This window comes from Tasmannia lanceolata, unplaced genomic scaffold (genome assembly GCF_043159265.1).
Source record: "Tasmannia lanceolata isolate RefF3 unplaced genomic scaffold, GAP_Taslan_0.1 ptg000023l, whole genome shotgun sequence".
NCBI classification, from domain to species: domain Eukaryota; kingdom Viridiplantae; phylum Streptophyta; class Magnoliopsida; order Canellales; family Winteraceae; genus Tasmannia; species Tasmannia lanceolata.
This window is the reverse complement of record NW_027518700.1, coordinates 4,651,601-4,776,396: the sequence shown is the minus strand read 5'-3', so window position 1 is coordinate 4,776,396 and position 124,796 is coordinate 4,651,601. Positions and strand designations below refer to the sequence as shown.

The 124,796-nt window shown below is 39.0% G+C and overlaps 3 protein-coding genes, 1 long non-coding RNA gene and 1 pseudogene across 4 annotated transcripts; 3 read left to right on the top strand and 2 right to left on the bottom strand.

Moving 5' to 3' along the window:
* The first annotated feature begins 38,341 nt into the window (after positions 1 to 38,341).
* Positions 38,342 to 39,238, top strand: LOC143856650 (uncharacterized). The gene is made up of 2 exons (XM_077366915.1): positions 38,342 to 38,450; positions 38,538 to 39,238. Exons 1-2 carry the CDS (start codon positions 38,342 to 38,344, stop codon positions 39,236 to 39,238), a joined length of 810 nt encoding a protein of 269 aa, XP_077223030.1.
* A 417-nt stretch (positions 39,239 to 39,655) lies between these two features.
* LOC143856302 (uncharacterized) lies at positions 39,656 to 40,444 on the top strand. Its single transcript, XR_013238154.1, has 3 exons — positions 39,656 to 39,852; positions 40,159 to 40,295; positions 40,377 to 40,444. It is a non-coding gene; the product is annotated as an uncharacterized LOC143856302 (long non-coding RNA).
* Positions 40,445 to 44,212: 3,768 nt separating this feature from the next.
* Positions 44,213 to 115,262, bottom strand: HAF01 (HAC13 protein (HAC13)). Its single transcript, XM_077366792.1, has 22 exons — positions 115,189 to 115,262; positions 110,709 to 110,777; positions 102,923 to 103,029; positions 92,393 to 92,455; positions 92,206 to 92,251; positions 87,628 to 87,885; positions 87,222 to 87,397; positions 85,585 to 85,756; positions 83,358 to 84,474; positions 82,256 to 82,458; positions 81,814 to 82,051; positions 74,496 to 74,832; positions 72,481 to 72,690; positions 72,200 to 72,292; positions 66,068 to 66,274; positions 58,393 to 58,596; positions 52,110 to 52,596; positions 47,473 to 47,675; positions 47,191 to 47,316; positions 46,622 to 46,690; positions 45,537 to 46,538; positions 44,213 to 44,709 (listed from the first exon to the last, which is right to left on the bottom strand). The coding sequence occupies exons 2-22, from the start codon at positions 110,749 to 110,751 to the stop codon at positions 44,347 to 44,349; spliced, it is 5,724 nt and encodes a 1,907-aa protein (XP_077222907.1). The 5' UTR covers positions 110,752 to 110,777; positions 115,189 to 115,262; the 3' UTR covers positions 44,213 to 44,346.
* Positions 89,918 to 90,839, bottom strand: LOC143856596 (uncharacterized; annotated as a pseudogene).
* A 6,958-nt stretch (positions 115,263 to 122,220) lies between the features above and the next one.
* LOC143856832 (ubiquitin-like-specific protease 1A) lies at positions 122,221 to 123,353 on the top strand. Its single transcript, XM_077367130.1, has 4 exons — positions 122,221 to 122,271; positions 122,355 to 122,597; positions 122,692 to 122,786; positions 122,866 to 123,353. The coding sequence occupies exons 1-4, from the start codon at positions 122,236 to 122,238 to the stop codon at positions 123,029 to 123,031; spliced, it is 540 nt and encodes a 179-aa protein (XP_077223245.1). The 5' UTR covers positions 122,221 to 122,235; the 3' UTR covers positions 123,032 to 123,353.
* The last annotated feature ends 1,443 nt before the right edge of the window (positions 123,354 to 124,796 follow it).

Genomic DNA, 124,796 nt, shown 5'->3' with positions numbered 1-124,796 from the left:
ACCTGAATATGGTTTGCTAATTCGAACCATTCTCTTCCCTTTCTTTCTCGTTGAACGGATTCAATACGAGATTGCGAGGTTCCATGAAAAGATGGCCGGATTTAGAAGAGGATGTACGGATCCAGCTCTTTCCAAGTCTTCATCTCCTCCATCTCCTTGCAGCCCTTGATTTTTCTGTTGCTCTTTTCTCTATGCAGGGATCCGGTAATGGGGGGTGAGCAGAGGAAGCAGAGGTTGCGGCACGGCCGGATTTGGGTTTGGGATTACCGGAGAGTACAAAGGTCGTTAGAAAAATGGGTTAGCAGGGAGGAGAAATGGACGATGTGGCTGATGGTGTGATGGCTGGGAATGGTCGGATTCCGGGCCGGAATCTACGAATTTTGTTGGTAGAAAAGGAGTTGGGGTTGGAGGAGATGGATACGGTTTTGATGGAAATGGGTTTAATGGGGGTTAGTGGGAATGAGGATGAGTGGCTTGTAGTAATGGAGATGGAAAAAAGCCACCGGTGGCGAAGAACCCACCGGATTCCGAAGAGGCTTGCCGGAGGTGGAGGTGACAATGAATATGGGTTGTATGAAAGGGGTTTTATAAAAGTTGAGTTAGGAGCTTAAAGAAGGAGATAATGGGGGTGGTGTAGCTGAGATAGAGTTAGTGGTGGAAATCGAGATGGGATGCGGTGGCTGGTCGGTGACAAAGGGATGGTTGGTCGGAAAAAATGGTGGGTATGGGTTTTGGGTAAATGAGAAAAGGGTTTGAAGGAAATGGAGAGTAAGGTGGATGATGATGGAGCTCGGATGGGGTAGAGATGGAGGTGGTTGGGGATAGAGGTTTCGGTCGATGGTGGTCGGAGAAGGTGACTTGGTGGGGACGATGGCTCCCCTTTTTTCTCTCCTCCTCTCTCTGCCAAAAACGAGGCTCCCTGTTGGGAGAAGAAAATGAAGAGACCTCTCTTAGCCCTAATTCGATGGGTTTTTGTAGACGAAAAATACCAAAAATTCGACCCCCCCTTTTCCTCTGAGACAGCCACCTTCAGCGCATTTTTAATACCCTTTAACACAGAGGGGGGCCTCGGGTAAGACAAGCCCTAAGAAAAAATAAGATATAATTGCTCCCCTCCTCTTCCATGGACAGCCCATTTCTAATGCATTTATAACTACGCCTTTGCACAAGGGGGGGCGGCTGGGCAAAACAGACCCAAAGGGAAATGATATACTTGACTCCCCCTTTCCTTGCTCTGGACAGCCCTCCCCGATCCATTTACAAACATCTTTATATTCTAGCAGGGGGGGTCCTAAGCAGAAAACATGGGGAAATATTTTTGAGAAAATATCTTCTTCTCCCTTTTGATCTTAGCCCTTCAAATCAGCTTTTTGTTTAAGGGCTAGGATCAAAGGAAGCCTAACCACCCAGGAAGCTTCCAAAAATTCTCCCCTAACCAATTTTGTTACACACTAATCAGTATACCCCCTATATCTCCCTGGACAACCCAAAATGACAAATTTGAACTGGTTTTTCAGCTTCCAGCACAACCTTTTTTCTGGCTAAATCGCCACCCTTCTGAACTTGCACCACGACATCGTCTGAACTCGTTCGCTAGGCAAACAGGCTCGGATCGTGACGAAATTTTACAGGGACCTCGGTGGGATCCTAACCTAGCTTGGTAAGAAATTTGGGGTCCTATCTCATTCATTTGATGGGGTTCTGCTCAAACAGGGAGGGATTAGGGTACGGTCAAAATGTGGTGTCTACATTTACCCTCAAATAATTTCTCATAGAGATAAATGTTAGATATCAGCAAAGGGGTTAATGGTAAAAGAGTAATGCTAACGTGTAAATCCCAGATAAAAAGAAAAGAAATTTCTTTTTCCTCCCGCTATATTGTAGTACTAACAAAAAACCCCGTGCGATGCACGGGCCGACAAAGAACTGTACAGCCCACATCATAGGTTGATCTAAACCTTCCATGTGATGGAACACAACATAAATAGGTTGTGCCCGTAAAATAATTTCCATAGGTTGCTCCTAGCCCTCCAATCTATAGGGGTTTCCATAATTGTTGTTCCTCTTAAGGTGCCCAGAATTCGTCAATATTTTTACAGGTGACCTGCATTCGTAATATCAACCTTTCCATAATTTGACCCGCACATAGTGAATAAGGAAAAGTAGTTTTTTCCTCGTACAAAATTACAACCCGAGGAACCCATATTTTCCAACCCAACCCAACCCGATTTCCAATTTCCCCAACCCGATTTCCAATTCGAGTTGGGTTGGGTCGGGTTGGGCCAGGTTGACACGATTTGATATGGTACCAATTGTTGACAACCTCAACTCAAGGCGGGTTGTTTTGGATTTTGAGAACCAATAGTGAGTCACCAATAATCAGTTTTTAACTCACAATCGGTTCTCAAAATCCAAACCAAACAGGGACTAACAATTAACAAAGGGAAATGTTATCTGCACTACTATATTTTGATGATCACACTCCTCACTTTATTAAAGTACGGTATGGCCCGCACCATAGGATTATCCAAACCGTCCACTGTGGACTGTGGAGACTATTTCAATGTTGAAAAAGAAAAACACATATACATAACTTCTTCAGATGGAACCCAAATTCAGGTTTCAAGTCGGGTCGGGTTGCCCGACAGCCCAACCCGACCCAACCCGATTTCCAATTCGGGTTTATTTTTCCCAACCCAACCCAACCCGATTTGGAAAAAGCTTAACCCGACCCAACCCAAATTCAGGTTGAACCCGTCAGGTTCAGGTTGAACCCGACCCGCGTGGGAACATCCAAGTAACAACGATGGTTTCAAATTATATATAGTGTCAATGTCCTCACTACCATATTCTATAATGGCACTACTCACCGTAATTTGATGATCGCACTCCTCACTTTATTAAAATGTACGGTATGGCCCATACGATAGGATGATCCAAATCGTCCATTAGATTGGCCACTGCCTACATAGGTTGTGCCCCAAAAATAATTTTCATAGGTTGATCCGAACCCTCCGATCTATAAAGGGTTATAGGTTGATCCAAACCGTCCATGTGATGAACACAACATCAATCGGCTGTGCCCGTAAAATCATTTTCATAGGTTGATCCTAGCCCTCCAATCGATATAAGTTGATCCTAGCCCTCCAATCGATAGAGATTTCCACAATTGTTGTTCCTCTTCAGGTGCTTGGAATCCGTCAATATTTTGCAAGTGTCCTGCATGAGTAATATAAAGTAGTTCTTTCGTCATTGTCATGTCTTTACCTCTTCTTGGTAGTTTTTTTCCATAATTGCCACAGACAGGTACCCTGTGTCGGTACTTTTCGTATGTAGATTACGATTTTAGCCTCAAATAATTTCTCATAAAGATAGATGTTTGAAATCCAAGGTGTGGCTGGGTTTGGCAACCTAGAGGGAGTGAATAGGATGTTTATAAAACCTTTGCCTTTAAAAACTTTTCCTAAGATTTCACCCAAGACTTATCCCTTGTTAAATTAAGTTTAAAATAGTTGAACTTAAACAATATTATAAATTTATATAAGTTCAAAAATCCTTTGATTAGCAAACTTAATTGGGTGATTTATAGCCTAGTTAGTAAGGTATAATTATTCAATTAAAACCAAAATGCTAACTACTCACTCAATTCTAAATATATAAAAAATGCAAGCACGAATAATAGAGTGAGAGGGTGAGAGAGAAAGGGAAATACCAACACAAGTGACACAAGGATTTATAGTGGTTTGGTAAACGGCCTACTCCACTCTTCTCAAGGTCGCACTTGAGGATTTCCACTATTGAGACCTCCACAACACCCGGCTCTGTGCCTTTTACAACCCAAGGGAATTAAACGAGGATGCCCTTGACACCTTTACAATGTCTCTCGTACACGGCCGAGAACTAAGCCCTTCACCCAAGGGAATTATCACAGGATGCCCTTCCACCTTTCTTGTCTCTCCTGCACCGCCGAGATCTAAGCACTTTCCGAAGAAGAAGATAGCTTTGCCTCTAAGTAGGCTACAATGCTATTCACAAGGTTCTCTCAAAAATACTTTCAAATCAAAGCCTAAACCAATCTCAAATGATTTTCTCAAATCAAGGCACATGAGGTTGGTGAGAGAAAATTAACCCAAAATAGTTGCAAGTTATTTTTAGGGTTTAATTAGAGTTGGAAGTGTTCTCCTTTTTGTTTTGAAACCATACAACATGTATATATAGGTTCCCAGCTCAATATTACCGTTTCAGGAGCAAATTGGTAATTTTCGGGTCAAACAGTTTCTCGGAGTTCCGAGAAATATCCTCGGAGTTCTGAGAAAACAGCCATATAGTGGAATTTCACTCCCTGGACCATTTCTCGGAGTTCCGAGAAAATGGACAGAGTATGACATTATACTCCTGGACCATTTCTCGGAGTTCCGAGCTCGGAGCTCCGAGAATAATTCTCGGAGTTCTGAGAAGCCTATGAATCAGCAGATTTTTTCTGTTTTTGTTCCTGATTTCTTTTGGGCTTTTAGAACTCATTTTCTATGTGTATTGGAATGTCATGAGGGTCCCACAATGATGGAACACCACATGGTCATTCACTAATCCATTTAGGCTCTAAGGGTGAGTTGTAGTCTCTTTGGAAAACATTATTTTTCACTAGTTTTAAGGGTTTAAACAATGTGCCTTGACAAGAGAAAATACAAGAGAGATAGGAATACATTCTACCCTTTCTATCACTCTCTTGAACTCTTATCTTGAGCTAGAATCTTCTGTGGTTGAGCTTCCATGCTTGACATCTTCAAGTTGAGGTACAAGCTCCTTGGTCCTTTGCATTGGTTCTTGATCTTCCAGCTTTGGCCTTCATGATCTTCTCTGTATGTTCAATGCTTTGAGATGATTGTTGAGCTTCTCTTTGGTAGATCCTCCAAGGTGCGGTTTATCAGTATGCTCTAGCTCCTTTGTCCATTGGTTGGTTCATCTTCAAGCATAGGCCAACAAGGTGTGTGCTAGTATGATTTGACTTGTGTAAGACCTGTCTAAAGCACAACACTCAAGGCAAATGATCAGTCCATAAACGACTAATCAATTTGTGTTTGTTAATCATCAAAACAAGGTGCTTGAATGAACCCATGGGGAACCCTTGGGCTTACAATGTTAGATATCGGCAAAGGGGTTAATGGTAAAAGAGTAATACTGACGAGTAAATCCCAGATAAAAAGAAAAGAAATTTTTTTTCCTCCCGCTATATTGTAGTAGATATATATATATATATATATATATATATATATATATATATATATATATATATATATATGCAGGAACCGATACTAACGATATCTGGTTTAAAAACGTTTCGATTTTGTAAGCGTAGACAACTGTACTTTCATGTAAAAAGGGTACGATGGAAGCAAGTCAACAATTTTGGAAGACAGGTTTCTCCTTAGTTGAGAAGTCTTTTCTACCCTTAAGGCTATTAAAGTCTTTTCCCCCCTTAATGCTATTAAATACGTCTAGGTCTTGACAACTGTAGTTTAACGTAAAAAAGGTACATGGAAGCACGTGAAGAATTTCGAAAGACACCTTTCTCCTTAGTTGAGAAGTCTTTTTTACCCTTAAGGCTATTAAATATTAATGTGTCCACCTATCAGAATTCGACGGACAAAGTAAGGAATGGTTGGGTACGTGTACAAGTGTGAATGGGATAAGGGGACGGTGGAGAGACGCGTGGGAGAAGCAATTTAATATCTTCAAAGGGTTGACTTAATAGGAAAGATAACCCACAGTAGTAGAAAATCCAGGAATTAAAATAAACGGGAAACGACTGGTAAATCCTCCTTCTCCACTTTGCCTGATAATCCAACCGTTGAAGCGGGTAAAAGGGGGAGAAATTATGAAATCTTCGGTAACGAAGCCTACATAGAGGTAAAAAAAAATTTATTTTACATATTTTTCACTTCTTACAGAAATATTAGGTTTAAATAAGGTTTAAAAGAAGCTAAATAATTTCTTCTCTCATAAAAATCTTCTAGGTCGTTCTAACTGACTCCAATTCTACCGCCGCCAACAAACTCCGTTTTCGATATGTGTATCTGGCGGTGGGATACAGATCAGACGCCCCGTGTTATTTGTACGATGTGCCACCGTTATTTGAAGAAGCGTTCGACTCTTCTTGAAGATAAGTTGAAATATATGCTTTAATTATTATTTTTACTTCTGTTACATATCTTTCTTATCTTTGGGTTTGTAGGAAGGAGAAAAAAAATGTTGTTTCCCTTTTTGTTTGGACTGGTTTTTTTTATTCCAACTTTAGTTGTAGGTTTTTCCCCTTATTTCTATTGTTTTCCCCGTCTTTTAATCTGTTTTCTTAGGTCGTATAATTGGTGTAGGTATTTCCGAGTACAGAAAATATGGATGACATATGTTTTTATTCTCTTAGCATGACATGTAAAGTTCTAATTCTTCTATTACAGTTTCTTTTGTTGGTTTTGCTGGTTGGCTGTTTTTTTTTCTTTAATCATTAGGGATATTTGTTGTTCCCCTCGCTATCGTTTTAAAGGAAATAAACTATTTTCTTATCCAACTTTAGAAAGTAGGTTCAACAAATACAAAAAAAATATTTCAAACCGAGTGAGTAGAAAAAACGTTTTCTGCCTATTGGTTTCCATTCGTCTACGATAGACAGAATTTGCGGCCAATTAGCTTTCAAGCTATTGGACACCTGCTGCATGAATGTCTAACCTTTCTTTCTACAGGTACTTGTAGACACCTCATTTTGACCGTGCCCTAAATCCCTCAATAATTCTTCAAAACCTTTTCAAAACGATCTTCCTCTAGAGTTAGGAGGTTGTCCTAGTTAGAGAGTTTTTGAGTCGGAAGTTGCTCCCTCGTTCGTTGTTTGTTTGTTGTGTGTTTTATTTGTTTGTGCTAGAGTTAGGAGTGAGTCCTAGCTAGGAGTTTTACGCCTCCGTCCGGTCAGTTGGCGATCCACATCGCCAATTGATGACTAGGTCTAAGATGCGATAGATCCTACTGTTTTTCTTATGATATACAGCCTAGCTACACATAGATTATAGGAACCACCTGCATTAGCTTAGGGCTAACCTGCATTTAGTTAGGACATATAGGGTGTCCTAAAATCCACAATCCATTGGAATTTAAATAATCACACAAGAAGCTTTAAGAACTAGTCCGGTCTTTTAGATCGAGTCTAGGATAGAGGTCTAGATGTCTTAGGCATCATAGCTTAGAATAGGTGCGAAGAACTACGTTGCCTTGATTCTCGTGTAGGCGGGGATACGTAGGCTTCTTTGGATGAACATCAGATCATCTAAAGACTCGGGCCTAGGTATAGATTAGAGTCTTAGGGTTGTATGGTATCGAGTCATTTTCTATGTTTTGCAGTGTTTTCTTACTTTATTGCGCAGACCTTATGCTTTTAGCTGTAGCATGCATGTGTTTGCACACCAGAACTTAGACACCAATTTAGGTTTGACATTCATAACCTAGTTATTCTCAGGTGACACTTTTATTTCTTTTATGTGTGTTTATTATTCCTCCGAGACATGCATGATTAGATAGACGTCTTCTCGGAGATTTGTGTTCCCATTTCATATGATTTTCGCCCAAAACTCTTCAAAATTATTAAGTAAATGGCATAAGAGACCAGGTGTTTGCACTTGGGCGGATGAGGTGCTCTTTAGACCTTCCGAATTCGTAATCAGGCACGAACCTTTTTTTATAATCTCTGGTTATCCGTTGCAACAGAGCATAGTGTGGGATCCAGGGCCTACTTCCCTGGATGGCGACTCTTCTTTGTATAAGGTACGCCTCGAATCTGGGCTAGTCCCCGAATCGAGAGGTATCTCACCTTTGTATCGCCACTCATGCTGTGAGAGGCATTTCTTCTTTCGAGAGTTCCTTGGTAGAGCTCTCCATTCATGTGGATGATCCTGAGACTGTAGCGTGGGGCACGCTCCCCGCCGCCTCTCTCGGATCGGGGTCCACAGGCTGGCGACTCTGCTGGGGATATCTTTCGAGATATTGCCTAACTCTGTTAAAATGCCATTTGTTATTAATTTTGAAAAATTTTGGGCTAAAATCATTATAAATGGGAATTTAATCGCTTAGAATCCAGGGGCACCAGATAGGTGTTTAAAACAAGGGATTCACACACTGCACAGCATACATCATTTTGATTTTATTTTTTCTTTTATTGATTTTCTTATTATTAGCTCCATGGGATAGATATAATGCGTGCCTCATGGGATATCACTATCCAGATGGTGCTGTTGTATCTATTACCAAGCTATGCGCCAGTGCTGCAGTCGTAAACACTCGGTGTACTTGTGTTTACAGCAGCCGGTGAGCAATGAAGCATACTGTATATAACACTCGGTGTACTTGTGTTATATACTTAAAGTATGGATCATATGCATAGTACCCGATATATTGAGTCCGGAGCTCTACTTTCATTTTAAATATATTATGTACTTGGATATATTTGCTGACTTAGTGAAACCCAATTAGGATCTGCATGTGCTTATATATATATATATATATATATATATATATATATATATATTGTATTCATATAGGGTCGAGCATGTGTTGCTTGCACATGTTGGAGCCTAGATTTAGGAGCCATATCCTATCCATAGATTATTGTAGCTCACCCTATGTGGCTACAGCGCGGTCCTAGTGCACTCACATGTCTGTCATAAGTCGAGACTCTCTCGACTCCACTAGATTAGAATTAGGGCTGGTGCCCCTGGTTAGGGTGTATATATGTATATACACCTATTTATTGATTATTAGATTATGGCTTACTCCTTTGTAATGTTTCCTATCTAATCCAATCAGTCATTTTCTTTGAGATTTAGATTTGGTCGGTGACTTCTATTTGTCATCGTTATGACCATGGTCTTTGTTCTGATCTTTCGATCATAGATCTGGTTCATACCTTGTATCATTGATCCATATTCCATATATTTAGATTAGGGCCTACCTCTTAGTTAGGTTCTCCCTCGTAATCTAATCAATTATTTCTAGTTATCCATTCTGTGGATTATCATTAGATTATTGGTTCTTTATCCATGATCTATTCCTTGATCTATTTGTGTTAAAATTGATCCGTGTTGTTCATTATTAGATTAGGGTTTACCTCTTAGTTAGGTTTTCATTCCTAATCTAATCAATTATCCCTATCTATTCATTCTTTTAGATTATGATCAGATCGATGGCTTCTAATTATCATTCTTATGGTCACGATCTATCCTTAGATCTTTTGGTTGCAAATTCAACCCATCTCTAAATGTCGTCATTCATGGTCAGTCCCTCACATCCCTCCGATGACCATATTCTGTTTTTCACTCATGAGCCTATCTTGCCACCATCATTTGAGTGCAAGTATCCTTGCTGGGAGTTCTATACTACAGAGATTATTCATATACCCTTGAGATGACTTGTGGGGTCCCTTTGTGTGGCCGTCATGCTGCCAATTTTTACCCAACACATTTTCAGTGTGATCGCCATCTTTTGTGATTGTTGATGAGTCATGTGTTTATCTTACCATAATCATTCTTCCAATTGTTATGCTGTTGGTTCTTACCCAAGGGAGAGATGTGTTTGTATTATCTCTTGTTTCAACTTGTGTACAACATTCAACGAGATTGCCTCATACTAAAGTTAGTGTTTGTCATTTCCATGACAGGAGTCAGACCTAACTGACTTCACCCATTTGTTGAACCAGTTTCCTTTCATTTTACCCAGCCAGGTCAACAGAACCTATACCAGGATTGGACTCTCCAGTCATACGTCATAGAGGAAGGGGTGCTACCCATAAACTTTCAGTGCCAGTGCATTACTGACGAAGAAGTGTCATTTTTTGTTAGGTTTGTCTTTCATAGAGTGTACACCAACTTTCTTCTCTCAAAGTTGGTAAGCCTCATTGTGTCGATGTAAAAAAAAAAGAAGGAAGAGAGCAAAGAGTCATGTTTGTCAGTCTTGTTCATTCAAAGTCAATGTGTTGTCTTTTGTCAAGTCCAATGTAGAGCCCATTGAGGTGCGTCGAAAAAAAAGAAGAAGAAAGAAAGAGTGTTACCATTGTACATCCAGTTTTCAATTCAATAAAGTTGTTAATTTCATATCTTTGATATTCTATGATTCACTCTTAGATCTAATGTTTAAAATAACTAAAGACACCCTTCTCGGATGAGAATGTAGACGAAATTCCCCTCGAGATCTGAAAGATGGTCAAACGAGAGGAAGAGCGTCGACCATAGCCACTCAAAGAAAAAATCAAAGCTGTTGATAGTGGTATTGAAATCCGAAACTCGGGAAAGATGGATTGGCAAAACTTTATCTCCCGAGGAGAGCGAGGAATTAATAAACCTGTTTATAGGGGTTTGAGGTAGTCTTGCTTGATCCTATAAGGATAAACCAAGTGAACGCCCTGTTGTTCTGAAAAGCAAGACTCCTTCCGCTTTAGACATCAAGTCAGAAACTAAAATGCTCGAGAAATGAGCATCAGACATCCAGTCGAGCTGATGAGAAGACATTGAGAGATGACTTTCAAAAAAGAAAGTCATAGACTTGATCCCCATGAAGAGCATTTGTGTTGTAAATCTTGGTGGGATTTGAAGTCATTGTATTCAGAGAGTGGGACAGTTCTTATATCCAAAGAAAGAAAATATTCAAGAGAAAGGAAGAGCACATCTAAAAGAAACAAGAGCCTGAGAAAGACAAGAAGGAGAAGGGAATGTGTCCCTTAGACAACTCCTTAGAAAAATCAAAGACCCAAGTGATAGAGTCTATAAGATAGATTGAATATCAGAATTGTCTCCGACATTTGGAGATTATCGAGAGCAGTATAATCTTGAGCATAAATTCAAGATATTCGAGAAGCGCATCAGTTTAAGTAGAGCACCGTGGTTGAAGTCTTGCTTGCAAATACCGCCAGATTCTCGAAAAAAAAAAAATTTCAAAGTCTTGAACCTTAAACATTAAAAAGCTTGTACATCAAAACACCAGGAGGCCATCCTTGGACGTTTGAGCCTTTATAACCAAAATCCCAACGTTAAAAAAAAATCCTTTTGTGAGCCCTTTGAGCCAACATTTTAAAACCAAACAATTCTTTCAACCATTTTATAAACCAGGGGCATTTATGCACCCGAACTACGTGGACCTGATCCCCACCTCTTCGGGGGTACGTAGGCAACCTGATCAACTCAGGTTCGGTCAAATCCTTGGGGATAAAAGCCAAATCATCCCCCTTTCAAAATTTTGAAGCTAAAAAGCTAAACCATTCTTTGTTAAACCCAAAGCGAACTACGCGGATCTGATCCTCCATTTTTGGGGTACGTAGGTAGTCTGGCAAGACCAGATTCGATCCAAATCGTTTGAACTTCCGATATCCAACCCTTTTGAACCCGAGCCTACCTATAAAGTTCTTCTGGTGAAACGAGCAAAGGTTCAAGGCAATTGAAAAACAAAAAACAGAAAGAAATAAAAGGAATGAGAGTCTGAAGACCCACTAGGTTGAAAACCCGAAAGGCGGCCTAGATAAAGTCATGTATTTGCTAAGTCGATAACTAAAGAAGCCGGCTCATGCAAAATGAGGGTAGCGATCTACTGGATTGAAAAATTGAAGCGGCAATCCAGTCAGGGGTAAAGACTTTACAAAAAGTGAGCTAATAAGCATGGAAGGATTTTCCTCGGTTATGAAGAACTTTGACGTTTGAATAGTATGAGAATTCCAGGCAAAAGCTGAGGCAAATGGTTTGTTAGACCAAAAACCTGGAATGCAATAATCATGAGTTCCCACCAGAGGAGACTCGAAGAGATGAAGAAGCAATCACTACACAGGGCAGGATCTTGGAATCCGAGTAGTGTCAGTAAGATTTACTTTGACACCTTTCTAAACTAGGGGCATTGAAACTGAGCAATCCAAAGGGGTAATAACCATGACGGAAATCCCGTTGGAGGAAATTAGTGCCTCTTGACATGGTTTTCAAAATTATTTTGGGAGCGGCTAGCCTTACCATTTAAAAATACACATCAGGTCTAAGGGTGAATAAAAAATGAGTGAAGTCCCTTGAATAAAGTACATCTTCTTTGATAGAGTCTTGGAAGTCTATTCCTCATTCTTATCAATTTCCCTTTCAAGGTCCAAAGTTGTCTGGCACTGGGAGAATGGGTGTATACCTTCCAAAATGAAAAAAAAACTCTCAGAATAGACCTTGGTTTAGGTACCAGAAAAAGCAAGAAATATCCTATTCAGACATGGAGACGATGTCAAGTTTCAAGCAGTGAGTGGTGGAAAGAACCTCAAATAATGGTCAATGAAAAGAGAAGTTTTCGGGCTTAGCCATCATCCTATTTTGATTCCAAAGAAAAAACACATGCAAACCCAAATTTTCTTACCTATCCTGGTTCTACTTTCCTTAGGACTCTTGTCAAGGAAGTATAATACATTAGGGGCATCTTTTATGACTTGCGTCATAAAAGATATCAAGCGCACAAAGGCAATCAGTGCCAATGTTTATAACAAGTTGAGATAAGAGAGATACGAGCACGTCTTAAGCCAAATCTCTGAACTCCTCAAATGAACCCTCTTTCTAAAAGAGTCAACTTTCAAAGAAAATCAATTTCTCCAATAGAGTCTAGAATTTGCTCCCACAACCTTCAAACCTCAGCAGAATGCTTTTCACCTGTCAAAGAAGGGCTAATATCCAAATCCCTGCAAGTTATCTGAGTCCAATTCTCAGCAAGGAACTCATACTCCCAATTTCCTCGGCAAGAGGCGATCAGTCTAAAAAAGAAATCATCATTCAAAATCAATCAATTCTCAGCAATATCCTTGTCCTTCCAAGGCTCTTCGTGGTCTACATTCAGGTATACCATGGACCCTTACTTCCTGAGTGACTCTTTGTGATATATCATTTCAGATATATTATGGATCTACTATTCATAGTCATTCCATTCATATCTTTTACATGTCATTGTTTCTGCATGCTGGGCTCTTCGTGGCTTATTGCCATGAACCCCAGATTCAATGCTTGGCTCTTCATGGAGTATTGCCGTGGGCCCTTGATTCTTTTCTGCTAGGCTCTTCATGGTTTATTACCATGGACCCTAGATTCATTGTGTGGCTCTTCACGGCTTGTCACCGTGGACCCTCGATTACTTCTTGGCTCTTCATAGCTTATGGCTATGGACCCTTGATTCCTAGTTTCCTAACCTACCAACCACCTCAATATCTTTCTCGTGAGGCTCTTCGTGGTTCATTACCATGGACCCTCGATTCCCGTTTACCATTTTCTCCCTGAGAGCATCCACCCCGAGTGAAAATACCAATATTCTCCCTGAGAGCATCCACCCCGAGTGAAAATACCATTTTCTCCCTGAGAGCATCCACCCCGAGTGAAAATACCATATTCTCCCTGAGAGCATCCACCCCGAGTGAAAATACCAAATATTCTCCCTGAGAGCATCCACCCCGAGTGAAGAAACCATATTCTCCCAGAGAGCATCCACCCCGAGTGAAGAAACCATATTCTCCCTGAGAGCATCCACCCCGAGTGAAAATACCAAATATTCTCCCTGAGAGCATCCACCCCGAGTGAAAATACCAAATTTTCTCCCTGAGAGCATCCATCCCGAGTGAAGAAACCGAATTATCCCGAAATCATTCGCTCTAAGCGTCAAACCCATTTTCTTCCTAAAAGCATTCGCTCCAAGCGTAAAATCAATTTATTTCTTCCTGAAAGCATTCGCTCCAAGCGTAAAATCAATTTGTCTCCTGAAAGTATTCGCTCCAAGCATAGAACCAAAGATTCTTTCTGAAAGCATTCGCTCCAAGCGTAGAACCCAATTTCTTCTTGAAAGCATTCGCTCTAAGCGTAGAACCAAAAATTCTTTCTGAAAACATTCGCTCCAAGCGTAAAATCAATTTGTCTCTTTGAAAAGCATTCGCTCCAAGCGTAGAATCAAATTTTCCTTGAAAGTATTCGCCCCGAGCGTAGAACTAAATTTTTCTTGAAAGTATTCGCCCCGAGCGTAGAACTAAATTCCTCTTGATAGTATTCGCCCCGAGCGTAGAAAGAACCAAAGTCTCTCTGAGAGCATCAAGCAAATAATCAAAAACCCATTCCATTCAAGACCCCTGAGGCATCACTTCTTTCCAAAAATTCAATATTTCCAAAATCACTTTCTTCATTCTTTTTCTCTTCAATTCATTTTGGGCCAGTCAAAATGTGTTGTCTGTTCAGCTTTGACATTCGCGTGACAAGCACGCTCTGCCAAAGAGGGGCATCTGTAGACACCTCATTTTGACCGTGCCCTAAATCCCTCCATGATTGTTCAAAACCATATCAAATCAGTGAGGTAGGACTCCAAACTTCACTCTAAGCTAGGGTAGGGTCCCAGCTAGCTACCTAGCGAACGAGTCGAGCAAAGTCGTAGTGCAAGTTCATATAGGGGGGGTGGATTATCCGAAAGGTGGTTGTTCAAATAAGAAAAAGAGGTCGAATTTATCATTTCAATATAAAAAGAATCCATCGTAAAAAAAAAAAAAAAATGGATTATTCTCAGATCTGAAAAATAGCAGAGAGGGAAAGAGAGGGAGAAAACCAAACCCCAAACCCTTTTCTCTTCTTCTCCGATCATAACTCCGGCCAGATTCCGGCAAATTTCTTGCCGGATCCCAGCCATTTATCATTTATCTTTATCATTGCTTCCATGGATTCCGATCCTTACTAGTCATCTCTGCATCTAGATCCCCAATTTTTCTTCTTCTTCTTTAATTTCTATCACCACAAGCTCCATTGATTCCGAGGAAAAAAGAAGAAAATCAAGAGTAGAGGAGTACAGAGAAAGAGAGAGCCGATCGAAATCCTAGTGTCCTCCGATCATCTTCTCCGGCGAGGTTGCCGGAGCTCCGGCCTCATTTTGTTATTGTACTCCATCACAGTTTTGTTAGATCTACTATTTGTCATCTTTTCTTTGCTAGATTTTAGTTAGAAACCCTAGATCTAAAACTCTAGAAACCTTTTTTATTTTTATTTTTATCTTCTCTGTGATGCTCGTCGGAATCCGGCAAAACCCCATGGAATCCGGTCAAATTACGGTCGGTTCATCTTCTTCTAGCGATCCTCTATTCACCTTTGCTAATTTCTGCATTTTGATACTATTCAAACCCTAAGCTTCTTGCTGTTCTTCTCCGATCATGTTTTTCCGGTAGATCTCCGGCCGGCCAGCTCCAGTTTTCCGGCAAAGCTTTGTTTCATCTTGTTTTCCTTCTCCTTTGCCGACCTTTACATTCCTCAAAACCATAGATCCATACACTAGAACCCTAAACCAAACCCTAACTCTTCATTTTTCTCGGAATGTTTGCCAGAATCCGACCACCTTCCATGAAATCCGGCGAGTTTTGTCAAGGTTTGACTATTCCTTATAAGATTCAGTCCATTACTACCATTCCTACTCACTGTAAACCCTCAGATCTGTTTTTGAGATGAGCAAAGGGAGGCTCAGCCTTCATTTTCCTGTTAAAGGGAGTTGCAGAGAGAATAACGAGAGAGAGAAAGAGAGTTTCGGTTTCTTCCTTCAACAATTTTGCTGAAGGGAATTTCTCCTAGCAGTTGTCTTCTCCGGCAGAAATTCCGCCGGAATCCAGATATTCCACCAAATCAGAGCAACCTCCATCGTCGATTTTGTTGAAAATTCTCAGATTCACCAAGACAAAGAGCTCAGCTGGCGTGATTTCTATCAATTTGGGAGCCATTACTTGAGCTCGAATTATATAACCATTTACCTTCTGGACATCTCTTTGGAATGTGATAATCCGGTGACCTTGCCAACAAGCACAGATTCAACATGAATTCAGCCATTTTTGCTGGAATTTCCGCCAACTCTAGTTCAGCCCTTATGGCCTTGTAATGGCAACCCCTATGGCCTTGTATTGGCAGCTATCTCCTCCAATTTAGGTAAGCCTTTTACCCCCTGTTCTATATTTCAACCTGAATTTTATGTTAATAGTGTAGTGTGATGGTTGTGCTTTATTGTTTGTGATTTAAAAATAAAGATCAAATAATGATTTGAGGAAAGCAATTGCATTATTGCTAAAAATTTGATTGTTATACATGTCAGTTGAGGTTACTCTGAGTTTATTTTCGAGAAAACTTGAATGAAATTTGTGCAAAGTATTGAAGCTAGAAAAGTCTGTATGTTTTAACAAGTATTATGGAAATACAGATTCTAATTGTCTGGAACGGAAAAATAGAGAACATTAATGAGAACACAAGAATGCATGCATTGTTTCATTTCTTTTTAATGCTATAATGCCATGAATAGATAACCAGATGATTGAACTGTAGCTGAAATGCTATTATGATGGCACTAGTCGGAGTCTAGTAGCACTCCCCTCTTTCGTTAGAAGTCTTCTCTAGTATTTTATACATAAACCTTGAATCATAAAATCCCTTCGTCATTTGAAAGGGCGATGAAGGCGTTAGCCTAAGCCCATCTTTAGAGGAATTCACTAGGTCATAGTAGTACCTCATTCCCTTTTCCTTCCCCTTCTTAAAGTAGGGATCTCTTAGCCTTTTAGGTATCTATAAACATCAGTAGCCCTTGGTCATCGTAGGGCGATGAAGGAGTTATCCCAAGCCCATCTTTTAGGGTGATGTAAATATCATTTAATGTATTTCTATAATCTGTTGGAAATTTAATATTTTTCTTTCATCTTATAGTTTTGAGTTAGATTCTGAAGATAAATGGATTATTCAGGTGTGATTATCTCAAAGTTTCTTATACTCATTCCTATTTATTTAAATAAATTGTTAATAGGAAGAAGGAAATCAGATGACTACTCTGTTCGATATTATCGACATGAGTACTGTCTGATCTCAAGGCGGGATTAGAAATATTATCATGTGTATTTGATATCAGATGATTACTTTGGCATCATCTGATTTCATTGGAGTCCCCGTATTGGGGTTTGTGGTTGGTTTTGAAGTGTTTGATATTGTTTTTACTTTATTAGGCTATCCAGCGGCTGGTCTGGACTAATTAATGTTGTTTATCATTTTATAATTGCTATAGATCGTGTATTGTTTTATTGAAAATTTTTCTTTGTTTAGTACTTGATTTATTTTTATAAGAATAGAATGGAATTTGTGATTATCTGGTAGACTTTCCTTTTCTCTTTGATAGACTAACACAGTCTTTTAGATTTTTGTTAAATTCTTTAGATATTAGAATTCCCTCTCGTTGCAAGGGCGATGAAAGTGATAGCTCAAGCCCATCCTAGGAGACTTGCTCAGTCTTGTTAGCATTTTTCTTTATCCTACCTCTATGTCTAAGAGACTTATCCAATCTCATTCTCTTACTAAACCTCCTCTTTGTGCATCATTTGGTTTTGGGAGAACATCCTACTCGGCTTGGCATCATACCCTTACCCTTATGGGTATTGGGTTGCACATTTGTTGCACCTTAGAGCTAGGTAGTTGTCCGGCCCGGCTGGTTGTTTTACCTTTGCCAAATATGCACAAGGTCTCTTTTTCCTTATTACTTGTTGAGCTTTATCTTAGTTTGATAGTCCACTAGCATAGGAATCCATCCTTAGTCTAGAGAGTCAGTCCTCTTGTTCAGGAATCGAATTCTATCATCATAGGGGTTAGGATTTTATCCAACCTTTTATCAGATCATGTTCTTCTATCCGCTCTTGCAAGGTATAGGATGATGTCCAACCCTTGCAGAGTCGTGTTTCTGTCTTTTTCCCCTGCAAAGCATAGGATGCTGTCCAACCTTTGCGGGATATCGGGAGCCTGTCCTCCCCTTATGATGATAGGATTTGTCCCCCTTGAGTCAAAAACATTTAAAAACAACAAAAACATCTGAAAAACCAAAAAAAATCTCAAAAATCTTGATTCATTAGGAGTAGTTAGGAAATCTGGTCCGAACTACGTTGGCTTGATCCTCTTCCACGAGGTACTGTGGACCCCGACCCGAGATAGGCGGCGAGGGAGCGGGTCCCTAACACCATCCGGATCATCCACGTGTGAAGGAGAGCTCTACCAAGGAACTCTCAAAACGGATGCCACCCTCATAGCATAGCACGAGTGGCGATATAAAAGAAAGAGATATGTCTCGATCCGGAACCGAGGTTCGAAACCGAGACATACCTGAAATAAACTCAGAGTCGCCATCCATGGATATGCCATGGAACCCTAAAATCAAATCCTCTGTACAATGGATAACCAAAAATATATATGGGTTCGTGCCTGGTTACGAATGGGGAAGGTCTGAGAGCACCCCCGATTCGTCCGAGTGCAAGCACTTGGTCTCTTATGCCATTTATTATTAACTCCAAAGAAGTTTGGGTAAAAATCATCTGAAATGGGAACAATCCTCAAGAATCGTCTACCTAAGCATGCATTTCCTGAGGATAAAGATAATAAACACATATAAAATAAAATGAACGATGTGCCATCTAAGCATAGCTAGGTTATGAGTGACAAACCTAATGGGTGTCTAAGTTCTGATGTGCAAACACATGCAAGCTACAGCAAAAGGTATAGGATCAGTACGAGAAAGTAAGAAAACACATCAAAACATATAATAACAACATAATAAATCCTAAGACTCTAAATTATTAGCCCGAGTCCTCGGATGGTCTGGTATTCATCCAAAGAAGCCTACGTATCCCCGCCTCCACGAGAATCAAGGCAACGTAGTTCTTCGCGCCTATTCTAAGCTATGATGCCTAAGACACCTAGCCCTCTATCCTAAACTCGATCTAAAAGACTGGACCAATTATTAAAGTTTATTGTACGATTATTTAAATTCCAGTGAATTGTGAATCTTAGGACACCCTATATGCCCTAACTAAATGCAGATTAGCCCTAAGCTAATGCAGGTGGTTCCTACAACTTATGTGTAACTAGGCTGTATTTCCTAAAGAAAACCAAAGGTGGACTAGCGTATCTTACTCTAGTCGTCACTCGGCGATGTGGATCGCCGACTGACCGGACGGAGGCGCTCCTATAACTCTAGGACAGACCCCTAACTCTAAAACAAGCACACAGCAAACAAACAATCAAACAACCTATCAAAAGAAAACCCTAACTCTAAAACTCTCTATCTAGGAGAAACTCCTAACTCTAGAGGAAGATCTTTTGAAAACAAGATTTTAAAGGTTTTTGAAGAAAGTTTAAAACATTTATTTACAAAAAAAGTTTGGCTGGACTTGGGATGTAAATCCCAAGCTGCACTACGTACCTTGGAAGAGGATCAAGCCAACGTAGTTCGAAACGAACTCTCCTAACTAATACTTCTAAAACACTCAACACTTTAGGCTTTTTTAAGATTTTTCGAATGTTTTTTTTTTGTTTTAAAATATTTAATGTTTTGGGATTTTTAAATGCTTTAATATGTTTTTGGATTTTAATTGTTTTCACCCTTTTAGTCAAAGACTTAAGGGAAATACACAAAGCAAAACCCTAGGGCTAAACCTTAGGGCAAATAGGGGAAACCCCTAAACAAATAACACTATCAAAAGCAAAGGTAAACGAATCAAAGATTCTCTAATAACACTCTTAAAAGGACAAATGAGTCAAAGACTCTCTAATAACACCGCTAAGAAAGACAAGAGTCGAAGACATTCTAATAAAACTACTAAAAGGACGAATGAGTCAAAGACTCTCTAATAAAATCACCCAAAGGACGAATGAGTCAAAGACTCCCCGACAAGATCAATAAAGACAACTAGGTCAAAGACTCTAATAACACTATCTAAAGGACGAGCGAGTCAAAGACTCTCCAGCAAAATCAACCAAAGGACGAATGAGTCAAAGATTCTCTGAAAGAAACGGAAACACGATTCAAAGACGCTCTAAGAGAGAAAACATGAGTGAAAGACTCCACTGACAACAACTAAAGGATATACGAGTCAAAGACTCTCTAAAAGATGGAAACACGAGCCAAAGACTCCAAAAAACACCGACTAAAGGATATACGAGTCAAAGACTCTCTAAGAGATAGAATCACGAGTCAAAGACTCCAAAAACACCGACTAAAGGATAAATGAGTCAAAGACTCTCTAAAAGAGAAAGATTGAGTCAGAACTCTTTAATAACAACACCTGAAAGACAAATGAATCCAAGACTCTCCTACAACACTACTGAAAAGACAAATGAATCAAAGACTCTCTAATAACGCCACCTAAAAGGCGAATGAGTCAAAGACTCTCTAATAACACTATCTAAAGGATGAATGAGTCAAAGACTCTCTAATCAAGGCTGACTCCTATGCGAATGGACTATCGACTAAGGAGAAGCTTACAAGCAAAAGGAATAAGAGACCTCATGCATATTTGGCAAAGGTAAAAACATCCAGCCGGGCCGGACAGCTACCTAGCCCTCAGGGTGCAACAAATGTGCAACCCAATACCCATAAGGGTAGGGGTATGAAGCCAAGCCGAGTAGGGTGTTCTTCCAAAACCAAACGGCGCACAAAGAGGAGGTTTAGCAAGAGAATGAGACCGGGCGGGTCTAAAAGGAAATAAGAGACTTTGTGCATATTTGGCAAAGGTAAAAACATCCAGCCGGGCCGGACAGCTACCTAGCCCTCAGGGTGCAACAAATGTGCAACCCAATACCCATAAGGGTAGGGGTATGAAGCCAAGCCGAGTAGGGTGTTCTCCCAAAATCAAAAAGCACACAAAGAGGATTAACGAGAGAATGAGACCGGACGGGTCTCCCAAACACACAAAGATGGGCTCTAAGCAACCTTATCATTGCCCTTGCAAAGGGGGAAGCAAGGCTAAGACAACTAATTGACCAAATTGGTCTCTAATTAACAAATGAACAAACTGAGGTGTAATCTCAGAGAGGATTCTACAAATGAGGCTTGCCTCCAAAGGAGGTTGCCTAACGAGACAGAGTATGTCTCCTAGTACAGGTTATAGTATCTAAAGAAATCTAACAGAAATCTAAAAGACTGTGCTAGTCTAAACAAAGAGAGAGGAAAATGCTACCAGATAATCGTAAATTCCAATCAATTATTATAAAAACAAATCAAATATCAGCAAAATATGATCTACAACTAAAGAGTGCACAATCTGTAATAATAGCAATCATACAATGATAAACAACATTAATTAGTCCAGACCAGCCGCTGGATAGCCTAATAAAGCAAGAAACAACATTAAACACTTCTATGCCCAACCACAAGTACCACTGCCCCGATATGGGGGTGAAATCAGATGATGCTAAAGTAATCATCTGATATCACAAATACACAGGATAATATTTCTAAGCCCGCCTTGAGATCAGACAGTACTCATGTCGATAATATCGAATAGAGTAGTCATCTGATCTCCTTCTTTCCTAAAACAAATTATTTAAATAAAAGACAAGTTTATGAACCTCAAGAGAGTCTCACCTGAACAGTCCATTCATCTTCAGAACCTAACTCCAAACTTAACATGAAAGAATAATCTTAAATTTTCATCAAATTATACAAATGCATGTAATGATATTTCTGATTTTTGTGAATTTTGGTGCATAACAGGGGGCATCAACTTGTGCAGATTCAAGTGCAAAAATGGTGAGCCACAAAACACAAAAATGGGCTCCAATATGAGGCTAAGTAAGCCTCCTAAAGGGGGAACTCTTTAAATAAGACCAGGCTTGTCTCCAGACAGGGACTCGGTAAATGAGGCAAAGCCTGCCTCCTATGGACAAGCTCTCTACCAAACTAAAAAGGACTCTTAGAAGGGAGGCTCTAAGTAACAAGGCTTGTCTCCGAAGGAGAAACACCTTAATGAGACAAGGTATGTCTCCTAGTGCAACTCATTATCGAGACCACAGTGATCTCCTAAACAAAAGGTTCCTCTATCTAACAGATATCTAAGAGACTTAGAAAGTCTCCTAAATAAAAGAGGGGGACGCTACTAGGACTGAGCAAGTCCTCTAAGGATGGGCTTGGGCTAGCGCCTTCATCGCCCTCATATCCACACCTCCAAGTCTTCTTTGAATTAAATCCAAATCCATAAAAGAAGATTAGAAAAAACACCTTCTTCCCACCTTTGAGAGAAGTTCGATTAACACGACATGCGTCTATTTTTATACCATAAATCATCTTATCAAACCTCTTGATCCTCTGACTCTTTTCTTCCAGGCACCTAGCAGCAACCCAAAGTGCCTATCATCATTAGCAAGGGCCCCTCTATGCACCAAAGAAACTGCTGTAGATGCCAGCTTGAAAATAAAATTCTCGACCCAAATCATTGTAGAGGTGGGCGAGCTCTTGATAAACAACAGCTCAATGTCTTGTGCAGCCATGAAATCAGGGGAAATAACAGTCATATCAAGAAAAGTTTCACTAACTGGAAGGAGATTTTAATCGATCACCCAAGCATTGTATTCATACTCAAGACATTTTCTTATCACATAGGCCATAACTAAAATCTCCTTGATCAGTTTCTCATCAGACACTTGAAACCCCATCAATTTATACCTTCTAATATCATTGATCATTTGCTCTGCGTAAATCAAGGGATGTCCTCCCCTCACAAGATCAGTCAGAACTTAAGAGTTGACACCAATCAGAATGTAGTTCTGAATATTTAGCCTCTCGAAATGACAGAGCAAGCTCACGGTGATCGCCTGAGAAGTCTTGTAGAAGCTCACAAGTATGACAGATCTCCGCTTCTACACAGAGTTAAAAGGAGATTCGAGTTCATCGAAACTCCTCACAGTTCTATCAAGAAGCACTTCTCTAACGCAAAAATCATACCATTTTAAATTACTTAGTGATTGCGTCGAAAACAGGGAGCACTATCACTCACAGAATTGCCAAAACAGGGGTAACAATGGGCTAAAACTGTGAAAATGGTAAAAAAGAAAATTGTAACCATTTAAGCTCCGCTTCTAGTGGGTATCCACACTTGTAATTTGGCCTAATGATTAGGGAATAAAGGCCATTTTTAGTAGGCTGCGCCTATTAGCCTTATTTCCTAGTCAATATTTTGAGCTCCCCTGTTATGAATGATAAGCCTCATCTTTTTTTCAAAAGCAATTCTACGTAGAGCCATCAAATATGCAACATAAGGGAAAGGATTAACACCCAACTGAGACATTTAAAGAGAAACATGAACAGAGAACACTTGGAATTCACTAAGAAAGTTAGCTTTTGTAAACACTTGAAATTCACTGAGCAATGTAAAAACCATGCTTTGATAAGGCTTTCAAAATGAGGTAATTGAATCGTGAATGAGCTCAATAGCAAAAATGAGCATCATCAGCTGCATTTTCTTCATATTTAACACCACAAAATGTATTTTCAACACTACATATGGCTTTTAAAGAATCCTCATTAGACATTCTCCAATCAAAATGAAAGCAATAATCTACTGTTATCCAAAAGCATTTTTCTAAATACACGACCATTAAATCAAAAGAAGCACTTAATTTCATTATTCAAATCCTAGAATTTCATAGAATCAGACACACTGGGCTTGAGGGTAAAATTAGAGAGTAGAGTCAGGGGTTGTCATCTAAAAATTGAACAAACGAAACATCTTGATAAATTAAACAGATAGTTGAAAACAGAATGATCTCAAACCAATTAAGGCAACGCAAATCTTAAAAAGAATAACAGAGAATCTGAAAGGAAAATATCATAGTGATCTACAACTTTCAGATTTTCTTGAATTTAATGCAAGCAGACTTTGGATCTTGAAATTCAATTATACGAACAAAATCGTCATTATAAAACCAGTCTTATACAAAGAATATGAAAATTCTTTAAAAAAAAAAATTATTATATGAAGAAAGTGAGAAACACTACTAATACAGCAAGCATTATCAAGGAAAATCTATTTAAACTAAGATAAGAAGTTTTAACAAAAGACTTGTAAATAAATATGAAGATGCTCTTACCTTTGATATTTATGCTCTGATTTATACTTGAAAAGTACAGATCCGAATTTGAAATACACAACTCCGAGATTTCTGAATTCAGATCTATAGCAATTGCTCATATCACCATCATATATGATCGACTCTGAGCCGAAATTAACTAGATCTATGGAGAGAACATATGGAACAAAGGTGCAATAGTCAGATCTAGGGTTTCAAAGCTAAGATCTGGGGTTTTGAAGGTAGAAAATGATGGCAGATCTTGAAGTGAATAACCAGATCTATGGAGCAGATTATCTGATCTAAGCTTGGATGTGGCAAATGATCGGCCGGAGCTTGACCGGAGCTCGGTCGGAGAAGAAAAATTCTACAGAAATGGGCTATGGCTTGAGATCTAGGGATTTTTAGTGTTTCTAAGGCTAGATCTAGATTCTAAAGAAAACCGAGGGAAATAGATTTAGAAAGGGAGAAATAATGGAGAGAAAAGACGGCCGATCGGAATTTGACCGGAGCTCCGGTCCAACAAATCGGAGAAGAGGACCAGCAATCTCTCTCTCTCTCTCTCTCTCTCTCTCTCTCTCTCTCTCTCTCTCTCTCTCTCTCTCTGGATCAGAAGACGGATCTCCGACAAGCGATCGGAGAAAGACGATCGGGGAAGGAGGAGAAAGGAAAGAAAATCCCGATTTCCCTCTGCTCTCGCTCTCGCTCTCTCTCTCTTTCTCTTCAAAAACGAAAGTGAACAGTGATCCCCGAATTTTTGGTTTTTTTTATGTATATATATAAAAAAAAAATTGTTGATATCGGCACTCCATTTTTGGATAAGGCGCGCGAATTATTAGTTGCACTCTTCCCGCTTTGTCTTATTAGACAAAAGGCAAAACCTCGGCTATTTTACAAAAGGACACCCCCCTGTGCGGATAATTTGCCCCACTTCTGCATTTATACTACGACACTGACTCGGTCCGTTCGCAGGGCAAACCAACTCGGATTTCGACGAAATTTTACAGGGACCTATGGGGGACCCTAACCTAGCTTAGGGTGTAATTTGAGGCCCTAACTCACTAGTTTGGCGAGGTTTCGCACCAGCGACACGAACTTGGGTCCGGTCAAAATGGGGTGTCTACAGGTACGTAGTGCAGCTTGGGATCCACATCCCAAGTCCAGCCAAACCTTTAAAAAATAAACTTATTTCAAATCTTCCAAAAATACAAAAATTCTTCAAAACCTTTTCAAAACGATCTTCCTCTAGAGTTAGGAGGTTGTCCTAGTTAGAGAGTTTTTGAGTCGGAAGTTGCTCCCTCGTTCGTTGTTTGTTTGTTGTGTGTTTTATTTGTTTGTGCTAGAGTTAGGAGTGAGTCCTAGCTAGGAGTTTTACGCCTCCGTCCGGTCAGTTGGCGATCCACATCGCCAATTGATGACTAGGTCTAAGATGCGATAGATCCTACTGTTTTTCTTAGGATATACAGCCTAGCTACACATAGATTATAGGAACCACCTGCATTAGCTTAGGGCTAACCTGCATTTAGTTAGGACATATAGGGTGTCCTAAAATCCACAATCCATTGGAATTTAAATAATCACACAAGAAGCTTTAAGAACTAGTCCGGTCTTTTAGATCGAGTCTAGGATAGAGGTCTAGATGTCTTAGGCATCATAGCTTAGAATAGGTGCGAAGAACTACGTTGCCTTGATTCTCGTGGAGGCGGGGATACGTAGGCTTCTTTGGATGAACATCAGATCATCTAAAGACTCGGGCCTAGGTATAGATTAGAGTCTTAGGGTTGTATGGTATCGAGTCATTTTCTATGTTTTGCAGTGTTTTCTTACTTTATTGCGCAGACCTTATGCTTTTAGCTGTAGCATGCATGTGTTTGCACACCAGAACTTAGACACCAATTTAGGTTTGACATTCATAACCTAGTTATTCTCAGGTGACACTTTTATTTCTTTTATGTGTGTTTATTATTCCTCCGAGACATGCATGATTAGATAGACGTCTTCTCGGAGATTTGTGTTCCCATTTTATATTATTTTCGCCCAAAACTTTCAAAATTATTAAGTAAATGGCATAAGAGACCAGGTGTTTGCACTTGGGCGGATGAGGTGCTCTTTAGACCTTCCGAATTCGTAATCAGGCACGAACCTTTTTTTATAATCTCTGGTTATCCGTTGCAACAGAGCATAGTGTGGGATCCAGGGCCTACTTCCCTAGATGGCGACTCTTCTTTGTATAAGGTACGCCTCGAATCTGGGCTAGTCCCCGAATCGAGAGGTATCTCACCTTTGTATCGCCACTCATGCTGTGAGAGGCATTTCTTCTTTCGAGAGTTCCTTGGTAGAGCTCTCCATTCACGTGGATGATCCTGAGACTGTAGCGTGGGGCACGCTCCCCGCCGCCTCTCTCGGATCGGGGTCCACAGTACTATATTAGATGGTTCCTTTGTTACTTATGTAAGCTTCTTTTTGTTTCAATTTTTTTCCCTATAAGTTGGTGCATGTAAATTGATGGGGACATGAATAAGGAATTCGAAAGGCCATGCTATGAATGAACTCCTACAAGTTTTATAATAAATTTATTTTTTGCTGTTAAATTTCAACCGGTTCTTTCCCTATTTGTTTACGTTACAATTCGTAATTTTCCCTACGCCAAATAAATGCAATCATGAAATAACACCTTTTTTTTACTTTATTTTATTTGAATTTTTAATTTCCTTTAGTGCAAGTATATTTTGTCAACATCGTTTGAAAAACCTTTCATCAATTGGACTTCTACTACTTCCTACTGTGCACCTGTAGTAAAGGTATTCATGTCATTTAAATTATATAGTATGGCTTTGAAATTAAATTTCCCATCCCATGTAGAAAGTCTTAACAGTATATGAACTGTTTTGTAAAAAATAAATATGTTTTTTATTTTTTTCTCCAACTATGGTAAAAAATTGTAATTTATGTTATTCGTTATATAAAGTTCTGTTGTTCACATATCAAATTTCATTGCATAAATATATAATAAGTTCTGTTATTGGCTTCATTAAATTAGCACCTGCATTCTTATTTTAATTTGATTGCAATTTCAATTACTTATGTTGTTAGATTGTAGTTAACAAAGTAATATATGGTTTTAGAAAAAATCCATTTCATTTTAGTTAATGGGGACTTGAAAGAGTTAGCATCGTTTGCATTTTTGTACTAAATGATAAGTTCAAAAGGAACATTAGTAAATATCTTCTATTTTCATAGTGATTTTACCTAAGACAAGTAGAATTAGAAGAGTTTGGACTTTACACTAAAGAATAAATTATTACAATTATAGGAAGCTGGTTCATTTTTTTCCTTAAAAGTTAGCTTCAATCATAACTTCAACGTCTGCACATTTTAATGATATGCACGTGCGTTTTCACTCCTTAGTAAGGGCAACGATTCCTCAACAAAGGTTACACAATGACATGTTTGAATTTGCAACGAGAGGTTCATTCCACTCTGACTTGATTATTATATGATATGGAAGCTAATATTGGAATAATTTTTTAGCTCAGAAAGACATTCCTCTCCTACGTATGCAAATAATACAAAAGATAGACATCTCAGTTTTGATGAGTTACCGAATCAAAGCAAATATATATGTTAAAGTAGACATTAAAATAGGTTTACGTCTAGGTGGTTTACAAAAAATTATAAGAGCCTGTCATATTTCTTAAGAAATTATTTTAATATTTATGTAGAAAAGAAATCATAAAGTATTTTTTTTACATAAAGTATATAAATAATAAAGTAATTTCTTGAGAAAGATGATGGGTGTAGACACCCCATTTTGACCGTGCCCTGCACCTCCTTGTTTTGTGCATAACTTTTTCAAATCAGTGTGTATGGACCCCAAATTACACTCTAGGCTAGCTCAGGGTCCCACAGAGGTCCCTGTAAAATTTTGTCGAAATCCGAGCTAATTTGCCCAGCGAGCAAACCTCAGAAAGTTTCGTGGTACAAGTTCAGAAGGTTAGCGATTTAGCCTGAAAAGGGGGTGCTCTGGAACCTAAAAAGCCAGTTCAAATTTGCCATAATGGGTTGTCCAGGGAGATACGGGGGTATACGGATTAGTGTGTAACAAAATCAGTTAGGGGGAATCTTAGGAAACTTCCTGGAAGCTTCCTAGGTGGTTAGTCTTTTTTTTATCCTAGCCATCCAATGCAAGAGGTAAAATGAAGGCCTAGGATTTGTGGAGAAAAAGAAAATATTTGCCCCCTGTTTTCTGTTTGACCCCCCCTGCTTGTACGAAAAATTATTGAAATACATTAGAAGAGGGGCTGTCCAAGGGAGAAGTAGGGGGGTCAAATTCATCATCTCTTTTCGATAAAACCGATCGAGGGAGAGAAACAGAGGAGGAGGGGTCTCTCATTTTTCGCCCAAAATTACAGAGAGATAGAGAGAGAGAGGGGAAGAAGGATTTCGGCCTTCTTCTCCGGCGATTCTGCCGGAGATCCGACGAGCCCGGCCACCACCATATTTTTCCCCTCCTTACATCTCCACCACTGCCATCACCCTTACCCGATTCTCCTCCACCTCCTTGAGCCTCTTTGAACCCAAAACCCACTTCATCTTCTCCGGCCAGCCCATTCCAGCCGGCAGATCCCATCTCCCACCTCCATCTTCATCTTCTTTGCCATTGAAACCCACTTCACCTACAAAACCCAAACCCATGTCGTTGATAAAATGGGAGTTAGGGTTTTCACAGAGGGGGACCTCATTTTCCAGCGGCAAGAGAGAGTGGAAGGAGGGGATTCGCAGCCACCATCCACCACCTTAATCTCCACCATCTTCCCCACCCCACCTTGAAACCCATTTCCCTAACCCAAACCCTAGCTCCAGCAGACCCATTGATTCCGGCAAGCTTGCCGGAATTCGATCAAACCCACACCATTCTCCCACCCAACCACCTTCACAGCCTCAATCACCACCATCATTGCCGCCATCCATCACAGCCACCACCTCCATTGAAACCCACCTCCGTCTACCATCTTCTCCGATGAGAAATCCCCAAATCCAACCATCCCTACCCTAATTTCCCACTCCCTCCTCGCCTCTGCAATCTCCTCCATTCGTCAAAACCCACATCAAAGCCCCGCCACTACAGCCGTCATCTCTTACCTCCACACCCACACCGGCCAATCTCTGCTTCCTCCGTTTAATCCGACCACCCAAACCCATTTCCCCCACCATCAACCACCCAATTTCATCTTTATTTTCCCATCTCCACAGCCACCATCAATTATCCCATCAAACCCACTTTGATTTTCTCCTATTTGCAGCCACTCTCTCAAACCCACATCAACCTTCATTTAACCCAAATTCATCAACCATAATTCCACTAACAAACCCATTCCCATCTTCTTCCATATCCGTTAACCTTCTCAGCAAATCCGAGGAGAGATTTTAGGCTTTTGAAGGGGAATTGCAGAGAAGAGTTCGGAGTAGAGCTAGAAGGAAGAGTAAGAGATCGAGCCACATTTTCCTCGCTCCGCCATTTTTGACCTTCTTCGTTGCCGCAAACCATCACTAGCATCCGATCTAAGAAGGAGAAAGGTCTCGAAACTGACTTCCCGACGAGGATTCCATCTCTGAAATTCTCGGTAATTCATTCCCAGAGCTCATTTCTTTGTTGATTGCATCTGAAATTTTCATTTGATAAGAAATTGATCAGTTGATCCAATTATCCTATTCCTAATGTATTTTGTTGGAGTGGTTTAATCATATAGGTCGGGATTGTTTGAATGGAAAGAATAAATCATTAAATCTATTAGATGATTTGTATCGGAGCACCTGTTGTTCTTATTCGGGCATGCTATTTCAGCCCTGTGTTTTGTTTTAATATCTTTTGTGAGAAATGATAGTAGCCCAACCAAATACAGTTGGATTTATCTTGTTCGCTAGGCGCGCTAATCTCAGCTTGTCATTTCTGTTAGAATGGCCGCCTTAAGCTTTCTTGGAAAAATTGAGGTGATCTTTGAATGTTATATCGGGTGGAGGAGGCAAGATAAGCTGGTGTATCTTTGGAAAATACACCTGAAGTGATATTATTGCCTTAAGATGGTATGAGAGGGCTGATGTCTATGCTACTCTATCATGATAATAGCATCGTTATATTGTTTTTCACTCATCAGGTTTAATGTTTGATTCACTTACATGGCATGCCATTCATATAATCAGCATTCAAGCAGGTGAGTGTATGACAATGCTAATGGTGATTTTATCCAAATATTGTAGTTCGGATAATGGTGTCATAGGTTGATATTGGCATTGTCTCATTCTAGCGACTACATCATATTCACTCTTTGGTTAAGATATTCATGGCCCATCTTATCACTTCTTTCATGGCATATGAGGGGTCAAATCATTTAGGGTGTTTGGAAAATCATTGAGGCTTTCTCCTAAGTGGTAAGATGTGTAGTTTAGAGATTTGCTTTTCCGTGGCATGTATGAACTCTAGTTGTTTGGGCATTTACGAAATTGCTAGGATTCCCTTCCTCGACTTTTCTCCCTCCCTCCTCTTTGGATTTCAGGTCGATGCTTGGGTTTCATTTCCAATTTCTAGGACTTCTCCTTATTTTCAGAATTTTCATTAAAGTTTGGGATTGAGAATCTCTGGACTCTCTCTCCTCGTCGAGGCGATGACGGAATATTTCTCGAGCCAACCCCTTGCCCTTCCTATCATTTTCCCCATCTTAGGGTCTTCACAAGGTTTGAGGGGTTTTCTTTCTTTTTCGGGACTATTCTTTGCACGTTCCTCGGGATCCTTTTTGAGTTTCGGGATTCTCTCGATTTTGGGAATACTTTGTCGGGCTTTGGCAACGATGGAACGTATCTTGAGCCAGCCTCTTCCCTTCCTGCCTTAGAGTTTTCGCAGGTTAAGGGATTCTCTCCTCTTAGAGTGTTTAGCCAGTTAGGACCCTTCCTAAGTGACTGATCGTTTAATAGATCTTCTTATAGAGTTTTTGTCTGTCCCCTTTTGTTTAGGAAGCTTTTCATCTATCGTTACTTTTGTTTTCGTCTCTTCGATATTGTTCTTTTCTTTGGTATTTTAGTCCCCCCCATTTTAATTTCTTTCCCCTTAGGCTTTAGGGATCCTGTTTCCCTCTAAATTACTCTACCGTGATATGGTAGGTAAGGAGGCTCTTCTATCGGATTCCTCTTTAGCTGAAAGGGTGTTAGCGCACCTTTTAATCACTAAAAATTTAAAACATAAAAAAACATTTGTAAACATAAAAGACCTTAAAAAAATCTAAAGTGTTAAGTGTTTCTTTTAGAAGCGTAGTTTGAGAGTTCGTTTCGAACTACGTTGGCTTGATCCTCTCCCACGAGGTACGTAGTGCAGCTTGAGATACATATCCCGAGTCCAGCCAAACTTTGTAAATAAAAATGCTTTAACCATTTTTCTTCAAAACCTTGTTTTCAACAAGATCTTCTTCTACAATTAGGAGTTTGTCCTAGATAGAGAGTTTTAGAGTTAGGAGTTTTTTTTTTGTTGAGAGTTTTAGAGTTATGATTTTTGTCTTTGATTTGTTGTCTGTTTGTTGTGTGCTTGTTTTAGAGTTAGGGGTTTGTCCTAGAGTTATAGGAGCGCCTCCGTCCGGCCAGTTGGCGATCCACATCGCCGACTGATGACTAGGTCTAAGATGCGTTAGTGATCCCATTGTTTTCCTTAGGAAGCACAACCTAGTTACACATAGGTTGTAGGAACCACCTGCATTAGCTTAGGGCTAACTAGCATTTAGTTAGGGCATATAGGGTGTCCTAAAATCCACAATTCACTGGAATTTAAATAATCGTACAAGAAACTTTTAATAACTAGTCCGGTCTTTTAGATCGAGTCTAAGATAGAGGTCTAGGTGTCTTAGGCATCCTAGCTTAGAATAGGCGCGAAGAACTACGTTGCCTTGATTCTCGTGGAGGCGGGAATACGTAGGCTTCTTTGGATGAACATCAGACCATCCGAGGACTCGGGCTAAATCGTTTAGAGTCTTAAGATTTGTTGTGTTGTTATATTGTATATTTTGATGTGTTTTCTTACTTTCTTGTACTGATCCTATACCTTTAGCTATAGCTTGTATGTGTTTGCACATCAGAACTTAGACACCCATTAGGCATGTCACTCATAACCTAGCTATGCTTAGGTGACACATCTTTTACTTTATTTTGTGTGTGCTTATTATTTTATCCCCTGGTCATGCATGATTAGGTAGACGTCTTCCCGGGGATATTTTGTTCCCATTTCACATGATTTCGCCTAAAAATTCTTCGAAGTTAATAAATAAATGGCATAAGAGACCAAGTGTTCGCACTCGGGCGAATTGGGGGCACTCTTCGGACCTTCTCCATTCGTCATCAGGCACGGACCTTTTGTATCTCTGGTTATCCATTGCAAACAGAGCATTTGTTTTGGTTCCATGGCGCATCCATGGATGGCGACTCTGAGTTATTTTTCAGATATATCTTGGTTTCGAGCCCTGGCTCCGGATCATGATGTATCTCTTTCTTTTTATATCGCCACTCATGCTATGCTGTGAGGGTGGCATCCGTTTCGAGAGTTCCTTGGCAGAGCTCTCTTCCATTGTGGAGATCTTAGAGGATTGAAGGGGGACCTCGCGTCCCTCGGCACTCATCCTCTCAGGATCGGGGTCCACAATGGGCTATTATAAGTTGATGTACACCATCTAGGCATAAAGTTCCTTTAATGCTACTCTAACAGTTATAGTTTGTTCAACTCAGAAAGACTACAATATCGTACTTATCTTGCGCTATATTAATAAAAAAAATTAACTGCTTCAATAATTGGTTACAATAATAAAAACAATGAAAATTTGTATGACGCTTATAGTGTTACATCCTTAGTGCAAAAAATTTCCCAATTGCAAAAAACATATTCTTTATGAGAGAGAGAAGAACATTTTATGTGTCAACTCTATTTGGAAAAAAAATAATAGATAGTATTGGAAGTCCCCTGTAGAATGTCTTTACTATTTAATGTCAGTGGAATTTTACTTACTGATGTTGTTTGTTAATGTTTTCTTAATTTATCATGAATGATAGTAACGGCCCCCCACTAAGGAAAACATAAATTGGGAAAAAACATTACCAGGTACCTTTGGTTTTCATCATTATTTCAAATACGAGTACTATAATTGGATTGGTTTCTTCTTCTTTTCATTTGTCTCTTCTTATTCCTGTTGTGTCTATTTTTAGGTTTTTTTTCCCCATGCGTAGAGATTTCTACTGTACCAATAAAAACGATCTTGACATTGTGATTTGTGCCTACTACAGATTAGATATGGAATTTCTTCCCGGTTGATTACAAAAAGAACACCATTTCTTCCTTCGACGGTTACGGTTGGAGTTTTATTCTGTTTACTTCTACGTGCAAACAGCATCAGAACAATTTTGGACCAAAGTAAAGATCGATTGCTTCCATTTCTAAGTTCCTTTTACTAGGTATGCATAAAAAAAATTGTACTATTCGTCTTTCTCTACTACAACTACCAAATCAATTGTTTGCTAACATGCCCGCTTCGTAGTTATAAGTTTATGCCTATATATTTCTTACATTTCGGAATGATGGGTGGTCAATCGTTACTTTTCCCCTCATCAAATGTACTTATATGTCCATCTATTTCCATAGCTTTACTATATGGGTAGGTATATTGTTTCCTCTGGCATATCGACTAATATTATTTACTGTGTTTTTTTATGGATTGTTAAAATATGATATGTCAATTGAGTCTTAAGAACAATTCCTTCAAATATGTGCTCTTGCCCATACAGATGTATATTGTTTTCCTTGAGATATCGACTAATATTATTTACTGTATTTTCGCATGGGCTCTTCGAATATGAGATGTTACTCTTAAAATATAAGATGTTAACTTTGTTTTTTTTTAAATCGTTTAAAAATGCCCTTTGGCTTCCTCATATGTTTTATTCCTCAGAAGTCTTACTATACAGTTTTACAGTTTCATTGTTGAAATTGTAACTAATTTTACCACTATTTCCCAGCTTCTGTTACGAACTAATTTACGCACTGTTCAAAATGAATCCGCGTCATGATACACATAAGTTTCTATAAACTCATTACATGAACGTTTTCGCAACTTCCATGACCTAATTCATAATTCATCAAACAATTGATATTATCATTGCCTTTCCTCAATAGATGATAAGCTGCTAGAAGATGGTTCAAAACTTAGACGTTCGCTTAGAATTAGACAGTTACGTATGAAGAAAGGTGCTACTCCGAATGTGGAGCGGGAGTTGGTAACTACTACACGTGGAGGTGCACCATCAACTGCAACTGTAGAATTAAATACTACTGATTGCGAGCTACAACAATGCCAACATCTTTTAAACAATGTTCAACACAATTATTCGGAATTCAAAACCCAAACGGCAAATCTAAGTTTAACAGCTGAAGAAAGTCCAGCTATTGATGGAATGTCCGTTAAGCTTACTATATTAAATTCATTAGTACAGTATAGCATGTCTGCAGACGAGCAACCATCCTCTCCTCAAGGTCAACACTTTTTCTAAACTTGATTTTCTAAGATCACAATATTATATAGTGCATATTTATTTAATGTGATTCCGTTTGTTCCAAATAGAGATTAGGATATCGGCACTCGCACCAACCGTACTTGTTACTGAAGTACATAAGGAGCCTATCACATTAAATCCATTAACAGAACAAAACAGATGTACGGAAGAACCAGAATTCTGTCCCGAAGGTCCCACTTCCTGTACTTTTCAGTCACTGCTAATCTAATATTTTTAAAAAAAATATATATATATATATATATATAGATATATTCACTTACTATTATCTTCCCCTTATGGTTGTTTCTCTACCAAATTGTATAGGTACGAATCATTCCACATGTAGAGAACGTTATGCATTTAAAGAAACATGGAACTTCGGTCCACCAAACATGATGTGCCGAATGTGTGGTGCGCTAATGTGGTAAGAGGAAAGATGCTCTTCTACTAAGCAAAGTACTTTTGCCAGATTTACCATGTGTTGCCAGGATGGGAAAATCCAGCTTCCGTCACTTCCGGAGATGCCACAATATTTACAAGAATTGCATAGCGGAAAATATGATACTCGACATACATGTTTCAAAGAACTAATTCGAGCATATAATTCTACTTTCAGTTTCACTTCAATGGGTGGTGTTGTTGACTACAGTATTATTGATGGTAGAAGTGCATATTCATTTAGGATCTCCGATTCAAACTACCATCAAATTGGAACATTGTTGCCAAAACCTAATTGCAAACCGATGTTTGCACAATTATACGTGTATGATCCTAAAGATGAAATAAGGAATAGAATAACCGCAATTCATGCTCACGATGGGCGTTTCTCCATTGATGAACATATTGTAAGAAATTTAACGCATATGCTCAACTGTACAAATACTTATGTACAGAGTTTCAGATATGCGATCAAATTCTTGAAAAACAATTCCACTATTGACTTACGTATTCGTCTTATTGAAGAAAGATCTCGAGATAGTCGACAATATAATCTACCAACTGCCCCTGAAGTTGCCGCGCTAATCGTTGGCGATGGATCTGAAAATGTTGACTGTCGTGATGTTGTTATTTGTAATAGTGAAGGTTTCTTGCAGAGAATAAGTGAATGCCACCCCGCTTATATGGCACTGCCTTTGTTGTTTCCATTTGGAGAAGTTGGTTGGAGAATCAACACACCAATTAGGTCAACTCTCACTTCAACATGCCCAAGTAGGAAAAATGTAAGCATGAGAGAATTTTACGTTTATCGAATTCAATACCGAAGTACAGAAGGAAGGACCCTTATCGAATCTGGGTGGCTTTTTCAGCAGTTTGTCGTTGATGCATATGCAGCTATTGAAGAACAAAGACTCTACTGGGTGAGAAAGCACCAGGGACAATTGCGGGGAGAGGTGTATCAAGGGTTACATGATGTTGTAGAAAGCGGAGATCACGATGCTGGAAAAATAGGACAAAGTGTTATTCTTCCATCGTCATTCACAGGTGGAGCTCGATATATGGGACAAATATTTCAGGATGCAATGGCAATCTGCCAATGGTATGGAGTTCCAGATTTATTCATAACATTCACTTGTAATTCAAAATGGGTAGAAATCACTTCTGCTTTGGAATTAATCCCGGGACAGAAGGTTGAGAACAGGCCTGATATAGTAGCAAGAGTGTTTAATATTAAGAAAAAATAGCTACTTCATGACCTCTGTGCGAAAAAAGTCTTTGGCAGAGTTATCGCAGGTAATAAATATATATTATAATAATGAAAATTTTCCCTTTCGTTAGATAAGTTACATTTTACCACTGGATATCTGCAAAAATATAAATTTGTTACGTGTTGCTGACAATAATATTCATTAAATGTAGATGTCCATGTCGTAGAATTCCAAAAAAGAGGATTGCCACATGTACATATTCTTTTAACGTTCGCAAGTGAAGATAGGATTGTTACAGCAAACGAGATTGATAATTTCATTTTGAACTTCCAGATAAAGATGACGAACCGTTGCTCTTTGAAATTGTATAAAAAACAATGATACATGGGCCTTGTGGAACTTCGAATCAAAATTCGTCATGTATGATTAATAATGTCTGTTCTAAACACTACCCTAAGAAATTCAACAATAATACATCAACTGATGAAGACGGGTTCCCCATTTACCGTCGAAGGGCTGATGGACGAAAAACAATGGTTCATAATCAGGAAGTGGACAATCGATGGGTTGTACCATACAATCGTGCATTAATAACAAAATATAACTGCCACATGAATGTTGAACGTTGTGCTAGAACAAGAGTCATTAAGTATTTGTTGAAATATCTTCATAAGGGACCTGATCGAGCAACCATAGTTTTTGAAGCTAATTCCTCAAAAACGACATATAGAAATATTGGCTTACATAAAAATAATGACGAAGTGAAACAATACTTAGATTGTAGATATGTATCTGCACCGGAGGCATGTTGGAGAATTTTAGAATTTGATACACAAGGCCAACAACCATTTTTGAACGTCTGCAATTTCATCTACCAAATGAACAATATGTTATATTCAATGACAATGACAATTTGTATGAAATTGTTGAAAATCCAAATGTTCGGATAACAATGTTTACAAAATGGATGGACACTAACAAAAAATTCACTGATGCGAGAGCATTGAAATATATAGAATTCCCTACTGCATGGGTGTGGGATAGAGAAGAAAAATAATGGCACCGCCGTAAGAAAAAGAGAGCTATTAGCAGACTGTATTTTGCTCACCCATCGTCAAGTGAACGTTATTACTTATAAATGCTTCTTACCATCGTACGTGGTTCTTCAAGTTATGAGAGCATATGCACTGTTAATGGAATTGTCTACCCAGATTTTAAATGTGCGTGTAGTTCGTTGGGTTTGTTAGAAGATGATAATGAATGGCTTGAGGCACTTGCAGAAGCAAGTATTTGGGTATCAGGTAAGCTTTGCCAGTTGTTTGCATCAATTTTGATATCATGCAATGTAACAAACCCATTATTATTATGGGAAACCTACTATGAAGCTCTTTCAGAAGACTTACAATTAAGAACGCAAAGACATTTACAAAATCCAATGTTATTATAATCTCCATATGTGATACAGAATATGGTACTTGAAGAAATAGAAAACATTCTCAATTGTAATGGAAAAACTCTTTTGAATTACCCTCCTCTACCACTGCCAACGAAAACTGACAACCATGAATATGAAAACAGACTAATTTGGAAAGAGTCAAACTACGATCAAATTGAGGCACTGACTGAGTTTCAACATTTACATGAAGGTTTAAACATCGAACAATTGAAACTCTATGATGCAGTAATTGACTCCTGTGATAATAATAAAGGTGATTTCTACTTTGTATATGGAAGCGGCGGCACAGGTAAAACATATTTGTGGAAAACATTGATATATAAGTTGTGCAGTAGTGCAAAAATAGTATTAACTGTAGCTTCCTCAGGTATAGCTGCAGTATTACTACCAAGTGGTCGTACTGCTCATTCACCTTTTAAAATCCCACTTGAACTAAATGACACTTCTACCTGCACGATTCCACAACAGTCAGAATTGGTAGACCTAATTAGGAAGCTGGCCTCATAATTTTGGATGAGGCTACAATGATACATCGGCATGCAATTGAATCTGTAGACCGGACGTTCAAAGATTTACTAAAAAATACATCAACTGATGTTGGGTCAAAAGTTTTTGGAGGGAAAATGATTGTGCTAGGAGGCGATATTAGGCAAATACTCCCTGTCATTCCCAAGGCTAGCCGATAAGTAACTGTAGCTGCTTGCTTGCAGAAATCTTACTTGTGGTCCCATTGCAAGTTGCATTATTTAATCAGGAATATGCGCATATCTGAAGAGCAGTCAACATCAATAGAGAATCGTGACATGTCTACTTTTGCAGCTTGGGTTCTTGAAGTTGGAAACGCCCACGTTCCTATGAATTCTATAGGTATTCACACAGAAACAGATTGGATAATTATCCCTGATGATATGCTCATAGATGACGATAATTCTGGCGTAATATGATTAATTTCAGAGATTTATACTGACTTCCCATCCAAGTTGCACGAAGACAGCTACCTCAAACAACGAGCAATATTAGCTCAAAGGAATGATGATGTCGATCGCATCAACTTACAGATGTTGGACATGTTACCTGGTGAAATAAAAACATATTTTAGTGCCGACTCGGCTACTACTGATAGAACCGAACCCTGCGCTACTCAATTCATACCAACACCTGAATATTTACACTCTCTAAACTTCCCTAGAATAGCGAGCCATTGCTTGCAACTAAAGGTTGGTGTCCCTATCACACTTCTCCGGAATATAAATCCATCTGTAGGATTATGCAATGGAACCAGGCTGATTGTTCTAGGATTAGAGAGGCGTACAATTCGAGCTAGTATTATCACAGGAACTAATAAGGGCGAAATACATTGCATCCCACGAATTATAATGTCCCCATCTACCAATAAATGGGCGTTTATATTAAAGAGGAGACAGTTCCCCTTGAAGCTTGCCTTTGCTATGACTATAAATAAGAGCCAAGGCCAAACATTATCAAAAGTTGGTATTTTTTTGCCTAAGCCTGTTTTTACTCGTGGACAACTTTACGTTGCTCTTTCGCGCGCTACTTCTCGGGCAGGTGTTAAGATCCTATTATCTAAAAAAGAACATACAAGAAATGGATATACAAGAAATATTGTTTTCAAAGAAGTGTTTCAAGCACTTTGATCAATAGAATATGTATAATTTTTTTTTGTTACTTCCTCGCTAATATATTCTTTCATATGCATTCAGAAATTTTGCACATACAACAACTACGATTTTGCAGGATGCATATCCCATTTACGTACATCCACCAAGGAATACCTTTTTTAAATATCAAATGCCGAGTGAAGCAAATACTTGCTATTCACGACTACAACCGACCCCAGAGTACTGGTCGAATTTGTACCATCATCATACTAGCATATGAAATGGTATGTTGCACCTTCCTGACAATAGTTGCCTGTTCTACACTACATAGTAACATTGACTTACCTATTTTTTTCAAACTATAATTACTTTGGTTCCTTACCAGAAAGAGGAAATCCAGTGGATGCTGTTCAATGATGACATTGACAGATATAGAGGCCTCCTGGAAGAAGATGCCTTTTACAAGATAAGATGTTTGTCCGTAAGAGAGGTAAATCCATCGTTCAAGATTGCAGATCATCGGTTCGAATTGCACTCCACTAGATTTACAACCGTCGTTCCATTTCATGGGGAGGGAATGCCGGTCGGTTACAATTTCGTCTTACTGAAGGATGCGTCTGGGATGTCACAGTACTCAACAAGGTTACTAGGTATAGTTCTCAAATATTGTTAATATTAGGTCTTAAAAAAAACAACTGCATTTATCATTACATGTGTGTTTTTCTAATATAACTCTTTCTTTATCTGTTGACATAAAGATGTTCTTGGAATCTTGCTATACATTAGCAGTTCACATCCTGTGAAAACAAGAAACAACAGATTCATTATGAAAAAAGACTTACTGTTGATTGACGAAAGTCACTACGTGTATATATATTTTTCCGCTCTCTTTCCCTTAATTCAATGACATTCTTATCACAATTTACTTTCATTTGCTTAAAATTTCCAACTTCCAGCAACCATCCTCTTGTCCTAACTCTATGAGGAGACAAAACTGAGTTAGTATCACAGGAAATAGGCGAAGGCTCTATATTCCGTCCACCATTGCACACTATTATCATGGCTAAGGCAATTCGAATTGCTGACTACCAAGGTACATATCAAATTCATGAGTCATTATTATATGTTACTCTCTTTATGATTTACTTACCTTCTTACCTATTACATCTTATAGGCCGCTCATTATCAAGTACGGTATATACTTCAATTGCAATCAATCCAATGCGTGTTGGTGGAGAAGAAGTGTCTAATTGGTATTCAACATTGAGAGGTTTCCTTACTAAGTTATTTTACCTCACCTTCTATATATTGAAACAAATAAATTACTTTCTTTTCAAGTTAACTTCACATAGAGATGCTAATTCATTCATAAGAAGAATTCTATCCTCTTCTGCACCGGCAACTGTTGCATCTGCTTTACCAGTAGCAAGAACAATTTCTATAGCAGAACTAGACGAGGAACACAACAATGACTCACAAATTGTAGACCAAAACCATCTACAGCCCTGCTAAATTCGTTATTTATTTTCACCTTCACATACTTATGTTTATAGAGTTCTCTAATTGAAACAATTCCATTGAATTGTAGGCGGGCTTCTATAGAATTACTGTTGCGCTATTGTACATACATGCAGATCAACTGTTCTGCTATGCTGCATGTATGTCGTGTTTCAAAAAAGTTTCAAGAACAGCTAGTACGATCAAATGCAACGTTTGCAGCTTTGAGAGCGATACATCTACTCTAAGGTATAGGCATTACCAACATCAATTAGATAAGTAGTTTCAACAACATCTGTTAGTAACTCTTTCTAACTGATTGAATAAATCACCCACATATCTCATAAAGATAAAGGTCGCCGACGGGACTGGCGCAAAAGATTTCACTTTATTTAACGACAAAGCCCGTCATATTATAGGACTTTCGCCCGCCGACTTTAAATCGCAAATACTTGAGGTATGTTTGCATTCAATACTTTTAAGTATGCAATAGATTACAATAGTATAGAGTACTGATAACTTCTATTTTTACCCACTATGGAAAGGGTGCTGATATCGAACTCGTGAATCTTATATTTCAAGAGCATATTGGTCAAAAATACATCTTCATCATCTCGGCCCAAAAGATCCAGTTTATGAAAGCAAATTCTTCAACCACAGTTGTGTATTCAATTATTAATGTTGATTGAACAGAAGAAAGTCATGCCCTGCAGGAATTAATTACAGGTACTCACTAATGAAAATTAAATTATTATCTACTATGAAGATAAATGTATACATGCACTGTAGTACCAAACTTTTTAAGAAAACATTTTTTCAAGTACTCCTACAGCACATGCTGGCGATGATATTTCTGGCCTAAATACACCAGATGTAGGTGCTCCCTTGCCTGCCCACCATGAAACTCCGTCTACTGCAAACAAAAGAACTCGATCGGATGTATTACCTACTGAAAGTTCTTCAGAGCAAGGTAAAATCTATACGCTTACAAAACATAAATGCAATCCGAATAATATTAAATATTTTTTTACATTTTTATAGATACATCCGAACCAAATACAAAAGATCCACACCAAATAATTGGCGGGAAACAGAAGGAAAAAGATTGTTAGTTCTCTGTAAGTTTTAAATTATCTATCTTTCCGTTGAAGAAATACTTTCATCCACATAAAATGTCCAACTTCTACAAGTACCTTACCTGTAGTTTCTCCAAGTTAAAAGGTTCCTAGCACCGTCAAAAGATTTCTCAAGTTTCTAATTTTTTATTTCCTTCATTTTCCTTCAAGAGTAATGATGATGGTGTTCTACCAGAAGAAGATACAATTATTACTTATGAGCAAGTACTTTTGCAAGCATTTTTACTTACAGGAAGATGGGAGATGATACTTTAAATTACCAAAAATGAACACTTCAATACCTAAGGAGAGAAAGGAATAGTGGTGGCTTCCTAATGTACAAAGTGCTTTCATAGAAAGCTGTATGTAAGACCGTTTTCAAATAAGAATGTATGAAATGATTGTAAATATTTCCCTCACATATCTTTTAAGGTGCCTATTATTTAGCTTTGAAATTATATTATGATAACATTATTGTCAGATACTCTGTCCCTATAGTTTAGTGTGGAAGTAACTGAAGTTGCCTATTACTTACCTCTGGAATTTTAATATGCTAACATCATTAGGACATATTTTGTTCTTTGACTTTGGTGTACGGCATAGGCATCATGGCATTGAAGCCTTTTTCTTTCTTTCTCTGACGCCGGTTCCCGTCCCTTTAGACAGTGGCAGCTTGGTCTTTGGTTGCTTTTATTGTTACATATACATTCAGCAATATCCTCACACCAATACCATGCCTGACAGCCAATTTACATTAGAAGATATGCTCAAATTTCTAACCCCATGAATTTCAGCCTCACATTCTCAATGTCACCTATTTACATCCTCAAAGCTTTCAAGCACTTGCAAAAAATTGAATTCCAATAGATTAAAGTGGCCTATGAAAGTTCACTTTTAAATCTCAAACAAATTAATTTCTTCAATGGCTCCAACACCTGTTTACAATTAGGTATATTGTTATTATGTTAGTCAAAATAGACGTCCCTACTATCTTTATTTAACTATATTTTGACTTCCAAATCACAGCCCTTGAATAGCATTTTGCTGTATAACAAACAGAAATTTAGCCCTCATATTCTAACATACCATCTTCTACTACATTTCCAAAATGAGAAATAACCCAATGCGTATGCATTTTTCTTCGACCCGTGCATTGCACGGGGTATCTCACTAGTGTGTGTGTATATATATATATATATGGAGTTTTCTGAGCGATACCTCAGATAAGTTATCTGAGCAAGAGCTCAAAAAAACATATGGGACCACATTGTTTGGATGATCCAAAGCATTCATTTGGATAGAGCAAAGATAGAGACTGTGCACAAAAAATCTATTCCACAAGATTATCCTAACCCTTCGAGTTGTGGGGGTTAAAGTGGATGGGTATAAACCTCCACAAATCTGTCCATTTTTAACCTCCAAAATTTGAAGGGCTAGGATGATCCTATGGAGCTGATTTTTTGGGCACACCCTATCTATGTAAGGGCCTCTCAAATGAATGCTTTGGATCATCCAAACAATTTGGACCCACATGATTTTTTAAGCTCTTGCTCAGATAACTTACTGAGGTATCGCGCAGAAAATGTTTTCCCTATATATATGTGGGAAAACAATTTGTGAGCTTGAGCTCACGAAGCTTATATGAGCTAGAGTTCCATAAACAGATGGGTCCCACATTTTTTAGGGTGATCCAAAGCATTCATTTGGAAAGCCTTTATATAGATAAGGTGTGTACCAAAAATCAAGTCCATAGGATCATAATAACCCATCCAAAAGTGGAGGGAAAAATGGACAGACACTGTTTGTCGACAAATCTGTCCATTTTTTCCGGGGTTAGATGATCCAATGGACCTGCTTTTTGGTACATACCCTATCTATGATGAGGCCTTGCAAATGAAGAGTTCGGATCACCACAAAAAATGTGGGACCCATGTGTTTGAGCACTCTAGCTCATATAAGCTTTATATGAGCTCTCATGAACCTGGTTTCAAAAAAGAGCAACACGGATACGGCGACAACAGGGTGGCCAGGGATGGCAACGGCGGCCGTGAAGGAAATGGCGTAAGCCTAATTCGTCTGCAAATGGCTTAAAACCAGTGACGAGGGTAATTATTTTGACGCTAATCCCTCTGCAAATGGCTTAAAACCATTGACAAGAGTATTTCTATCTTCAAAATATTAACCGTAGTTAGTCATTCTGTCAGGTTAAACTAACAGACCGTCAACAGAGGGGGTCTACTTAAAAAATGTCGGAAAGATGAGGGGTCGATACCACGCCACCACGGGGTCAGGACTGTAATTTGGCCATAGCAGAAGGGGTGTACATGTAATTATCCCGTATTTTTATTTTTCGCGCGGTGGGGAGGGTCTTTTTTTTTTTCAGAAGGGGCACAATAGATAGACAAAATTAAAGCATCATTTATTCCCTTTACTTCTTTTATACCAACAGAAAATTGAAGAAATTTTTAAGGCTCCATATTTTTACAGATAATGCACATTTGACAAAAGGAAAATAACGCTTTCGCAGATGTTTTAAGTATCTTTGAGTTTAATACCAGATTCAGCTTCGGTCAAGCCAGCATTATGTTCCTTCAACAAATAGTCACAGAGTTCCAAGAGCTGATCCCCAAGGGGAGGGATGGAAGGGTTGCGGGTGTCATTGTAGTAGTGCGCATTATAAGTAATCTGCCACACATCATGCCTGAAGTCTTCCCTGCTCTTGTAGTCCTGCCTCCTCACCTTCTCTCTAATCGTCGAAAGATCCATCGGCGATTTTATGAAGTCCAGATAATCGGGAGCTTCTTTCTTCGACACCGGCTTCAGGAAAAGATATGATACTTCTTTCGCATCCCTGAGGCCTTCCACGATATTCCCTAAAATGTTTGACAGTGCAACCTATGCAGGAATTGTACAATCAGAGCCATGACAATGTATCTATGCATCCATGCATGTAATTATGTACATTTTGAGTAAATGAATACATGTTTTGATGTGTATGCAGATTAGGATTTGGTTTGAGAAAGAAGTGGCAGAAGATATAGGCAACTTGGCCTTTCAAATCTTCATGAAGTACCACGGAACAATGACTAGCATTAATTCATGATCATTCCATGGAGATTCCATAAGGCTACAAAAAAAAAAAAATGTATCCCCAATCCATATCCAGGATCAAATGGAAAACGTGAATCCTAGAAAATCATCAGAAAAAATCCTGAGAAAGTTCAATTTGAATCCCCACGTATCTGTTTGGATTGCAAGAAAGAATTTGTCATGGAAATTTTTTCTTGGGAAAACTTTTTCATTCCACAATTTAGAGAGAAATGATGTGATTATGGTTAATTTCGATGGATATTTTCATAAATTGAAGGTTTCTCAAAGTAAAATTTGAATATGTTGGTTCAATTATCCTTTTCAGGGTGTAAAAAAGTTCGAAATTTTAGATTTTTTTTTCCTTTCCAAACTTTCTAGAAAACTCCTGCAATCCAAACAGGGCCAAAAGGCAAATGTTCCTTCTGAATCTCAAATTGCTGTATCTCAAACTGTTTGTAGTTTATTGGAAGAATGGTATCAATATGAGTGGCTCGGTTTGCATTTAGAAAAAGTGAAATGAGAGCATGCCTCGTCTTTCCATGCAAAAAACATGGAGAGCATGGGTGTACCAGTATTATAAGACCGGACTCGAGCAATGTAGTAAATTGGAAGATGCAGGAATACAAGATTACCTCTCCCGCTCTACGGCGCTTTGTTGGAGGGGCATATTCTGTGGCATAATTCCCCAAATCAAACACAGGCCGCCTCTTGGCAGCTCGGTCCCTTTCTGGAATCCTTCGATCTTTTCTATTTTCCTTATGCTCCTCTAAATACTCATCCTTTAACTTGCGTCCCTTCTTTTTCTTCTTATTTGCCTTTTGCCTTTCCTCTTGCACCCTGCTTTCATGCCTTCTAAGATCGAATTCTATCTGTTGCTCTTCTTGCATCTGTCTTTCTTCTCTCCAAGCCCTCTCTTCCCTCATCCTCTCCTTGCTTCTTCTCTTCTCTTCCTCTTCCCACAATCTCCTCTCCTCATAGGTTTTCCTTTGTGCCTCCTGCTCAGCCAAATATTTGAGGTCCTTTCTGCGGGGAATAAAGCTTGACAGGTCAACCATCTTCTCAGGCCTTCTAAATCCATCCTCGATTCCCGGGCCCAGTGCATTTTTTATTTGCTCCACATTAATAATCTTCTTCGGTTGTTTGATGATAATTTTCTTGCGAGGTGGGTCCCTATCTGCCTCGACAGGTGGCCGTATCACAACCAAAGGCTTCTGTGACTCAATTTGCATGTCCTCAGATTTCATCTTGCTGGAAATCTTAAGTTTATTTATCTTACCAATGGCAATATTGGCAATGTTCCCTGCTTCTGGGTCGCCCGCGACCTGCTTGTCAGAACCCTGAGTGCCAGCCACATTTTTCTCACTTAACTTGTCAGAGGGCCCACATTTGAGTTTCAAAGGAAGGATTTTGGAAGGCAGTTTTGACCTCAAATTTTCAGTGCTTTCAGGCATTTCGACAGCGGCACTTTTTGCCACACCTTTAGTTAATAACTTCTTGGTTGGAGTTTTCGGCTGGGGCTGCGTGGAAGCATCATGGAGATGAGATTTCCCGGATTGGTTTTCCGGCACCGTATTTTCGATTGGTATTCCCAGAGGAAACTTGGGGCAGTTCTTGTTGGTCCTCATGTGTCCCAACTGGTCAACCACAAGGTGAACAGTCACTAACGAGAAAGATGGTCCATTTTGCCTAACCAATGCATAGTTATATGGCCACACACCTGACCGCATGCTCCACAGACAAAGCTTTCTCTTGTTGGTTTCTCTGTATGTTTCTTCTCCTTAATAACCTGGATTTACAGAAAATATAACTAAAAAGGATATAAACTCAACAACTTTATATTGAAGAAAAAGAAGTAAAGAACAGTGTATTTAGCAATAATATAAAAATATGGATGAAGTTACTTCAGTATATTTTTTCATTTTAAGAGATATCTCCTTGAGCTCTCCTACATGATATTAGGCATGGTACAAGAAAAAATTATCTGAAAACATTTGATTGTTCACTTAAAGATAATGTCCTTACAATTTACCGACAATGGCCAACAGTTGGCAGAAAAAATTGGAACACTCAGTATGATGCGTGGGCAAAGGAAAAGCTAGTTTATCGTACTGTATCCTTCATTGAAAACCCATATAGATATCATCTAAGTAGCCAGGGTCTTTATTTTAATTTTCATATTAAATGGCAATCAAATTTCCAATTTCACAAAATTCAGAATAAGAAAATCATCAAACCATGGAAATATTACTTATATACCAGGTATAGAGTAAATCATTGGTGGTCTACCTTAAATCCATATCCCGCTCCTATACTTTTCTTTTTCATTGCTCCCAAACGGACATCGCCCTTTGCATTTCCTTTCTTTGCCTTTAGTTCTCCTAACTTATTTCTTTTAGCAAGAAAACTTTCCACCTGTATTCACCAAAGCTTAAAATTTCTAGTGCATTGGAAGTAGAAATGCTAATTTATTCAATTCAAAATGAATAATTTATTAAGTAGAGAAGACTTAATAAAGCAACCAAAACCAGAGATCCAAGAAAAATGAACCCTTAAGTAGATTAAAATTACCTCCATTGAGTTGCGAATGATGATCTCCTTGGAGGTAAATGATCCATCAGGTTGGGGTGTGCGAATGACTTTCTTGATTATAGTATTGGTTTTCTTTGCGGAGTCAGCATTTTCAGAACTAAAAACAAATTGTGGGCCCAACCCTGCCTCAAACTTCCCAACAGGCCAAGCCTTCTTCTTTTTGCCCCCATCAGCTTCATCATCTACAGAATAGTGAACGCCAACTGTATGTTACAGTAATACACAGGATAGCTCTCTACACTTATTTATGCATGAATTACTATAATATACATTGAATACTAACTGTTATATGGGTGCCACAGTAGTAGTGTGCTACCTTGCCATTACATGATTGCTACAAATTCTACATTTTAATTGAGATGTATTAAAATCTGGAGTAACACAGCTTTGCTTTATAGAAAATGATAGGAAACAAGTACTTCTCTCAATAAACATATCTTTAAAGCTGGACTGCTGGAGTACATTACATGGATGAACAGACACAGACATTGTCAGCAGTAAATTCTAGCTATAGAACTATTAGTTATAACTGCTCAACCCACTACTAATTTTCAGGAAATAATCACTTATATAAGCATGAATTAGTATAAGACAAGGTTTTAAATTTCGGTTTGGATTTCGATTCAGTCACCACAGAAACAGAAACCTTTCAATTTCGGTTTTTTTTTAAACATCGACAAACCTTTCGGTTTGGGTTGGAAATTTCAGTGAAAATCTTGTAAAATCACAGAAACATATGGACAAGGATTTAAATGTCGGTTTCGGCTGTGACCGAAATGGAAATTTCAGCCGAAATCATGTAAAACCTTGATAAAAATTTCAGTTTTTTTTTAAAAAAATTTCCACCAAAATGTATAAAATTTCAGTAATTTCGGCGATTTCGGTGGAAATCTTTCTTTTTTTTTGAATGATCGTCAATTTTATTAAAAAAGACAGAGGTGGTCGGATTACAAACATAAAGAACAGAAAGGCATGTATAAGGGCACCAAAGATAAGTCAAGGAGGGAGTCAAAAAGGGCCAAAGATTCCTTTGACACTCCCAATCTAGCCAATCTATCGACCACCTCATTAGCCGATCTACAAACATGATGAAAAGATAGTACCATAGATGTGGAGCAATCTGAAATTTCATCAAAGAATGAATCGAATCTCCAAGGGTTCTTTAGAGATCCTTTGAGCCACTTAATTACATTTCGGGAGTCTCCTTCGATCACCACAATGTTCAGTCCATGTGATGCCAATAGTTTGATGCCTTGGTGATTTTTTCGGTGGAAATCTTTAACATCTCTGTGGAAATTTTGTAAGGGTGAAGAACGAAATTTCAGTTGAAGCATATGGGGAACCCAGGGCCAGACGAGATTGGAGGCGTCCTAAAAGATGAATTTGGTAACATCTTATGGGCTTTCTCAGATCCAATAGGCTCAACGGATTCAAATGAGGCAGAGGTGAGGGCTGTCCTTCGGGATTAAGACTGCTTGACCCCTCACTAACAGACAAAGTAATAGTTGAAGTAGACTCCCATAATGTAATTAAGTGGGTCAAAGGCAGCTTTCTCATTCCTTGGAGGTTTGCTCCATGGTTTGATAAAATCCAGGATATAGAAGGTTCGGCGATCTCTTTCCACCATGTTAAAAGATTAGCAAATAGGGATGCTGATCGTATGGCTAAAGAGGTATCCAAGGCGAATCTTGAGGTTTTTTATTTTAGGCCACCCTGAAAGGGCTATTGTCATCTATATAACTATTCCTGGCAAGGATAGGCAGTCCTAGCCTCCTTGCTGGTTTCTGTTCGTATTTGACCTTATTAATCATGGGTTATCCAGCTTTTTAATATATTATTTCACCATTCAAAAAAAAAAATCACATACATTTCTAGGTCTCTTTTAATTGTTTTTTTTTTCTGAATACAGCTACCACAACCTTACAATTACTGCATGTTTTAAGCTAATGCATCCTAATAATATGTTTTTTATATTTTTTATATGAAAATAAAACATTATACTTGTTGAACCTACTAAAAAATGTAAATATATTATTTATTATAGTTTAAATTTCAGAATTAATTAAAATATTTTAGCAAATCCACACGTCTTTCTTTTTGGGGTTTACCAAATCAGACACTCGATACCCGTGTCGGATGCCGACACTCATATCCGTATTGATGCAACAGAGGCCATCCATAATGGTTTAAAAACATCAAACACGTAGTGACATGCACTATTGTGCATGTATGACAGGTTAGTACATACCAAATTTCACATTTAATTCATGTAAATATTTAGATATAATATATGCACCACATTTCACTTGCAATTAATATAAATATAATTGTGTAATAGTAGTATACCACTATTTTTTTTTCACTTTCTCGGTCTTCCTTTCTTTTATTGAAATCTGTTACCATTCAAAAAGAAAAAAAGTATACCACTATTTATTTTTTTTGGTGGGTAAGCTGGGATCGAACACCTGACCTCGGAGTGAAAGAACAAAGTCTATACCAGCTGAACTAGATGCTCAACCCCGTAGTATACCACTATTACACTTACAATTTTGGTTTACGCATTTTGGTTGTTTCGGTTTAGGTGGGGGTTGAAACGGAAATATTTCGATCATTTCGGTTTAGGTTTTGGCGGTGATGGAAAGAGAAACACTTCGTGTCGGTTTCGGTGGAAATTTAAAATTGCCCTTATGTGATGATTTCTAAGTGTGTATTTGTGCTTATTCTATTATTTCCTGAAGTTTCATCTTCCAATCCTATCAATTACATAAGAAGTTCTGGAAAAAAAGATAGCGAAAAAAATTATCCCTAGAGTCGAGACTAACAGGAATGTATAAAACAATGCTTCCATGGATTCAATCGTGGTTTACAATTATAGCTTCCACACCTGTGCATTTGGGAACATTCCCAAATAAAGTAAAGAAAGGGCAAGAGTCAAAGAAAAGGCGATGATTAAAATCAAGATTTCTACAGTACCCTACTTCGTGATTCTACATGATTTCCACCAAAATTTCCAACCAAAATCGAAACCTTTCCGTTTCCATGGTGATCGAAATCAAAACTGAAATTTAAAACTTGGCTTAAATCTTAGCCAAAAATTAAATAAAAATAACAAAAAATCTTCATAAATCATAAAGACCTAGCTTGCTAATTTTTGTGATGAACAGAGCTAAATAGTAGCATGATATTCTGATAGCCTTCAGGCTTACTTTTGGATCTCAATCGACCCTCTTATACTCTATAATCATCTTTTTTGAATTACATGCTTGTTCATGTCCTTTGCTTGAATCAAATTATAATTAAACCTACCCAAGGGAAATAACCTTCTCTGTTTCATTTCACGAGACTCCCCCCCATTTGGCTTGTTGGTTGTGGGATTTATATCATTTATAGTAGCCCAACCAATCCAAAGTAACCTGATGATTGACTAAATCTAAAAGAGTTCATAAATTACATTTAATGGAGGCATTATTGAATACATGCCCAGTAAGCTTTTTGTTGTTTTGAAGGGCCACTTGGCGAGGCAAACACACAAATGTAGGCAAATATCCGAACAGATGTGCTGGTTTTTCCATGATGAACAATCACCCCTATTCTCATGCAAAATAAGGTAGGAGGGCAACTATACTTATTTTTGAGACAACAAGGAGAAAAGAGTACCAGCCAAAACACAACAGGAGCCAAAACTACTCTTTCATTAATGAGAAAACATGAAAAGTACAATGAGGGCAAGGGCATCATTTGCCTTTGCCCTCTAGATCCCTACCCTTTTCTGGTGCATAGGAGAGTCACAAGCGCACGACCTCTTCCATTGTTTGTGAATCAGCTTGCCAATGTTCTCCAATTGGCGCGTGAAATAGCAGTCTCGGCCTTAGCCTTGATAAGTCCAACCCATAATAATTTTAGAATGATTGTGTTTCACGAGAGGTGCGCGCATACTGGAGTTTCTAGAATGATTCCTGAAGTGGACTCACATGTGTAGTCGGGGGCAACAAAATGAGGTGGAGGTCAAAATGTACACTTCCTGCCAAAGAATAGCGGCTGTGTATGTGTTTCGTCCATGCACAATCCACCTATTAAAGTTGAGTGGTGTGATCACGATTGGGTACTATGGTGTTTGAATGCTAACTTGATAGTGGTGCTAGGGGAACAAATGGATTTTTAACTATTATTTCAGGAGGTAGAGAGGCAACTAGTGCTACCCATCATTTATAAATGATTCTTACGTAATATCTGAGAACATAGGTTCATATTTGTAATCCAAAATGCAATTTTTCCCATCAGTTTAAACAATTTAACCAATATCACCTGATAACAGTTATTCCTTTCAAACAGCAAAAACAATCAAGATATTCAAAAAAGAAAAAAAACAGTATAAACAATCAATACATGTTTTGAGTTGGTGGAATTATATATTCAGTATTATGCAGAAGGAAAGAAACTTGATATAAATATCTAGTGAAAATCGACACAACCTAATGAAATCAATACAGGAAAACCACTGACTGCAAACTCAGATGAGATAACAGGTATTTGGGTTCAATAGTTTAACTATCCAGATAGCAGCAATTTACCAAGAAAAAAGATTCCTCAGAAAATAAAAACCAAATTGTCCATACCTTCCATGAGCATCCTGCATAGTTCCGCCGCTTCAGCTGCTTCATCTTCAATTTCCTCCTCTGCTTGAGCTTGGGATGGGCGCCTTCTCATTTTAAGCCCCCGAACACTATCCACTTTATCACACATGGATTCATAATTACCCTCCATACCTTCCTCACACTCTTCTGCATCCAACAAATTTTCAAGGTCCCCAGCGAAAGAATCAAGATCACTGTTTGCTTCAGAATCACTCTCATTTTCATCACCATCGGCAGCAGAGAGACTCTGAACTTGTCGATCCCAAATTTCCTGACATTTTTCTCGGGCTTGCTGTTGAAGCTGAAGAAATGACATGCGTTGGCCACGAGCAAATTTGCTGAGGGCTGTTGCATCAACCTTAACTCCTGAAGCCGCTTGCTCACTTGAAAGCTTGCGTACCATAGCAATCCGATGCCATCGAGTCATCTTTTCAATCTGTTCTTCAGGAACTTTGAACTTAAGAAGAACCTAGAAAGAGCAACGCACCAAGAGGTAACCAACATGAAAAATAATTATATTGCAAATTTGTGAGAAACATAATAAAAAAAGGTGGAACTGATTAGAAAGAGATCAATTAGAAATCACAAAGCAGAGGTTGAAATCATTCCAGACAGTCACAAATATATCACAAAGCAGATGTTGAATTCATTCCAGACAGTCACAAATATCTCCAACTTCTCAAAATATCGCGATTTTATCGCCACATTTTGATAAAACGAGAAAAACCCAAAATATCCCGAGACAGAAATTCAAGACAGGATTGGGGCTGTGCCTATATCTTTAACCCGCACTAGATGTTCTGCAAATGGCAAGGCAGACAGATTACCTAGAGAGGGAGTTTTAAAGGAGAGCTTGGACCTCTATGATTATCTTCCTCCTTGATTTGCCCAGAGCTATATCTTTTGTTGTATCCTTTTTTCTTTCCCTTCTTGTGCTTATTGTATTTCAATTTTGTTTGGGACCTCCTTGGTCTCATTTCTTTCTTTAATGGAATCATCTTTACCATTCAAAAAAAAAAATTCCCGAGACTGAAAAAAGTCGTGATATTTTTCATGATAAATGATATTTTTGCTAGTTTTCTTCCTGATATAAACCTGAAAAGTAACAAAACAAATTTAAAATCTCCCCAGATACACACTTCTCGAGAAATTCTCGAGGAAAATATTTGTGGCTATGCAAACAAAGACATTCAAAGAGTCACCATACCGCGTAGATGTCTATTGCATGAAATTGGAAGCATATAAACCCTTCAGAACATGCATAAGTGTAAGCTTATATCAAGATAAATTTGTCACCACAACTCTGGCATTATAATAACTGAATATGTTTGGCATGTGAGGGTATCCCCAGCCATTGCCAGTACAAAAGCAATCCCTTGAAGTTACAAGATTGAAATAATAGTTATTCAATTTCTCAGTTCCACTGATTTTACACTGTACCATAGAAAGAAACTGCATGATAATCACTTACTATGTTTGGCACGTGAGGTCATTTCCTGTCATCACTAGTACAAATGTATTATCACAGGATTAATGAAATACAACATAAACTACACATCTCTCACCTTTCAACATGACTCCCACATATCAAATAGGTTGGCCACTGACCCCACATCATCTCTGATCCCAAGGAATGCAATCATTGCCCTCTTAAAGTAGTCCACGAAACCTAAAGAAAGTTATCTCCTTCAATGCCTGACATGAGAAGTACAACCTAATCTACCCGTCCCCCACCTCTCCGCATAACATACATAAATAAAATAGGGTGACCACACACCATGTCTGATCCCAAGGATCACCTCTGAAATATTTCCCTTTTCCTGTATCTTATACCGATTTCAGTGCATTATACAATAAAACATAGCCTAAAAAGAACTTGGGCAGATAAACACATGCGTCTTGACCCCTTCCTACCAAAACAACCGCCTTGATTATTAATGGACTGTTGCAAAAACACAACATCTGGAGAGTAGATCCAAATAGAGTTACACAGCATAGAAGTATCATTCCAAATGTCCTCGAATGTTAGACATATGCACCAATTAGTATTAGATTGCGTGCAACTGTAAGTACTAGCTTTATTTTTGTAGTACATCTTCATAGGCTGAGGAACCTTGAATCCTAATTCTTCCATCAGAATATATAATTCCAGAATATATTAAATCAGCTTTGCTCCAAGCATTCCAATTATGACAAGATAGCTGTTACAGATTTTCTTTTGAGATAAATAATTCCAGATGTTAAATGTGGAAGTCCAATACCAAAGAAATATCATACTTTACCCAAAGCTTTGGTTTGTATGAGGTCTAGCAAACAATTCTTGATAGGATCTGTCTTTTTTCTACTCATTCCCAGTAACAAATATATCGTCCACATTTGTTGTAAGAATCACAATCTGATTGGTTTATCTCCAAGGATGTGTGATGTAGGATGCCAGATTGTTCAAGATACTTTTGAAAGCCAGTTGACAAATATTCATTAGCATTATCAGAACACAGGATGCCCCCAATTTTGCCAAATTAATTTGATTTCCATGTGAAAGCTTTGAAATATAATCAATGCTAAATGCAAGATGATTTTTCATCAAATATAACAACGTCATGCACGGGCAGTCTTCTACAAAAATAACAAAATATTGTCTAGATATAGTTGGAATGCGAGACAGCTTCCAAACATCATAATGAATAACAGAGAAAGAAACTAATGTCCTATTATCTTGCCTAAATGGAAATGAAATATGATGATGCTTGCCTAATTGACACAACATAAACTATAAACAGACTCAGGACTTAAATCAATTAATTTTAAACCAAGGACAGATGGACGAATATTATGTCAATGCCAAAGCTGTGATGAAATTGTAGTATGCAAGCTTGCACCACATAGTCCATGGTCCAGATAGTAGAGGCCTCTTGATTCAACATTCCACCAGTCATTTTCTGTCTATATATCTTGAAAGACAATATGAGGAATAAGAAGACTCTGTCAATTTATTAACATACAATAAATTATAAGGAAATTTAGGCAATGTATGAAGGACAAAAAGGAAACAGACTTTCTGGGGCACAAGATTCCTTCACCAAGTCACAAATCTCTTCTATTTTATCCAAGAGCATGGCATTGGCACTGGGTTGTGTTTCTATAGAGTTCCACAGCTAGTCATGATTTAGCATGGGAACACACATCTACTCAGGATCTGACTTTGGGGATCCATCAACAGATTGGGCCCACAGAAGGTAATTTGACCTGTTTAATTTGCCTCATTTAGTTTAACAAAAGTTAGATGACCAGTGGGCAATTCCATCATAGTAGGTTTACCTTTACTGTTAGCTGTGATACTGAGGCCGAGGCACAGTGACAACATCCCACGTACAGGTTATGTGCATAACAACCCATACAAAATCACAAAACAGTCCTCTTGAATAGGTTATATATTAGTTCACATCACCATCGGTTTGAATTATTAAGAACAATTTAATTTTGCATGCAGAATCCTCTAATTACCACAAATGAGGAGAATGAACGGGGACAGCCTAAACACCACAGTTCACAATGGGGCCCAAGGGGAAGAAGAGTTAAGATTACGTGTAGAGAGTACAAAGGGAGGAGGTCGTAGAGTAGGGTTTACAAAGGTATGTGGTGGGGTAGGTTGTACGAAGAGTCGAAGATGTGATTTAGGGTGTATGAAGAGAGTAGGTGGGTGGAGTTGGGTTGTAGGGTTTTAGGGAGATTGAGGGCTTCAAATGCAAGGGGATAGACCTTTAGGGAGGTAGATCTATGGTGTGGAGAGTAGATCTATGGTTTTGAAAGGAGAGGACTGAGGTAGATTTAGGCTACCTGGTGACAATCTATGGTTTTGAAAAGGAAGGATTAGAGTAGATCTAGGATATGGGGATTAAATCTGGGTATTGGGGGTAGATCTAGGGTTATGAACTGGGTATCGGAAGTAGATCTAGGTTTGAAGGTGTAAATCTAGTAGATATAGGGTTTCAAATGAGGTATTGGGGACTTTGGTGTAGATCTAGGACATGACAATAGATTTAAGGTTTTAGGGTTTTAGGATGTGAGAGATTGTTCACGGTAGGGTTTCAAATAGGCTATTGGTGCAACTCTCCAATGGTGGACGACACAAAGAGAATGCAATCCCCAACAACAGAGAAGGCAAAGGAAAAGAAGGATGCAATAACCAACAATGGAGGCAAAGAAAAGAAAAAGGAAGAGAAACATTAGATATTGGAACCATTCATTAAAAAAATGATTGGTTATTGGCCTTCTTCTTGGAACCATGACCACTTTGCTCTGATACAATGTTAATATCGAAAGACCATCATCGATATACAAGCATCGAAAGGTAGAAGAAGAAGGAGAAACGAAGAGGAAGAAGGAAGAATATAAGAGAATAAACAACCGTGGAACTGATGGAACCATAAATCAATTCATTGGATCCCACCACTCTAAACAATGGGAGTGGGGAAACATAAGTCCATGCAGGAGATCAATCTTTTGCTTTTTGTATATTGAGGTTGAGGAGGTCACATTTGATAAGTTATGTCATACATTTTTTTTCCTAATAATATTAAAAAAAATCTCTTACCTAACACTCAAAGCATAACTCACCAATAAAAACGTAGTTGACAATCAAATGCAAATCCAAAGCTCACACTGCAGATTTACATTCAAATCCTAACTTGTTTCAGAAACTTAAAGGGAAGTCCTATACACCACACCATCACCCTAGGGGTCCGTTTGGATTACAGGAATCAGGAATCGGTATTGAAATCAAATTCTAATCCTATTCAAATTCCCAGGGTAAAGGGAATATCATTTTTTATTCAACTGTTTGGTAAGCACTAGAATCAGGAATCGGTAAATAGTGAGAGATTTTCTCACTAAATCTAGAGAGATATTTTCTACCTTAAATTAGTCCTATGGAGAGAGAAAGAGAGATTTTAGGGAGGGACGCAAAAAGGGGGAGATTTTCTCTAGAGAGGAGATAGTCAACCAGAATGAGGTATTAAAACTGCCCAATATTCCGTGAAATATTCTGCCCCGGGTTTCCTTTTATGCTAGCAATGCCAATCCAAAACACTGGAATTCGCGGATGGAGAATCAGAAGCCGATTCTTATTCCCTATTCTGGTAATCCAAACGCGCCCTGTTAACTTACCAACTTCTCCAAAAGCTTAAGCTATTGGAGAAAGGCATTATTTATCTTTTATACTTTAACACTCCCCCGCACGTGTAGCCCACTTGGCAAACACGTGGCACATGTGGTCCTACTTTGGGCCGACCATCGCATGTGGATTTTTGCTATCCGGGAGGTTTGAACTCGAGACCTTTGGCTCTGATACCATGTTAAACTTACCAACTTCTCCAAAAGCTTAAGCTAATGGAGAAAGGCATTATTTATCTTTTATACTTTAACACGCCCTAAATGCAATTGCCTCATTCCATGCTTTGTGTCAGTGCACATGACAATTTTCTTTACCAAAAAAAAAAACTATCCCAATATAGTCTCTATATTTTTGGATTAAAAAAACACTATCCCAACATATCAGGTTTTCACATTAATAGTTTAATACATACATGGAGCAATTTCCACTGCTAAAGAAAACGGTCTAGATAAACCTAGAATAAATAGATGTGATAATGACACTCCACAAATAGTTCTGGACTGAGTTAAAGATAGGGTAGACAAAATCATGTTACCAGCTGTTAGCACTAATAACAAGTGAAACAAATGTAGAGGCAAGAGGGAGATTCCGTGGGGTGAATAACAGCATGAATAGAAGAATTTCACTACTAGAATTGTAAAATAATCCTATGATTTAATATTTTGTTGCAGTACATATGCTATATTGAAAGTTGCTCGGCAATGATCTATTGTTAAAATGGAGCAAATATTGTCAGAAATGAATAGTTGTCAACATGCATGCACATGGTACACACATCTCTAGCTACTGATTGAGTATGAACTACAATACAAGCATGGTCTTAAGTTTCGGCCGAAATACTGAAATTTCAACCTTTCGGCCTGGACCGAAATTTAAAACCGAAACCGAAATTTAAAAATTTCAGCTGAAATTATAAGATTTTCACCTAAACCGAAATTTCACCGTTTTCGGCTAAGACTAAAACCGAAACGAAAATTTCAATCCTTGACTACGAGAACTTGAACGTTAATGAAAACATATTGCGATAAACATCCTTAAGAAATATCTCAGTGGGGATTCCAAAAAAAATACATATTGAAAAACTGGTTATACCTCACGAGCTGCATCCATGCTCAATCTGCGGAGATCAGCATCTGTTCCAGTTAGTGTAGTATTTCGAGCAGCAGCAGCCTTTTTCTTCACCACTGCACTTGAAATTGGTGCCTTGGGAGCTACACGAACATAGCTGAACCCTATGCCCCGACCAGATGGATCACCAACACCTGTAATTTCTAAACGCTCGATATTTTCTCGATCCTGGAAAAAAAAAAGCAATAAGCAAGTCAAACAAAACATTATACAAGATAATTCTAAAGATGATCCCATATATATATATGGGAAAGGTGTGCGTACTCGGTCGAGTAGATAAGCTTATCTACTCGGTCGGGTTAAAACAGTGGGGGCCCATATTTTTGGGGTGATCCAAACCATTCATTTGAAAGGCCCTTACCTAGATAGGGTGTCCAAAAAAAATCAGCCCCATAGGATCATCCTAACCCATCCAACAGTGGAGGGAAAAATGGGCAGATTTGTGGACAAGCTGTGTTTGTCCATTTTTCCCTCCACTGTTGCATGGGTTAGGATGATCCTATGGGGCTGATTTTTTGTGGACACCCTATCTAGGTAAGGGCCTTTCAAATGAATAGTTTGGTTCACCCTAAAAATGTAGGCCCCCACTGTTTTTAACCCGACCGAGTAGATAAGCTTATCTACTCGACCGAGTACGCACACCTTTCCCTATATATATATATATATAATATATATAGACGATCCCAGATATTGTACATGGTGTAGTGTTGATCAGGATATGTATACTATTAGAGCATATAATATCTCATAGTATACAATTGTACACGTCTGTATTACATATGGCAAAGTACTTGCACATTAGATAGTAGTAGATTAGTCACATATATTCTTCTCCAATTATACTTAGCATAGTAGCCAGAAACTCCTTGGGCAGGTGGGAAACTCGTTTCCCCTATAACGCGTTTCGGAAAGGTAGGAAACTCATTTCCGAAATGCATGACCAACATATAAGAAACTTATATGAAACACGTGAAGAACGTATGGAAAACCTGTAGAAAACGTATGTGAAACGTGTGCGAAATATGTGTGAAACTTACGAAAATCATTTTCAGAACAGAACACAGAAAAATTGTGGAATAGATATTTAAACGGAAAACAACTGCGTATACCGTAATAAAAATAAAAACTAAAAGTAATAAATATCCAGATAGAAATTTGAACTTAACAAAAAATTTTTTTGAAAGGCGACATATATTTATTGATACCATGAATGATACAAAGGGGACAAGAAGTCCCTAGTAACATTACATAGCATCTATAAGGCCAAGTCAGGGCATACCCTGACTTACGAAAGTAGCATTGGGACTATCACTCCTGCACATTCGGTGACCATTTACTCTTCAGATGAAACACCATATATTTTCCAGAAGCACCCATATCTCTTCCAGTATTAGGACCCCCACCCGGGCTTCCATCAAACCGTTCTTTCTTCCAAAAAACAAAATTAAAATTCCACAAGTGTATCATCCATATACCATTCAAAAACAAAAACAAAAAAAAAAGTGTATCATCCATATAAACTATAAAAAAAATTCATTCTTCTTCTTTTTCTATGTTTCAGTTTCCAAAAAAACATCCATCAATTTCCAAAACAAATTAACAAAACAAGCCTTAGCTTAATACTATCACGCACATTCACTCAGCTCCACCATTAGTATCCCGATGTCTAACTCCAGTTCCATATCATCCGGGAAAAAATCAAAGGTAAACTGCGGATAGGGAACCTCTTCCACCGAGTTCTTCCAGAGAGCTATAAGCTCTGCTATCTTGTGAATGCATAGGGTTCGTTTTGCGTCCCATTCCAGCCGTCATAGGGTATTGGTATATTCCAACCAGCCTTGGAAAAAATGAAGTTTATACACCGGTGTACAAAACTCCTTTAAATTAAGTGTACCGGTTAGAGGGAAAAATTCCACAAGTGTATCATCCATATAAACTATAATAAACTTCATTCTTCTTTTTCTATGTTTCAGTTTCCAAAAAACCATCCATCAATTTCCAAAACAAATTAACAAAACGAGCCTTAGCTTAATACTATAACCACATTCGTTCAGCTCCACCATTAGTATCCCGATGTCTAACTCCAGTTCCATATCATCCGGGAAAAAATTAGAGGCAAACTGCGGATAGGGAACCTCTTCCACCGGGTTCTTCTGGAGAGCTATAAGCTCTGCTATCTTGTGAATGCATAGGGTTCGTTTTGCGTCCCATTCCAGCCGTCACAGGGTATTGGTATATTCCAACCAGCCTTGGAAAAAATGAAGTTTATACACCGGTGTACAAAACTCCTTTAAATTAAGTGTACCGGTTAGAGGGAAAAACTCTTCGGCAATGAGTTGGTAGTCTTCCTAAATTTGCTTCCATTGACGCTTAATAATCCCTTTAACTTGTTCCGGGACGGTGGGGGCTTCCACCGAGGCTTTTGTAATATTATATTGCAGGCTACGAACCCATTGATGATGTTGAAACCACTCTGTGTAATCTGGAATCTCTCTCCGTAGTCTCTTATAGGTACGGGGAACAAATGAAGAAGCAGCCATTCTCTTAACCACCAGATAAGAATATTACTTACCTTTGCTTAAGAATACGAACAGACCTAATAAATTGACCTATTCTCCCATTAAATAAAACCCATATATTCGCATCCTTGGCCCACAACCTCTTCTCGATTGTTACAAAATTAGGTTGCTTGCCCGACAAGGCAAATCCTAATATCGACAAAGAGCCATCACGGCCAAAAGTGGCTGTCATCACATACCCATATCCTTTTTCATTACGCAAGATAATACCGTATATACTACTAGCTTACTAAAACCACCCTCTCAACAGAAATATCCAAAATTTTAACTAATAGATGCCTATCTACAAAATAGGAAGCCTATCTACCAATTAGGAGAACTCATCATCTATAAGAAACGAGGAGATTACGATGCAAGGCGGGCTTACCAAATGAGTCCAAGGGGGGCCCTACTACATTTTCCTTTATCTTGGACCGAGATCCCCTAAGAAAGATTGCATCGTGCATTGTTATCTGGGGATTCTTCACGCGACCCCCTTGGCAACTTTCCAGAAGGGATATGATAGATCTTTCTCTGACAATACCTAAATATTTCCTCGCTCCTGCAAAACGTCCTTTCCTTGACCAAGTGCGAAAAGGACTGACATGCCTTGACGGGCTCTGCACCAAATATTTCTTAAATTTTAACCCATTTCCGGTTCTAGATATAGCCCATGCCACAGGTAGGAGACCATTCTGACAAGGAGGGAGGTTTGAAATTTGAAATCAAAGGGGAGGGCCCCGAGGGTCCAACGGCTCCCCGGCAAAGATTTTCCGGTGAAAGAACAGGCGGACATTCTGCCACCAACACAGAATTTTCCAAAATTTGAGAGCCAAAAAATCAAGGGGTCGGAGCCTGATAGGAGTGATTCTTTATTCGGAGACGATAGCCCCCTACTCCCCAAAGGTTCAATTCCAATTGTATAAGCTTGTCCTGAAATTAAATTTGAACAGAGCATGGTAAAAATTTCCACCACGGAGCAAGAATCTTAACAGAGACGAAGGTCATACACTGATTATGGCTCCCTTCCATTTTTACTTCTACAACTCGACCAAAAAGTTTACCGAGGGCCTGAACTGTTGATGTGGCCCAAACATGAAGAGAGATACCATAAAATCTGACCCAAAATTCCTCCAACCCCGAGGAGAAATCTTTGGACCAAGGGAAGAGGGAGTGAAGGCGATCTTTCCATAAAATCATTGCCTTTGCCCAGGATCTCTGCAGCTTCTTGTTCTGATTCAAAGATAAATAAAACTTCGTCCGCAGATAGCAGACAAGGGCACGAGAGGCAAGGGAGGTTCCAGATTCTTTTGGCCCACCGCCAAAGATCATAAAGATTATCATTAGCCGATATAGAGAGGGCCGGAGATCCAGACTCTTTTGTTTTGTCAATTAGACAACATTTAAGTGACGATAGTCTTGATTCCACCTCGATTCCGGAAAAGGAAAGGACCAGAGAGCCTACCTTAGAGATAATGGAAATTGTCCCCGAGTCGGGCCAAAGATCATCTTAATTAAGATCCAATTCGGGGTCCACATTATTGTATTTCTCACCCGGAGGATGAGTCCCATTCTTTGATTCCAGACTACTTCTCCGGAATCTATCTCTCCAGCTAAAATTGAAATATTTACAAGAGGGGCACCCCCAATCAGCTAATTCCTCATTTAAAATCCTCTTCATCTCTCTTTTTTCTCCTTTTTTGTTTTGTTTTTTTCTCCATTGTCATGAATTTGGGGGGGAATACTTTCGGGTGCATTTTGCCGATTATGTTGCTTTTCCCAGCGACAAAGCCACCTCCATTGGAAGTTCCAATAAGCACAAACGTCGCAATACCAATCCCCCATGGCCCTCCTTGATTGAACTTAACAAAATTTAAATTAAATCTACAAAACCATGCATTTGATGTTTTCATTGTGTTTCACATGCGTTTTCATAAACGTTTCTCTATTGTTTCTGAAATGTTTCTAATGTGTTTCCTAAGACATTTCTCGTACGATATTTTATTGCTTTTCCGTTTCTCGTTTCCCCACTATTTTTTTCTTGTGTTTCCCATTTCTATTACCCGTTTCGCTTCCCGAATCCATTTGCGACCCTGGCAACTATGATACTCAGCCCAATAGGGTCCTCTGAAATTTACATTTATCACAAGTTTTGAGTTTCTTCATCTTAATAAAAAACTTCTATATAGAAAATGAAAAATTAGGTAGAGAAAACTTTCCCATTATATCCCTACTATGTAAAAATATTAAAATTAAAATTGATTAGTTTCTATTACTGAATCAAGCCATCACAAAATCTCAATTTTCTGGCTTTGTCAAGTTTGACACTCCCACAATTTTCCAGTTCATATTTAATAAGTTTTTGGCATGTGATCGAAAGGTAAGAGAATCTAGATTTCAGGATTTTTCTAGAAAATTCTGTTTGTAACAGACGGTAAGAAATCCCAATACGAAATTCTGAACCTCACTTCTGTCTGGCATTTCCCTTATATCTATTGTGAGGGACAGGTTATATCTACTTGTGTAATTATCAAATGAAAATGATGTCTTCACAACTTTTATCCTACAATCTTTCAAAAAACATTAATTTCATAAATTTTTTATATCATTTGTTATCTGTCTGACTAAACTCAAGAATACTAATAGAATCTGTTTCACTGCGTGGTCATGAAATTGGAACGAAATTGCTTGAATTTCTGGTAACTTTGTAGTACAAATTTAGTATAGAAATTTTGTGATGTAGTATTCTAGCTTGTCAAGGATCATAAGAAATTAGAATTATCCTTTTCGGACTTCTATACTTTTAGATGTAGAATTTATAAAATCGCGTGTTTGAAAGAAATAAAGTGACAAGTGAACTTTAAAACATTGGTGACCATTTGGTGGCTGATTGGTAACACTTTGAAAATTCAGAATGGAATAGATGCTTACGATCATGAAATCTTCTTGAAGTCTATTATAATGTTTGTAAATTAGACTTTCACTTGGAATTCAAACTTTCAAAGTGAGTTGTTCGAATTATTGAGAAATGAACACAACTCTAAGTTCCTATTTTGTTGTGGTACATTGATTTATAACAATTCATTGACTGAATAATATATAGGTATTTAAACGCTTGAATCGTACTTGTATAGTACCTGTTTCATTATTCGAGAATGAGTCAATGACTTATTGCCGAGAGAATTATTTAACATGCTTTCGCTCATTGTTATTGACATTATGCAGAGTTTATTGTCTTGCTTCTTGTTATTGAACCTCTTGATTGTTAATGATACCTTGATTTGCTTGACACTCTTGGTCCAATGATTATTGGTCGTTATTAGTTATTATATGCAACATTTGTTACTTGACATGCATTCACGCATAGCATTGTTTACTAAGCTAGTGTGGCTGATCCATTCGTTGAATGGATGTAGATTGAGGAGCATTGCATGTGAGAGGGTCGCTTTTGGAGATTTACGGGGAGAAGTCCGATTTCTATTGCCCCCTCGGTGTTAGTAGTGTTTTTGTAAGTCCGTGCGTTTTGGACTATCGTATAAAGTGGATGAACAAAACTTATATGGGTTGTATGTATTTGGCTTGTATAGACTTTGCCTTTCTGATAAACTTGTGTCTTATTTTACCAAAATTATTATGTTGATTTGGACAGCTTTTTATATACAATTACAAATATATTATGTTACCCTAACTTATGTTAATATAAGGCCTATTTTGAAGAGTTAATTATCAAACTTGATTAATCTACCTTTAATGACATTATGGATGCCACACCATCTCTGTGGAAGACCCAGGTATTACACCATGCAGACCTTTAATTGAGAGGCGGCTCAAGCAGTGGAGGATTTTCAACACTGCTGAAACCAGTCACAGCACATTTGTTTAATTTATTAGAACTTTTCAGAGATATGACAACTTGTTTTAATATATTCTGGGAATAAATGTACAATTGGATCTCCATTAACTTGTTTGAACTTGATCACTTTCGGTTACAGCTATAGGTCCCAGAGTTTGAGGAGTTCATGAGTTCGGCACTACAGAGAGCCTTTTGGCTTTCCCATCTTCTCTTTTGTGATTGTGCATGTTGGATACAGTGTCAAACCCGTGTTGGAAGAACCATCTCAGGACCTACCAGCAAACTTCTCTCAGCATGGGAGCTCTACAGAGTCATAAAAGGAATCCAATGGCCATTGCTATGAATGTCCTGCTCTGACCTGAATTAATACTAACATGCTACTCTTGGACAATGGAGCAAAGAAAACAAGCAAGGAGAAGTATTCGCTAAATAACTTCTTTAATTCTGGGTAGAGGCGAACTTCAGGCTGGACACACAATGATACTGGTTCAACCAATGCGTTCTTTTTAATAAAATTGATCGTTTCTCAGGCGCAGATCCAAAAACCCCAGTGAAGACTCCCCTAATCAACTAATACCAACTAATTCCTTTTATCTTGTAACGACGGTTAGGTAAATAATGAATTCATGGATCTACGTTTTTAGGGACATACCCAGTACTAAACAAGTATCCTTACCAACTAGGCAATTGAACTTCATGACGTGTGAGAAATTAGTAGCTTCCATAAGATATTTTTCCATCATGACAAGAAAGAGGAGATGATAAAGAGAACCCAGAGGAAAGCCTTAAACATTAATTTATCAACTACAGAAAGGAGGAATTCAAGTCAGCCACATGATGTCCCCTCCCTGTATACAACTACAAGTCAAATCATCTTGCATAATAGCCCACTAACCAAGCCATTAAAAAAATTCCATTAAAAAAACATAATAGCCCCAATGCAACGCACGTAAGCCGAAGGGCATAAAAGAAAAATCTACTTAATTATATAAGTAGATTACAAGAGGTTCTACCCTACAACGTTTCTACACCAGTGAATGGTGCATATAACAGTGGTGTATATAAGTCACATGCATAGCCAATTTTCTACGGTCAGGACATAACATTCACTGCTTTTGCTAGATAGTGTTTCCCGTGATTTTATGTTACCTCCTCCCAACAAAAAAAAAATCTACACTTACGAGCCAACATAATTACAAACAATGAACACATATAAATAATTCCATACCTGATTTGTACATGCCACAAAATTGCTGCTTAGATTCCATGGAGTTATCTGCAACTCCCTCTCGATGTGTGATGCCGCGGCAAGAGCAATGGCTTCATCAGGGAGTTGGTTCATTGCAGAAGAAAGACCCGAAGGGTGTGTCAACTTGCTAATTCCTAACCGTTTGAGTCGGTAAAGGCCAGCTTGCATACTCTCAAAGGAACAGACCTGACGACACAATCTTTTAGGGGCTCATATTACAGATAAAATATAGCAAATAAACATCACATGCACTACATAAACATAAAATAAGGGGCGGAAAGCCATTTCGCAGCTGACTTTTGGATGAGAGAACAGGCACACGTTTTAGAAGATTTTGTCTTATTCATTTAATGTACATTACATTTTGCTGTTTTCTGATGCAAAAGTCAGCCATGAAATGGCTTTTGCCGATTTTGTCTTATTCATTTAAATGTACATTACAGTTTGTTGTTCTCTCATGCAAAAGTCAGCCGTGATATGGCTTTCCCCAAAATTGCTTAGCACCATTTCAAAAATAAATAAATAAACATAAAATAAGGGCATAGCCTGAAGAAAGTCCAAGCTTCAGGAACCCAAATAGGACTATCAAATAAGACATACTGAAAATGTGCAAGTCACAAATAAAGAGTAAAGGGTAATGTAACCACATACAACATACAAAATGAGACTTATGCATGCAAGACTATTTGCACTTCATATTAATAGCCTGAGCTTCGGCAATTTGACTCCACAAAGAATGGGAAATGTCATCCAAGGTAACTCTCATGATGGAATCTCAAAGTTGGTCAGTATTTTTCTTTTCTTTTCCTCCACTTGCCGGCCTAATCTTGATTTCTAAACAAACTATTATCGATCTATATTTTTATTTTTATTTTTTTGAACGGTAACGATCTATATATTTATATATTAGAATTTTCTAAGCAAAAACCCATTTTGTGGCTCATAATGCATCTGAGGTGGCTGTTCTCTCCAGCAAAAGCGAGTCACAAAGTGGCTTTCTACAAAATTGCCCAGCAAATCCCTGATATATTTATTCATTGACAGTTACATATAATGGGAAAACTTGGGGGTTTCTACTCGGCTATTAAGGATTTTCTAGGCGATTTCGTTGAAAGCCATTTCGTGGCTGACTTTTGCATGAGAGAACAGCCACACAGGCACATTTTTTAGAAGATTTTGTCTGATTCATTTAAATGTGCTTGTGTGGCTGTTCTCTCATGCAAAAGTCACCTGTGAAATGGCTTTCCACAAAATTCCTATCTCTCATGCAAAAGTTAGCCGAGAAAAAGCTTTCCGCAAAATTGCCTAGCAATTAAATAACTTGTACATTTTTTTTGAGAAATATTAAATAACTTATATCTATCGAGGTTTTTCAGAAAGCCTTGCCCCATTCTTAAATAACTTATTTGTCATGGATGGCTTGATTTAACTCCTGAGCTTTTTCAGAAAGCCTTGCCCCATTCTGTCTCTGATCATAGCCCACTTTTATCCTTGATCCTAGATTGGAGTCGTGGGGGCCTCCTCCTTTTAGATTTGAGTTATCCTGGCTATGCATTCCTAATATGGTGGAAAAAATGGGTGAATGGTGGTTATATGTTTCTGCAGAAGGTCCTGCTGATGTTCTGATTGGCCACAAATTGAGGTTTGTGAAGAAAAAATTGAAAGAGTGGGTTGGGGAGCGGAATCAGCAATATGGGGGTAGGAAACTTTGGATTGAGAATCGCATGATGGAGTTGTCTGCCTCAGAGGAATGTGGCCTTGGTGATGAAGTGGAGTGGGAAGAATTGGGAAGATTAAAGGGAGAGCATAAAAGCGTGCTTCTTCAAGAGGAGACATCATGGTGTGAAAAATCTAGAGTGAAGTGGCTGTTGGAAGGAGATAAAAATACAACATATTTTCACACTATGGCTAGTGCTAGAAGGAGGAGAAACATAATAGAGTCGCTAAATGTCAATGGAAATATGGTGAATAGCAAAGAGGAGATTTCTAAAGCTATCTTGGATTTCTATTCTTCTCTATACTCATCAGAGAACATTGTTCGCCCCATCCCTGAGGGAGTTGAGTTTAGTAACCTATCATTAGAAGAGTGCTTGAGCCTGGAAAAACCTTTTGGGGAAGAAGAGATAGAAAGAGCTTTATTTTCCATGGGTAAGGATAAGGCTCCTGGACCCGATGGCTTTTGTTTAGCGTTCTTCCAATCGTGTTGGTCGTATGTGAAGTTTGACATTCTACAGTTTTTTAACATATTCTATGATGGATTGACTCTGGATAGGGGAACGGGTACTACATTTATTACCCTTATCCCTGAGGTGGAGGGAGCTTCAAAGGTGTCGAAATACAGCCCCATTAGCTTGGTGGGGTGCTTGTATAAATTGTTAGCAAAAGTTTTGGCAGATAGACTGAAAACTGTCCTTCCATCAATTATTCAAGATAGTCAAAGCGCCTATGTTAGAAAGAGGCAAATTTTGGACTATTCTCTCATAACAAATGAAGCAATTGACTACTATCAAAAGTCTGGGATAGGTGGTGTCTTATGCAAATTGCATATGGAGAAAGCTTATGATATAGTTGAGTGGGACTGTTTGGGCTACCTCTTTGGGAGGATGGGTTTTGGTAGCCAGTGGCGAGTATGGATCAGAGAGCGTGTCTCCTCTACTTGGTTCTCTATTCTTATTAATGGTTCCCCTAGAGGCTTTTTTGAATCATCTAGAAATCTAAGCAGGGGGATCCTCTTTCTCCCTTTTTGTTTGTTATATTTACCGAGTCTCTGAGCAGGTTAATAAAAAAAGGACAATATTTTGGGGCTCTTCGAAGGTTTCAAGATTGGTCGTGACTTTGTGGAAGTGTCATTACTCCAATTTGCGGATGATACCCTTCTCTTTTGTGCTCCTGAGGAATATCAGATTTTGAACATAAAAGCCACTCTCATATGTTACGAAATTATTTCTGGTCAGAGAACCAACTTCCAGAAATCTAGGTTGTAAGCTTTGAATTCTTCACAGAATGATCTATGTAGTTTTGCTCGAATCTTGGGCTGTAAGGTGGAGACCCTGCCGTCTTCTTATCTTGGCCTCCCCCTTGGAGTTGGGAGACCCAATAAGGCATTATGGGAGCCTATTGTTGAGAGAATTGAGAGAAGATTAGAAACTTGGAAAAGGAATTTAGTATCTAAAGGAGGTCGGCTAACTCTTGTTAAAGCGGTGTTAGGAAACATTCCTATTTACTTCCTATCTCTTTTCAAGTGCCCTGTGAGTGTAGTGTTGAGGATTGAGCGAATTCAGAGAAGATTTCTATGGGGGGCTCAAAGGATAAGAAAGGAATTCCAATGATTAAATGGGAATCTGTGGGGGGTCTGGCCATTAGAAGAGTTAGAGACTTCAATCATGCTCTTTTGGGAAAATGGTTATGGAGGTTTGGGCTGGAGGAGTCTTCATTATGGGTGAAAGTGATAGGGAGTAAATACGGTTTCTCGGCTAGTAAATGGGGCTCGGAGGATTTATATAATAAAAAGTCATTAACTGTGTGGCGGAATATTTACAAGGTGAGGCACCTTTTTATCGTGGTATTAGATATAAAGTCTACACTGGTGACCGTATTAGATTCTGGGTTGATGCGTGGTGCTCGAGTGAACCTCTTATGGTTTTGTTCTCTGACTTATATGTGATCGCTTCCCAGAAAGAGGCTTTAGTTTGTGAATGCTTTGTTCGGGAGGGCAGCAGTGTGAATTGGATGCCGAGTTTCAGAAGGAATTTTTTCGATTGGGAATTGGATTCAGTTTCCCAGCTATTAAAGTTGATTGGGGGATGCTACATCAAAAGATCCGGATTTGATAAGAGAGTATGGATTTGGAATTCGTCGGGTTTTTCTCTGTTAAATCCTTCTATCATCTTCTTGTGCCCATGCGGTGTACCCTCTATCTCAGCCAAGTTATGGAAATTTCATTGTCCTCCTAGAGTTTCTTTGGGTGGGCGGTGATACATGGCCGGATTCAAACGATTGATTTTCTTTGGAAACGTGGCATGTCGCTCGTGGATCATTGCCCCTAATGTTTGAAAGATGGTGAATCTATTAACCATCTATTTATCCATTGTAAGGTTGCTAGGGAGGTGTGGAGCCGCATCCTAGGGTGGTTTGGTATTTGTTGGATTTTTCCTCGGTCGATCCTTGATTTGATGGCATATTGGGAGGTTGTTCCTTGGAACAAAAAAGGGAAGGTGTTATGGAATATCTGTCTTCTTGCCTCGTGGTGGGTTATTTGGAATGAGAGAAATTCTAGAGTCTTTAATGGGATGACCAAATCTCCATATTGGCTACATATCAAAGTAATTGCTCTTTCTATTGCTTGGGCGAAGAGCCTTACATTGTTTCAAAGTAGATCGATTTTTTTCATTCCCGAAGAACTGCATATCTTACCTGGCTCTTCGTCCATAATGGTACGGAACAATAGTATCATTGGAGTCGATACACGAATCACTTTAAATACAAGAAGCCGCGTACTCAATTCGTTATTGCGGGATAGGGATGTGAAACCAAAAGAAAGGAGTATTTTTTATGAAAAATACAATTGCACATAATCGACAGATCCAAGATGTACTCCTGCAAATAAAGGGGGTTCGAATATATATTGATTGTGCTCAGGTGGGTATGTAGAGAATACCTAGGGGCGCGAGACAAGTCTCTCTAAGGAACTCGGCAAAATAGCCCCGTAACTTCGGGAGAAGGGGTGCCTCCTCACAAAGGGGGTCGAATCCCTCCTCGCCCACAACCGGCCCAAAAGGGAAGGACCTTTCCTTTACCTATGGGGGTAGGAAAATCATGATCGGGATAGCGGACCCAAAGCTATGGAACTTGGGTGTGGGTCTGTCTCGGCCTTTGATTTATGAGAAGTATGGCAAATAGTGTGCAATGAAAGTGAAGCTAGATCCCGAATCATTGAACATTGGGAGCCTCCTTCGGTGGATTGTCTCAAGTTCAATTTTGACGGGTCGAGTTTGGGCTACCTAGAGCCGGCAGGTATTGGAGGTCTATGTAGAGACTCTTTTGGGTCGGCTTTATGGTCCTTTTCTGGCCCCATTGGAGTTGGTGATGCAACTGAGGCGGAGGTTAAAGCGGTGTATCAAGGAATTATTAAAATTGACAAGGCTCTCTATAATAAAACAATTGTAGAGGGTGATTCTAAAAATGTGGTGCGGTGGCTCTCGGGTTTGGCGTCTCCCCTTTGGAGATTTTCCTCTTTCTTTGAGGAAATCGCTGACTTAACTTTCAGATCATCTATTGTATTTAGGCATGTAAGGAGATTTGCTAATTCTGAGGCAGACTCTATAGCTTGAGATGGTGTGTTTAGCGTGGGGTTGGAATGGTTTGATTTCCTTCCTTCCCCCTTGAATTCTCGATCTGTTTTGTATTTCTTTCTTTATGCTTGTACCTTTGAGGACCTTCTCGGTTCTCCTTACTAATTCATTCTTTTACCATTTCAAAAAAAAAAAAAAAAAAAAAAAAAAAAAACTTGTATCTATCGATTGTATACAATAAATAATGGGAGAACCTGGTGGGCCCCAAGATCATTTGAAACTTTATGAATGTAAATTTCTAGAAGTTATTAGGTACGTTACAAATGTAAATTTCTCTGTGTTTCTCAAATCTCTTATTTATCTAAATATGCTCTCTTTCCTTTGAATCTAAATATGCTTACTGTATAATGGGAAAAAGTGAGTGGTCCCAAGGTCATCTAAAAACATATTAAACGTAAATATCCCCTTAGCTATTAAATATGTTATACCTATTTATATAATATATAGTAGGAAAATTTGGGTGGCCCTTCAAAACTTTTCAATTTAAATTTTTCTTAGCTATTAAATCCTTTACAATCTATGTTTACTCGTGTCGGACACGTGCTGGATTCCATTACTCTAGGATTCACAGTGATACGTCTAGATCTCTTTTATCTATTTTTTTCTAACCAAATGCTTCAGGATATGGTTTCATTTTCATATGATGGATACAGGCTTTCCCCATAGTTAGAGTTCGATGCATTACTGCTATAGAAGTAGTATAGAAAATTTGATGACAACATGACAAAGAAACAAAGAACAAGGTCAGAATGAAACTTACATTCTCTGGTGTCATCATCCTTCTCAGTTCTTCCTCTGATGGGATACGGAAACCTCGCTTCATAACCCAAAACTTGTGCCCATTTGGTCCAATCTGATGGGTTGCATGTGCAGAAAGAGTTTCAGATTTAGCCCAGAAAAGTAACATAATTGATGTTCAAAGAGAGCACAAAATAACTAAAGAGCAAAACCTTAAAAGTGAGTTCAGAAGGAAGGGCAGAATCAAACTGTATCACTTAAACATCAAATGGCGCAAAGACAAATCACAAGAATAATGGCTACCTGTAAGTCTGCACAGTTCTTCAACTTTTTCTTTAGATTGACTTCTGAAAAGTAAGGAAACTGTGCAGACAATTCATCCGCTCGAACACAAGGCAGGATACCAGGCTTTTCATTGGCACGAAACTCGCGAAATATGTATACCAATAACCTGTTCTCAATATATGCTTGACGACCCTTCGATTCAGGAGAAATTACTTCCATGTGAGGCTCCTGAAGATAACAGTAGTTAAACAAATCTCATCTTAAAATGTAGTTCTAAAATACTAATAACAAGTAGTTTGCCTAACTATTCACATCAAACAACGGTGAGTTGTTCATACTTAGCCACATTATGCATTGAAATGCAAACAATACCAAGTTTATAACCAAATGGAATTATTATGTTTTCACCAAATGGAATTAAAACTTATTTGAGTTTCCCAATTTATTGAAAAATTAACTGTGTCAATCATTGACTTGCCTGAGTTGACTAACCTTTACCTTGGCCAAGTTCTTTTCCGGGTCAGAGTTTTGAAACACTGTAATGCATGATACATTAAAGGTAACTTGTGATGATCCCATATATTGGTTTCTAATATAGCGCAAAATCCAGCTCAAGTAAAACCCAGACATTGCGAGCTTTAGAAGGGCATGTAACCGCCACCTGCAATCCATATCTCATCTGAAGACTAAATAGAGCCGGTAGTTTTTAGTTGCCATTTCTGTTTAAAGAGTCCCGACTCCCAAGTCATTAGGAAGTTCTTTTAGGATTTTGTTAAGGGAAGAGATTCCTTCAAGAAGGGAAATAGAGATCTAAATAGGTTATGGGTAGTTCAGAGCCTCCCTCCCTCCCTCCCTCGATCGATCGAAAAGTGTTTCTGCTCGATCGAGTAGATATGTTATCTACTCCGTCGGCTTAAAATACAGCGGGGGCCCACATTGTTTGAGTGATGCAAACCATTCATTTGATGGGGCCTCACATAGATAGGGCGTGCCCAAAAAATCAGCTCCATACGATCATCTAAACCCTTCGATCAGTGGAGGTTAAAATGGACGGGTATAAACCTTCACAAATCTGTCCATTTTTTAACTCCACAGTTTGAAGGGTTAGAATGATCCTATGGAGCTGATTTTTTGGGCACGCCCTTTCTATGTGAGAACCTACCAAATGAATGCTTTGGACCATCCAAAAAATGTAGGCCCACTGTGTTTTTGGCTGACAGAGTAGATACGTTATCTACTCAATCGAGTAGAAACACCTCTCTCTCTCTCTCTCTCTCTCTCTCTCTCTCTCTCTCTCTCTCTCTCTCTCTCTCTCTCTCTCAACACACATATATGATATATAGAGAGAGACAGAGACAGAGACAGAGAGACAGAGACAGAGAGATAGACGGAGAGAGAGACATAGAGAGAGACGAATAGAGAAACATAGAGAGAGACGAATAGAGATGGATAGATGAATAGATAGATAGATCATGTGTTCAGGAATTATAGAGGTTACTAAGTCTGAAATCCGGTGTATTGGTTGTCTTACAGAGGTTACTAAGTCTAATTGATATAATCTGAAAAGTATATCCATCGCTTTGGATTGCATTTGAATTGCTTATGTTATATTTCGTATACCCATTAAAAGAATTTTTCACATAAACAACTATGTTTCCCTCACATTTTGTATACGTTTGCGTTATGTTTTCATGTATGTTTTCCTAGTGTTTCCTTGAGAGCGTGATTTTCTCTTAACATCAGAGAAACAGAATGTTTGCAGGTACCAATGGAAAATGTAGATGTGGAAGCATAACTTCATAAAAGTTCACTTAAGTAATCATTGAAGACCAAAACAAAAGAGAGAAACACCAATAGAAAAGTTTAACTATGCAATAAATGGCTTTACCTAGAGATAGGGACTATGCACCGCCTATTGGTTCTTTCTGTTATATGGATCTCAAAGAAAAGACACAACCAGACAAACATTTGGTAAAGGCATGATTTTGGTAATTATTTGTAGTCGCAGGGAAACTAACCAAAGGAAAACTAACCTGTTGTCCAACAACGTACAGTTTATCAATGCGCCTCAGAGAAAGCCTTCCCTTTGCTGAGCGAACCAACAGATAATCAGTTGACGATAATTTGTGGGGAAATATAGGAGCTCGATACATATTGGTTTCAAGAGACGATTGGCTGCAACCAGGTCTTACATCTCCAAGGAAAGGAGATTTGTCGGCAGGATCAAGAGTAACTACTGTCCCCAGACTATTGCTTCCATTTTGGAGCAAGGAAGAGGGTTGGTCCCCAGGGGCTGATTTCTGATAATAAGTGCAAAGTCTTGCACCCATCCCAACATTCCCTAAAAGTAAAGGTCTCTCCTCGCAATACCTGAAAAGATCACAAAAAAGATGGCTGACAAAAATGTTTCCAGAAACCACCAGAGGAAACAGCCCAACTTTAATTGAACAAATATTTAGCAGTAGCATTAGCATTAGCATTTGACCTATCCACAGTTCCACCGATATGAATATTGAAACAAAATAGAGCAAAGACAAAACAAAGGAACTATTTATAATGAAAAATACAGGAAAACCCTCCATGGCAGTGGTTTTCTCCTAAAAATAACAAGAACAAACAAAACAAGTCACTATATTATATGCTATGTTGGCCCATGGAGGCAAACTCTTGGCTTGTATGGATCCTCAAATACCTGTTTGACAAGTCCGTGGCAATTTATTTTCTTTTTACAGAGTTTGAGATTTTCCTGTTATGCTCGCATCTGGCACTCCACAGAAATAAATCTTGATCGAATCTACATTTGCTCAGTTCGAAGATCCAAGAGCAAGGACCACAGTGGGCAATGGGGAATGTGTAGGGCTCACACAATTGAAGGACACCCCCTAGGGGGCTTTCTGAAGTGTGGGCCACTAGGAAGCACGGGTGCTCAAAACAGCCTACCTTACCCGTGTCGGGTGCGTATCCAGTACGGGTACGTTCCGGGTACATACCGGGTACGCACCCAATTAAGTTTTTCCAAAAAAAAATGAAATTTAAAGGTCGGGTGCGTGCGTTTTGGGTGCGCACCCCGACGCAGCTGACACGTTTTAAGTTTTTTTTTTTTTTTTTAAGAATTACGGGGGTGTGGAGTGTAAAAAAAGGAGGAGGTTATGTTAAAAGAACATATTCTATTTTAAAGAGGGTGTCTGGAGTAAAGAGGGAGGGCGATTAAAACAAACATGTTTTAACCTAGGTTTTCTTTCCCCTCTCTATCGTAACTCTCTCGTTCTCTCTCATTCTCTCCCTCTCTCAACGGCGACGATCTCTCCGGACTCTCCGCCTCTCTCGCAATCTCACCGTACTCTCCCTCTCTCCCTCTCTCTCAAAGGTAAACCCCTCTCACTCCCCAACTCTCTCTCTCTCTCCAACTCTCTCTCTCTCTCTACAACTCTTTCTCTCTCTCTCCCATTTTTTTGCTTTTTTAGATTATGACAACTGATTGTGTTCCCCAAACCCTTTTTTGGTTTAGGCCCTGTTCTTTTGAGATTATAGCAGCTGATTGTGAGCCCCAAGCCTATTATTGGGCTCAGTTTAGGGCTGAGAATAAGTTTGTCATAATCTGAAACGAAGAGGGCCTTAGGGCTGGCAAACGGTTGTCATAATTAGTGGGCTTTAGGCCCTGTTCATTTCAGGGAGCCCAGAACTGATTTTTGGAGTGAAAATTATGATTAATTTTGACTCCAATAATCAGTTTTGGGCTCACAATTACTAGATTAGGGATTTAGGCCATGTTAATTTAAGATTGTGACAATCGATTGGGAGCCCAAGACTGATTTTTGGAGTCAAAATTAAACATAATTTTGACTCTAACAATCCGTTTCGGGCTCACAATTAGCGGATAAGGACTTTAGGCCCTATTAATTTCAGATTATGACAACTGATTAGGAGCCCAAAACTGATTTTTGGAATCAAAACTATGTAAATTTTGACTCCAATAATCAGTTTTGAGCAAGGTTGCCAGAGCGGGAATCGAAGGCTCCCGGAACGATCGGAAGCGGGAATAGTGAAGTCACCGGAGAGTCGCCGGAGAGTCACTGGGGAGTCGCCGGGGAATTGCCAGAAAATCGCGTTAAACACAAGGTTGTCAGGGTGGGAATTGAAAACGGGATTTGATTCGGGATTCGAAGGCTCCGGGGATGGTTGGGAGCGGGAATCGAAATTTCGCCGGGGAATCGTTGCCGGAGATTCGCCGGGGACACCCATTGCCAGTGTACTTTGCAATCAAAGTCACTGGATTTTTCTCACATCATGTACATTAGCCCCCTTTGCAATCAAAGCCACTGAATTTTTCTCACCCATTGCCACTGAAGAAGGGTGTGGGGTGATCAAAATGGGCGTAAATCTCACTCCCCTAAACTATTCACAAGCCAGGAAACCTCTCAAGCAGTTAACCATTCACACATAAACCGTTCAAGAGAGGGGGTGGGTTTATATCCGGGGAATCGCCGGGGAAACGGATTTCAGGGAATTGGATTCGCGATTTTGGGTAATGTGAATCCTCGAATTTTATTATCAATGAAACACGAATCCATAAATGAAGAATCGCGATTCCGGTGGAAAAGAAATCGTGATTCCCAAATAGGGATTCACGTTTCCGATGGGAAGGATTCAGGATTCCCCTATTTTGAGGAATCGAACCGAATCCGATTCACGAATCGGGAAATCGTGATTCCCCACCTGTGAGAACAAATCCTGCTTCTTTGGTTTAACATAACATTAAACTGTGGTTCCCAAACGTAGGAATCAGGTTTCCGGGGAATCATAAACCGCAATTCCCAAAAGTGGGAATCGGGTTTCCGGCGAATCCGAACCGGGATTCTCAGTTTTTGAGGATTCGAGAAGATTCCCGCTTCGGATTCGAGAACCCAGGAATGAAGGTTCCCCACTCCTAGGGAAGAATCTTGCTTCCTTGGTTTTGAGCTCACAATTAGTGGATTAGGGCTTTAGGCCCTATTAATTTCATATTGTGACAACCGATTGGGAGCCCAAAACAGATTTTTTGAGTGAAAATTATGTTTAATTTTGACTCCAATAATCAGTTTTGGGCTCACAATTAGTGGATTAGGGCTTTAGGCCATGTAATTTTAAGTTTAATTGTGTAAGTAAACTAATTTTAGTGTAATCTAGATTTAGGCCTTGTTTGTTTGAGATTGTGGCAACCAATCGAGAGCCCAAAACATGTTACTGGATTCAAACTAGAGTCCAATAATTGGGTTGGGGCTTGGCTCACTAATTTAGGCCTTGTTTGTTTGAGATTGTGGCAACAAATTGAGAGCCCAAAACTGATTATTGGATTCAAACTAGAGTCCAATAATCTGTTTGGGGCTCACAATTTAGGCCTTGTTTGTTTGAGATTGTGACAGTCGATTGGGAACCCAAAAGGGTCAAACCCAAATCTTATTTAGGTTTCAATTGTTGCCCTGTTTTGTTTGGTTTTCTACCTTGCGTACTGAGTTTTTTTCTGTTCTTTAATAGATTTAAGAATGTCTTCATCCGGGACAAGTAGGCATGTATCTCGAAGCCCTTATGGAGGCATGTATCTAGATTTGATAGAGATCCTAAGGGTGGAGGGAATGTGAGATGGCAATGCAATTATTGTCATAAGAGTTTCACTAGCTCCTACACAAGGGTTAGGGCGCACTTGTTGAAGATAGAGGGACAAGAAATCGGAGCATGTACTAAAGTGAAAGTAAGTGATCTACTTTTAATGCAAATGTTGGAGGAAGAATGCAGTGAGCTTATGAAGCAAAATGCTCCCAAGAGATTGTTATTGCCACCATCATCAAGTAATGGATCATTGGGTTGCACGAGTAGTATGTTTGTCCCTCCAAGTTTTGATCTAAAGAGGAGGAAGACAAGTGGTTCAAGTGGAAGTGTGAGTGCTATTGAAAAGGCATTCAACATGGCGGCCCGTGATCAACTACATGCCGAGATTACTCGAATGTTTTACTCCGGTGGCTTGCCATTTCACCTAGCAAGGAACCCACACTACTAGAGTTCATACTCGTATGCAAGGTTTAAAATTTCGGTTTCAGTAACCGTTTCGGACCCCACCAAAAACCGAAATTTCGGTTCGAAATTTCGTAATTTGGTTCCAAATTCCGGACCGAAATGCTGAAATTTCTGCCGAAATTTTGTAACACTTTATTTTTTTAAATAATGTCATTAAACAGAAATTTCGAACCGAAATTAAGAAATTATTGAAATCCGAAATTTCGGTCCGAAATTTCGTAAATGGCGAAAAATTGAATTTCGGAAATTTTCGGTTTCGGTCCCCACCGGTATCCGAAATTTCGGATTTCGGTCGAATTTTTAAACCATGCTCGTATGCCGCCAATAATGCACTTCCAGATATTTGCCTCCGGGATACAATTTGCTAAGGACGACTCTACTACAAAGAGAGAGGGCAAATGTTGATAGGTTGTTGCAACCCCTTAAAGATACATGGAAGGATAAAGGGGTGAGTATTGTTAGTGATAGATGGAACGACTCGCAAAGGAGGCTTCTCAATAACTTAATGGCGGTAACCGAGGGTAGGCCTATGTTTCTCAAGGCAATAGATTGTTCGGGGGAGACAAAGGACAAACATTTCATTGCCAACTTGTTGAAGGAGGTAATTATAGAGGTTGGGCATGAAAATGTTGTCCAATTAATTACCGACAACGCCCCAAATTGCAAGGCAGCCAGACAACTTATTGAGGCGCAATTTCCTTCCATCTTTTGCACCCCATGTGTGGTACACACCCTCAACCTTGCTTTGAAAAACATAGGTGCGGCAAAAAATGTGGAAACAAATCAAGATACATATGAACAATGCAATTGGATCACGGATGTTTCGGGAGGTGTTATGATCATTAAGAATTTCATAATGAATAATTCCATGAGATTAGCCATATTCAACGAGTTTAATACTTTGAAGTTGCTTTCCGTGGCGGAGATACGATTTGCAACTATTATTGTCATGCTTAAGAAATTCAAACTCTTAAAGCAAGATCTTCAAACAATTGTGATTAGTGACAATTGGAGTTACTATAGGGAGGATTATGTGGGGAGCAAAGTTTGTGAAAGACAAGGTGTTAGATGACATATGGTGGGATTCTATCGACTACATACTCTCATTAACATCCCCTATCTATGACATGCTTAGAGAGTGTGACACGGATACGCCTTGCCTTTATTTGGTTTATAATTTGTGGGATACCATGATAGAGAAAGTGAAGGTGGCGATATATAGAAAGGAAGGAAAGAAGAAGAAAGAGGAGTCCACCTTTTATGACGTGGTGCAAAAAATTCTTGTTGATCGTTGGAACAAGAGCAACACTCCACTTCATTGCTTGGTTCATTCATTGAATCCAAGGTTAGGTGACTTTAAATTTATTTGGATTAGTAGCTATCTATGTTTATTTCTTACTTTTAAATTGAAAATTGAAACTAAATTAATTTTTTCTTTCTTAAAGGTATTTTAGTGAACAATGGCTTAGTGAGGATTCAAGCCAGGTGCCTCCACATAAGGATGCAAAAATTTATACGAAGAGGGTAAAGTGCTTCAAAAGGTACTTCCTCAATTCCGAGGATCGCACGAGGGCTAATGTGGAGTTTGCCCAATTCTCTATGAAGTCCGGATTATTCAATGACATTGATTCCATCAATAAACAATTCACTATCAAGCCTTCTGAATGGTGGGCCATCCATGGTACATGTACTCCTATGCTTCAAATCATAGCATTGAAGCTTCTTATGCAACCTTTATCTCCATCTTGTGCCGAGAGGAATTTGAGCACTTACTCTTTTGTGCATCCCTTCAAGAGGAACAAGATAACTCTATAACAAGCTCAAGATTTGGTTTTTGTTCATAGCAATCTTCGCCTTCTATCAAGACGATCTCCAAAATATAATCAAGGAGAGACAAAGATGTGGGACATAGGTGGAGATACATTTGATTCCTTTGAGGATGTTGGAGTACTTGAAGTTGCTAGTCTTTCCTTGGATAAGCCGGAGTTGGAGTCCATTGTCTTTACCGACAATATAGAGGGCGATATTAGAGATGAGGCGACGAACTTCTTTTCTAATGAAAAATGATGTATTTGGTATTTTGGTGCTTTATATTATGATGAAATATGGAACATTGGAACTTAAGCACTTATGAAATGAAGAGAAATATTAGAATTTTCCATTTTGGTGATGTTATTGTTATTTGATTGCTCTCCTATTATTTTTTTAATTTTTTTAATTTTTATAAATATAAAATAAAATATAAAAATATATTATAATATTCGGCGAACCCGAACGTACCCACACCCGGGTTTTTCGGAAAATCACGTACCCGTGTACCCGTACCCGCACCCCATACCCGTGCTTCATAGGTGGGCCACATGCTCCTAAATTTACAATGGTGTTTATCTAAACCATCTACTACATGACATTAGGATTTTCTTCTCAAATTCAAAGACAAACATAAGAACTAAGTTTCCTAAACATTCTATTCAGGAAGTAATCCAAAAATGAATGGAAAGAAAGAAAGATATGGAATCCATCCCCTGAGCCTGCACATACGCACACACACGCACAGCCCTAACTAACTGTGTGCTGAAAGAATTTAGATGCAGTGAAAATAGTCATCACCTGGAAATAAATTTATAGTTTACACAGTATTAGAGAGATATCCAACCTAAAACATTGCCAACCATTATTATTCACTGGCCTTAAAAGGATCATTCTGATAGTAGCCTATTTCTATGGTTCTCAAAGTTCTCAAAATTACAACAACAAATGAGACACAGAGAACTCTATGTTACATAGAAAAGAGTGTGCAGCACAACAGGGGCATAGATATGAATATGGAAAAGGCAGAAAAAATGGATGTGCATGTGGGTAAATCTGTAATATGTGTTACTGAAAACAAATATAAACCAGTAAGAGTAAAATCCAGAAAAGAACGAAGGAATGCTACTCCTAAATCATGTAAAATGCCAAGAAAATAATCCTGATTTTGAAGGTCCACTGGGATGGATTGCCAAGTATGAAAACTCTACGGAGGGACATAGGTTTATAAACCATATTTTAGACCCACAACTTTACCTTTTGATAAAACTAGGAGAAAAATATAAGATACATATGAAGGTTGACAAGGGAACTTAAATATGAGGCAATATGCTACTTTTATGAAGTCATGATTTCAATTCCAACATAAGGGTAAATATACCTGTCAATGATTCAAATATGTAATTATATTTGATGGCTTAATGGTAGTGCCAATCCCTATATGATTACAAGAAATGGTGCATTCAAGAAATAGTTTAGAAGGCCCCTTACTCCATTAAGAAGACATGTCCAACTTTCACAGAAAGCTCAGATTTCTTCTTAAATGCCCCAGGAGGACGCAAAGGTTTATTCTCACCGGGAACCTTTTGAGCCCTATGCCATAAATGAATTTTTGTGCGCACAAGATGGAGCAAGGAATTTGGCCGCACATTTTGCATGGCAAGAGACTTATCATCTTCAAGTTCCTTCCCAGAATAAAATACTTCTACTTTCTCGGATGGTTTAAAATCTGCACAAGGGTTCCAAGATAAAAAAAAATTATTTAAAATTAAATTGATCAATTAACAAACAGCAGCAGCTATGTCAAATTACAAATCAGTAGATATGTCTAATTAACTAATAGCATGAACACACGCAGAAAACAATTAACTACGAGAAACAAGAAGGATTCGATAAAAAACAAGCTTAAGGAAGCAACAGCAAGATGACTGACCTAACTTTTTTGATGCTTTTTCTTTGACAGAGGCCATGGTCTCCTCAGCAACCACATTAATCTTACTCCCTTTACCCCCCATGCTCTTCAAGATAATTTTCATAGGTCCCTGGTTAGAGAGCTTTCCCTGTCCCTTGGCAGCAACTTCATTGTCATGGGGGTACCATAGAGATTTAGGTCTATGAAAATTAGCAATATATTTACTGCAAACAAAAGGACAATAAACTTTAAACAGTTGATCTTTTGCCACAAAAAAAAAAGTAACAAAATCCAGACCAATATTTTGAAGAACCGGATATTCCTAAAAATGTAAAAACTTGGAGATCCAACTACAAGGCGACAAGTAGTATCACATAGCATAACCAGAGATTTAGAATTTATCATAAATGGATGATGGAGTACTCCGACAGAACCAGCCTGTATTGACTAATTAAACTACTGGTTTCAAAATCCAGTGAATTCTAGGTTGCGTAAAGACGCATCCTGATCACATTTTCTTCTCATTTCGATCATTTTTTACAGTTTCGGCATATTGCCCCAGGATGCCATATGACAATTTTCTATTAATTTTTACTCGAATTGAGAACCAAACATATGGAAGAAGCACAAATTGACAGATAGAAGGCAGATCGACGAATTTGGGAACATTCTCTTCATAAGTAATGAACTAAGCTTTCCCTTTTCCACTCTAGGACTAGTTCCAAATCAACAAAAACATATAACGGTTCATTTAATCTACATGATTTCAGCGTGAGTTGGGGCTCTATGAATATTTTTCTCATTTTTTGTTTTAACAAACAATCTGTTTTTTCTACATCACCATATTCGGTATAATCTATGTATTTTCCTTCATTGCTTAATGCTTCTAAAGTAAATTAAAGATAATATATTCAATAAAGAAGCTTAATCCAGCCATTCATAAAATTGAAATCCACCCATTCCTCGTCTGAATAAAAAAATAAAAACTAAAGAGTTTCACTTTTACGATTTAGAGAAAACAACAAAAATAGTTTTCAATGTGACTTACAACAGAAGAAGATTTGAATACATTACAAATACGTAGCGAAACATCACAAAAGGAATGAATAGTTCTGATTCATACTTGCTCAACTTGGGATTCATTGTCTGCAGTCTGAGAGCGGGTACTGAATGCATAACTTTAATACCATGCACTGCACGCTTCTTCGCTTGGGATTTTGATTGTTGAGAGGATTTCCTGTTGGAATAATACTTGTCATTAGAAATATTGAATCGACCAATAGATGCCCCTGCTTGACCATGTTGATCAAAAGAATCCTCAGAGCCGCCCTTCAAGGAACGAGTGATTATCATAGACCTTGCATGAGAGCGAATATTTCTACCATCCTTGTTGTCTAAAATCTCAAAAAGCATTTGATCATCTTGAAGATCAAGAATCAATTTTGGTCTGGGAATAGAATCACGTTGTTCCCAGATAATTTTGTTTAACCAAGACCCATCTAGCAAGTCCTTGTTTTGCAAGGAAAGTTTGCTCAAGTGCCGCATGGCATCACCTCTACAATTTTCTTCGGATCGATTTTCCGTTCTTACTACAGAATACTGTGAATCATCTAATTTCGAACGAGATTCTAATCTCAATATTTGAGGATGATAATTCCTTTCTGAGGATGGAACATTTGTTGGTTCTGAATATTTTCTTGAACCAAGTGGCTCCACCAAAACAGGACAGCTACGCAGAAAAATACTATGATCCTTCTCATCTGGCTCCACATGGAAGTCTGTCCTCAAATTGTGGGGCCCATGATTCACTTCTACTTCAGAATTCGTAAAAGCTTCAGAGTCGGGTCCAGGGATTACACAACTCTCAAAGGACTCGTGACTAACCTGGGGAGAATTTTCCCAAACAATTCCATCCTCCCAGTCTTGCTGATCAAGAGGAAATAATTCTGGACATAATGGTGATTGCCATCCAGCGGAGAGATCTTCTGTCACGCCCTCCTTCATTGGCTGTGCACAGAGACACGAGTTTTTCCTTTGCTTATCTACCTGTGTAGACACCATATCAACCCCTTCCCAAACATCAAATATCTCCAGCTCCCCATCACTGTCCCTCCCCATAACATAATCATCTTGAGTTAAGCAGGAGCGTCTAGTAATAAGTGATCCTTGAGATGAACCTTTCAGAAAAACCTCCTCATCCTCTTCAACACTATCAGAAGCATCCATAGTTTTATGCCCTTCTGAAAGCATTTGCATCATATAATCACCCAAACGATGCAAGTTAGAAAAACAGATAAATCCATGATAATATGGAAGGAACAGGAAAAAGTTTGCTAAAAAAAACAGAAAGAAAATCAGTCTATGACACTTACTCAAAATCATCATTATTGCAGAAGAAATGGGATAAAAGAAGACTGGTAACAACTAGGGCAGAAATTGGGAATTGCTAGTTATGTTGAAATGCATCTAGAAATAATTTAAAACAGAAAATTCTACTGTCTATCCAAAGTATAAAAAAATCATCCATATTTTGTAATTTTAACTTGTACATCACAAATTAAGGCATACATCCTGCCTCACTTTTCCTAATTAAAAGCATTGGTGTGGATACGGATTGCAAGGTGCAAAAGGGCATTTAACATTAAATAAAGGATAGTTATTTTGGCACTACCATGTTTTGATAATTGCCCGGACTCAAACAGTTGTCAAAGGTAATTGCAGTTCCCAAAAAGCTCTCAGAAGCCAATTAAAGAAGAAAAAGATGCTGTGCTTCAAAAAAAGATAAGCTGAGTTTGTGCAATTATTAAAACATGGTGGTCCCAATATCAGTAGCCTAAATAAATCCCAAAACATGTATGTGTTTTCCTTTTCTAATCAGTTGGCATGTTTGGTTGTTTTTGAGAAAGGTAACCAATTTCATAAATCATCAGTATGTTTCAAAGTTACAGTTACAAATAATTAAAAACATCTTTGAGATCTCTAACGACCATATTTATGGCAGCTCTAGAAAGCTGTCAGACAGATCAACTTCTTCATTTTGTACTAGTCCCAAATAATTATTGCAGAAACAATATATGCATGATTTCAGATTTTATACCTTGCAACCAAAAATCTCACCCATGCAACACGATATCAACATTTCCAGGCATCAACCATTCAAAAAAAAAACATTTCAAGGCAACAGTTTCTATGGTATAATTGTCTAATCAGTGAATGCGCATATAATGAAAATCACGAATTTCAACCAAGTTTTGCATGAACAGAATAGTTTGCTACAACCAAAATGATAATATCATATTACCAGTACACTTCTTTAATATTGTTAGCAGCTACTTGAAAACACCACATACCTTTAAGAATAGAATACCTACGACGGTCCCTCTTCTCCCCTTTCTTCAAGGGCTCATGAACGCCAAAAATTTCAGAGAACCGTAAGATTGCCATCCCATCTTCTATACACAAAACAGGCAAAGAAGTGCCCCTTTTACTATCAAATGTCTCATGCTGAACTGAAGGCTCTTCCTATCAGGTCATACAAAACAGCACCAAGGTTATAAAAGTAAATTACAAAAATTAAATGCTGCACTATGGAGTTGCTTGTAGTCTTGCTTAGTAAATAACTTTCACAAGAAATTGAGAAGCATCAATAAAACCAGAGCACAATAGTACAATGGGCTACCCAACTCCAACGAAAACAATACAAAGATCTACTACAAAAAAATAAGCGGGTCTTAAGATTAGCCATTACCAACTGTTATTTCTAGTCAAGTGGTAACACAGTGGGAACATAATGTACTAATATTAGCCTTAAGCATGTCTTAAGATTTGTCTCAACACTTATTCTTCTCCCTGGTGCATATAAAACAATATCCTAACCCACATGTTATTGCCCGTGGAAGAAGTTTGGAGTGTAGTGTCTTTTCCAAGTACAACTAAAGCTTCATTTTCTATTGGTAACTTGATCAATGAAATAATGATTCTCTAACAAGTTCTATTTTTTCAGGGATGGAAATCTTTATTTTAATAGAGGCCTAGACTGTTGACCTCACTTTGCAAACCAAAATGAGAGTTTTCTGACAAAAAGAAGTATGAACTATATTTGCCATTGTTAACCAAGTGGTGTTGGTTCCTTACAATTATTGTAATGATTCATGGAGGCTGATATGTGCACTTTCTTGTTTTGATCTTAGCAGCCCTCTCTTTAAATTACACTCTTCTCATTGGCTCTTACACTTCCCAACATGTTATCTAACAGCCATCAGAAAAGATCATAAAAAAGACAGAAGAAAATATCAAAACTAAATAAAGTGGACATCATCCTCTCAGCTCAAATATTGGAGCAAAATATCAAAAGTGAGATAACATGCTTCATGTTAGCAGTTGAGTAGCTAGAAGATCCTTGGTGTGCAACAAGTTGAAAAAAGAATTAACCTCCGTTCACAAGGGCATAAAGGATGAAATACTAGTCAATACAAAATTAGGGTTTCAGGCAGTAAGTCAGATGTTTTCTAAACCAATTTAGAAAAATCATTAATCCAAGAGCTTTATCAGATGGCCTTCATTCATCAAACCCTACTACAGTGGTGCCTCAAAGGAACTTGTGACTTGCAATGCTTAAGAAGATGTTCACATTCATTCTTTTAGAGTATAAATATGAAGATATGGTGGTTGTTATTGAATAATGGGAGTTTTTTGGAAAAAAAAAGTTCTTTTATTATTTTATTTTTTTCTATAAGGTAGAGATTTTAATAAACAGGGAGACTGAGGTGGTCAAAGCAACAACATAGGAAGAAAAATATGCAAATACAGCAGTACAATCGAGGTAAAGAGGTTCAGAAACATAGTATAGAAGTCTTCTGTTATGAATATTCCTACAAGAAATAAGGATTGTGGACAGGATGGCAATTGCAAGGACAAGCAGATAATACCATGCCCTCATGAACAAATAATATCTAAAGGAACAATAATAATAACCATATAAGCTGACCTCCTGAAATTCATCCAAATCAACAGAGACATTTTCTGCTTCAAAGGATCCAAGAGAAGGCAGATCATCAGCGGGAGAAATATCTTTCTCAAATGATAAGTTGTCTGTTAACTGACTGGTTGTAGGTTCGAAACCTATTTCGGGAGAGTTGATAGTTTTCGCTCCAAGATGCTCACCTGAAGAACAAACAAATCAGTCACTAAACCGATGTTGCAAGTTTGTAACTTAAAACTTAAGATATAAGATACATTTAAAAATTGAAGCAGAAATGACTGGTTATTAAAATGTTTTGTCAGAATGTCAGATGAAAAATCACCAAAAATTATGAATTATACCAACATAAAGAATAATAACATGTTTACTTGAAAACGAACTTTAAATTCAATAGCTAATAGAATGGGATAACCTGGTGAAGAAATTGCCGGGGGTTCAGAATTAATTTCTGCCATCTCGTGTTCCTTAGCAGCATCCTCATCATCATCATAATCTTCTTCATCGAAGACCAAAGCCGTATGATCCAAAGAAGCAAATGAAATTTCAGCAGATAAATATTCTTTCTTTGGTAGCAAGTGGTCTTCCTCTGAAACCGCCTGAATCTCTCGCTCATCATAATCCTCGTCAATATCTTCATAATCAACAGCATCTTCATGCTTTTTATCATAATCTACAGCAGAAAAGTGAACCAACACGAACAATTCAAAAAAAAAAAAGGTGAACCTACACGAATTTATAAAATACCTTCCCAGGCAACCAAAAAACAATAAACAATGAGTCTTGGACGATAAATCTAAATTCAGATTCTCTAAATCTATGGTTTATGTCAGATAGGACTCATAGGAGGCCAATCACACCCATTACAGAGTTTGAATCTCTACCCTAACATTAAGTAACATATAGAAATAGCATCAGTCAATATTGTTAGGAAAACCAGCATACATCAATCTGCCTAGCTCTAATTGCCTTAATACTACCATTTTTAATGGATTAGAACACTAATTATATTAGTCAGCAAGTCTTCCAACAGCATTGTTTTAAATACTGAAAGCTAGGTATGTCTAGAAAGTTAAAAACAATACAGCGACACTGCAAGCATGCAAGAAAATTGATTTAATTGGATCCCCATGGAATTGGGAAGTTCAATCTTGTACCAACATAGCCCCCAGCCCTCTCCTTCCGATGATTCCATGAAACCCACGGTCGCATATCATGGGCTAACCGCAGAGGCATTTAGGGCGGGCCACGCCGCTGCACTAAGATTTTATGCCAAAGGAAAAAGGGGGAGAATTACGAAGTTCTTCTGATGAAATTAGGGTAGATAAGAATCTCAATGATAATACCATATGGGTTCCAAGACCACGACCACAAACCAAGTGCAAGAAACAACAATGGAACATTGGAGCAAATCAAAAGATAAAAATGGTGGAATAAATATTTATATGAATTACATGAGTAATTTGATGCGTACGAAATTATCAGACATGCGTGACAGTGCATGTCACTAGGTGTTCGATGTTTTAAACCATTATGGATGGCTGTCTTGCTCATATGATGGTTTTTAAGTTGTGTATTTGTGCTTTTATGACATCCAGGGATAGAATTGCTTCACTTAGAAATTGTCTGAGAGATGGAGGCAATCATTTACATCATAAAGCAAGCAAAGTGACCAAACAATGATAAACGAGCTATATAACTACACACTTGCAAATGAAACATGAGATTTTTTAGTTTTTTTTGAATGGTTAATGACACACGAGAATAAAAAAGTGGAAGTGGTAAAGGAGGACATGTTACAATAAATTGTATACTGTTTTCTGTCTTAGGATCACTGTTAGACAGGAGACTCTACAATGTCCCAACTCAGATCTTCCTCTTCATTAATAGCACTTCGACACTGGCGTGTTTTTTACCCTAGTTGGGCTTCTGCCAGCAGTCACCTTCTCATCACTACTACCGAGATCTTCAATTTCATCCCACCCAAGGTCATCATCCTCTTGCACCAATGGTTGGCTTGACCAAAGATTGAAATTTCGGTTTTGGTTTCAGTTTCGGCCTCAGCCGAAAACTCCAAAATTTCGGTAGCAATTTCAGTTTCGTTAAATTTCGGTAAAAATGTTATAATTTCGGCCGAAATTTTTAAATTTCAGTTTCGGTTTTAAATTTCAGTCAGGGCCGAAATCCAAAATTTCGGTATTTCAGCCAAAATTTAAAACCATGGGCTTGACACAACTGAGAAATCACTATCCTTGCTCGACTCACCGGGATCTGTTTTCCCTTCCAGAAACATTTTCTCATCGAATTTTGCCACTGATTCATCACTATTTGTTTCAGAAAGGTTTGCCTCTTCCTCCAGACAGCACTTTCCCATCAGACTCTCTACTGCTAGCAGGTTTTGTGACAGAGCCCGAGATCCGTAGCTTTGCTATCAGAACTTTTCCCCGTCTTAGCAACAACCTGAATATGCTCAATCTGCAACACATAAATAGGTTTTTTCTCCATTAACAATTCCGAAGCTTCAAAATTGTCTTCCACTCTTCCTTATTGAACTCTGTTTTCAGGCAAATCATTCTTGGACGCCAAGACATTAGTCTCTTCTTCTTCTTCATCATTGACCTCCCAACTTTCTTTCTTTCTTTTTTTTTGAAAATTAAAATAAAGAGTAAGAAACTAACCCACTGACCTCCCAACTTAATTCCTATTTATCTCCCCTCAAAATTGCCCCTCTTTACAAGGTTAGCCCTAGCATCCTCCACCTGCTTGAGCTTGTGAATTCTATAAAAAATACCGAGTCCAGAACGTCTAGTGATCAACAACATTCAGAACAAGCTAAGTAAACATCCCTTCCACAATCACATTCAAAACATCTTGTGATCAAAAACATTCGGAACAAACTTAGAAAACATCCCTTCCATAATAACATTCTCACTGCAGAGATTCATAATCTCCTCCCCCTTCTCCGTCAACGAAAACCCCAATTTCCATTGATTAAAATTATCCAAATCCTCTGGTTTGTCTATTTGAATCAGACTGAAGTCCAATAACCAGCGGTTCAAATCTAATCTACAACTTTGGATTCACAGTCGAACTACTAACATTCTTACATCAAAAGAATTGCTATCGTGATCTGCAGAGAGAATTCCATCCTTACCTTGGGAGATTATGTCAGTTGTCCACACCAGACAGAGATCCAAAGTCGTTGATCGCCTGCCCAAGGGATTCAGGCGACTCTTGTCCAACGGATACACCAGTCACACTGGGAGTTCTTTCACGGCACGGCTAGCAGCCTCACAGATCACCATCGTGCCCTTCTTCAGCCCGGAGCTGAATTCCTTGAGAACACGGTGGTATGTCTGGACAACTGAATCAGATTTTGTTGCAAAGGTTTTGAACAGCCCACCAAAGCTTCAACCAACCACCATTGCGAGATAAATTATGGTTAGGATTGGGGTTTTGTTCGTTGAATTGAAGTTCTTGGCCTGGATCCCCTTCTCTTTTCTATTTTTCTTCTTCTCCTTCTACAAGTTCAAATGGATTTGTTGGAGATTCGGATTCGGCATTCTGAAATTTCCGAGGAAGTGAGGGTTCTAGATCATTGGAGAAGAAGGATTTGAAGAAATCCATGAAAAATCCGGAAGTAAATTGGAAGGAGTGAAAGAATAGGGTTAGGGTTTGGAAGAACTGCCTTCTGGGTATTTCCTTTTTTTGCAAGGAGCAGATCTTGAGAAGAGGAGAGAAGTCAGTATTTGTGCATATTGTAGCATTTCCTGAAGTTTCATCTTTAAATTCTATCATTTGCAAATGTTTCCATATGTTTCCGTGATTTTACAGATTCCACCTAACTTTCCAACCAAAACCGAAATGTTTCTGTTTCTGTGGCGACAAAACTGATACCAAAACTGAAACTGATATTTAATACCTTGCCCACAAGCTTATTGTGCAAGTATCAAAAAGAGCCCTAGCCAAGATATAGATTCAAACACAATTCCTATTGAAAATGAAGTCTGACTATGTTGGTGCTTGCAAGGATATTTTCGAAATCATCAAAGCAGGGGGGAGAGAGAGAGAGAGACAGAGATAGAGGGGTCTCCTAAACTGTAGTTAAAGCCTATGTTTGATAGAAGTTTACAAAGGTCAATAATTGATGGGTGTGAGTGACATCATGAAAGAAAGTTTTGGTTGGACTATTTCAGACCATTTAGTAGTTTCATAATCCTTGTCTATGCAAATCAAGATATCCGTTCACATGAAATTAAAGTGGAAGTTATGGCTCTAGAGATTGACTTAAAGTTAACTTTATGATCATGCGATAAAAGTTGTGGGTTTAAGGGGACCCCATGCTTAAAGTTGGATAATTAATAAAGAAGTTTGTGGTAGAATGTTCTTCCTCCTAGGAAATTCTTTTCTCATTTTAGAGACACTGAAGCTTCATTGTCCTCTTCTGAGAATTCCATCATCTCGTGTTCATGGGAAAATAAGTCTAAGGTGCACCCAATTGCTAAGCTTAGTTGTGGGCCTTGTGGCGTAATGGGATATCTGTATGTGGCAAAGGTGTAACATAATTTAATGTGCCGGAAACAATTGGAAATTTTTGTTCCATTACTAAATTGGTGGGAAGTTTATCCCTCTTTCATGAATCATGCTTGTTTGTTTTAATAAATTATCATTCCACTTATTAGAAATACTAAAAAAGAGAATCTTTTTCATCGTCCCTAAAAATAATAGCCATCAAATAAAAAGAAAGAACGTAAGGTAGATTTGGTTGGGGCATTCTTTTCATTCCCATACTATCTCCCACATCCGATTGGAATATTCAGAAGGAATAAATTTTTCATGAATATTTTATTTTTAATCAGGTCGAAAATACTACATTCACTAAATTTGGTAATTTTGCTGAGAAGAAAACTTTAATCAAGACCACCAATGTAGGAAAGCAAGATTGATACCAAATTTTAAAAAACATAATTTTTTTAGAGCATATGTACCTCACCTTGTTCAGAAGCATCTGCTGGTGTAGACGGTGATTTAATAGACAACTACAAAAGAAACAAGTTAGCTTAGTCTCAAGCTTAAAAGATAACGCTACATTCTCAAGGCACTTTAAAATCTCAAGTAGATGGACTGAAATTCATTTACAACTTTGAATAAGAGAGGTGACATTATCAGAATCCTCATACATCAATGTCTTTAAGGGACGGGCCAAGTTTGTCAGCCAATGCAGCAATATGCTCCTTTGCATCCTGAAAGACAACAATAAATATTTTTTGAATTAATTTGCAGATAAACTACCCATCGAAATAGAATGCTATAATAGCATACAAGCAAGAAAGAGTATCAGAAGAAAAACAACATCGGAACTATTAAACCCACGTGCACTCACAAGTTGATTTTGTTAATGAAACACATACATGGGAAGCTAAGCTTCAATGCCATACAAAATAAATTAGAGTAGTAATAGAAAATGATCACCTAGTATGCATACACATTAAAAAAGAACAAAGTTTTTTTTATTGATAAACAATAAAGATTTCAATCAACAAATCATGAAACAGCAAGTTTAGAACTTTCGTTTTAGATCCAAGCATTAATTTATGGTTAAAGAATTTAACGTACAGCTCTTAATCATAGTGTCTAAATGCAAACTCTAAATCATAGTTGCTACAGTGGGAAGTGAAAGCAAGAAGCGAGGTGGGATTGGATGCAGGAAGTGAGGACTGAGGAATCTAGAAATAAGAAAATACCGGAATCGAAAAGTTCCAAGGAAAGTAAAGACGAAACGTCGGAAGAATCATAGAAAGTCAACGTGAAATATGGAAATATGGAAAGTCAACACGAAGCAAGTAATAAGTCATTAAAAGCGAGCAAGATGCGTATAGAAAGCATAAAGAGAATTGTACAGCTGATTAGAATTACAAGTCCTAGAAATATATAGTTGTATATGTTTTATTCATAAAGATTTAAGGTTAGGTTTTTGGAAAAATATCTACATAATTTACTTGAAACTAAAAGATATTTTAAAGTTTTAATTTCACGTCTTCAACCTTATCAAAGGAGAAAACACTCTTTTAGGAAAAAAAAATCATCTAAACAAGAAGCGTACTCTTATTTAAGGCTGTGTTCGCTTGCCTTTCCGCGCTGTCACGAGAAAGGAAAGTCGCGTTTTTTTTCCCGAGAAACTCATTTTAACGTGTTTTGTTGCTTTGACGAGAAACTCAGTTTATAATACGTGGAAATCTAAAAAACAACGTGGAAAATGCGATTTTCTCAAGCTCACGGGATTTTATTTCCGCCCAAATCGGTGGGATTTGTTTTCCTTTTCCCACTGGAAAATAAAACTCACGGGTTTTGTTTTTTTGTCACTCCCTCTCTCTCGACGAAGCAGACGCCCAAAACTCACGGATTTTTCTTCTCCGGTTCCTCTCTGGCTCGTCTCCGGTCGGTACGTCCCTCTCTCTCTCTCTCTCTCTCTCTCTCTCTCTCTCCAGTTGATTTGCTAGGTTTTTTTTTCCTTTTGAAGGCATCTTTTCCAGCTCTCTCCGGCACCTTTTCCGGCTCCTCTCCGCCTCCTCTCCAGCAAGGTACCCCACTCCCTCTTCTCTCTCTGTCCCTCGTTTTTGAGATTTTTTTTTCCAGATCTAGGGTTTTTTTTTGGGGTTTTTCACACATTTAACAAATTTGGGTTCGGATTGTGGGGTTTTTTTCAATGGAGTTGCAGATTATGGGTCTTTGTGTACATTTGGGTTCTGAATATTGGGGTATTTGCAATGGGATTGCAGATTTTGGGTTTCTTTTCACTGATTTTCATTTTTTTGGGGTGTTTTTTGTACAGTAGGGGTTCATATTGTTCTGTTTTTTTGCAATGTAGTTTCAGATTATGTGTTATATCATTGATTTGTAATTTCTTTGGTCTTTTTTTACATTTGGGTTATGAATTTTGGGGTATTTCCAATGGGGTTGCAGATTTCACTGATTTTGAACTTTTTTTTGGGTTTTTGTTGTACAGTAGGGGTTCATGATTTTCGATTTTTTCACTATTTTTCAACTTTTTTGGGTTTTTTTTTTTACAGTAGGGTTCGGATTGTTATGTTTTTGCAATGAAATTGCAGCTTATGGGTTACTGGACTGATTTTTAAGATTCTTGTTTTTTGCATTGGTGGTTCTGATATAATGGCTTCGTTGTTGGGTGTTGATGATATGTGGGTGAATGGGTGTTGATGACATGTGGGTTTTGATGATATGTTGGTGGATTGGTGTTGATGATATGTGGGTGTTGATGATATGTGGGTGGATGGGTATTGATGATATGTGGGTGTGGATGATATGTGGGTGAATGGGTGTTGTACATTTGGGTTTGGTTTTCATCGAAAACCCTGGCTTGTTTTGTTGGTTAAGGGTACTAATTTGATCTTTTACAGCATGTTTTGTAGAGCTTTTTTATTTTTTTCTTCTTTTCTTGTGTGATCGGTAATGTTTTTTGCTATGTTTATCATAATGGATGGTTAGGAGTTGATGATACGAGGGTGTTTCTAATATAATGCCTTGGTGGTTCGGAGTTGAAGATATGTCGTTGTTTCCGATATAATGTTTTGGTGGTTTGGTGTTGCTAGTATTTCGGTTTCAAAGTATGGTTTTTAATGGACTGGAACTGGAATCTCTCCATGTAGGGCTACCATCAATCATCATGCCTCAAGAACCAGCAAGAGGAGGACATTGATCATTCGAGCTGCAGCTCTAGTAATGGCTTCGGTAGCTACAGTGACGGCTAGAGTTAGACTTTACGTTGAAGAAAATATGACAAGAGACCCTTATGAAAGTGGGTACAAAGCTCGTAGGACATTTGTTACACGTATTACGAATGCAGAGAACCATTGTATTGCGCTTCTGCGAATGGATGTGCGGTGCTTCCGCAGCTTCGTCGCGATATTTAGAAACACGACCCTGCTTGAAGACACAATACACTGTTGTGTTGAGGAACAAGTGGCGATTTTCTTACAAGTAATTGCCCACAGCCAAAGGAACCGTACTATTAGGGCATCCATTAGACGGTCAGGGGCGACTGTTTCGAAGTATTTTAACAAGGTTCTATGTGTTGTGCTCAAACTTCAAGAGTTATTCATATTACCTCCATCAAGGGACACACCACGTCACATTGCTGACAACCCGAATTTTATGCCGTACTTTAAGGTACCGTTTATTACCTATGTAGGGGCATGTAAGTTGCATAGCAAGTGACTCATATTTTAGCATTGATGGTTGACATTTTGAATGTCCATATTGTAGGATTGCATTGGTGCAATTGATGGGACACACATTCAAGCAACAGTACCCGAGGATATGAAACCTAGATTTATTTGTCGTAAGGGATGGCCCTCTCAAAATGTGCTAGCTGTATGTGACTTCGACCTGAAGTTTACTTACGTGTTAGCTGGGCGGGAAGGGTCGGCATCAGACTCTAGGGTCTTAGCATCTGCTTTATCAAAGCCGAACAAGATTCCTTGTTTACCAGGTAGTACTGAGTTTGTCTTTTTCTCCGTACCGTTGTTGTTGGTCTCGGTTTTGTAACTTTTATATAGATATAGATATATATATATATATCCCTCCGTGGGTATGTAGGAAAATTTTACCTTGCTGATGGTGGGTACCCATGCCTGAGAAATTTCATAACTCCTATCCGAGGCATTGGTTACCACCTAAATGACATTAAAGGGCGCAGACCTCGAACTGCAGAGGAGTTGTATAACCAAAGGCATTCATCAGCAAGGAATGTAATCGAGCGAACTTTCGGTGTCTTGAAGAAGCGGTTCAACATAATAAATACGCCACCCATGTACCCATTCCCACGACAGGTCGACATAGTGTTAGCCTGTTGCTGCGTCCACAATCACATATGGAGGGAGATGCCGAACGATGCATTCATTTCGATTGTAGACAATGAGTTGGGGCTAATTGTAGCGGAGGAGGAGGAGGAAGAAGAAGAAGAAGATCGTTTTATTACTGAGAAGAATTTAGCTTTCACAAGAGCTTCTGTGAAAGTGCACTTTCCACCCAACTAGGAAGCATATGGTAGCTGTTAATTCTACATATTGAAGGGTTGAGAGTGGAGAAGAGAGGAGAGAAGAAATGGTGAAGAATGCGTAAATGAGAGAGTGATTCAATTCCTCTCATGCACACAATATACATATATCTACGTGTGATACATAGAGAAAGACATAAATACCCCCAAAGTGGGGCACGCACGTATACAGCCATACTCAACACTCCGCGCAAGCTATACTCAACACTCCCCCTCAAGCTGGAATACGTATATCATACATTCCCAACTTATTACATAAATCGCTTAATCTAGCCTTGCTCAATGGTTTTGTGAACATGTCCGCTATTTGATTATTTGATCTTGTAAACACATTGCAAATCTACCCTTCTTGAATCCGAAGACAAATAAAGTGAGAATCCATCTCTATATGTTTTGTCCGCTCATGAAAGATTGGATTCATGGCTATAAGAATGGTGGACTTATTGTCACAGTGGAGCGACGCAAGCGACGAGTAGGGTAATACAATCTTTGACATAAATGACCTCAACCAGATCAACTCGCAACCTGTATAGGCCATGGCTCTATACTCAGCTTCTGCACTTGACCTTGATACAACTTCATGTTTCTTGCTTTTCCACAACACTGGTTTTTTCGTTCCAAAAAAAGAAAAAAAAAGACACTATGTTTTTGAATATTGGCGAAGATATATTAATAGAAGAAAAGACACTATGTTACCTCCAATAAAAGTACAGTAACTATTTGTAGACCTTCTGTCTGCAGGAGATCTTGCCTGATCTGCATCTGAATATCCCTCAATTCTCACATGACTATGTTTCCTGAAGAGAAATACTTTACCAGGAGCTTTCTTCAGATATTTCATTATTTGAATAACTGCCAAATAATAAGATGTCCGTGATGCACTCATATACTGACTGACTACGCCAACTGCATATGCGATATCCGGGCGTGTGACAGTAAGGTAAATCAACCGCCCAACTAAACTTCAGTATCTGCCTGGATCCTCTAGTAACTAACCCTGATCAAGTGAAAGCTTGGCATTTGAGTCCATGAGAGTCTCGGCTGGCTTTGCTCCCAGAAGACCAGTCTCCTCCAATATATCTTTCTTTGTGATAAAGATAGCCCTCCACGTGAATATGCTACCTTTATCCCTAGAAAGTATCTCAGACGACCAAGATCTTTGGTGCAGAAGTCCTTCTGAAGAAAGTCTTTCAACTTCTACATACCTACACTGTCACTCCCTGTAATTATGATATCATCAACATAAACAATCAGAAAGATCCTACCATCTTTGCCTTGAGAGCTGGACACTGAATGGTCTATGGAACACTGTTTCATGCCAAATCGTATCACTGCCTCACTAAATCTTCCAAACCAAGCACAAGGAGACTGCTTAAGGCCATATATTGCCTTTTGTAGCTTGCAGGCACAATGCTTCATCTCTCCCTGAGCAACATACGCAAGAGGTTGCTCCATGTATATACCTCTTCCTGCATATCACCGTGCAAGAAGGTGGTCCTGACATCAAGCTGATAGAGAGGCCATGACATGTTCACTGCAAGGGATATCAAAACTCATACTGTAAGGGATTTTGGCCATAGGTGAAAAGGTTTCAATATAGTCAATGTCGTAAGTTTGTGTATACCCCTTTGCAACCAATCTAGCCTTCAATCTTTATATTGTCCCATCTGGGCTGTGTTTTACTGCGAACACCCACTTGTAGCCTACTACCTGCGCTCCTGGAGGAAGGGGGACCAAGTGCCACGTATGATACAACTTCATAGCACCCATCTCTGCCTCCATTGCTGCTCACCAACCTAGATGGGCCATTGCCTCTATAACAGAACGTGGAACAGAAACAGAGGATATAGATGATAAAAAGGAGCTATAAGTGGGTAAAAGACGAGCATAAGAGACCACATCAGAAATGGGATGATGTGTAGAACAAGAGCGTGTATGAGATGAAATAGGGGCCTCATCAGGAGAAATAGTTACCTCTGGAGCAGTAGGGCGTCCTACGAGGTATGAGAGAGCTGGTAGGCGTGACGTGTTGTTTGGAGTCTTTGGACATGAAGGCAGTGAAGACTGCTAACCTCGACGAGAACAAACCTCCAATGGCTTGGGTTGTTCCACAAGCAACAAATTCGGGACTGGAACGGGTAATGGCAGCGAAACCTGAGAAGCAGGAACTGGTATAGAAACGGACCAGTAAAATAAGGGGTATCCTCAAAAAAAGAAACATCGGCTGATACGTAGACATGGCGAAGTTGAGGACTATAACATCTATAGCCCTTCTGAGTATGAGAATAGCCCAAGAATACACATTTAATAGCATGTGGATCTAACTTATCGTGTCTAGGAGTAAGATCATGAACAAAGCATGTGCAACCAAAGACTCGAGGAAGTAAAGGGAAAGGATTACCAGTTGGGTTTAAAATTGAAAATGGTACAGGTTTTGGACGTGATTCAAGGGGAGGCCGTGGTACTGGTGGTTGCGGATCCCGTTATTGTACACAGTGTGGCATGGAGGGTCACATTGCAGGCTACTGCTATGAGTTGCATCCAGAGTTACGACCCCCATGGGCTGCACATCACGTTTCTAGGACTCCGACGGCGAGTTCGACGGTTGTCACTTCCACGCCTAGTTCTTCAAATTAGGGGTGGCAATCCAACCGAAACCGAACCGAAAATTCGGTTTGGTTTCGGTTTGGTAGAATCAAACCGATTCAAATTTCAAACCGAACCGAAACCAAACCGTTGCCCCCGATTTCCAATGATTATGAGTAAGGGGTGGCGAAATTGGCCGAGCCGAACCGAACCGAAATTCAAATTTCGGTTCGGTACAACCAAACCGATTCAAATTTCGATTTGGTTCAGTTTGGGGGTCAAACCGAACCGTTGCCACCCCTACTTCTGATACACTAGTTATTTGTCGACGGCAGCAGTGAAAATTGTATCTAAATCAAGGAAGCAGGAATCGTTATGTGGACTGGGGAATCTCAATTCCCTAGTTCACAATTTGGAATCGGAAATCTTCTCAATTCCCAAAATTAGGATCCCGATTCGAAATCGTGGAAAACGTGATTCCAACTTTTGGGAACTGCAATTTAATGTTATGTGAAACACGATTCCCCGAAGATTCCCAAGCGATTTCCAAATCCCCAGCAACTTCCCGGCGACTCTTCGGCGGCTTCACGATTCTCGCTTCTGACCATCCCGGGAGCCTTCGATTCCCACTCTGGCAACCTTGATCTAAATTGTACCTTCATTCTTCAATGATGACAGCAGTGAAAATTGTATCTAAATTGTATCTTCATTCTTCAACGACGACAGCAATGAAAACCAGTGCCCTGCTATCTCTGTTTTCTTACATTCAATTTGATAGAGATGGTCTTATGCTGTCACTTTTGGGTATCATAAGACTTACCCTTAGGATTAGTCATTTTAGTTCATCCATTTAGTTTATTTTAGTTATTTTTTGTTTTATTTCATTAATAGTTATACACTTTTAATTTTAGCTATTGTTTTAGTTTTATTAGGACTAGATATGGGGGATGTCCACATCACATACCAAATTACCAGAGCCCACCACTTATAACCCAAAACATATTTCCTTAGCTATCTATGCCCATGGCCCACATAGCCCATCCATTAGACCCAAACCCACTAACCTAAACCTACATTATAGCCAAACCATGCCCCCTACCCCGTATATAGCAACCCCTCCAACAACCCTAAGGGATTTCAGAAAATGTAGAAAGGAAAACCCCTCCCTCTCTCTTATTAGGAGCTCCCCCCCCCCCCCCCTCCTCTTATCTCCTCACTCGATTACCAGAGCCCACCACTCATAACTCAAAACATATTTCCTTAGCTATCTATGCCCAAAGCCCACATAGCCCATCCATTAGACCTAAACCCATTAGCCACTTACCTAAACCAACATTATAGCCAAACCATGCCCCCAGGCCTGTAAATAGTAACGCCTCCAACAACCCTAACGGATTTCTTAAGATGTAGAGAAGAAAACCCCTCCCCCTCTCTTATTTAGGAGCTCCCCTCCCCGGCCCTTCTCCCCCTCTCACAGCTAGAAGTCAGCCCTTCTCCCTTTCCTCTCCCCTCTGTGTCTCACTGCTTGGAGTTACCTACTCATGCTGGGCGAGTAAGGACATGCACGTGCATCTCTCTCTCTCTCTCTCTCTCTCTCTCTCTCTCTCTCTCTCTCTCTCCGTTCTTTTCCTTCTTTCCTCTACCTCACCGACCCGTTTCCCCTTGTTTTCTTCCTTCTATTTTCTTTCCCATGTTTTCCTTTCTCACAACCCCCTAATTTCTCCTAAACCAACAAGCAGACACCCTTGAAACTAGCCCCTACAATTCCTTCATTAAACCCAACCTGTTTACCATTGTATGAAACCAAAATCAGAGCCCCCATCCCCCATTTCAATCTACATCTTTGGAGCCTACGTTAGGGGCTGAACTGAAATTTTCAGATCAGCTGTTTTTTTTCTATTAGATACTTGCATCCTACATGAATTGGTTTATCTTTATGCTTTGCTTTAGTAATTGTCAAACCATCATTTTACCATGCTTTGCTTTAGTACTTGCACCCAACCTGTTTTTTTCTATTAGATACGTTTCCATCGAAATTCCCAATCAAACCGAAAGGTTTCTGTTTCCATGCCGACCGAAACCGAAACCGAAATTTAAAATCTTGAACATGGATATGGTCTATGGAAAACAATTCAAATAACTTAAGTAGAACTTTTAATACCTAAACTATCTCTAGTTTTTTGGTAACTCAAAATCCAACATCTTATGTATGTCCACACGAATTGTAAACATACCCAAAATGCCTGATTAATGAAGCAAAAGGAGAAGAATCTTGCTTATATTTCCATACATTTCCATGATTTTACAAGATTTCTATCGAAATTTCCAACCAAAACTGGAATGTTTCCATTTCAATGCTGACCGAAACCAAAACCGAAATTTAAAACCTCGAACATGGATACGGTCCATGGAAAACAACTCAAAATAACTTAACTATAACTTTTAATACCTAAACTATCTCTAGTTTTTTGGTCTCAAAATCCAAAGTTTCATCCTATGCATGTCCACACAAATTGTTAACATACCCAAAATGCCTAATTAATAAAGCAAAAGGAGAAGAATCCCAAAAATAGTGGTGGAAATCAAACTTCTTTAATTCTTCTTCTGTTTTAATTCTCAAGCATGAATTGAAAATAATCATGCATCAAATACCCTAATATATTAACCATTACTTTCTTATCTCACTTGGTCAGTGGTCAATCATCTATGACCAAAGTTTTAAATTTCGGTTTTGGTCGGCATGGGAACGGAACCATATGGTATGTTTTCTGCTGGAAATTTTGATGGAAATATGGTAAAATCTCGGAAACGTATGCTATGTTTTCTGTTCGTATGTAACTTAGAGAAAATGAAAAAAAAATCATCTAAATTATGGTATGTCTTATGCATGGAATGTTTATTATTACATGTTTCCAGTTCGTGTAACTTCCATGCAGTGGCGGAGCCAGGATTTATACGTAAGGGGAGCAGGCTTATACATAAGGGGGAAAGACTTCAAATTTTAAAGGGGGCTGGGCCCAATTGAGTTGGGTCTATTAAGGAGTTTGGCCCAACTCAACAGGGATAGCTGCCCCCCTTATGCTACATGTAGCTCCGCCTCTTGCATGTGTAACTTGCACGGAATTCTTGCATGTAATATTTATAATTGCATCCAAGTTATGGTATGTCTTATCGCTGATTACTGCAAGTCTTCCAGAAAATTTAGAAATATGTTGCCGAGTCATCTTTTTGGTAAGTGTTATTTTCTTCTTTTTTTCGTTTTTTTTTTGGGAATAGCTTCATGAAAATTTTCTAAAGGATTCATTAGCCGACCCCAACTAGTTTGGGACAAAGGCCTAGTTGAGTTGAGTTGAGTTGAGTTGAGCTTCTGTGATGTTTTCTGTTTTTCTGTTCAGGATGGTACAAGTTATCTTTGTTTGTGTAGGAGATAGGCCCTGTTTGGGAAACCTGTACAAAAAAAGCATGTCTATGACTGCATATAACCATTTGTTTTTTGAAAGTTAACTGCATATAACCATAGTCAAACAACCAAGACGAATATGCAGCAACTGCCATATATTTCCCTGGTCCGTGTATTATAAAATGGATTTAAGCTTGGTACAATATTAGTCCAATAATAAGTAAGTGCATGGGAATATCATTTTATTACAAAATTCAAAAGCAAATAGCACTCCTATAAAACATTAAAAAAAAAAATTTTAAAAGAGCAAACAGCACCCGGTAAAAACCCCATTTCAATAGTTGGTTCTATAATGGAAACATTAGCAAGTTGAACAAACAACAAAACAAACACCCAATATAGGATTACCATTCAACATTCATATATGTGTGTGTGGGGGGGGGGGGGGAGGGGGGGGGGGGGGGGGGGGGGGGGAGATATAAAGTAATAAATGAATGAGTGCACAATTCCCTCCAATTTGTGTGAATTGTTAATATATTTCATACATTGAGCAAAATATTCATTGCAGAACATTCCTTTACTAATGAAAGACAAAGTACACATTCCACAATGGATAGAAGTACAAATGTTAAGGGCAGCAGAGGTTACCTCATCAAGATAATCGACATCAAGATCGCCAGACCCATCAACATTTCCAAACATAAACCCCAAGAGCCTATTTCCCCCACCAACCTCCTCATAATCATCCTCATCATCTGCCATAATAAGGGTCCAAAACAACAATATATGACATAATGTAAAACCAAACAAATCAGCAACCAGATAGAACTACGCCAAGGAACAGCACTGACGTCATAAAATCACACAATAATCACAGTAGGTAATTTAACTTAACAGAATGTTACTAACCAACAATAATATTACAAGAGTTTCTAAGAAGGTTGAGATATTTAATAAGATAACAGAGGCAGATACAACACATTCTCTCTCTCTCTCTCTCTCTCTCTCTCTCTCTCTCTCTCTCTCTCTCTCTCTCTATATATATATATATATATATATATATATATATATATATATATATATATATATATATATATATATATATAGAGAGAGAGAGAGAGAGAGAGAGAGAGAGAAAATAAAGTATGTGCAGCTGCACAGATAAGCTATCTGTGCATGGGATCCAAAGACATCCCTATTGGTTCATTTTCTAGGGGATCCTATAGGGCTGATTTTTGGTACACACCCTATCCATGGGAGGGCCTTCCAAATGAATGCTTTGGATCCCCCTATGCTTTGGATCCCATGCACAGATAGCTTATTTGTGCAGCTGCACATACTTTATTTTCTCATATATATATGACAAAAGGGTTCCTGCACACGAGTGCATATATAGGGCAGCGGCCACATTTTTGTGGGGATCAAAACCATTCATTTGGAAGGACCTTCCATGGATAAGGTGTGGCCCAAAAATCAGCCCCATTGGATCGTCCTAACCCAATCAAAGGTGTGGTGTGGGGGGGATGGACAGACACTGTGTGTCCATGTTTCTGCCCATTTTTCCCCTCCACAAATGGCAGGGCTAGGATGATCCAATGGGGCTGATTTTTTGCCACACCCTATCCATGGAAGGGCCTTCCAAGTGAATGCTTTGGACCCCCAAAAAATGTTGGCCCCCACCCTGTTTCTGCACTTGTGTGCAGGTAAGCTTACCTGCACACGTGTACAGAAACCCTCTCTCTCTCTCTCTCTCTCTCTCTCTCTCTCTCTCTCTCTCTCTCTCTCTCTCTCTCTCTCTATATATATATATATATATATATATATATATACGCGCAACATATACATACATATATGGGATTTGCTAGGGACCATCACAGAAGGCACTTCGCGGGCCGGCTGTTGCACGAGAGAGCAGCCAACTCGTGAATTTTTAAAAATCTGTTGAAAAGTGAGCCTATGTGGCTGCTCTCTCAAGCAACAGCCGGCTCGCGAAGAGCCTTCTGCGATGGTCCCTAGAAAATCCCATATATGTGTGTGTGCACCCAACAAAATATGTGAGATCATGATCTCCATGAAGAAAAAAATAAAGCCTTCAGCAACTAAACTAAAGCAACGAATGGCGGCCTAGTTTAGGGCCAAATTAAAATTGAGATGACAACTATACATATAACTCTTCTTCTTTTTTTTTAAATGAACATATAGCTTTTTTTTAATGATACAACTATACATATAGATGAGTATATTATCCAGGAATCAGCATTCCCATTTGTTGTATCATGAGGTACAATCAAAGAACTAAATTAGATTTGTTCCATGCCCCCTCAACCTAATAGCTAGGACATCTCTCAAGCACATCCTATGAAATGGCTCACTTTCTTTCTTTTTTCCTTTTTTTTGATGGTAAAGAAAACTTCATTAAAATATCAACAGCAAATACGATTAAAAAAATCAAAAGCAAAGATATGAAAGTAGATAAGGGACAGAGGTTGCCCCCCATATAATGAATCTTTATGGATGCCCCCCCTAAGTAGTGAGTTTGCAAACTCATTGGCACTACGAGGAATAAAAAAGAAAAAATATTGTTCCCAATAGTCCCCGCTAATCTCCATGGACCGGGTTAGCTATTTTTTGCCACGAAACAACATTGGATGAAAGGTTCCCACTAAGGTTAATAACCAGAAGGTTATGCCCAACCAGCCTGACCAACGAAGCATGCGCATTCACTTCATTAGAATCCTTGTACTCCATCAAACCAGAGAAGTAAAGCACCACCCCCCAAATGATTTCAAAACACACCCCCAATTCCCATGGGATCTGCGTTGCTCAAGAAGCATTGTCGAAGTTGAGCTTAACGAAAGGAGGGGACTTCCCTCCTCTATCCAAATTCAACAATGATCGCCTTCCACTAGTATCCATTAAACTCCACTCTTGCTATAGCATATGACAAGTTGAGGCTTTTTAACCTCCCCAACAATCCAGGGAAGGGATCTCTCTCTTTTTCTTTTTATTTTTATTTTGAATAGAACCATTTTATTAAAAAGGGGCAAGCCCAAGGAGACTGAGATGGTCATACCTGCCTAATAAATAAATAAAAAGCAGAGAGCAAAAACGAAGATACAATCAATCAAAATCACAGGGTAAGGAAATCGAAGAGCTCCAATCCCATCCTAGAACTTCTGGATCGGTCTAAATGAAGACTCGCTATTCGCAGACCTCCACACATTCTGAAAAGTAATCGAATGGCTGTCGATCCAATCCAGTAATCGAATGAAAATGTGGTCGGCAAACTCACTGGCGTCAAGACATAAGGTGCAATGATCAATAATAAGTATCCTCTGACTCCAAAGATGATCCACCATGAGGATTTTATTTAGGCAAACCATCCAGGCAAGTGCACATACTCTAAGAGGGGCGGGCACCCTCCAAGCTCTGGTTGAAGACAAGACAATCCTGAAAAGCCTAAGGCATTGATATAAAGATCAAGCAGTGAAAGTGTCGATGGTGTCCCATATCCTAAATCTCCTATCATCCCCAGAGCAATTAATAAAAATAGCCTCCAGCGTGCTCAAAAAACGAGCCACCATGTCAACTTCTCTTTCGAAGAAATTCTTGTGAAAGCCAATCTTCCAACTAACTGTATTATTGATTCTACAAAAAGCCCCTCTCACCATACCCTCAAGCTCAATAGAAATTAAGAACAGATCTAGGAACTCCAATTTAAGAGACTTTTGGCCGCACCAGACATCATCTCAGAATTTAATTTGTTTCCTATGCATGCTCTGAAACAGGCAATCCCTTCATAATATTCCACGAAGTGGTAATCCCTCTGGGCCTATATTGATCAACTGGCTTCCAACACCCCCCCCCCCCCCCCCCCCCCCCAAAAAAAAAAAATCTTTCACCATATTTTCCAACTATCAACATCCCCCGAAGATGAGACTTGTCCTCTCGAAACAAGCGATCTATCTTTGCCATGAAAAAAATTTTATCTTTTTTTGTTCCATTAGCCCCCAAACAAGAAATAGGTCATAAGCCAAAGAACTCTGCCTTTCTCCCCAAGATAGCGACAATTGCACCCCTCCAAAAAAGCTGGGAATAAAGATGGAAAACCCCAACCCAAAACCACACTTTCCTAGCCAACTCATAATTAAGGAGAATATATGACTATAAGACCCATCAGCCAACATATACATCACATGTGTATTCACCAATTGGCACATATTCATCTTTAAGACATCGCTGGTATTCACTATCAACCTTTTGGGGATCCATAGTACAAAAAAAACTTTGAACCTTAGGTGGCGCACAAGACTCCCAAAGCCGAATAAAATTGAATGATGGGAGTCAGACCTAACCAAGCAATGGAAAGAAGAAAGAATCAACAACTTCGCTTTAGGATCCAATGCCTAAATCCATCTATCCATGGTGAAAGATGACAGAAACACCGCTTTTAAACGATCAAAAAGATTAACCAAAGATTATCTTCTCGTCTATAAAGTTGTAATGAAACAGCTAGGGGTTCAACACAAAAAAAGTAGGGTCAGATTGGGTGTCTTTCAGGTCGGGGTCAGGTTGGGTTTCCTAACCCGTGTTGAGTTCGGGTCAGGTTTGGGTTGAGGGCTTGGGCAACCCGTCCCGAGTGAAACCAGACATTTTTTTTATCATTTTTCTTTTTTTTCTTCTTTTTAGTTTTTAGTAAGCTTAAGAACTAAGGTTGGGTCGGGTTGGAATTAGGGCCGGGTTGGGTTCGGGTTGGAGAAAAGGGTTCCTTAGGTCGGGTCAGGTTGAGCCTCATCAGGTTGGAACTCGGGTCAAGTAGGGTTCAGGTTGAGTAAATGGTTCCTCGTGTGGGGCTCGGGTTGGCCTCAACCCGACCCAAGTTGCACCCCTAGTAACAGCGACGTGAAGTATACTTTTAAGTTTCAACAGAAACCGACACGAAACGACAGAAATGTTCCTATTTTCATCCTCACCGAAACCAAAAAAGCATAGAAAAACAAAAAGAAAATGTAAGTGTATTAGTTGTATACTATACCAGTATGTGTTACAAAATTATATTTATGTGAATTGTATGTTTAATGTGGTGTGTGTTATGTATAAATATGTATATGAATTACATGTCACTAGGTGTTTGATATTGTTAAACCATTTTTTTTAAAGCTATTGTTAAACCATTATGGGTTGGTTTTTTCTTATGTGATAGTTTTTTAGTATATATTTGTGCTTATTATAGCAATTCCTGGAGTTTTAGGTTAAATGTCCATCATTTGCATAGGTTTCCATAAAATTTTATTCGAACCCAACACGTTTTCATTTCCATCACAATCGAAACGCACATCAAAACCGAAAAACCTTGGACAAAACCACCGTACCTTCCACCCTCCAATAATAATCAATAACACAACTCCTTTCTCACACACTAATCTTTAGAAGCGCAGATAAGCAGCCATAAAGAAAATTAAACCAATTACAAATCCTCACAAAGTCGTATGCCCAATCAATCCCTCTCCAGTCTAAAGTTCTAAACACAAGGGACAACACGAGTGCATCTTCAACACTGCATATCAGATCCCACACTCATCAGCCACTACCCTTACCAAGCCCTTTTCTCACCCACCTTCATCTCTACCCTCCGTATCCTTTCCTATAATAATTCTTTTCAACAGGCAACTTGACTCCTCCCCCAATCTCCAAAACCTCAAGCAAATATTACCAATACCAAGACCCCCTTCCTCTCTATGCCAATAAAAAGCCTCCCACTTAACCAAATGCTTCATTATCTTGTTGCCCTCCTATCCCTTCCCAGAGGAAGTCTCTTTGGATCTTTTCAATACACTTGACAACCGACAACAAAATCTTGATGTAAAGAATGAAGAAGAGGGGGGCAAGCCCCAAGACCGAGATGGTCAAAACAGAAAAAGAGAGAGAGAGAGAGAGAGAGAGAGAGAGAGAGAGAGAGAGAGAGAGAAGAAAAGAACTCCAACGAGAAAGTAAAAAACCCTCAAGGATGGAAGAAATCAAAAAATTCTAGAGAAGCCATATCAACACCATCTCTAACATGATTATCAGCTCTCTATTCGCCGATCTTTTGACATGATGAAAGGAAATGCTAGAACCACAAATAAGATTTGAAATCTCTTCGAAAAAGCGGGCAAACCACCAAGGAGGGCGAGGAGAGCCTTTAAGCCACCGAATCACATTAAGAGAATCGCCTTCTACGACCACCTTGTCTAGGATTAGGGGATCCACCTTCCTTAGACCTTGGAAGAACACTCTCACCTCCGCCTCATTGGAATCGGCAATCCCAATGGGACCAGAGAGAGCCCACATAGTTGATCCGCTACCATCCCTAAGGATTCCCCCCAATCCCGGATGGCCCAGGGTTCAAAACTAGATCCGTTAAAATTAAGCTTGAAAAGAACAAAGCCAAGGGGGAACCACTCTTGTGCTATGGTCTCTCTTTGCTCATTGTCTCATCAAACCTCTCCCCAACCATGCCATAAATCCTAGGCTGATGTGAATCTGAATTGGGCCCAAGTGATGGTTAGAGCCAATATCTTTATATAGATAAAGATGGGACTTCATATTCCAAAGGAGCTTCCCTTTCTTCCGCCACGGAGAATATTGCCAACATTGCAATAGATCACCCAAACTCTGAGGAAATGAATAGGGCATTCCGAACCTTTCTAGTATCCTCCCCCAAACATATCTAGCCATCTTACAATGAAGGAACATATGCGATTCTCCCACCTCCACACATAAAGCGCGGTGATCAAAGATAAGCATCTTGTGGTTGCGTAGGTGATCCACGGTAAGCATTTTGTCAAGACAGGACGTCCACCCAAAAGCGCAGACACTTGGAGGGACTGGGATGTTGCACACTCTAGCTAGATGCAAAGGAGAAGAATCGGTATCTAATGAGTGAACAAAATTTTGATAAACATATGGTGTCCAAGGTTTTAAATTTCAGTTTCGAAATGCATTTCAGTCCTCTCCGAAACCGAAATTTCGGCTTCGAAATTTTGGCCGAAATCCAATGAAATAAAATTATGGCTATTTTATCTCCTAGAAAATTTTGACCGATATTACAGAAATTTTGGTAATTTCGGCTGAAATTTAGGTAATTTTGGCTGAAATTTTGGGAAAATATTAAATAATTATCAAAATCCAGATTTTTTGGGTGAAATCCCTTAAATTTCAGACAAAATTTTAGGACAAACGAAATTTTGAAGAAAATTTTGGCCAAAATAAACAACGATTGCGAGTATTATGAATTTCGATTTTGGTCGAAATTTAAAACCTTGACGGTATCTAGGAAGATTAGGTGCTGACGCCTTAATAAGGCTGATCCTCTTTCTAATTAGTCAACCTGCTCTCCATCTATATAGTTACTAAATCCCACAACAATTTTGAAGGAATACCCACCCAAGGAGGATCACAATAAAAGAAAAGGGAAGTTTATCCACCTTACACCCAATTCCTTCGCAGGTTCTACCGCTCTACTCCTCTATGTTAAATCTTCCAGGAATTTCCCGATTTATTTTCAGTCCTGACACCTCCTCAAACCATCACAGAGTAGATCATAAGTTTTCAAGTTACGCATTAATCCCCACAAAAAAAAATCAATATAACCATCCGCGAACTGCGAATGGGATGTAACAGATTACAGATCCCAATAGAAAGGCCTTCAATCAGCCCAATCTGTTCCACTCTAGAAATTGGTCTAGTTAGAGCTTATTTCACTAATGCAAAAAAGAAGGGAGACATGGGGTTACTCTTGCCTTAGACTCTGAGAGTTCTTGCAAACACCTGCTTCTTTTCCGTTCACGAGAAGAAAAAAATGATTCAACTTATCCACTGAACCCCAAACCTCATCCTTATATTAGATAATTAACAAACTCCTAATCCATCACTCATGCTTTTTGCCTTTTTCCATATCCACCTTACAAAAATTCCAAGCTTCTCTACTTATATCATAGAGTCAATGCACTTATAGGCAATGAACATGTCATCTAAAAGCAGAAATGTTGGATAAGGGGGGATGGAGATTTCATTTCCCAATAGGAAAAATTGAGATTTACATAAGAGCCCAAAATGTTCAAAAGTCCCATGAATAAAACTATGTATTTCGTAATCTACTGATGCAATCATATTAATTGGATACTTATGACCAAATGAAGGCAATATTAGACTCTTCTGTAACCTAGAAGTGTTGATGGGCCATCAACATACAAGTTATAATTTGCACTTTGCAGAGAGTGCCCATCATTTAATCTTTCCTCAAAAAGAAAACCATAAGAGGTAACAAAAAGGAAGAAAAGAAACAACACAAACAATTCATAGTTACAAATTTCCGATTCTTGCATGAACTCACACGAAACCAACAATGCATATTCACAAAATATAATCACTACTAATAATTTTAAATGAATACCTTCATCACGAATATCCTGCGAGACTCTGCCCAACTCCTCCATGCCTTACCAACAATCCTTATATTTTTCTGCATTCAAACCATCAAATTTGAAAAAATAAAAGGATAAAATCAAACCCTAGCAACCTAGCACCGATCGAAAAACCAAAAGACAATGTCTGTGAGCGATAAAACCCTAGAAAAGTAAAATGTATAAAATCAAACCCTAGCAACATAGCACCGATCGAAAAACCAAAAGACAATATATGTGAGTGATTGGATAAAACCCTAGAAAGGTAAAATGTATAAAATCAAACCCTAGCAACATAGCACCGATCGAAAAACCAAAAAACAATATATGTTAGTGATTAGATAAAACCCTAGAAGAGTAAAATGCTCCAACAGTTATAGAGAGATCTCTGCAAATTGAAAGAGAGAGAGAGAGAGGCGAACCAATTCAAGTTGAGATCGACGCCATGGAAAGAGCTGGGAGCTCGAGAAGAGATTAAGGAAAACAAAACCGGAACCCTAACCCTAGAATTTGAAAAATGGCTTTGGAGGAAAAAAGGGTTTTGCTCTTCTTCTCCTATATCGATGGAAGGTGTTTGTTTTTCCTACGAAAGTTTTGTTCGTGAAGATTTCATACATCTCGCCTCTCCCTGTAGTTCATAGGCGATGCGATTTATCTGTTTTAAGTCGGCTTGGGTTTTGTATATTAATTAAAAAGCAACAGATAATTTCACCCCCTATTTTTACCTTGACCGCCCCTTTGGGATAAATTACCGGATGAACTGGGGGACAGCCGGTTATGCTTCTAAGAACGCTTTTACAACAGGTTTCTGAAAAGAGAAAAGTACGGAATGCGGGCCGATGTTTAGGGGGGTTTAGTCGCACGGGATTTTAATGTGTGAACTTCTCCATATTGTCCATGACTCTTTGGGGACCGAAATTTGGGTAATTTCTATAAAATACTAATCATGCGATTATCATTGCAATTCTGCTTGGTTTGGCACAACAACAACAACACTGGTTGTAATTTTCCCATTCATAGATCAAATAGCTTGGAGGAAAGAATCCGTTACTCTGATTTACAATGAAAAACTTGCAGCCCAAAGGAATTGTTATAAGGAATAGTTTCAAGCGCAAAGAACCATTTCACACTTTCTGTTATAAGGAGCTTTCTCAAAACCCATATGTGAGAAACACATTTTTTGGCAACAAGTGCACGATTCAGCACCTTGCTGCCAATGGCTATATGAAAACTAATTAAAATAACCAACTAAAAGAGAAAAAAGCTTTACTCACAGCATAAAAAGAAAAAAGAAAAGGAGAAAAAAGGCACCAAGTTAGAGGTAAAATACAAAATTAATTTCTTGATCAAATAATCAGACTTCAATGTAGAATAAAGATGCCCTAAACTTGAAGGTCACTCCAATGCAATCCCCATTCAAGAGCAGGGTATCATGAGAAGAAAAGGAAGATGCCCTAAAATTACCAAAGAGGTATTTGTGGTTTTTTCAAGCTCTAACCAAGGGGATTTTCCTCCTGGATGATTCCTGGTTTCTCGCTGAGCTCAACCCAATCAATAGAAGCCGAGATCCTTGGAGAAACAGCAAGGGAGAGAGACCTCTTGCAGTTGGGAGAGCAACCAGAACCTTTGATGAAGAACGCAAGGAACCTGAACGAGACGAGAAAGGACGAAAACCCAAAATACCACCTCTTTGGGCGTGACAATTTGTTGCGTCGATTTAGTCATAAGCAGGAACTTGAAGGTCGCGTAGGGAGAGAATTCGCCCATTTCGGGAACTTGCAACTAACACAGGCTTTTAAAGTTCGTCCAGAGAAATGCGGGCCACTAACGCGAGATTCAATCAGTCCCTCAAAGGCCGTGAGAATCCCTTCTGACTAACCCCTTCCGAAATGGAAGGGGTGAGAGTTCGCCCATTTCGAAATGGAAGGGGTGAGAGTCCCTCAAAGGCCGTGAGAATCCCTTCTGATTTAGTCATAAGCGGGAACTTGAAGGTCGCGTCGGGTGAGAGTTCACCCATTTCGGGAACTTGCGACTAACACGGGCTTTTAAAGTTCGTCCAAAGAAACGCGGGATTCAATCAGTCCCTCAAAGGCCGTGAGAATCCCTTCCGACTAACCTCCCCCCCCCCCCTCCAAAGTGAAAATACATATTGCGGACACCTTTTAAAACAGGAACCAAAAAAAAAAGGGTTACACTTCAAAATCGAGTGGTCAAAAGACCCTAATACCCTTCTGACATCGACAGAGTCCTCCATTTTCATTACTACCTCTTAAATTAGCCTGATTCACGAGGCTTCTTTTGGTTCATTTAAATGTGTATCTGAACCGAGAGAACCTTGGGTTCGTTTCTATCTTGGCCGTCGGAAATAACTAGAGACGAATGGATCTTGACACGTGTTGGAAAACTTTTTAGAACCTCGACGTTATTGTACTTTTTGGAACACTGACGTTATCTTTTCTCACTTATCTTTTGCCTTAGAACGGTAGACGTTATCTTTTCTCACTTATCTTTTCAACACGTGTCAGGCATCTATCCGTCTCTAGGTATTTTCGACAACCAAGATAGAAATAATGGGTATGCTGATGGAAATAATGGTTACAAAGAGGGAAATAATGGGTACGCCGATGAAAATAATGGTTACAAAGAAGGAAATAATGGGTACGCCGGCGGAAATAATGGGTGGGTCAATGGAAATAATGGTTACAGAGAGAGCAATAATAGGTACGCCGACGGAAATAATAGGTACACCGGCAGAAATTATGGGTACAAAGAGGGGAATAGTGGGTACGTCGGCGGGTATGCCGGAGGAAATAATGGGTACGCTGATAGAAATAATGGTTACAAAGAGGGGTATTATTAGAAGACGCCACCATTTCATATTGATGTCCGCGTGTCGTGGATCTGACCATCTATTCATATTGGCAACGACCAAGATTAATGGAACCCAAGGACTCTTGAGTTCACAGAAAGATTTCAATCCAAACCAAACCGACTATGTATAGAGCCGCTAGCATTCCAAAAAGTTTTTCAACACGTGTCAGCCATCCATCCGTCTCTAGGTATTTCCGACGGCCAAGATAGAATCGAACCCATGGTTCTGTGACTTCTGTCGGTTCAAATACCAGACGAACCAAAAGAACCTCGTGAAACACGCTGACGTTTCTGTTGATGTCAGAAGGGTATCATGGTCTTTTTCCAACCCGATTTTGAAGATTAGCCCATTTTTTGTTCTAGTTTTAAAAGGTGCCCGCAATCTGTATTTTCACTAAACATCGGCCCACATTCCATACTTTTCTCTTATAAAAACCCTTCTTGGCTTCTTCTTCTTCTTTTTTTTGAAATGGACCCTTTTTGGCTTCTGTTTGGTTTTTTTCTCGGAGAGATTATTTTTTCACCCCAACTCTAGGATAATCGCCACACGGCCCACACTGATTTTTCTCAGTTTGTGGACTGTTATTGTTTTCCATGAGATTGTAGATATTAATGATGAAATAGGAGTTAAGAGAGCTGGGTTCTGATGCTCTGTTCTCTCGTCGGGAAAGGAAAGGGAATGGAAGGGAAGGGAAGGAAACTGACGTGGCAGAAAGGAAAGGGAAGGAAAAGAAACCTCACAGAAAACCTGTCAGATGAGCGTTTCGTTGCACAGAAACCTGACAGAAAGCTCCCAGAAACTTCACAAAAACTACAGAAATATGTGTTTCGTTGCACGGAAACTCAATAGAAACCTGTTAAACAGAAACTGTGACAAACTAACATGTAGAATTCTGAGTAACTAATACATTAAACCCAAATTCTGTGTTAAAAAAATCAGAAATGTGAATCTCATTACCATAAACCACTAAACCCTAATCCTAACCCTTAAACCCTATTTCCCATCACAAGAGAATAAATACCAAGCAAAATAAATATCCAGCACAAGAGAATAAATACCAAACAAAACATGTTGATTTGCAAAAAAATAATACGAACAGGTACGAACAAATACCCAAAATATTGTACCAAATACAAAGAAATGAGGAACAAATACCAACCCTAGATCTACCCAAAATATGAAAAAATGAGGAACAAATACCAAAAATATTGTAACAAAACTTGTTGATTTGCAAAAAAAAATACAAAAAAAATATTTGTAACAGATGTACCCAAATACAAAAAAAATACGGTAACAGAAGATCTATAAACCTTATTTCTGGAACCCTAAATCCATATAAATCATAAACTCTAACCCAAATCTGTAAACCCTAAACTAAATGCATAAAACCATAGACCCTAAATCCAAACTCGGAAACCCTAAATACCAAAATATAATGGGAAAAAAAAGATAAAAAACGAAACCTTAACTAGTAAATCCGAATCCCTACCCTCAAACCCCTTATCCGAAACCCTATATCCAGCAAAAAAATTCAGAGAAAGATAGAGATAGAGACAGAGAGAGTGAGGGGTGGAGAGAGGGAGAGAGAGGAGACTTACCGGACGGAGGTCTTGCGAGAGAGAGACGTCGACAGTGGCCTTGCGCGCGCGCGAGAGAGAGAGAGAGAGAGAGAGAGTATGGGTAAAGTCGGAGAAATATAGTGGTTTCCGATGTATGAGGTGGGGAAAGGGCTTTCCGTGAAATCGCGGAAAGCCCTTTTCCACGTAATTTTTTATAAATTTCCAAGTAAGTTATAAAAGTTTCCGCGGAAACTAAAGAACACGGTTTTTGGAGTTTTCCACGGAAAAAAAGAAAATTTTCGGCGGAAAAGTGGGAAAAGGAAACTAAGAGAACACAGCAGTAAAGGATAAAGAAAAAAAGGAAAAAAAAAAAGAACTGAACTAAAAGAGCAAAATAAAAAAGGGAGATGAGAAGGGACCGGTTTCGAATGCAAGGAAGAAGGGAGACGATTATACCGGAAGTGCCAGAGTTAAATGATATAGGAAATTAGACATAAGGGAGCCAAATAAAAGGCATAATATCAAAGGGGTCAAGGGTTTGTTGGAAATAACAGAAGGGGGTCAAAATTTGGATTTCGAAATTTCGAATGACGAGAATGCCCCTCTGGCAGAAACAGTGAAATGACTTAGAAAAAATAAAATAAAAAACATTTACGGTTTCCCTCCTCTCTCTTTCCTCTTCCCTCCTCTCGTCTCTGTTAAATTTATTTCGTCCTCTCCTCCCTCCGGCGATCTCTACGGCAATCACTCCGGCGATCTCGACGGCGATCTCGACCAAGGTGAAGTACGTATCAAACCTCGCATTTGAAGGAAACCCTACCTGGTACGTCGTTTCCTTCCCTTCCTTTATTCAATCTCATTTTTATTTATTTTTGAAGAGGAAAATCAGGTTGAGAGAGATGCAAAAGGGGGGGGGAATCCTTTTTCATGCTATATGTTTTTGATTTTTTTCAGTTCATATACATGTCAGTTACTGCATTTCCTCCTACAGAGTAAAATAGTTGTAAATGCTTTTAAATGTTGTTTGTTGCTGCTAGGGTTTTATGTTTTACATTAATTTGTGAAATGGAGAAACGTTCTGCTGTTTATTTATTGTAGGGTTTTATTTTGTACATTAATTTGTGAAATGGAGAGATGGGATTTCATTTCATACATGCGTATCCACCTACAGAGTAAAATAGAGTTGCATGCTACGGTATTTGTTGATGCTAGGGTTTAATTTTTTACGTTAATTTGTGGAATGGAGAAATGCGATTTTGTTTCATTTACATATGTTAATGCTAGGCTTTTAATTTTACAATTTGTGGAGTGGAGAAATGGGATTTCAAAATCACCTTCTTGAAAACCATGTAGAGCTCCCCTATATTGGCCTTGAAAACCCTCTTTTGGTACTAGTAGCTGGAAACCCTTTTCTGTGAACTTGGGGACCATGTTAGGCAGTTGATGGCCCCTCTATGGCGACTTCTTCTAGGTACTAATAACCCCTTTTTGTAGCTGAAAACCCATGACTTTCAACTTCAGGACTTTCTTCTGGATTTGATGGACCCTCCAAGGGTACTTCTTCTACCCCATTTGAGTGCCCATAATCCCTTCTCTAATACCATGCATAGCTCCCCTCGGTTGCCCTTGAGAAGCCCCCCTTAGGTACTAATAACCCATTCTTTGTAGCTGAAAACCCATGCCTTTCACCTTGAGGACCTTCTTCTGGATTTGATGGACCCTCTGAGGGTACTTCTCCTACCCCATTTGAGTGCCCATAATCCCTTCTCTAATACCATCCATAGGTCCCTTCTATTGCCCATGAGAAGCCCCCCTTACGTACTAATAACCCCTTTTTTATAGCTGAAAACCCATGACTTTCATGGACCCTCCAAGGGTACTTCTTCTACCCCATTTGAGGGCCCATAATCCCTTCTCTAATACAATGCATAGCTCCCCTCGGTTGCCCTTGAGAAGCTCCCCTTAGGTACTAATAACCCCTTCTTTGTAGCTGAAAACCCATGACTTTGAACTTCAGGACCATCTTCTGGATTTGATGGACCCTCCAAGGGTACTTCTTCTACCCCATTTGAGGGCGCACAATCCCTTCTCTAATACCATCCATAGGTCCCCTCTATTGCCCTTGAGAAGCCCCCCTTAGGTACTAATAACCCCTTCTTTGTAGCTGAAAACCCATGCCTTTGAACTTCAGGACCTTCTTCTGGATTTGATGAACCCTCCGAGGGTACTTCTTCTACCCCATTTGATGGCCCATAATCCCTTCTCTAATACCATGCATAGCTCCCCTCTATTGCCCTTGAGAAGCCCCCCTTACGTACTAATAACCCCTTTTTGTAACTGAAAACCCATGACTTTCAACTTAAGGACTATCTTCTGGATTTGATGGACCCTCCAAGGGTACTTCTTCTACCCCATTTGAGTGCCCATAATCCCTTCTCTAATACCATGTATAGCTCCCCTCGGTTGCCCTTGAGAAGCCCCCCTTAGGTACTAATAACCCCTTCTTTGTAACTGAAAACCCATGCCTTTCAACTTGAGCACCATCTTTGGATTTGCTGCACCCTCCAAGGGTACTTCTCGTACCCCATTTGAGGGCCCATAATCCCTTCTCTAATACCATCCATAGGTCCCCTCTGTTGCCGTTGAGAAGCCCCCCTTAGGTACTAATAACCCCTTCTTTGTAGCTGAAAACCTATGCCTTTCAACTTGAGCACCATCTTTGGATTTGCTGCACCCTCCAAGGGTACTTCTCCTACCCCATTTGAGTGCCCATAATCCCTTCTCTAATACCATCCATAGGTCCCCTTTGTTGGCCTTGAGAAGCCCCCCTTAGGTACTAATAACCCCTTCTTTGTAGCTGAAAACCCATGCCTTTCACCTTGAGGACCTTCTTCTGGATTTGATGGACCCTCCGAGGGTACTTCTCCTACCCCATTTGAGGGCCCATAATCCCTTCTCTAATACCATCCATAGGTCCCCTCTATTGCCCTTCAGAAGCCCCCCTTAGGTACTAATAACCCCTTCTTTGTAGCTGAAAACCCATGCCTTTGAACTTCAGGACCTTCTTCTGGATTTGATGGACCCTCCGAGGGTACTTCTTCTACCCCATTTGAGGGCCCATAATCCCTTCTCTAATACCATCCATAGGTCCCCTCTATTGGCCTTGAGAAGCCCCCCTTAGGTACTAATAACCCCTTCTTTGTAGCTGAAAACACATGCCTTTGAACTTCAGGACCTTCTTCTGGATTTGATGGACCCTCCGAGGGTACTTCTTCTACCCCATTTGAGGGCCCATAATCCCTTCTCTAATACCATGCATAGCTCCCCACTGTTGCCCTTGAGAAGCCTCCCTTAGGTACTAATAACCCCTTTTTTGTAGCTGAAAACACATGCCTTTGAACTTCAGGTCCTTCTTCTACCCCATTTGAGGGCCCATAATCCCTTCTCTAATACCATCCATAGCTCCCCTCGGTTGCCCTTGAGAAGCCCCCCTTAGGTACTAATAACCCCTTTTTTGTAGCTGAAAACCCATGACTTTCAACTTCAGGACTTTCTTCTGGATTTGGTGGACCCTCCAAGGGTACTTCTTCTACCCCATTTGAGTGCCCATAATCCCTTCTCTAATATCATGCATAGCTCCCCTCGGTTGCCCTTGAGAAGCCCCCCTTACGTACTAATAACCCCTTCTTTGTAGCTGAAATAGAGTTGATTTTCAACTTCAGGACCTTCTTCTGCATTTATGCTAGGTTTTATTTTGTACGTTAATTTTTGGGATGGAGAAATGCGATTGCATTTCATGTACATATCAGGTACCACATTTCCACCTACGGAGTCAAATAAATGCAAATGGTCGTCTGCTATTTGTTTATGCTAGGCTTTTATTTTTACAATATGTGGAGTGGAGAAATGGGTTTTCAAAAACACCTTCTTCAATACCATGTAGAGGGCACAGTTTATAGTTGATGGGCCTTCTTTAATACCATGTGGAGACCCATGTTCATTGTTGAAGCAGTCATGGTTCACTTGTTTTATCTTCGATTTCATTTATTAAATTATTGGTCCAATGGTGGTCATTGAATTCCAATACCTAGTGCTTATCTGCTTTGTTTCTCAAAAGGTCTGATGCTATAAGTTTTTTTTTAAATGCATGTGAGCTAATACTCGCCTGATGCCCATGTGGATGAGAATTTTAACAGACCTCCTAATCTGTTTTGGGGGTTTGTCCTTGTTGTTGTGCTTTCAGAAAATTCATATAGAACACTGATGGTTGCACTTATTGGTTAGCTCTTTTATTTCTTCTTTGCTTTGCTTCATATCTAAGAAGCCAGACCTTAGAGGTTACAGACATGATACATATTTTCAGGTAAGTATGAGAATTGTAATAATTGTTGGTTTGCTTGGTAGCTTTTCTTCATAATAGTACTGATTGGGAATATGAGTTTATGCTATGGATTGGATTTTATTGATTTTCTTGGTAATTTATTTTAGAGATGATGAAGACTAGATTTTTAATGATTGTCAATATAACTGAGTTTTTGGGTTATGAATTGATCTCGGTGATTTAGATTTGGTTGTTCATTGTTATACAGTTTTTATCCGGTCAGGAGCCATTCAAAGCCTTGAAAGATGGTGATGCGAAAAAGTGATAGAGTGAAAGTAACAAAACCTCCAAGAAGGACAGAAAGGAGTTTAGAAGGGGAGGAGACGAAAACTGCAGCTGTGAAGAAGAGAGGAACAGATGTAAGTGTGTATGTTGTTAATTGTATCAATGATAGTAAGTTAATTCATTTACGACATATATTTTGGCGATGTAATTTGTTTTGCAGGCTCCATACGTCCCAGCACGATGTTCTCCAGTTTCTTTCAAATCGGCAATGGACAGGATAAAGTTCAAGCCAGTCAATTTTCATGCCATAGAAAAGACTCCTTTCCGACATCTGTTTGGCATGGAGGACATTATCATGCACAAGCCTCTCATAAGAGCTATCCACGATAAGTGGACTCCCGGCACTAACACGTTCACGTTAGGGAGTATAAATGTCCCCTTCCTTCCAAGAGATGTGGCATTGGCATTAGGACTGCCACTTACTGGAGAGCGAATGGACGTGGTGAGGGTTCTGTCATTCGACAGGACAAAACCGCAACCTAAAGTGCCTGGCTGGCCATTTCCAGAGGCCAACGTCAAGGCATCGGTTATTGAGAATGAAATTACAGCATTAGTTAGAGAACGCAATAAAGTTTCGATAGAGAAGACATTGAAATATGTTCTCCTGCATCTTTTTGCCTCTGTCCTTTTCCCAAAAAGTGCACATCGAGCTGACGAGCTCTTCTGGCCCTACATCGACGACATAGGAAACATTGGCAACTATAACTGGGCGATGGCAGTGTATGACTGGCTCGTAGATTACCTAGACAGAGTCAGCAAGGGTGGCAGGTACCTTGGTGGCTGCTCGTTGGTAATTCAGGTAATTTGGACTCATGACATTTAATATTCTAACCGTGCTGTTTATAGTTTGATTAACATGGTGTTTCGTATGTATGCAGGTATGGTTATACGAGCATACCACATTTTGGATTCCCACCAATCCAACTGCTCGTCCACGTGTCCTTAAATGGGACTGGAAAGCAAACGAATCAAAGACATATCGATTAGTGGAGCAGAAGCAGATAAAGAAATCAGAGGTGAGATATGAAAATTTTGTTAACGTATATATCAATACTAGTATCTTGATAACTGACTATGTTTTCCAAAAATTCAGGTGGTGGTGACATTGAAAGTATCTCTGTTAGAGAAGTCACAGTACCTACAGGATGAGGTAATGCAGTCGAGCATGACTATGTTGCGTACGTTATTTTATTTTACTTATTGATTTTTTAAATTTGATCATTGACTGTCATGTTTAAACATTAGGATGTTGATGAGACAATGGAAGTCGATAAGGAACAGTTGGAATCCGAGGGGATAGTTTTGGGAGTAGAAAGTGAAATGGAGAAAGGAAGTAGTGAAGATGAGTCGAAGCATATAAAATTTTTGGCGAGAGAGGGAGATGTAATTGATAGACAGTGGCAGATGATTACAGCGGCATGGGAAGAAATAAGAAAAAGAGAGGAAGATGTTGGAAAAAGAGAGGAAGATGTCAGAAAGAAAGAGGAGGATTTGAAAAAAGGATGGGAGCGTATGCGGAGAACAAATGAAGGGACTGGGGGAAGAATGGAGGGGGTTGAGGAGGAGGGGGTTGAGGAGGAGAGGAAGGGCGAAAATGCATCTCAAGGTGCACGATTCTCTTCGCAGCTGTGCAAGGATTGGACGGATTTAGCTGACCTTGGATGTGACATGGATGCAGCCGCCACCCTAATAGATGTATCGGCTCAGAACCCCAAGTCACATGAAGAAATATTCGGCACCACAGACGGGGTGATCCTTAACCCTTTACAACGATTGTTCGAAATGGAGGTGACCAAGGAAGAGGCACCATCTACTGAAGTTGAGATGAAAGTGAGTGGTGTAAGGGATGAGATGGTGGATTCCGAATTAGGGAGCATTGTGAGGGGTGTGAAGATGGATGGAAGGAGTAGGAAACCTGGGAGAGCTAGAAAAAGCCCCTACTATTCAGGGAAGACCTGAAAGAGGAGGCAGAAGGAAGGGAAGAAACAGGGGGAGGACCCCAACATACCTAAACCACCGCCCAAGAAGAAAGGGGATGACGGGAAGATGCGTAAGGGAAGGAGAACAGCTCTGATAGAGAGACTTCTAAAGCATGATAAAAGGCAAGTAGATGTGAATTATATTATACCATGATTTAAGTTGATCAGAATTGAAAATTATTAACTAACAATTTAATACAATTTTGCAGTGATATCCTCATGGAAACGGATGATGTACACCTAATAGCTGAAGACCTACAACATCTATGGAATGTCAGACAATACCTTACTGGCACTGTAAGTGTCATTTTTTATCATTAATTTCTACATTACTGTAGGGAATAATGTACATCTGACATTTACTTCTCTTCCTTGAAGATTGTCGATATATATGGGAAGCACGTGCAGTCCTCCAACGATGATGGGTTAGCAGATCCTACAATGGGGGGAATTGTCTTCGTTCCATCGGTGGTACATGTAAGTGTTATTTCTATCATCCCACATTGAGGTTTACATAAGATTTTATCTGTAGTATCCCATTGAATTCCTTTTTTTTATAGGGAACTCTTACTGCAGTAGGGACCGAAGTCACTGAGGTCCAGAGGGTAGAAAAGTGGAGGACAGCGAAGGACGCTCTGCACAGTAGACTTATAAACCACCACCTCGAAGCAGTAAAAATGGTACTATTACCATTATGTGAAGACAACCATTGGGTTCTCCTCATTGTCGATATGGTCAACAAAATCTTCCACGAATGCAATTCCTGTAAAGGAATAGAGTTCCAGGAAAGAGCAGGATTGACCGTAAGTGGGTTAGCATCTTTAATGTTTTCCTACTTATAAATCTATACGTATAACACTTATGTTTCCTAAACCTGTCAATGTTAACCACTTGCAGGTTGTGTTGTTGAAGGAGTACTTAAAGGAAAGGGGCTGTGATATAGACCACTTTCAATATGCGCAGATGGAAAATTTCCCACAACAGGCCAATGGGTCAGTATATTAGTATATTTAAATGTTTATTTTTCTAGGCTATGATTTTGATTCGCTCAATACAACTGTTGTTATGCAGGTTCGACTGTGGTTTGTTCGTGCTTAAAGCGATCGACCATCTGTATGCAAATGATCCATTTACTTTCAGCAAGTCTGACATTCCCGCTTATCGGCTGCAGCTCTGCGAAAGATTCTTGCGCGGAGAGTTTGGGGACTGTGGTGATTTCCTTAAGGGGGATATATGACTGAAAAATGAAGAACCTCTCTTCAAGTTCTGATGGATGTTGTAAACATGGTGGACATTGATGGTCTTTCCAGTGAAGTTTTCTGTGTATTTGTAAGCAAAATGGGGTAAAATGGGCTACATTTATTTGTTGGGCGCATATGTGTAGGACAGAAAGCAGGGTGTAGAGACACAGAGGGAGGGTTTGTTTGTATCTCAGCATACTGACAACTATGTATTTGTAATGAAAAATCAAGTTCTGTGAAGTGATGGTGGTTGTGGCATTGGGTTCATTGCGAAATATGGTAAAGGTCTTTGAAAATCATCAAATATTTGTTCATAAAGTTTTGGAGGAATTTATATTTCTATTGGATGGAAATATGATTTATTTGTAATTGTGGTTATTCTCTCTACTTTATATTTTCATCGTCATAGTTGGCAATGGGACCCCTGTTTTTTGTGCTTTTCCGGTTTTGTTTGGTTGGTTGAACTGTTGGGAAGAAAAAAATTCTTCCTCAAAGTTGTTCATAAATTGCACACTTAATTTCTTACAACACCCACCCTCTTCTTTCCAAATGGACTTTCCACCCCACACCATAGGATGATCCATAACGTCCATTTGATGGGCCACAATTTCAATAGTTTGTGTAGCAAAAGACAATTCATACAAAATAAAAATATAAAATAAATGGGTTAGCAGATCCTAAAGTGGAACCTCCAAGGATTCTCGGAATTCCGAGACAATGTCTCGGAACTCCGAGATTCGGTCCAGTATAATGTGAAAACAACCGTCTATTCTCGGAGCTCCGAGAAATTTTCTCGGAACTCCGAGATTCGTACCAGTAGACTAAAAAAAAACCTGTATATTCTCGGAGCTCCGAGAAATTTTCTCGGAACTCCGAGATTCGTTCCAGTAGCCTAAAAAAAAAACCTGTATATTCTCGGAGCTCCGAGAAAATTTCTCGGAACTCCGAGATTCGTTCCAGTAGCCTAAAAAAAAAACCTGTATATTCTCGGAACTCCGAGATTCCTTCCAGTAGCATATCCAAAAAACCTGTATATTCTCGGAGCTCCGAGAACATTTCTCGGAAGTCCGAGATTCGTTCCAGTAGCATATACAAGAAACCAGAAATTGTCGGAGTTCCGAGAGTAATTCTCGGAACTCCGAGATTCGGGCAATGGAAAAAAATTTTTTCCTTTTGTTCTCGGAACTCCGACACAGTGTCTCGGAACTCCGAGAATCGGCCCAGGAGCTTCATAACCCTGGACCCGGTTCCTTTTTTTTTACTTTACTTTTCTTCTCTTCTTTCCCTATACCTAAACCACTTCTCTTGAAACCGTAAGTCCACTTTTTCTTTCGTTCCGTCATTTTCTCCCTACATCTTCCTCCAAAACCCTCTTCTCCCTTCCAAATCCCTCTCTTCTTCCTAAAACCCTAGCATTTCACCCTTTTTTCGTTTTTTCTTTCTTCCCTTCTCTATTTCTCTTTTTGGCCTCCATTTTAGGGCTATTTCTCTTCTACTTTACATATCACTTTTGTCTCCATCCATATTTCCTGTCACCATGCCTCCTAAAACCAAAAATCTCAACATCGGAGGCTCCTCCCAAGTTGAAGACCCCGAATACGTTCGTGAAGAAGTTCCCGACGAAGAAGGGCCTTCACGGAAGAAGTCCAAGGCCAAGGCTGTGGCTGCCGAGGTTGTGGCCAAGTCCTATTTCACTGGGGATAAGGCGAAGAAACTCTGGGACGACGTCGGCACTAGGCGCGTCCTCACCGGTAGGTACAT

What these genes read in the sequence shown, in the direction of transcription:
- LOC143856650 (XM_077366915.1), top strand. Translation starts at nt 38,342, where the DNA reads ATGCGCATATCTGAAGAGCAGTCAACATCAATAGAGAATCGTGACATG. An exon ending in CGTTCCTATGAATTCTATAG is followed by an intron (nt 38,451 to 38,537) that starts GTATTCACACAG and finishes GATTAATTTCAG; the next exon opens with AGATTTATACTGACTTCCCA.
- HAF01 (XM_077366792.1), bottom strand. Translation starts at nt 110,751, where the DNA reads ATGGAGGAGTTGGGCAGAGTCTCGCAGGATATTCGTGATGAAG. An exon ending in AGCAGATGCTTCTGAACAAG is followed by an intron (nt 87,886 to 92,205) that starts GTGAGGTACATA and finishes TTTCTGCTGTAG; the next exon opens with ATTATGATAAAAAGCATGAA. An exon ending in AGCGCCGTAGAGCGGGAGAG is followed by an intron (nt 44,710 to 45,536) that starts GTAATCTTGTAT and finishes ATTCCTGCATAG; the next exon opens with GTTGCACTGTCAAACATTTT.
- LOC143856832 (XM_077367130.1), top strand. Translation starts at nt 122,236, where the DNA reads ATGGGGGGAATTGTCTTCGTTCCATCGGTGGTACAT. An exon ending in TCGTTCCATCGGTGGTACAT is followed by an intron (nt 122,272 to 122,354) that starts GTAAGTGTTATT and finishes TTTTTTTTATAG; the next exon opens with GGAACTCTTACTGCAGTAGG. An exon ending in TTCCCACAACAGGCCAATGG is followed by an intron (nt 122,787 to 122,865) that starts GTCAGTATATTA and finishes GTTGTTATGCAG; the next exon opens with GTTCGACTGTGGTTTGTTCG.